Source organism: Schistocerca cancellata, chromosome 1 (genome assembly GCF_023864275.1).
Source record: "Schistocerca cancellata isolate TAMUIC-IGC-003103 chromosome 1, iqSchCanc2.1, whole genome shotgun sequence".
NCBI classification, from domain to species: domain Eukaryota; kingdom Metazoa; phylum Arthropoda; class Insecta; order Orthoptera; family Acrididae; genus Schistocerca; species Schistocerca cancellata.
This window is the reverse complement of record NC_064626.1, coordinates 892,242,862-892,387,040: the sequence shown is the minus strand read 5'-3', so window position 1 is coordinate 892,387,040 and position 144,179 is coordinate 892,242,862.

The window sequence follows — 144,179 nt, the reverse complement described above, 5'->3', positions numbered from 1 at the left end:
TTTATTAGTATGGGATCACCAGGTTTCGTACCACTCTAATTAAATAAAGAGGAAAAAAACAGGATTATTATTTAACATAAAATATAATTTCCAGGAATGGTGTAAGCGTATATCATCGCTGCTCGAGAAAGAGAATGGAAGGAATATCTGTTACATTAGTTTAACAAAAAACGATCGAAAATATGTTATCTGAAGTTTTCCTGGCGTATTTCCAATTTGAACAGTTCTCGGGTATCCGACCGGGTAGCGTCGTAATTTCTCCACAATAGTCTTCGCAGTACCTTTGATGGAAAAACTGTCAAGAAACTTCGACCACGAGCGGCTGCACCGCCACGACTGTATGGGCTACCAAAGGTCCAAAAGGACCTATGCGTCCAACAGTCAGTAACATAGGAGCAGCAACCTATGAACTGGCACAACACCTGACGGCTCTCCTTAATCCATTTGAGGGAAAATGCGAACACCACATCCGCAATTCCATCCACTTTGTGCAACGTATACAAGAACTTCGGCTCCAGGATAGCGACTTGTTAGTGAGCTTCGACGTAGTGTCCCTCTTCACTACGGTACTACTGAAAGACTCCATCGATCTGATAAGCAAGAAATTCGACAACAACCTAATAAGACTCTTCGAGTTCGTGCCCAACTCAACATACTTTCTGTTCGACGGAAATTATTATGAACAGACAGATGGCGTCGCAATCAGATGCCCGCTTTCACCGGTTCTAGCTTTTTTATGGAGAATTTCTAGGAGAAGGCACTAGAATGGTTCAAATGGCTCTGAGCACTATGGGACTCAACTGCTGTGGTCATAAGTCCCCTAGAACTTAGAACTACTTAAACCTATCTAACCGAAGGACAGCACACAACACCCAGCCATCACGAGGCAGAGAAAATCCCTGACCCCGCCGGGAATCGAACCCGGGAACCCGGGCGTGGGAAGCGAGAACGCTACCGCACGACCACGAGATGCGGGCGAGAAGGCACTAGAACAAGCCAAACTAAAACCATATTGTTTCTTCCACTATGTGGATGACACGTTCGTTGTTTGGCCACATGGACTTAAATGAATTTCTCGGTCACCCCAAATCGCTGCACCCGAACGTACAGTTCACGTTGGAGGTGGATCAGGATAGTTCAAACGGTTCAAATGGCTCTGAGCACTATGGGACTTAACAGCTATGGTCATCAGTCCCCTAGAACTTAGAACTACTTAAACCTAACTAACCTAAGGACAGCACACAACACCCAGTCATCACGAGGTAGAGAAAATCCCTGACCCCGCCGGGAATCGAACCCGGGAACCCGAGCGTGGAAAGCGAGAACGCTACCGCACGACCACGAGCTGCAGACGAGCAGGATAGTGCCCTGCCGTTTCTTGACGACCTCGTCAAACTGAAACCTGACGGCAATCTGGAACACAGTGTATACAGAAAACCTATACACACCGATTTGTACCTAAATGCCTTCAGTTGCCTTCACAACGCCCAACGTGAAGGCGTTTTGCGCACACTTGTTCACAGGGCACGATCGATCTGCGATCAGGAGAGCCTTCCAGTAAGCTGCAGCACCTCGAGACATTTCGGAAAAATGGGTACAACCAGAAGCAGCTAAGACACGCACTCAGACAGACTGTGCCAAGAGAACAAGAAGAAGAAACAGAAGAACACAAGTCATTGGCGTGCATTCTGTTTGTCGGAAACACCTCTAGAAGAATCAGTAGAATCCTGGGGAAATACAATGTGAAATGTGTATTCCGACCCCCTGCCAAAACCTTGGCTCTACTGGGTTCAGTGAAAGATAACCTAGGCCTTCGAAAACCAGGCGTTTATCAAATTCCCTGTCAGTGCGGAAAATCATACATTGGGTAGACAGTCCGCAATGTAGAAGAGAGGTGCCACGAACACAAGCGCCATACCGAATTACGCCAGGCCACTAAATCAGCCGTGGCTGACCATTGTATGAATACTGGCCATACTATGGACTACGAAAAAACAAAAATACTCTGTCAATTCTCCTACTTCTGGGACTGCGTTACTAAAGAGGCTATCGAAATCCGACTACAGGACGATCTAATTAAAAACGACAGCAGCCTTCAACTTAGTCAGGCTTGGAACCTCCACTCAGCCTGGAGAGAAATAACTGAGTCACAAAGGCGAATTTAATTACTTTAGACGTATTGTTACCTCTAACACCGAAGTATCAACTTCAGTCAGGGACGCTGCTTGAAATAAAATGTCCGCTATGTCTCCTGGGATTAGCTGCCTGATTGTAAAATCAACATGACTCGATACTTCGGCGATCCAACAGTCCGGAGTCTTCAGAAGAGCCGCTGCTCCCACTGCTGCTGGTCCCATTGAAAACTAATACTAAGACTGGTAATAGTCGTCCAATGCAGGCCCCGTACGAGAATCGCACATACGTCACAGGTGCTGCCCAAAGATTGAAGTGTGGCACCGACCGTACTAGAACACTGGCGTCAACGACTTAACGCTCTCGATGACTGTTCACAAACTCTCGGCATGGCTCACCAAAGAACAATCAGTTGTCTGCCAGTCTAATTTCTGTTGCCTCCCTATAAAGGCTGCCCAGAAACCTGACGTATCGGCAACTATCAACGCTTCGTCGAGCTTCATCCTGTGATCCTCATTGAAACAACGTCGCGTTACAGATTTTTCACGGTTTTGTAGCGTCGTGTGACAGCGACGTACCATGCACATGTCCTAAATTATGCGAATAGACTGCGGATGTAAGCCTTTCCGCACACATGAATTTTGTATGTGACAGACTTCTTAAGCCCTAAGCCGTTGACAGATCTGGATAGTATCCTTAGCTTGCAAGGTAGATGGAACCGACTTTTAATGTAAAATCGCCTCACAATTCCTCCAGGCTTAAAGCATATGCCCTGAAAGTAAAGTAGTATGACATGAATGACTGGAAGACCCCGAAGAGCAGTTCTAGCCTCCTAATTGGAAGGATTTTCGCTATTCTTCGGCCCCCACTGGCACCTTTCCTTCGCCAAGTTTGAGAACTGTGTGCGTAATGTGTATCGGTTAAATGTAGCTGTCAGTAACTGACGTGTGTATAGTGTAGTGTCATGATTGTGTTGGAGACGACGAGAGAAGGGAAAGGGTGAAACCCGGTGCCGGCGCATAGCCTACTCCTCTCTAAGTGCGCCAAGGGGGCCGCCGAGTTTAACGTCCACATCCGACGGATGGGTCACCATCAAAAGTGTCACATGCCCACACTTCATGAGACATTGCGGTGAGGTTTGGGGCAATGTCCAGTGAAACGCTGCCACGTGGCCTCCCCCTGCCGACAAAATATTGGCGGTGAAAGTTTCTTCCACCACCAGGATTCGAACCAGCTTACCTCTGGGTCGAGCCCCAGCATACAGGCGTGCGTTAGTGACTCGACTATGGGGATCGGGAGCATATGCCCTTCGCATTAGGAATAAAGCTGACGGAGGGCATCGAAAGGGTGCAAAAATGGGCAGCTCGTTTTGTATTATCATGTAATAGGGGAGAGAGTGTGGCAGATATGATACGCGAGTTGGGATGGAAGTCATTAAAGCAAAGACGTTTTTCGTCGCGGCGAGATCTATTTATGAAATTTCAGTCACCAAATTTCTCTTCCGAATGCGAAAATATTTTGTTGGGCCCAACCTACATAGGTAGGAATGATCATCAAAATAAAAAAAAAAAGAGAAATCAGAGCTAGAACAGAAAGGTTTAGGTGTTCGTTTTTCCCGGGCGCTGGCCGGGAGTGGAATCATAGAGAGATAGTATGATTGTGGTTCGATGAACCCTCTGCCAAGCACTTAAATGTGAATTGCAGAGTAGTCATGTAGATGTACGATTTCAGTTAATGCGCCTCTGGTGGAGGTCCGACGATCTGCTTCGCGGAGTAACAAGTTTCCTTCAACGCAGACGTAATCATGTTTGATTAGCAAATTATCTGCACGCTAAAGTCCTAAGGATGTCATTGCATTGATACTGTGGGTAACAACTCTTTGCTTACACATACTGATCGGTATGTGTCGGTTTTCAATTATCACTTTATTCGAGAATATCATTACGTTTTTCGTAAATCATAACCTCCAAATATGGAATCTTTCTATCAGTTTCAACCTTCATGGTAAATTCGATGCTGGGATCAAAAGAGTTGAAGTGATCCAAAATTCGATTAAGAGCATCACGCCCAAGGAGCCACACAGCAAAGGTGTCGTCGTTGTCGCAAGTTGGTTGCAAGGCCAAAGACCTCGATACCCCCTCATAGAAGTCCTTCATGAATAAATTAGCAACTATGGATAATAAAGAACTACCAATAGCCACTCCGCCTTCCTTTTCTACAACATTGCCATTAAATAAAAAAATACGTTGATGTCAGCACATGACAATAAAACTTGACCAGCTCTTTGGCAAGTTTTCGACTAATCGAACTAATTGGCTTTCCCAGAGAGATACCACACAAAATTTACCAGTAAATGTGAAGCATCCAGACTGCAAGGTAGCACCCATCGAATTAAATTCACCGAAGAGGAGAAATGGCTTTTACACTTACATCCTTCCGTTTCACTTGTAAGTCTTCACGTAATATCTCTGTTTACAGAAACAGTAACACGACAGCATAATTCAACGACTGAAATCCATAGCGGAAGAATCAAGCTCCGCATTCTAAACTGTGGGCTAGTTAGAGAGGAAGCACAAGGTGTTCCGAAGACTCCTAAAAGAAATGATGTTGGCTTTTAAGCAGTATGACTGTCGGAAACCAAATTCCGGATGACCAAACAGGCAATAGAATTTTACTCCTCCAGTGCGCAAGTCCACGCTACATCGATCATCTTAGGGATCTGAAATCGTCAGAATCGAAAATTCCTCCTACTTCATTGGTAGACCTTATATTTCGAATGCAGTCACTAGATCTGAGTTAGTTCTTAGTGATGCAGATATTAGTATACAGCCTAATTCCTTCGATAAAAGTAACGAAGACTGGTTTTCTGACGTTACGAAGTGTATGTAAGCACACAGCCCCTATATCCAGATCACACACAGATACCAAATAAAGAATCTAAGGTACGCTGTAGTGATGAGGGATATGTTAACAAGCACCATAATTCATAGATGTTGATAGACGTGCCTTAGTTTTTATGAAACGTACTCTTCATTTTAGTACAAAACTGGAAATAAAATTTCAGTGGGGTTGTTGGTAACTAAACTACGATCGGAAGGAACGTTTTGTAGGACTCCGGCTGTTACTGGTAGGCAAACGTAAGATGAATTTGTAAAGCATCTAGTAACCTAGTCAATAATTGTTCCATAAGCTGGAAAACAACTAACAGACAAACGCTTTGAAGAAGAATCGAACATGCAACATTTTGCAGAAATCATACTTCTCAAATTAAAAGAAAAAAAATTATTTTGGTGATTTGTAACACGTTTCGAGTTTCATCTTCAGAAAATAATTGTTTGCACGCGCTATGACAAAAGATCAATTAAACAGCACATTGAGCACGACGTTCGCAGTCTATAAGATTTCCCAGGATGCGGATCATACAATTCAGTACAATTATTTAATTCACTAAAATTTTGTTACGGTTGTGTACAATAATGTCCATAGTATTCTGGGAAAAAATTAAGACGTATGTAGCTAGGCTACAAGGTTACTGCTATTTTGCGTTTGTGAATGCTGAGATATTTTTACCTAATTTCTAAGTATACAAGGCATGTAGCCCGGGAATATTTCTAATTCCACTTTTGTGGTAATCAGCTGAGAGGAGCCCTTGTGGGAACTCGTTGTGAATGTTAGACGATAAACGGTTTCATATTTTACAGGTAGTGCTGCACACAAATGAAAGTATGTGCTTACAGTAAACTGGTCGTTACTATCAGCCCAGTTCGTCTGGGTTCATCGAAGTTGTCATATCATACACTAATTGACTTGCATACATGTAAATATATTTTCTTCTGAAGCACGGAGTTTTACCCCGTCCTTGTGTGTGTCTGGTTACACTGACTTCCTGGGGCACAGACTTCATTACATCCGCAGTATGTGAGAAACAAGTAGCGGTGAGCGTGGAAAGGTCGACCGCTTTACTAGACCGCTTCATTACGAGAAGATGGCCCGCAAGGGAAATTGGCTGTTCGGCTCTTAAGGAAAGACCCCATCGCTCCCACTTACCTGCACGTGCCTTGCAGGGTAATGCAGCCGTTCGTGTCATACCAGAATCAATCCTCGCGTGGGAACCGACAGAATGCCAACGTTTAAACGTTAGCTGTCATCGTCTCTGTATAAGACATACATTCTTTGAAGGGAGGAATGGAGATTAGAGCTTTATGTGCCGTCGATGACAGGGTCATTAGTGATTGCGCAAAAGATGATACTGGGGGAGGAAACCGGCCGTGGCCTTTCTAAGGAACGAATTAGGGAACATACTGAAACAAACTGAAATTTACCGGGGAGGGGGTCGGTGTTTTGAACCGTCGTCTTGTAGAACACGAATCAGGTGACGTACAAGTGAGCAACCTTATACGGTTTGATGTACTGACTGGAAACTCTGGACGAAAATGTTTAAGAATTAATATGGTATTATTTATGGGTCGCGGTGGGACGAAAACCGAGACCTCTGCCTTTCGCGGTCAAGTGCTCTATCACTTCTTTTTTTTTGCATTTTGTTCATCATTGTTCGTTGTATTTGGTCGTAGCGTACGTCACATGACATCCGTTGAAATTCCTTGTTGATTCGTTCACTCAGTTTTTTTTTAAATACAGATGCCAGCCAGCTCTCTGATCGATATGGATCACTTACAACCCACGCCATCCAAATATTCTCGGACGTATTATTATTGTTGCAATAAAGTCAATTGAGCTACCCAAGCACGCCTGTCGACCCTTTCATGCGGCCTTCGCTTCACCAGTACCTCATCTGCTACCTTCCAAGCCTGACAGAAGTTGTCCTGCGAAACTTGCAAAACTGGCACTCGTGGTTGAAAAGATATTGCGTCTTAGCCACACGCTGTCACGACTCGGTAATAGAGGGTAATTCGTCGTGATAGCTATAGACTGGAAGTCACACGTGATTAAATCAAGTTGTATGAGACTGTTACGAACATTTTCTCTTAAAATAATCTTGAGCACTCAGATATATTACTCAATAGCACGAGTCTTAGATCATCAGTAACTAATAGATCTGTACTTCTCGACTCAGTGAATATAGAAAAGTTCGTCATTTACAGAACTAACGTAAATTTATGAAGTCAGACTGTAATACGATGGAAATGAGAGTACTTCAAGCCGCAGAGCTACACTTTGTAGTCCGTGAATTGTACATCAGTATATCCGACATAGGAGGACACCATTTCAGTTCCAAACGTCCGTAACAGTACTTCTGGACCTAAATGTAAAGAAAGGAAAACCGCCTTTCTTACCGAATAATTACACAAGAAGAAACTGCAGTCGGAAGTAGGAGAGAGAGTTGTACGTAATATCACATTTCACACTTTTGTCTCTAGCTGGCCATAAAGTAGAAGTTCAATATATTTTCATATTCCATTTTGTAATGATAACTTCACTTTATGTGTGCTGCAATCTTTTTCTGAATTACTCCGGAAAGGTAAGTTTTTTTTTCCACATATGAAAAACAGTTCTAAGTTACAAGATGGTCCTGTACCTAACAACAAATGTTCTGTTCAAATTTAAAAGTGTTTCAGTCAACAAGTACTTGTCAGTTCTGTATTTAATAGCCTGTATATTACATTACTACACATCAGATACCAGTTACAAGTTGAAAACATTATAAAATACATGGGACTACAAAAAGGGACGGCCAAACTTTCAGGAAACATTCCTCACACACAAAGAAATAAAATATGTTATGTGGACATGTGTCCGGAAACGCTTACTTTCCATGTTAGAGCTCATTTTATTACTTCTCTTCAAATCACATGAATCATGGAATAGAAACAGACAACAACAGAACGTACCAGCGTGACTTCAAACACTTTGTTACAGGAAATGTTCAAAATGTCCTCCGTTAGCGAGGATACATGCATCCACCCTCCGTCGCATGGAATCCCTGATGCGCTGATGCAGCCCTGGACAATGGCGTACTGTATCACAGTCGTCCAAAATAGGAGCACGAAGATTCTCTACATTTGGTACCGGGGTTGCGTAGACAAGAGCTTTCAAATGCCCCCATAAATGAAAGCCAATAGGGTTGAGGTCAGGAGAGCATGGAGGCCATGGAATTGGTCCGCCTCTACCAATCCATCGGTCACCGAATCTGTTTTTGAGAAGCGTACGAACACTTCGACTGAAATGTGCAGGAGCTCCATCGTGCGTGAACCACATGTTGTGTCGTATTTGTAAAGGCACATGTTCTAGCAGCACAGGTAGAGTATACCGGATGAAATCATGATAACGTGCTCCATTGAGCGTAGGTGGAAGAACATGGGGCCCAATCAAGACATCACCAACAATGCCTGCCCAAACGTAGAGCAATGAATCGCATGTCAACACAAGCACCGAAGTCAACATAACCTTCCTTCAATTGGGCCAACTGGCGGTGAATCGAGGAAGTACAGTACATACTGACGAAACCAAAATGAGCTCTAATATGGAAATTAAGCGTTTCCGGACACATGTCCATATAACATCTTTTCTTTATTTTTGTGTGAGGAATGTTTCCTGAAAGTTTGGCCGTACCTTTTTGTAGCACCCTGTATAAACTATTGCCAGCTAAGACAAAGTTCCATTTTCAAGACAGCAATAGTTTTTACGACGTTAAAGAAACTCTGTTCGCTTGCAAATATCACGTGTTCCATCACAGAAGACCTCCTTCCATTAAATGGTACAAGACCGTGCGCGACCGACGAAATTTGGCATAACCATCCATACGTTACGTAACTCGTTTTAAAAATATACAGTTTTACTCACCATAACACTTTCTAAGTGAAAAAATAACAATTCCCTGCAAATAGCTTTAATATGTTTGACGGAACTTATATATGTAGAAACAGAAAATGCCGGAAACTCCTTATGGCTGTCTCTAGCGCACATTTTTTTCTGTGATCCTAGGATGTGACAATAGATTGAAACGTCGACCTGGTAACATCAAATGTTCCAAGGTACACTATCCTCCAACTACAGGTCTCTCCCTTCCTGAAGAGAAAAATATAGAACATAGAAAAGGATCCAAAGAGTAAGAGAACAGAAATACATAAGTCGTAACAGCGTCTCAGAACCTGAAATTTAATACACAACTTTCAAATGCATATAAATCAAAGCACGTAGATGAAATGACGTTACCATACTGAGACAAAGAGTGTCCGTACTGCAGATTCCTGTTTCCCAAATCCGCAGAGGAATGAGTTAGATGCAACATATGGGCAGATTATATGTGTACGGTAGAATAGGTAATACAGTGCACATACACTTTGTCACTACTTTCACTCCTTCTTACAGCACTATCGGCACGATGCACGTGTCAACATTGTGTCTTGTGTATGAAACCGGAGACCTAGAAACGATGGAGGGCTTCGTCCCGCCAGAGCCCTCAATGGTTCACAACCTCACAACAGGCTACAGCAGTCCACCCACCACACTGCCGCCCCACACTGAACCCAGCGTTATTGTGCGGTTCGGGCCCTAGTGGACGCCCCCCCCCCCCCACCTTCCCCCAGGAACATCAAATACCAGACGAGTGTAACCTCAACTGTTAGCGTTGCAGAGTAGTTATGGTGTACGTGTATGTACAGACTGTGGTTGCGCAGCACTCGCGGACATAGTGTAACTGAGGCGAAATATGGGTGATAGCGTTCTGCTTGTATATTTCAAATAATTTCGCTACCATATATTATTCGTGTTACAGTTAACACTGCAGCGTAGAAGATTAAATATTTTGCATTGTAATTTATCCATTCTTTTATTTCGTTTTATTCCGCCGGGGGCATTCGTGCCGTTATAAATTATGTATAAAATTGTTGCGTATCTGTTTGGAAACTACCCAAAAACTTCCCTCCGACACGTGCATGATCTAAGCCGTTAAATTTTTAACCTTGATCATTAAAAACTTTTAGTTTCATTCTGCTTTGCTGAAAACTTGATAACAGATTAGTTGTAGCTGTTACTGCTTCAGCTGCGGTTTAATTAATTATTTTATACTAGTCTAACACGAACTTTAAGTTATCAGTACCTTTTATTCGGCTGAGTAGTTCTCTTAAAGGAAAAGAAGGTCTTGTCAGTCGGTTTTCTATGCAATAGGCATATTGTTATTCAAAAATGGTTCAAAGGTCTCTGAGCAACTATGGGACTTAAATTCTGAGGTCATCAGCCCCCTAGAACTTAGAACTACTTAAACCTAACTAACCTAAGGACATCACACACATCCATGCCCGAGGCAGGATTCGAACCTGCGACCGTAGCGGTGGCGCGGTTCCAGAATGAAGCGCCTAGAACCTCTCGGCCACACAGGCCGGCCGTATTGTTATTTCGAGACTTTTCACCCGCGATACGTTCCAGGATATAATTTTGTTTGCTAAACTTACTGGAACAGTAATGTGAACAGAACTGTTGTGGTTTTAACAGTAGTGTTTCATTTCAGGTCTGTCTATCTGAATAGTATATCTCTTGGTATGTACGGTTGAGAACATCGCCGTATTTCAGAACACGGAAGTGTACACTGCTACTTCCTTCAATGTTTTATGGTTGTTGTGACACATACAGGTCCTGATATCCCTAAGGCAATGCTTAGCACATTCTAAAGGAAATAGTGAATACTCGGTTATATTGTTTTGAAGACGAAAATAAAACTGATTATCTATTATTTGGGAGATTAACACGGTCCTCAAATATAGAATGTACGATTATTGACGACAGCATATCACGACAATCCACAATCTTTTCCTCATTTAATAGACGTTGACGGAAAAAAATCACAACACCAAGAAGGGGATGTGCGACATAGCCGAAAATTGGTAGGCGTGTTCTACATCTGAAAGATAATGTCTATTCAAATTTCGCGCCAGTCGCTTAAGAGCGTCGCTAGCAGCACCACAGTGAGGACACAAATCATGTTTGCTTTAAATACACACTGTAACACTTGTGCCAGCTGCGGTGGTCTCGCGGTTCTAGGCGCGCAGTCCGGAAACGCGCGACTGCTACGGTCGCAGGTTCGAATCCTGCCTCGGGCATGGATGTGTGTGTTGTCCTTAGGTTGGTTAGGTTTAATTAGTTCTAAGTTCTAGGCGACTAATGACCTCAGAAGTTGAGTCGCATAGTGCTCAGAGCCATTTGAACCATTTGTAACACTTGTGAGCATTAGTTACCGTTGAGATTGATGGTGGTAAGTTGAGGTTACTCAAGAATGCCTTTAAAGCGACAAAGACGCCTCTGGTAACACCTCGCTGAGTTTTGACGAGGTAGTATAATAGGGCAACGAGAAGCTGCATGTTTCTTCTGCGATATTGCAGAAAGACTTGGTAGGAATGTAGCCACTGTAGATGAGTGCTGGCAGCGATGGTCACGAGAATGTACGGTCACAAGAAGAGCGGGTTCCGAACGGCCAAGTGACAGTATTGAAGGAAAGACTATTGTTTTCGGTGTATGGCTGTGGAGCATCGCACTGCATCTGCTGTAGCAATTTGAGCAGCAGTTGGCACCAAAGTGGCACAACGAGCTGTTACAAATTTCCGAACTTCCAGGAACCTTCCGAATCGGACTTCCCGCATCGTGCATTCCACTGACCCCAAACCACCACAATTTGCGACTTCAGTAGTGTCAAGCGTTAGCTCATGGGAGAGCAGGGTGGAGGTCCGTTGCGTTTTCTGATACATCTACATCTAGATCTACATAACTACTCTGCAATTCACATTTAAGTGCTTGGCAGAGGGTTCATCGAACCACAATCATACTATCTCTCTACCATTCCACTCTCGAACAGCGTCTGGGAAAAACGAACACCTAAACCATTCCTTCGAGCTCTGATTTCTCTTATTTTATTTTGATGACCATTCCTACCTATGTAGGTTGGGCTCAACAAAATATTTTCGCATTCGGAAGAGAAAGTTGGTGACTGAAATTTCGTAAATAGCTCTCGCCGCGACGAAAAACGTCTTTGCTGTAATGACTTCCATCCCAATTCGCGTATCATATCTTCCACACTCTCTCCCCTATTACGTGATAATACAAAACGAGCTGCCTTTTTTGCACCCTTTCGATGTCCTCCGTCAATCCCACCTGGTACGGATCCCACAACGCGCAGCAATATTCTAACAGAGGACGAACGAGTGTAGTATAAGCTGTCTATTTAGTGGACTTGTTGCATCTTCTAAGTGTCCTGCCAATGAATCGCAACCTTTGGCTCGCCTTCCCCACAATATTATCAATGTGGTCTTTCCAACTGTAGTTGTTCGTAATTTTAACACCCAGGTACTTAGTTGAATTGACAGCCTTGAGAATTGTACTATTTATCGAATAATCGAATTCCAACGGATTTCTTTTGGAACTCTTGTGGATCACCTCGCACTTTTCGTTATTTAGCGTCAACTGCCACCTGCCACATCATACAGCAATCTTTTCTAAATCGCTTTGCAACTGATACTGGTCTTCGGATAACCTTACTAGACGGTAAATTACAGCATCATCTGCGAGCAACCTAAGAGAACTGCTCAGATTGTCACCCAGGTCATTTATATAGATCAAGAACAACAGAAGTCCCAGGACGCTTCCCTGGGGAACACCTGATATCAATTCAGTTTTACTCGATGATTTGCCGTCTATTACTACGAACTGCGACCTTCCTGACAGGAAATCACGAATCCAGTCGCACAACTGAGACGATACCCTATAGGCCCGCTGCTTGATTAGAAGTCGCTTGTGAGGAACGGTGTCAAAAGCACTCCGGAAATCCAGAAACACGGAATCAACCTGAGATCCCCTGTCGATAGCGGCCATTACTTCGTGCGAATAAAGAGCTAGCTGCGTTGCACAAGAACGATGTTTTCTGAAACCATGCTGATTACGTATCAATAGATCGTTCCCTTCGAGGTGATTCATAATGTTTGAATACAGTATATGCTCCAAAACCCTACTGCAAACCGACGTCAATGATATTGGTCTGTAGTTAGATGGATTACTCCTACTACCCTTCCTAAACACTGGTGCGACCTGCGCAATTTTCCAATCTGTAGGTACAGATCTATCGGTAAGCGAGCGGTTGTATATGATTGATAAGTAGGGGGTTATTGTGTCAGCGTAATCTGAAAGGAACCTAATCGGTATACAATCTGGACTGAAGACTTGCCCGTATCAAGCGATTTGAGTTGCTTCGCAACCACTAAGGTATCTACTTCTAAGAAACTCATGCTAGCAGCTGTTCGTGTTTCAAATTCTGGAATATTCCATTCGTCTTCCCTGGTGAAGGAATTTCGGAAAACTGCGTTCAATAACTCCACTTTAGCGGCACAGTCGTCGGTAACAGTACCATCGGCACTGCGCAGAGAAGGTATTGACTGCGTCTTGCCGCTTGTGTACTTTACATACGACCAGAATTTCTTCAGATTTTCTACCAAATTTCGAGACGATGTTTCGTTGTGGAACCTATTAAAGGCATCTCGCGTTGAAGCCCGAGCCAAATTGTGCCGGTCTGTAAATTTTAGCCAATCTTCGGGATTTAGCGTTCTTCTGAACTTCGCATGCTTTTTCCGTTGCCTCTGCAACAGCGTTCGGACCTGTTTTGTGTACCACGGGGGATCAGCTCCATCTCTTACCAATTTATGAGGTACGAATCTCTCAATTGCTGTTGCTACTATATCTTTGAATTTGATCCACATCTCGTCTACATTTGCATAGTCAGTTCGGAAGGAATGGAGATTGTCTCTTAGGAAGGCTTCTAGTGACACTTTATCCGCTTTTTTAAATAAAATTATTTTGCGGTTGTTTCTGGTGGATTTGGAAGAAACGGTATTGAGCCTAGCTACAACGATCTTGTGGTCACTAATCCCTGTATCAGTCTGCCTCGGTGGCAGAGATGGCCGTGTTTTCGTCAGAAGGAGGCCGTTTAAGACACCTACAACCAACCTGTCTGCGTGATAACCAATAGGACCTGCACCTGGAATTATTGTCTGTGGAGCGATTTCGTATGACGGCAGGAGCCCTCTCGTGATCTCACGTATCCTGACTGCATGTCTGTATGCCAGTTTGTTGGTTCGACGTATTATGCTGCCATTTACGAACAGCTTTCCAGTGAGTGTTTTCCAACAGGATAACGCTCCCCCAAATACCACTGTTGTAACCCAAATGCTCTAAGGGCCGGCCAGAGTGGCCGAGCGGTTCTAGGCGCTTCAGTCTGGAACCGCGCTACCGCTGCGGTTGCAGGTTCGAATCCTGCCTCGGGCATGGATGTGTGTGAAGTCCTTAGGTTAGTTAGGTTTAAGTAGTTCTAAGTTCTAGGGGACTGATGACCTCAGATGTTAAGTCCCATAATGCTCAGAGCCATTTGAAATGCTCTACAGGGTGTCGACATGTTCCCTTGGGCCACCTGATCACCAGATCTGTCCCCAATCGAGCACGTGTGTAACATCATCGGGCGACAACTTCAGCGCTATCCAAAAACAGCATTAACCGTCCCTGTATTGGCCGACCAAGTGCAACAGGCAAGAAACTCCACCCCATAAAATGGTATGAGCCACCTGTACATCACAATGCATGCACGTTTGCACCCTTGCAGTCAACATACTGGCGGTTACGTCGGTTATTAATGTACCACCATTTCTCATTTGCTGTGGCTTACAAATGCTAGGATTGACGTGTGGTCTTGCAATGTTAATAACTTAAATATATTACCTAGACAAACGGATTCCCGAAATTTCATTATTCTACATTAATAATATTTTGACGTTGCGTTTCTTGCGGTTATTTTGTGTTCATGACATGATGTAAGTTTCATCTGCTGATCACGGACCACGGATGTTCACTGTTTTGTGAGCTAACGTCCGCCTATGATCTAATACCTCCAGATGAATTTTGCTATTCTGTTGCTGATGTTGCCATCCATGTGTTTAATAACAGAGAATTAATTCTGTCCGTGCATAAAATTTCTATTAATAGTACTGCTTTTCAAATATTTTAAAACATTCATAACTGTAATGTGATCCCACCCTATGGGACTGACATTCCTCCCTCCATATCATTCAGGCTGTGCTACGGTTTTTCAGAGTTTGATCTGCCACTGTTTTGTAAAGCTACATACTTGTTTATGGCACAAGTTTCATATTTCAGGTGAACGTGCTAGCGCTCTTCTTGTATATTTCAATTACGTTTGCTGTCATTTTATTATTCAGGCTACAGTTAACATTGCAGCGTAGAAGATTAAATGTTTTAAATTGTAATTTCTCCATTCTTTTATTTCGTTTTGAACTCAGCAGTATTATTAAGGAAAATTCAGTAGGTTACGTTTGAGAAAATCATTTGGTACTGGAGTTACACACATACGAGCCAAACTTATGTACGTTGTGAAATAAATGGAATGTTAAAGTAACGGTTATGCTCCATATATGTGATAACGTAATATGCATGCTGTAGTCAATGATTTCTGATTTGAGTGACACGTAAATAACATGTAAGATTCCAGATTATCTTGCGATTGGACTTTCACGCAATTTTCGCATGTGGTAACACATTGTTCATATGAGGTAACAAGTCACTACCAGATAGGAATTGCACCCTGAATTAAATATCATCCGTAGTACGCGTATAGTAGTTTACCGTTGGAATAACTATGGCTAATAGAACATATGAAAAGTTTATCATACCTATGAGTGAACCGCTTCACAAATACACATCGAAACTCACAAACAACCATGTTATAACCACATAATTCCATTAGACACAATTTGGAATTTGTGGAGAAAAAACTAACTACAAATTTGCATCGAATGAGATCAGATTTACCCAGGGTCTATAACAGCATACACAGCACCTAAAAATATTGCTGAAAGGACATTTTTATTCAACGCAAGTTTGAAATCTGCAAACCACGTGTATCTGCCTGGTATAGCAGAACTGATTTTAGTATATATAATAGTATATATTTAGTATAAATTCAACTAAATGCCTGGGAACTACGACTTCGAACAACTTAAATTGGAAGGAACACATAGAAAATGTTGTGGGGAAGGCTAACCAAAGGCTGAGTTTTATTGGCAGGACACTTACAAACTGTAACAGACCGAGTAAGGAGACTACCTACACTACGCCTGTCTGTCCTCTTTTAGAATACTGCTGCGCGGTGTGGGATCCTTACCTGGTAGGAGTGACGGAGTACATCGAAAAAGTTCAAAGAAAGGCAGCACGTTTTGTATTATCGTGAAATGTGGGAGAGATTGTCAGAGAAATGATACAGGATTTGGGCTGGAAATCATTAAATGGAAGGTGTCTTTCCTTGCAACGGAATCTTCTCACGAAATTACCATCACCAACTTTCTCTTCCAAATGCGAAAATATTTTGTTGACGCCGACCTACATATGGAGAAACGATCACCATGATTAAATAAGGGAAATAAGAGCTCGTACGGAAAGATATAGGTGTTCGTTCTTTCCGCACTCTATACGAGATTGGAATAATAGAGAATTGTGAAGGTGGTTCGATGAACCCTCTGCCGGGCACTTAAATTTGATTTGCAGAGTATCCATATAGATGTAGATGTACTTCTGGTAGTAATATGTAGCTAGATCTGACTAATGTCTGTTCCTCGAAAGCTAAATAGTAACTCAAAAATTTAGATTAAGAGTCCCTAATCCACCCCCCCCCCCCCCCATGAATACTGCCACACTATGTGCACTCACTTCTACCCAGTTGCAGCTGTGTGGTTTGAAACACTAGCGTAGGACGCCACTATTATGCTAACAACTAAGTCATACGTCATACTTATGACCTAAGTTTTAAATATTTTTCATTTTTGTTAGTTGTTTCTTTATTATAATAATCAGTGCATGATAAATGAATGGGAGTCATGTAAGGTTTGCGAGTTCTTTATGCATGCAGATCATGTCCACAATCTCTTGACTGAATCGGTTTGCCTCAGGACAATAAAATTATGTTATTATGTGTATCAAACTATAGATTTTTTATTCAGGTAGTAAAAACTTGTAGTCGAATTCTATCAAACTCTGCGTTCAACAGCACAAACCGAATGCTATGGTTAAGTCACTAAGTTAACGGGTTCATATTGGGAAGAAGCCGTTTCAAAATAACTTTCAGTCTGTCCTAATTTAGAGTTTACGTGCAATATGTAATCCGGGCCTGATTCTTTATAAAGAAGAAACCGCCCACTTCCGTCTATTATGTCTTCCCAAGTAAGCTAGAGCGTGGCGTGTAGTAATCCTGTCGATGTCCTGTAAGGTGTCAGACAAATAACACACCTTACACCGAATTCCTGACCAATTCCTGTTAAATCGATGTGTCACACGACATGTACAAATTTTACTGATAGGCAAATCGAATAAGCAAGCCGACATTGCGTGAATGCAAACCCCTAACACTGACAGTAGTAATTGTATGCAAGTGATTTCTCAGACTCGCGCTATGAGAAGCAGTTCTGAGGAAAGGAGAATTTTACGACGGCAACGCCCGTCCCATGTTCGGCAGAAACCTTCACAGTGCGGCATCCAGCGGAAACAGTCCGACGCCGCAGCCGATGCGCAGGCCGCCGCCAGAAGCCGCTCTTGTCCCTGCTTTTAACGACAACGCTTCGGGAAGCGTTTCTGGAGGAACACGACGAGAGATGGCAGATAAACGTCTGGAGATATCTAACTAAAAACGTTGGTAACCCGCGTAAAACACCACGTGGAAAAAAGCTGTTTGTCTCAATAGTTCGTAGCAGAATTTAAACGCTGCCTTACAAAAGCCTTTGGTAGGCTACAGAAACTATTGTGGTTGGAGTTAAACAGGTATGAACGCTCTGATTGGCCAGAAAGAAAAAGCGTGGCCACCAGCTTTGATGAAGCAAATTACAGAGAGAAAAATTCGCTCATCTCTCTCGTCGAGTGTTCGAGCAAGGTGACGTGCGCCACGCTGAGACGTTGCGATAGTAATTATGTGGACAGGTGTTCACAGGATCGTCTTAACTCTTAAGGAGTTAAACTGCAAAGCCTCCTAGTTCAGAGAACTCCACCGACCACTGACAGTTAATGCTTGTGAGCGATTTGAGGGCAACGACGTTAGCACTACTCCAGCCAAATATCGCGTATCTTGCCAATAAACTTATGTATGGAATAACTAGGAGTCTTGTGCTTCACCGAAGACGTAGGAAATGTATCTTACTGGTGTTTAACAGCCGAGAGAGATTCAGAATATATTCTCAGATTCACAGCTTGCGCCGACAGCAGCCACTGCATCCGCCGACGGAAGGTAAACAAGCGAGCTCGTGCTACACCAGCAAGTGACATTCAGTTGACACTCAGAACTGCGGTTGTCTCCGTCTCTACTATTTTTTTCGTACATTCAACCAAGACTTGTAGTTAAGCGCGTTCACGACTGCCGAGCTTAAGTGAAAGGGAAACAAGCGATGTATCCGATCTAATGAAATAGACTGATCAGCCACTGCAGAGTGCTTTGTACTCTGAAGTTATTGAACTGTTTTTATTGTGCAGTTATATTGGCAGTGATATTTACGTGCTCTATACAGACCCCATTCATTTATGGGTATTTTCATTGCTTAAGTGATATCTCTGGCTCCAATTCTATTTAATTGTTTGTATTTAATCGACCTCCAGAAGTGGCCATCAACTACCTTACTATTAAGGAACATTAGAATAATTAGGAATTTCGCTTCACAGTTGTGAACACACAATATCAATATTTTACCATACTGTATGTATTATAATTAGGATTATTCTGTCATAATGTCATCCTTAGAGTAAAAATAAACCTTAATAACGAAAAATCTAAGATTTTCATTTCTGCTGACTTGAACTGTAGTTACACCTGTAACCACATACTAATTTCTGTTAGCTATAACGTTTCGTTTTCAGGGAGTATAGTGGTACCGACATTGAGATCATTGATTACATCTCTTTCCGTACTGCTGCACTCTTCTGAACTCTGCATGGTGAGCTGGTGTCTTTCTACTTTGCAGGCCGCAGGTTCGCCGCAGATTCAACACAAATTCCTAAAACACTCACAGAGTGTCCGTCCACAACTGTGGTAGGAATGTAGACCAGAAACAGTCTCACACATGTTAGAATCGTACCATTAGAGCTCGTTAAGTGTCCTGCTCCCGTTATCGTTTGTGTACGAATAAACAGAAAGTTTTGAAACCAGCAGGTCTTACGGGTAGGACGTAAAAAGCGATTTGCTCAAGACTATCTGTATGTTCTGCTACATTGTGGCAGGAGGTGAAAAGTCTATCTCAAATCGGAATGGCAGTAGTATCATGAGAGTCTAGAAAAGCAATTGGCTGTTATAAGTGGTGCAAATTTCGAACACATTTACAGACACTTGATTATTAAGGAACAGAACAACATTTGATGATGTAAAGGGGAGATGTAACGACGTAGTACCCATTTTGGTTGAATGACGCTGTAAATTCATTTCCGTAACGAAATTAATGTTATGAACATTTTGTGGACGAATCATAATTATGATACTCATTGCAATTACATTGGGTACATGACAGCTAGTTTAACCTTCTTTTTGGGCGATTACAACAGAAAAAATAACGATCTTGTAGTTGGGGTGTTCAGTTCGGTCTTTGGAGCTGAATCCCATACTGTATATAGTGTATTTCCTTGCAGCAGTGTTTTCGTAAACTATATATACCGACCATGATCTCTACAAGCGTGGTTCAACGTATAATCTTCTCAGTTTTCGTCATATTTTGTCCCTGATTTACGAAATGCTGCAACAATATAGAACACAGAGGAAATAAATACTTAACTTGTTATGTTCCCTTCAGGTCTTTCCTCTAGAAGGCACCACATACATCAACAACTCATTTAGGGCAATAGAAATGCAGATGTATTTTGCAGCTATAGAGTGCAGAGCAATGTTAGCGGTCGGAACTTTACACCGGAAAATGTGGTCATTGTTTATTGGAAAGAGTTCTTCGTAAATGATTGTATTACCAGAACGATCGCGCTTATTAGAGGCTGGCCCAATAATAATGGAATATCGGTGGCATGGAAGCGCTTAATTACGCTGGTCATTTCGCGGTCACAATTAATTACAGATATCCCCGCATTCCACGCCCACGTTCAGGGGTTTCGCGGAACGGTAACTAATTACCAGCACGTAAATCATTTTCGGCGTACAACGCTGTTTAAATCAAATTAAAAAACTCTATCCTATAAACATCCTTTTAAAGAGTCTCTGTTCATCTGTCAGTACCACACATACTGATTCTTATACTGTCTTCTAAATCTACATGGATATTCTGCAAATCACATTTAAGTGCCTGGCAGAGGGTTAATCGAACCACCTTCACAGTTCTTTATTATTCGAATTTTGTATAGCGCGCGGAAAAAACGGACACCTATATCTTTCCGTATGAGCTCTGATTTCCCTTGTTTTATTGTGGTGATCGTTTCTCCCTATGTAGGTCGGTGTCAACAAAATAATTTCGCATTCGGAGGAGAAAGTTGGTGATCGGAATTTCGTGAGAAGATTCCGTCGCAACGAAAAACACTTTTCTTTAAATGATGTACAGCGCAAATCTTGTATTATTTCAGTGACACACTCTCCCGTATTTCGCGATAATACAAAACGTGCTACTCCTCTTTTGAACTTATTCGATGTACTCCGTCAGTCCTGTCTGGTAAGGATCCCACAACGCGCAGCAGTATACTAAAAGACGACGGGCAAGTGCAGTGTAGGCAGTCTCCTTAGTAGATCTGTAACATATTCTATGTGTCCTGCCAATAAAACGCAGTCTTTGGTTAGACTTCCCCACAACATTTTCTATGCGTTCCTTCCAATTTAAGTTGTTTGCAGTTGTAGCTCCTATGTATTTAGTTGAATTTACGGCCTTTAGATTTGACTGATTTATCGTGTAACCGAAGTTTAACGAATCCCTTTTAGCACCCACGTGTATGACCTCACTCTTTTCGTTATTTAGGGTCAACTGACAATTTTTGCACCATTCAGAAATCTTTTCTGAATCGTTTTGCAATTTGTTTTGATCTTCTGATGACTTTATTAGTCGGTAAACGACAGCGTCATCTGCAAACAACCTAAGACGGCTGCTCAGATTGTCTCCCAATCGTTTATATAGATAAGGAACAGCAAGGGGCCTATAACACTACCTTGGGGAACGCCAGAAATCACTTTACTTGACGACTTTCCATCAATTACTACGAACTGTGACCTCTCTCACTGGAAATCACAAATTCAGTCACATACACTATGTGATGAAAAGTATTCGGACACCTAGCTGAAAATGACTTTCAAGTTCCCAAACCCCAGCTGGCTCTTGTGGTCCACGTGACCCAAAAACTAATAGTAGATACAGGCCACCGGGTGGATGTTGTGTTCGTTGACTTTTCTAAGGAGTTCGATACGGTTCCGCAGTGCCACGTAACGAACAAATTATGAGTGCATGGACTATCAGACCAAGTATTGGATTGTTCCGGAGAGTTTCTAGCAAACAGGAAACAGCAATAGAGATAAGTCTTCAAACAAAAATGCAGCTTTGGCATGCAACTTGGGAGTGTTAAAGGGAAATTATTTTTCACACTATATACATATACCCCACCAGATTGTCAGAAGTTCCACGACGCTTTTCGTGGATGATGTTGTTGTATACAGAGAAGTGGCAACGCTAGAAAGCTGCAGAGAAATGTGGAAGATTTGCAGAGGATCGACGTTTCATATACAGAGCGGCAGTTGACCCCTATCACATTCAAACATGTGTCATTCCATTCTTCGATTCGTTGGTTATTTAGTCTTATTCTCATGGTCACCTCACCCTTGGCGTTCCTCTCCCACAGATCCAAATGGGTGACTAATCCGGAATCCTTTATCAATAGAGAAGTAATTAAGGAACATTTTTCAGTTTCGGCTTACATATATTGTGGATGGTATTTTGTGCGTCCTTAATGGAGTGGTTCCCTTTGCCTTCTGCATCCCCATGCCGATGATCATTGCCGATTGTTTCACCATTTCGGGACACTTTATCACCCCAAGGACAAGATATAATTCCGAGACTCAGTCCATTCGTTGTTGACAAGGCTGTTGGCAGAACGATGGTGACTCCCTACACCGGAGGCCTTTGACCGCAGTACTTGGTTTGAATCCGAAACCCTTTCGTTTTTCATTAGTACTAAAATACGCCATCGCCAAATCAGGGTTCCGAATAGTTGTGGGAATTCTGCGTGACTTCGAAAACGTCTGTCCCAATTTAACTGTTGATGACAGAATGTGATGCCTTTATGAGCTATCTGTGATACGATCTTGCCTCCGTAGAGCGATGAATATTGGCTACAGCTGCAAAACGGCAAATCTGTTAGGAACAGTCATCCCGAAAGTTGTCTAGGAGAGCCTTTGTTTGGTACAGAACACTGCGGCAGAGCTGCTAGTAGCTGTGGTGCCCTCATTATACCCGGCAGTGATATTTTCCTAAAACAAGGAAGCTGTGATAGTGAGATGTTCGGAGTAAACCTAACAAGTTGCAGCACCAGTTGAAATTTTATGTTTTAACAGCAGTCGGAATTCGAAATGGTTGGGGCGTGAATAACTCACAAATGGGATTAAAGATGTAGATGAAACCTTCTGTCAGCTACCAGACTTACGTAGAGCAGTAAGTGCTACCGTCCGTTCCCTACAGCACTACGACTTCACAAATGTCTTAGGATGAGAAACCTCTTGGGCAACTGTTATAAAAGGTTTCTATGAAAATTATCGAGAAAAGACATTTCGCCACCCTATCCATTATTGAAAATACAAGTTTTATTGACAACAACCAGATGCAGCCGCTCTAAGGATCTTCACATCGAGACAGATATCAGAGATCAGAATACATACGTAGCAAGAATGAGAATCAAAGTACAAAGGGCTAAAAGATAAGAAGAGAAATCTATATGCTCCGGAAAATGGACAGGGAAGAGCTATCTCAATTGACGTACGCGAACTGAAATCATATGACTGAAGCAGTGAACTGTAGTTCAAGTCAAGCGTATAGTTAACCGAGCTCTAGAAAAATATGTACCTAGCAGCATAATGAAACATGGTTGAGATTCCTTGTGGCATGCAGATTATATCGGGAAGCTGCTTAAGAAACAGCATCTGTATACAGCAGGTCCAAATCAAAGCAAAAATTCGCAGAGAGGATGATGTCAATTGGAACGGGTTCGTCTACAGAAAGAGCAATACTTGAAGTGTTCAGTAGCTTCAGAAGCAAATATTATTTCACGATTTATATCAAAGGCCTGAGAAATTTTGTCTGACAGTGTATAACACTCCTGTCTGCTACTGCTATACCATAATCTCGAAACTGGAGGCAGTTTTCAAAACAGAATTATTTTGTAAGAGTAATAATGGTATAAAGCAACAGAACAGTGTTACCCTCTGAGAGGAATTTTGCTAGGTTGACCGTGTTGTACCTAACGGGAATGGCTTATCGGAAATGAAAGTCAGAATTACGTAAATATTCGAACAGTAACAAACAAAATGTTGCCTATCTGCACTGTTCAACGGATAAAGAAAACGGTCGCCAGCCTAACTAGGCAAGAGAATGATTAACATTCTCGTTCAAGAAAATAGTTATTAATAACTTTAATGGATAAACACAACCTATACTTTGTCACACGCGAGTGCAGTGAACTCTGACACATACATGTGTTTACGGTAAGATTGAAACTAACAGTTAGAGCAGCAGAAACTATTTGCAAAATTATAAGAGATACCGAAACACACTATTACTTTCAGGCTTTAGAGAAATTATGGTTTTTACAATTAGTGGTCTTTCCGTTACTTGTTACCGAGCATTAACACAACAGACCAACTGTGGATCCTTTTATACTATTAATGTGCACTTCTAATACACAAGAGAGACAAACACTTAGCAAACATGAGTATATAACGTTTCACAACTGCAGCTTTCTACTTTTACTACAGTGAGACACAAAATTAACATATATGTAAGATACTGACTCACCTTCTGCGATTTACAACAAGCAGTAATGTGATCATTTACTAAGCAAAACTTTATAAGCCTCAGTCTTAAGAACTTTTAATTTGAAGTTGGCAACAACACATTAATAAGCAGTTTTACTAGGAAAATTATTTTCAGCAAGCATCATTAACTTTAACTCGCTCTCTTGCCACATTAACTTTAACTTTCTCTTTACTATGTTCAAGAGGCATTAATTAGAAAAAAACACTGGTTTTTAATGTTCTTTCAGTAGGGACACTCGGTAATCACTTTAGTTCAAACGGAGAGGAACCTGAGAGGTGTTATGATAAATAAAAAAATCAAGGTAGGTACTTAAATTCAGATATAAATTACCTTATACTTGAGCACACTAACGCATCCATTAAGCTGATCCTTCACTGTACATCATTGTAGTATTCCGATGCAATGATTGCGCAGTGTGGTGGCAGCTGCATGTTGGTAGGTGGAATTGCAGTTACACTCCTGGAAATTGAAATAAGAACACCGTGAATTCATTGTCCCAGGAAGGGGAAACCTTATTGACACATTCCTGGGGTCAGATACATCACATGATCACACTGACAGAACCACAGGCACATAGACACAGGCAACAGAGCATGCACAATGTCGGCACTAGTACAGTGTATATCCACCTTTCGCAGCAATGCAGGCTGCTATTCTCCCATGGAGACGATCGTAGAGATGCTGGATGTAGTCCTGTGGAACGGCTTGCCATGCCATTTCCACCTGGCGCCTCAGTTGGACCAGCGTTCGTGCTGGACGTGCAGACCGCGTGAGACGACGCTTCATCCAGACCCAAACATGCTCAATGGGGGACAGATCCGGAGATCTTGCTGGCCAGGGTAGTTGACTTACACCTTCTAGAGCACGTTGGGTGGCACGGGATACATGCGGACGTGCATTGTCCTGTTGGAACAGCAAGTTCCCTTGCCGGTCTAGGAATGGTAGAACGATGGGTTCGATGACGGTTTGGATGTACCGTGCACTATTCAATGTCCCCTCGACGATCACCAGTGGTGTACGGCCAGTGTAGGAGATCGCTCCCCACACCATGATGCCGGGTGTTGGCCATGTGTGCCTCGGTCGTATGCAGTCCTGATTGTGGCGCTCACCTGCACGGCGCCAAACACGCATAAGACCATCATTGGCACCAAGGCAGAAGCGACTCTCATCGCTGAAGACGACACGTCTCCATTCGTCCCTCCATTCACGCCTGTCGCGACACCACTGGAGGCGGGCTGCACGATGTTGGGGCGTGAGCGGAAGACGGCCTAACGGTGTGCGGGACCGTAGCCCAGCTTCATGGAGACGGTTGCGAATGGTCCTCGCCGATACCCCAGGAGCAACAGTGTCCCTAATTTTCTGGGAAGTGGCGGTGCGGTCCCCTACGGCACTGCGTAGGATCCTACAGTCTTGGCGTGCATCCGTGCGTCGCTGCGGTCCGGTCCCAGGTCGACGGGCACGTGCACCTTCCGCCGACCACTGGCGACAACATCGATGTACTGTGGAGACCTCACGCCCCACGTGTTGAGCAATTCGGCGGTACGTCCACCCGGCCTCCCGCATGCCCACTATACGCCCTCGTTCAAAGTCCGTCAACTGCACATACGGTTCACGTCCACGCTGTCGCGGCATGCTACCAGTGTTAAAGACTGCGATGGAGCTCCGTATGCCACGGCAAACGGGCTGACACTGACGGCGGCGGTGCACAAATGCTGCGCAGCTAGCGCCATTCGACTGCCAACACCGCGGTTCCTGGTGTGTCCGCTGTGTCGTGCGTGTGATCATTGCTTGTACAGCCCTCTCGCAGTATCCGGAGCAAGTATGGTGGGTCTGACACACCAGTGTAATGTGTTCTTTTTTCCATTTCCAGGAGTGTAGAATTGCTGGACTCTGTCATTTCTTGGTGGCGATGATAGATACAAATTCCAGAACAGTTACAACTATTTATCCATCCATCCGAGGCATTGGAAAGTAGCAGAAAAAGTGTCTCTCGGAACCAGCACAATATGCATCTTTTACATGGCAGTGCACAGTTTGGTAGCTTATCCCTGACTCGTAGCTTGTCCCCGACTCGTAGCTAGTCCCCGACTTGTAGCTTGTCCCCGACTGACTCTTGTTCCACCTTTCCTACCTAGGCCAACCACAATTTGCGCGCGCTACACAGTTCCGTTCCCGAGGGGAACCACTGCACCTTTTACATACAAATTAACTAAGAACCCTAAGTGAAGGTCAGCAGCTTACATAACAGCAAACAAACACATTAAATAAAACAGAACATTTGCACATATTGACATTTCTACAAAAAAATTATTCACACAAAATTGCAATTATATACAGTAAGTTTTGTTCTCTCCAAATGGGACAAAGAATTTAAATGGCAGATATACTACATTGCATAGAATCAAACCAGGACATCAAAGTTTTTACAAAGAAAGGAGTATACAGTTTTGTGTTATCGATTCAAACAAACACTTTTACAGAAGCACAGCAATGTAACATTAAAAGAAACAAAAGCAAAAAAGATCAGTACAGCATTAGAGCCATGGTGTTACACATTTCGTCTACAGAAAGAGCAATACTTGAAGTGTTCAGTAGCTTCAGAAGTAAATATTATTTCACTCATTTATATCAAAGGCCTGAGAAATTTTGTCTGACAGTGGCACAAGAACCAGTAACTATACATTTGTAAACGTTATGAGAACATAAATAAAAAATAGTGAACCAAAGATAGGAATTCACTGTGCATTCAAACGTTCATTTCCAATGAAAAATCTAGGAATATTGCCGAAATTAAATAACCGTGACACTGGTAAGACGTACACTACCTGACAAATAAAGTGAAATACCCAGATGGAAAAGAGGAAACGAAACTTCACAGGTTTGCAGGGTATGTGATTTTATTTCAGTGATTTCAAAATCGAACCAAATTTAGAAAGAACTAAGCAATATGAGCTTGTAACGGACATATACTCTCAGGTGCATGAAGCGTTTTATGATGCGTGTGTGTTTTGTGACGCGCAATTATTGGGAACAGTGTGTGAATGCCGATGAAAATGTTTACTGAGATAATACCGGTAGCTATAATCTGATCGTTACCGCGCAGGGTTTTCTTACGTACAACAACGATCGAAATATAAAAAAGATGATAAACTGATGATTCACTGTAGATAGCAATAATTTTTAACAATGAAATGGTTGAATAAATTTGATTATATAAATAGTTACGGTTGCCACCTCAAAAACGAGCAGAAGTTAAATTTGGTTAATGACTGACGTGATTAAGAATTCACATAATAACTGGGACTGGATAATAATGCAGTACTCGAACAAAATGTGTTCCCACGAGTATAGATGTTAAAAACATGTGCTATATGAACAAAATTATGTTAATTTGGAGTACACTGATATTATTTAGAGTTACTAACACCAACCATAGGTAACAGTCAGCAACGCGTTATGGAAACTGCAGTGGTAGCAATGTCTGTCTGACAATTTGCTGAAACATGACCAAAACTAAATAGGTTACGATATTGCAGTGCCTTTGTTATTCTGATGACAACGCACTGCGGCCACCACAGCCGTTACAAAACACATCAGATGAATTCGCAATCGCGACTTATTACTACCATCAGCTGTACAATGGAATGACGACATTGAGAATGTGTGCCGAACCGTACATCGTAGACGTATGGTTGACTCCATACGGAAGTTTGAGTGTCGACGTGAGTCGTGCACGGATAGGCAAATGGTAAGTTTGCTTTCCGCAGTCGTACGTTGCGGAAGTCTGTTTAGGCCGTATAAATAATGGACAAGTCTGTAGCGATGAATATTGGGATTGGACTAATGGAACGGCTCATGGATACCTTGAAATGCCTAGGTATTGTTTTTACCAAGCACATATGTCGCACAGCAGCGTACATCTACAAGAGACTACTACAGTCAGTCCGGACGGGCGTTAGAGGGAACATCACACGGGCATTAGACATGATCCAGCGGGTCACATACACTCCTGGAAATGGAAAAAAGAACACATTGACACCGGTGTATCAGACCCACCATACTTGCACCGGACACTGCGAGAGGGCTGTACAAGCAATGATCACACGCACGGCACAGCGGACACACCAGGAACCGCGGTGTTGGCCGTCGAATGGCGCTAGCTGCGCAGCATTTGTGCACCGCCGCCGTCAGTGTCAGCCAGTTTGCCGTGGCATACGGAGCTCCATCGCAGTCTTTAACACTGGTAGCATGCCGCGACAGCGTGGACGTGAACCGTATGTGCAGTTGACGGACTTTGAGCGAGGGCGTATAGTGGGCATGCGGGAGGCCGGGTGGACGTACCGCCGAATTGCTCAACACGTGGGGCGTGAGGTCTCCACAGTACATCGATGTTGTCGCCAGTGGTCGGCGGAAGGTGCACATGCCCGTCGACCTGGGACCGGACCGCAGCGACGCACGGATGCACGCCAAGACCGTAGGATCCTACGCAGTGCCGTAGGGGACCGCACCGCCACTTCCCAGCAAATTAGGGACACTGTTGCTCCTGGGGTATCGGCGAGGACCATTCGCAACCGTCTCCATGAAGCTGGGCTACGGTCCCGCACACCGTTAGGCCGTCTTCCGCTCACGCCCCAACATCGTGCAGCCCGCCTCCAGTGGTGTCGCGACAGGCGTGAATGGAGGGACGAATGGAGACGTGTCGTCTTCAGCGATGAGAGTCGCTTCTGCCTTGGTGCCAATGATGGTCGTATGCGTGTTTGGCGCCGTGCAGGTGAGCGTCACAATCAGGACTGCATACGACCGAGGCACACAGGGCCAACACCCGGCATCATGGTGTGGGGAGCGATCTCCTACACTGGCCGTACACCACTGGTGATCGTCGAGGGGACACTGAATAGTGCACGGTACATCCAAACCCTCATCGAACCCATCGTTCTACCATTCCTAGACCGGCAAGGGAACTTGCTGTTCCAACAGGACAATGCACGTCCGCATGTATCCCGTGCCACCCAACGTGCTCTAGAAGGTGTAAGTCAACTACCCTGGCCAGCAAGATCTCCGGATCTGTCCCCCATTGAGCATGTTTGGGACTGGATGAAGCGTCGTCTCACGCGGTCTGCACGTCCAGCACGAACGCTGGTCCAACTGAGGCGCCAGGTGGAAATAGCATGGCAAGCCGTTCCACAGGACTACATCCAGCATCTCTACGATCGTCTCCATGGGAGAATAGCAGCCTGCATTGCTGCGAAAGGTGGATATACACTGTACTAGTGCCGACATTGTGCATGCTCTGTTGCCTGTGTCTATGTGCCTGTGGTTCTGTCAGTGTGATCATGTGATGTATCTGACCCCAGGAATGTGTCAATAAAGTTTCCCCTTCCTGGGACAATGAATTCACGGTGTTCTTATTTCAATTTCCAGGAGTGTATGTTAACACCTACCTGGCGGCGCTATATCTCAGCACAACGTTAAAACTGTGGAGACAACATCAGACTTGTCTGACAGGAATCTTAATAGAAGAACTAGCACCACTTTCTCGAATGGCGCCAGTGGCGGTCGAGCACATTTCCCAGTCACTCCAGCATATACGCACTTTTTTTTTTCATAGAGTACAGCTACGGTCAGACTGCTCTGCCGGAAACCAGACCTGCAACGGCGAGTGACATACGTCGGATACTAAAGACCGGCCGACACAGCAATCCTATAGAGAGAAAGCATCCACATATCAATTGGCAAGTAGTATGGTGATCATACACCACGTTTCCTTAGACACAGAGACACATGCAACGTGGTACCTAACAGTAAATGGTAAAAATGTCACCCGATCCAGACTCCAAGCGATTCATATGACAGATTCATCATTGTGCCCTGTGTGACAAACTCTGGACAACAATGAATATCACCCCATATGCGGACCCTCGGCAGAAGTGAGGCGTTTGGTGAGACGAATGATCGCTTTCTTTCTCCGAATGGGACATAACAACAATAAACCAAGGGTTATATTCTTCCCGGACAGGACGTCCTACCCACGCACCAAAACGAATCCAGTAACGTGGCTTCGAGGGCAGACGGTGCTCTATTTATTCAGAGATGGCCCAAAGAATGTAATGGACTTCTGGACTTTTCTAGAGGAAAGTCATCTAAAGATCGTGAACAATCCGAAATACCGACAGTATTTCTCTAACTTCCTATGGAGTGCGTTTCAAGAGTCCCCGCATAGCTGCAACGTACGAAGTAGGAGAAGTTAAATTATCGATGCGAAGAAAGGATGAACGGAAGATAAGAATCAGTGGATACATTGTACTTACGAGAAGACATACCCAGATGACAGAGCATTGGAAATACGATTCTCCATTGTGATGCATGTATTTTTTTCCTTATTTAATGCGAGAATAATGTTCAGTTTACTAGCTTCAAGGAATACAGAAATATTTTTTGTGGTACGACAAGGCAGTGGTTAATATCGAAATTTAATTTCAGTTAAATGTTACATGTGAACAATGATTTGCTATAGTTTGTGAAAGATATTCATTGGAATTTGAAGCATAGTTAGAAAAGTATTTCTTTTTAACGAAATTTTATAGTGTTTTTTGTTTGTGACGTATGTTTACCTTCCAAAGCTTACTACTTATCACAATGTTAATTTTATGTCAGCCTGGATTATAGTTATCCTTTCAGATTATATATGTATATAGTTCCAACAAAAAGGTAGTTCTTTTTGTTTTCTATAACATAAAAGATGGTAGAGCACTTGCCCGGAAAGGCAAAGGTAAAACAAAAAATGGTAAGGCTACCGCTCGCGATAAGCGGGAAATCTGGGTTCGGGTCCCAGTCCGGCACAAATTTTCACTGTCGTCATTCAATTGTACAGCCAATAGTAGTCATTATTCGCAATTGCGAATTCATCTGATTGGAAACTAAATAGTATTCCTTAATGGTTACTTGTCAAGCTGAAGTCGTAAATTGTTTCAGTTACCGCAACAATAATTTGGCTATGTCTAACAAGGATATAAGGACATGAAATTGTTTGTAAAACACAACATCGAATCATAAAAATACTTTGGCTACAGTAGTCTCAACATACTTTTGTCATTGAAATATAAATTGATTTTAAATACCTTTGGATTTGGTTGATTGCTCGCAGTAGCAGTGGAACACTGTCTGCAGAGCTGTAAGTACTACTGCCTCTGATTCCAACAATTACTTGAATGGAAGTTAACGGTAAAAGTAATTGGATTTATCGTCTTTCACTTATTTCTTTCGCTTGAGGTTTTCTCGGAAGTTTTGTGAAAGAATGAGCCCCTGTTGAACGTTTAGAATTTGGGTCAATTAGCTTCACTAAGTTTGTGATTTGACTGAACATCACTATAATGTTGAAAAAATTAACTGCTACGCTGTCAAGTTTGTTACAGAACCACAGAATCAATAGCTTGACATTATGCTTCTGTATCGTATCCATTATTGGCAACAGGCTCTTCTTGGTTAGCAAGCGGCTAGAATAACTTTGGCCACACATCAGTCATCCTTAATTACCAAACTTTTTTTAACTATGTACTGTGTCCATACACGTACTCGCTCATATATATGCCTTCTTACAAAACCAAGTCCGGAACAATCTCCATTTGGCATTAACGTCCGTACCGAACCACAGATGATTCACAACTTACTGAAGGGCCTAGAACCGCTCGGCGAGGTTAGCACATTTCGCTATTTTTGGGGCTCGATTTTCTATGAGACGATATCAGAAAAATAAGTGTAGTGTGGCGCTATGCACAGAACGCTTCCCAACAAATCATGCATATAATTTATCGTCAACACCAGCAGTTGCGGAACTCTAAATTTTGTTTTGGGCCCATTGCAGTGGTTTTCAAAATTTCCGGATAGTGTCTGTTTAATACTGTTGTTACAACTATCGTGCATTTTAGTTTTTATTCTTTTCGTGTCTTCTGCTACTTAAAATATATGTTGAATAAACATCTGTGAGATACCTCCATTCTCATGTGTTTACAACCACATGCGACTAGGATTTAGCTTCACAGTTTACCCAAATACGTTTTCACCAATTATTACTTTAATGCAGTTTAAGTGTGTGTTAGCGCTTTTTAGTTGACTGCAAAAGTAGCGCCATGTGTGACAAATGTGGATGTCGCTGTAGGTCAGTTAGTATGGGAGAAACACTTCAGGACTGTGAGATGATATTTCACTGCGGAGAAGCCAGTAAAGTTTCAGGTAAGACTCTCACACGGTGCTGAATATCATGTAGTCGATACAAGAGAGTTATGGAGCAGGGAAGAAAAATTTCTGCCCATCAGGTAGAATTTGAAACGGCTTATCTTGACTTAGATAGGTTGAAGGTGGGAAAGAGACAGTGGGAGCCGGGAAAGGATGACAAGTAATAAGGCAAAGGAGAAAATCTCAGAAACAACATTTCAAATGCATTTACCAAACAGTCTCTGAACAACATAGAGTGCAGCAAACTTGTAGGAACAAGTAGCTCGGCAGAACAGCCAAGTAGAAAGAAAACAGTCCAGCTGCTAGTAGCAGTCATTGGAAGGGTGTAGGTCAAATGATACAGATAGGTCACAAGCATTGTGAAACCTAGTGTCAAGTTTACCCAGGTGATGGAGAACATAGGCGTCTTACGCAGAGATTTTGATGACGAGGATCAGGTACTTACAGGAGGAGTAGTGACAAGTAGCCTGTCTAGCAGTGTATGGCATTAACGGTGACCTGGAAGAAATAGGATCAGCAACAGTACACTTAAGGTTTCTGGAGGGGTTACAGCACCGTGACCGACCATGGTTTAATACAGCTGTTAACGGTTTAAAAAAGGAGCTGAATGGATTTATTTTGACTGTAACAAACTCTTGTATCTATACCGCGTCCGTTACTGTTATTGGTAAATAGGGATACACAAACCATGGGCTGCTCCTCAATAGGATGGGGAGGGACAGTTTAGCTGAACATCTTGCAGAAATGGAAGCGGTGGCAGGGGGGAGCCGGGGGAGGGGGGGGGGGGTTGGTGGCTACAACCAAACTCACTGCAACTGCTGGATTTAGAGGAGCCCATTATTGAGGGTAGAGTCAGATAATAGATAGTCTTTAACATAACAGGATCATAACACATGTAATTATTTCCAGAAAAACAATGGTTTCATTACAGTGTAACGCCGGAAATGCATATCCTCCTATTTCCTTCTTTTGTACTATAAATTTGTTTTCCTTATTTTTGTTACCTGAGTATATAAAATTTCTGTGTCTTCGTATACTGTAATTGTTTTACTATTTGTATATATATATATTTATGCATTTATGTCGATGTATAATTGGTTTGTTTCGTAAATATTATTTGTATATTTACACTGGGTCTTGCCTAGGGAAAACTGCTATCGAACGATTACATCGATAGGTCGTGTGAAGGATCAAAGTGTGTAGGATCTTTGGTAGTCTTAACTCTGCCGCGTAGAGCGCGGGCAGGGCATGGGGAGTCTGGCTGGAGTAGTGCAGTGGAGCAGGTGTGTTGTGTGACGCTCCCGCGAGTTGTCGCGCTTTCGGGGTTTGGCAGCATGTAATTGCGCTCGAATTGCTATGATAGTTTCTGATACGGTGTCGCGGACGGGAAGCACTAGCTGGCGCACATCAAGAGCCCGTTTCGCCTGGTGAACGTGTCCAGAAGAAGGCGCGCCAACATCCAGCTTCTGCAACAGCGACGGCTGACAATGAGTGACTGTCGCCCCCTCCTCGATCAACGGCTTCAAACCTTCAATCAGCCAACAAGGAAGACTGGAAGCACGTAAAATTTTAGAACTGTATGGCAGACCTCAGCTTTTCAAACTTTTAAAATTAGTGTCACCAAATTACAGCAACGTAGCATGAACCTTTATTGCTCATTGTCCCAATTGCATTACCAAGCAGGGTCCCATCCTTTTCCGGAATCAACCCGAGTGTCGTTGAAATTCAGACGCCAGCATTAAAGTAACATCATTTCGCTGCTTTAATTTGAAAATCGCTTTAAGTATTCATAGCTGGCTACAATATTTAGATTACACAAGCACAAATCAAGAGTGCGAGTTTTGTTACCATATTTTAGCTTACCAGTGACTGCAGCTCATCTTGGTACATACTAAATTTTACTATTGTCAATTGTTCAGAATCATTTAATTCAAGTTCAAAGTTAAATCTCTTATTTCTAAATTGCATAGATTCAAGTAGCTTTTGAAATGATTGTTGAGGTAGCCCAAGACTAACCGTATTTTACTGAATTTCGATGTGCTTCAGAAAGAAAGCTCACTATTAACTTCAGTGACTAAATTAACTTTCGATTTTCCGGTTTTATTAATTCTTTTGCTAAATTAAGTCAGAGTGTAGCGAAATTTATTACTTCTGACAAACTTTAAGTTTTCACACTACACGTGTCAACCTTCAGTTGCCACATTTCTAGTGCTAATTATATGTGTAATAACCTTTCTTTTTCAGTTACTATAGTAATTGTCCTTAGGACTGGCGACCGTAATTTCCCCCAAATCTCAAATATCTAATTACCGCTAGTTAATTGTTAACGTAACGGCCGCACATTTACTTTCTTTATTAACTTTACCCCTTTTCAAAATTAATTTCCACCAGTTTCATTTGCATTTTTCCTTTCATTTAGATGTAACCCTTTCCTCCCTCTTTACTGACAGTTTAACTTCAGTGACGATTGCTTTTCCCAAATTTCCATTAGGTACACGCGGTTCAATTTTTCACTGTCATGAAGGTCGATAAGTTGGGGGGGGGGAGGTTACAACAGCATTACCGGTTTGCGAAACAGATGAGCATCTTGTATGCCTAGAAGGTGTGGAAAATTCTAAAGTGATAGATGTTCCCAGCCTCGCTGAACACTGTCGAACCACAAGGACAGAGAAGATAATTATCACGAATTACACAGTAGCATCATTTTCGTGTGGAGTTAACATGGAAAAAAGAGTTGAAACATGTGCAAAAATTGAAAACAAAGTCAAAGATATTGGAACAAACACTTTGTGCGTATTATAGAACAGAATGTAGAAGCATGTGCATGTGGGGTGTTATTGGAGAGAACATGTCTGGTAACTGTAACACTCAGCAGATCACTTCTAGGAAATTTTCAGATATTTATGAAACGTCTAGGTGGAGTTGAATTACCTGTCAGACAAGAAGATACAGTGTAGATTTTTTAAGAGATATGGACTAGGAAAATTATTTGGAATCATTATTTGGATGTTTCAATTTGGTTTCAGTAGTCTATTTTCCTACCGCTATTTGCAACAAGAAATCAGGACCCTGACTTATAATATTTTTATAGACAGACTGAGAGAATTAATGTATAGTCATTTGTGAATGACCTATCTAACCATAGTGCACAATTCCAGGAAGTAACGAATGCAGCACGTTACAGCCCTGAGGAATGTTAATACAAATCAGTTAGGTTTATTAATGAGAAAGGATTCAATGCTATAAGAGTAAGCTTAAAGACATGGTGTGGAATTAGGCACATACAGAAAGACACGATAATTTATGCTATAGTAAATTTTGGCCAGGATTTTAAAGTTTCTTTTCTAAAAAGTTATCCAGAAAATCCACAAAAAAACAAGTCACTGATATTAAGAGAATTAAATTCTCATGGACGAGGATGAGAGAAATTTATGTAAAGACCAAAATAAGTCAAAATCCAAATTATCTACATTGCGTCGTTGTGGTCTTCAGTCCGAAGACTAGTTAGATGCAGTTCTCCATGCCACTTTCTCCTGTGCAAGCCTCTTCATCTCCGAATAACTACTGCAACTTATATCCTTCTGAACCTGCTTACTGTATTCATCTCTTGGTGTCCCTCTACGATTTTCGTCCCACATGTTTCCCTCCAATGATAAATTTGTGATCCCTTGATCTCTATGAATGTGGCATGTCAACCAATCCCTTCTTCTAGTCAGGTTGGCACATATTTATAGTCTCCCCAGTTCAGTACCTCTTCATTAATTACGTGACCTACCCATCTAACCTCCAGTATTCTTCAGTAGCACCACGTTTCAAAAGCTTTTATTCTCTTCTAACTGTTGTAGTCCATGTTCACTTCCATACACGGCGATACTCCATACTGACATCTCCAGAGAAGACTCTAATGATTACATCTATATTCGATGTTAACTTGATTCTGTTCTTTAGAAACGATTTTCTTGCCTTTGCCACTCCATATTATATACCATCCGTACTTCTGTCATCGTAGACCATTTTGAGACCGAAAAACAGAACTCAACTACTGCTTTACGTGTCTCGTTTTCAAAGCTAATTCCATCAGTATCACCTGATTTAATTCTACTACGTTCTATTATCCTTGTTTGGATTTTGTTGATATTCGTCTTGTATCCTCTTTTCAAGGCACTGCCCATTCCGTTCAATTGCTCTTCCAAGTCCTTTGCTGTCTCTAACAGAATTACTGTATCACCAGCAAACATCATAGTTATTATTTCTTATCCCTGAACTTGCTACTTCAAATTTTTCTTTGTTTTACCTTACTGCTTGATCAATGTACCAAACTGAATAACATCGGGAGTAGATAACAAGCCTCTCTCGCTCCCTTCTCAACAACTGATTTCCTATCATGCCCCTCGACTCTTACGATTGCCCTCTTGTTTTTGCACAAGTTGTAAATAGCTTTTTCCTCCCTCTGTTTTACCCGTGGTACAGTCGTAATTTCAAAGAAATTATTCTAGTCATCATCGTGAAAAGCTTTTTCCAAGTCTGCAAGCGGTATAATCGTAGATTTGCCTTTCAATAACCTGTTTTCTGAAATAAGTTTGCTTATATTGCGTTGCGAGTTCCTACATTTCTTTCGAATCCAAACTGATCTTCTCAGAGGTCCATTTCTACCAGTTTTTCCATTATTCTGTAAATAATTCGTTTTGGTGTTTTGCAACCATGAATTATTAAACTGATAGCTCTGAAGTACTCACACTTGTCAGTATCTGTTTTCTTTGGAACTGGAATTATTACATTCTTCTTGAAGTCTGAGGGTATTTCGCTTGCCTTATACGCCTTGCACACCAGCTGGAATAGTTCTGTCATGGCTGGCTCTCGCAAGGGTATTAGTAATTCTGACAGAATGTTGTATGTTCTATGGGTCCTGTTTCGACATAGGTCTTTCAGTGCTCTGTCAAATTCTACTTGCAGTATCATATCTTTCAGCTCATCTTCATCTACATCCTCTTTCCTTTCTTGCATACCGCAAAAAATTCTGTAACACTTTAAGGAAGGTCATTAAAATGTAAAGAAGTATGAACGCCCTGAAATAAATTGTGTTTCCTTTGCATGACTATATGAACAGATATTAATGATGATTGTCAGCTGTCCAATATTTGAATTGAAAAAAATTATTGACTATCCATATCCTGACAACGTGTGTGTTTGGTATAGATATACTACCATTGATGACACATGCATAAGGTGACATTAATAATGCAGATAATGAAGACCATATGGCATATTATCAAACCATAGACAGGACAACCAGACGATGTACAAGATACCATAACAAACAAAAGAAATGATAATGTTGTGACTGATGATACACAAGATGTGAATACTTCTAATACACGTTTTAAACGTTTCAGTAAATATAGGATTAAATGTTTCACTTGAAGAAACAAGAGCATCTATTAAGAATATCATTCCACAAAATTTTATGCAGCTAGGAGTGGCACCTTCACTGAAGTTACTATAATTTTAAAAATTCTAAAGAAAAAAAGAGGAAGCTCACAAGGTGATGATAGAATACGAACAGACTTCTGCAAAGTTTTCTTATTTGATAGTAATACCCTTGATGATATGTGGAATGAATCAGTACCACATGGAATCCTTCCACTCGAATTGAAAGAAGCAGTTGTTAAAGCTCTTTATAAGAAAGAGGACAATAGGCTCTTCAATAATTGTCATCCACGTTTCTTTCTAACATATATTTCCAAAATCTTCGAAAAATTAATGTATTCGATAATAGTCTCAAATTTAAGAAGAAACAATTTATTTAGTGTATCACAGTTTGGATTTCAGAAGTGTTACAAGCTTATGGGGAGTATAAATGGTCATTTCGTTGAAAGTTTTCAATTTTTGTTTTTATGCAGAAATATTATTTGGAATTTGCTGATTAATTAGATGTGCTATTTATTAAATTTATTTGGCTGGAAGTATTTTTAACAGAACTTATTCTAGTTAGTTGCAAAGGACGTTTTTAGGATTTCGTAACCCATTGGTCAGCTAAAACCTTATATCTCAAGACTATAAGGTCTAGAAGGCTGTGGTTTGATTTAATTTCTAATGGAAACTTTGCTGCATATCTCGGTAGGACGTACACGACAGTAGCGAGTCTTGTTTGCGTTCTGCATGCGATATTGTTGGTGTAAAGTTTGTGAGTACTTCAGTCTTTTTGCTGTTGTGTTAGTGTACTCTTGATGCTGTGAGCTAATTATTACATTTGACTATGACGAGAGCAAAAGGAGTTTTCAAGAAAGTAAAAAACCGAGGAAAAGGTACTGCACAACTTATTCTTGTGTACCAGAAGTTACAAGTGAGGTTAGGAATAAGAGTTCGGTAAATACAGGTACAGCTCCACCCACTGCTACACACTCAAGCTCCTCTTCCAAAAAAGAAACTTGCGTAATGTATTCAGATAAGAGAAATGTGAATGATAAAGACATGAACATTATTATAGATTTCAGTATTCTCAGTTCCATGTGCTGTGAATTTTCAAGTTGTAGTTTATGTGGACGAAAAATAAACTTCACTGAAGACGCCTCAAGGCGATATGTGTTAGTTTGTAGCTTGACAGTTTCATGTGAAAATTGTAAACTTCAGAACCAATTTTTTCCTATAGAAAAATGCAAATATAACGAATTATTTGAGACGTACATAAGACGCTGCTGTCTGATAGCAAGACTATTCGGGGGCGTCTACTAGACAAAACCATCAATCAGCCTTCGGAGTACTATGGCCAAGCCATAAGAAGCAACTAAAATAACCTAAATGATATGAAAAAGGCTGTGTGGGCAACCTTTTTCCATAAAATATCAACTAATGACACTCAGATCCACAACGTTTGCTCAGGTGAGTGGTGTAAATATAAAAAGCTGAAGCAGCTGGAGCCTTAGATAAGTTTAACCACAAGAACTCTTTACCTGAGGCCATCATGTTGCCTATAAATCCATTTTATAGAGATTTGGCAAATCCAGATCTATTGAAGAAATGTCTAACAGGGAAAACACAAAAATTGAATGAGTCACTCAACATTGTAGTGTGGACAAGAGTACCTAAAAATGTATTTGTGTGGTACCAAATATTAAAGCTTGGTGTGTTTGATGCTGTTAGCACATTTAATGATGGTAATGCTGATAGACTAAAAGTCTTAGAGGAATTGGGAGTGAAGACTGGTTGGAATACGCAAGACATACTACAGGAACTGGACAAGCAGCGAGTCAAGAATGCTGAGCTACTAGTCCAAAAAGTGTACAAGGAGGCAAGTACTCTGAACAGGAGGAAGAGGGTGTATTCTGCCAATATAGATGAAGATAAAGACTACAGTGCTGGTGCATTTTAGCTGTTGATTCTATTTAAAAGTGAGTTTTATTTAAAAATAAATTTCAATTGTAATTTCTGAAAAATAAATTTTTCTAAAACAAATGACCCATTTTCTTAATAACTGTAAAAGGTAGAGTCTTCATTTTTTATAGTTGATTTGTAATACCCTTATTGTTCTATACCTCTAGAATGTTAGAGATAATTTACAGATTTCCGGCAATATGCACAAAATTGTAATAAAAAGATGTACAACAGAGATAGGAGTCTATCTTAAGTAATATATATTTCAATCAAACTAGAAGAGTAATTGCTCAAAGCATGTAAAAATAATCCACAAAAGTCTCATAATGTTGCATGAAGTAGTTCTTGAGAAAATGGGGCATGGAGCTAGCAAATTTAACAATAGCGGGATAGGCCATTCATACTCCGCTTAAATAAAAAAAAATATTTGCCTACTGGTATTTTTTGAGATCCTTCCAAAGCATTTGATTCAGTAGATCGTGTTATACTCTTAGACAAATTCAAGTGTAGCTGACGGCTTTACACACAACTGTTTTAAATCACACATAACACATAGATTGCAAAAAGTTGCGCTGAATAATTCAAACAGTTTTAGTAGTGGGTGAGAAGTCATAAACAGCGTCCCACAGTGCTCAATTTTGGATCCATTCTTATTCCATACACATGTGAATGGCCCTCCACTTAATATTCAACAAGCAAAATAGGTACTTTTCCAGACGATAGTAGTATTCCAATAAATCCCATTGAAGAGTGAGCAATGGAAGATATTGTTAATTATGTTTTTGTAAGAATTATTAACTGACTCTCTGAAAATGTACTCTCCTAATCTTTGAGAAAACGTCCTGTGTCAGTACCATGGCAAGTGTTGATGTTGCACATGTAGAGGAATCAGTAAATGGGGTAGAATACTCCACATTTTTGGAAGAAACATATTACTGAGCTTCTCAACGAATTACGTTCATCTGCTTTTGAGCTTCGCAGAACAGCTAATCTTGAAAATAAACGAAGTAACCTACTGATATATTTTGCGGATTTCCACCTCAATAATGTCTTATGAAATCATTTTCTGCGGTAGTTCAGCTCGAAGTAAGATAAATATTGAGTGCGAAAAAGTGAGCTGAGGGAATAAAATGTGTTCACCCATTGTCGATATGTAGGTACGTCTACAAGGAATTAGCAGTTTTAACCTCACCGTGACAATACTTACATATTCGCTAGGAAACTTCGTCATAAATAATGCACCACAAATTGAGAAGAACAGTGATGTTCATATCTACAACCCTAGAGGAAGAAAATGACCCCTATTACCCATTATTAAACCTGTGGCTGGCTCAGAAAGAAGTTCAGTATTCTGCAACAAAAATTTTTCATAATCTTTCCAATAACATAAAATGTTTAATCGGTAGCAAAGAAAGTGTTAAATCTAAACCAAAATCATTTACCCTGAACAGTTTCTTTCTAAGGAAGAATTTCTATTAAAAACTAGTTGTTGTTGTGGTCTTCAGTCCTGAGACTGGTTTGATGCAGCTCTCCATGCTACTCTATCCTGTGCAAGCTCCTTCACCTCTCAGTACCTACTGCAACCTACATCCTTCTCAATCTGCTTAGTGTATTCATCTCTTGGTCTCCCTCTACGTTTTTTACCATCCACACTGCCCTCCAATGCTAAATTTGTGATCCCTTGATACCTCAGTCAAGTTGTGCCACAAAATTCTCTTCTCCTCAATCATATTCAATACCTCCTCATTAGTTACGTGATCTACCCACCTAATCTTAAACATTCTTCTGTAGCACCACATTTCGAAAGTTTCTATTCTCTTCTTGTCCAAACAATTTATTGTCCATGTTTCACTTCCATACATGGTTACACTCCATACAAATACACTCCTGGAAATGGGAAAAAGAACACATTGACACCGGTGTGTCAGACCCACCATACTTGCTCCGGACACTGCGAGACGGCTGTACAAGCAATGATCACACGCACGGCACAGCGGACACACCAGGAACCGCGGTGTTGGCCGTCAAATGGCGCTAGCTGCGCAGCATTTGTGCACCGCCGCCGTCAGTGTCAGCCAGTTTGCCGTGGCATACGGAGCTCCATCGCAGTCTTTAACACTGGTAGCATGCCGCGACAGCGTGGACGTGAACCGTATGTGCAGTTGACGGACTTTGAGCGAGGGCGTATAGTGGGCATGCGGGAGGCCGGGTGGACGTACCGCCGAATTGCTCAACACGTGGGGCGTGAAGTCTCCACAGTACATCGATGTTGTCGCCAGTGGTCGGCGGAAGGTGCACGTGCCCGTCGACCTGGGACCGGACCGCAGCGACGCACGGATGCACGCCAAGACCGTAGGATCCTACGCAGTGCCGTAGGGGACCGCACCGCCACTTCCCAGCAAATTAGGGACACTGTTGCTCCTAGGGGAACGGCGAGGACCATTCGCAACCGTCTCCATGAAGCTGGGCTACGGTCCCGCACACCGTTAGGCCGTCTTCCGCTCACGCCCCAACATCGTGCAGCCCGCCTCCAGTGGTGTCGCGACAGGCGTGAATGGAGGGACGAATGGAGACGTGTCGTCTTCAGCGATGAGAGTCGCTTCTGCCTTGGTGCCAATGATGGTCGTATGCGTGTTTGGCGCCGTGCAGGTGAGCGCCACAATCAGGACTGCATACGACCGAGGCACACAGGGCCAACACCCGGCATCATGGTGTGGGGAGCGATCTCCTACACTGGCCGTACACCACTGGTGATCATCGAGGGGACACTGAATAGTGCACGGTACATCCAAACCGTCATCGAACCCATCGTTGTACCATTCCTAGACCGGCAAGGGAACTTGCTGTTCCAACAGGACAATGCACGTCCGCATGTATCCCGTGCCACCCAACGTGCTCTAGAAGGTGTAAGTCAACTACCCTGGCCAGCAAGATCTCCGGATCTGTCCCCCATTGAGCATGTTTGGGACTGGATGAAGCGTCATCTCACGTGGTCTGCACGTCCAGCACGAACGCTGGTCCAACTGAGGCGCCAGGTGGAAATGGCATGGCAAGGCGTTCCACAGGACTACATCCAGCATCTCTACGATCGTCTCCATGGGAGAATAGCAGCCTGCATTGCTGCGAAAGGTGGATATACACTGTACTAGTGCCGACATTGTGCATGCTCTGTTGCCTGTGTCTGTGAGCCTGTGGTTCTGTCAGTGTGATCATGTGATGTATCTGACCCCAGAAATGTGTCAATAAAGTTTCCCCTTCCTGGGACAATGAATTCACGGTGTTCTTATTTCAATTTCCAGGAGTGTACTTTCAGAAACAACTTCCTGACGCTTAAATCTATACTCGATGTTAACAAATTTCTCTTCTTCAGAAACGCTTTCCTTGCCATTGCCCGTCTACATTTTATATCCTCTCTACTTCGACCATCATCAGTTATTTTGCTCCCCAAATAGGAAAACTCCTTTACTACTTTAAGTGTCTCATTTCATAATCTAATTCCCTCAGCATCATCCGACTTAAATCGACTACATTCCATTATCCTCGTTTTGCTTTTGTTGATGTTCATCTTATATCCTCCTTTCAAGACACTGTCCTTTCCGTTCAACTGCTCTTCCAAGTCCTTTGCTGTCTCTGACAGAATTACAATATCATCGGCGAACCTCAAAGTTTTTATTTCTTCTCCCTGGATTTTAATACCTACTCCAAATTTTTCTTTTGTTTCCTTTACTGCTTGCTCAATATACATAATGTATAACATCGGGGAGAGGCTACAAACCTGTCTCACTCCCTTCCCAACCACCGCTTCCCTTTCATGCCGCTCGACTCTTATAACTGCCATCTGATGTCTGTACAAATAGTAAATAGCCTTTCGTTCCCTATGTTTTACCCCTGCCACCTTTAGAATTTGAAAGAGGGTATCCCAGTCAACATTTTCAAAAGCTTTCTCTAAGTCTACAAATGCTAGAAACGTAGGTTTGCCTTTCCTTAATCTTCCTTCTAAGGTAAATCGTAAGGTCAGTACCTGTCAACACCTGCTTTCTTTGGGATTGGAATCATTATATTCTTCTTGTAGTCTGAGGGTATTTTGCCTGTGTCGTACATCTTGCTCACCAGATGGTAGAGTTTTGTCAGGACTGGCTCTCCCAAGGCCGGCAATAGTTCTAATGGAATGTTGTCTACTCCCAGGGCCTTGTTTCGACACAAACTCTTCATGCAGTATCATATCTCCCATTTCATCTTCATCTACATCCTGTTCCATTTCCATAATATTGTCCTCAAGTACATCGCCCTTGTATAGTCCCTCTATATACTCCTTCCATCTTTCTGCTTTCCCTTCTTTGCTTAGAACTGGGTTTCCATCTGAGCTCTTGATATTCATACAAGTGGCTCTCTTTTCTCCAAAGGTCTCTTTAATTTTCCTGTAAGCAAAATCTGTCTTACCCGTAGTGAGATAAGCCTCTACATCCTTACATTTGTCCTCCAGCCATGCCTGCTTAGCCAGTTTGCACTTCCTATCTATCTCATTTTTGAGACGTTTGTATTCCTTTTTGCCTGCTTCATTTACTGCATTTTTGTATTTTCTCCTTTCATCAATTAAATTAAATATTTCTTCTGTTAACGAAGAGTTTCTACCAGCCCTTGTCTTTTTACCTACTTGATCCTCTGCTGCCTTCACTACCTCATCCCTCAGAGCTACCCATTCTTCTTCTACAGTATTTCTTTCCCCCATTCCTGTCAATTGTTCCCTTATACTCTCCCTGAAACTCTGTACAACCTCTGGTTTAGTCAGTTTATCCAGGTCCCATCTACTTAAATTCCCACCTTTTTGCAATTTCTTCAGTTTTAATCTACAGTTCATAACCAATAGATTGTGGTCAGAGTCCACATCTGCCCCTGGAAATGTCTTACAATTTAAAACCTGGTTCCTAAATCTCTGTCTTACCATTATATAATCTATCTGATACCTTTTAGTATCTCCAGGAATCTTCCATGTATACAACCTTGAACCTTGTGTTAGCTATGATTAAGTTATGGTCTGTGCAAAATTCTACCAGACGGCTTCCTCTTTCATTTCTTACCCCCAATCCATATTCACCTACTATGTTTCCTTCTCTCCATTTTCCTACTCTCGAATTCCAGTCACCCATGAGTATTAAATTTTCGTCTCCATTCACTACCTGAATAATTTCTTTTATCTCATCATACATTTATTCGATTTCTTCGTCATCTGCAGAGCTAGTTGGCATATAAACTTGTACTACTGTAGTAGGCGTGGGCTTCGTGTCTATCTTGGCCACTATAATACGTTCACTATGCTGTTTGTAGTAGCTTACCCGCACTCCTATTTTTTTATTCATTATTAAACCTACTGCTGCATTACCCCTATTTGATTTTGTAAGTCCGTAAAAAATGGCTTTTAGTGTAATTGCATGAGTAGGACTGTAAAATAATGTGTTTACTAACGTTAACACTAATCACATATACATATCCTGTAAACTGACTCGTTCCAAATAATTCCGATAAAAGAATCGTTAAGGTGATCTATGAAACATGTAATTAATGAACTGACTAGAATGAGATTTGCACTCTGCAGCGGAGCGTGCGCTGATATTAGACTTCGTGATAGATTAAAACTGTGTGCCGGACCGAGACTCGAACTCGGTAGAGCTTCTGTAAGGTGTGGAAAGTAGCAGACGGGGTACTGGAGGAAGTAAAGCTGCGAGGACGGTGCGAAAGTCATGCTTGGGTAGCTCAGATGGTAGAGCACTTGGTCGCGAAATGCAAAGGTCTCGAGTTCGAGTCTCGGTCCGGCACACCGTTATTAATCTGCCAGGAAGTTTCAATGAACTGATTGTTTTAAATTAATGCCAGAGTCTGTGATCTTGAATAGCTCTGAAAATTGGGCCTTCAAGGCCAAGAATATGACAGCTTCCGAAACAATGGAAATCATATTGTTAAAAAATTACTGCTAGATAGGCCCTTAGAAACTGAAACTTTACACATGAATTAGAGACATTTAAAGTAACTGGAAAGCCATAAGTACAAAAATGTATTTGGTACGAGCGCAAAAGCATTGCGAAATTAAATTTTCTCTACTAATCTATTAGCCAGAGGAAGTTGTACGACTGGCGAAGGAATGGGAAATGTCCTCAAATTAATGTTTTAAAAGTCCAGCCTGGGCTCCCATGAATGTGGTTATGATGATGATGAATATGATGATGATGACGTTGTTCATCTACGAATATTCTCGTGATTTCTTTGTGTCTAGCCTGTAAAGGTCGCATACATATGATCAGATTTGCTCCATTCGTAAGTGGAACGGAAAAAACATTAACGATTATATCCTGGTCTACTTCCCTCCACAGTAATTCGTTGGGTATAGATATAAGTGTGGAATGTTGACGGGCTGAAGGCATAATAGATGAACCTATAGCTCATATGATAAGAGTTTCCTTTACAAAAAATGCTCATTTTCAGTCTGCGAGCAGTAACCTATACGTTTAAGACTATAGAAGAATATGGCACATATATCGCGAAATACTGATAGAGTGCTTCCTACAGGAAGAATACTCTACGAATATTGTCTAATAATAGAATAATAAACGTAAACTTCGTCCACAGGTCTTGCTACCGACCGACTGCCGTGTTATCTTCCGCCAGTGGCATCATTATATGCACTGGAAGGGAATGGGTTCAGCATACCCATCTCCTGACCGTTGTCAGTTTTCGTGATCTGGAGCCACTACCACACGATCAAACAGCCCCTGAGTTCACCAAGGACTTGCTGCACCCGCTCCAGCACGCCCACCAAGAAAAAAGACCCTGGCAATACGGGGAATCGAAAATGGGTGCTCCCCAAGGGAGTCAGGCACAACGATTGCACAACTGCGTTGGCCGACAATAGAATACTAAAGAATATTGGTATTTACTGATGACGAGTTCAGGAAATTTCTGAATTTGTGGACAACTTTCTAAAGGGAATGTTCCACTCGCTGATACTAACATTTCGCATCGAAATTTGAATCCATAATCACGAATGATAATTGGGAATACTGATCTATAGTGACAGATAATGCCACACTGAAAATACACTCGCAGTTCTCGTTATTTCTGCAATAGTCGTTATCCCATGATTAACCAGTTTCATTACAGTAGCCGCGTGAATGACTTCCAGCCGTCTCCGTTTTTGCGGAAAAGCATAGCGCGTACATTAATGTCTCGTAATAACAAGGCCACTATAATAAGAATTTTTCAGCTTCCAATCTGTTGTTTGACGCTAATAACAACTTCAAAGGCAAAATAAGAGAGGCCACTTTCTCTTTACTTCCCAAAGTCACTTTCAAACGATACAGTCAGAGTTCTGTTACGGAAGCAATTTCATATCAAGGAGATAGTTCCTGGCATTCAATGAGGAATGTAGAGCCCGTGGAAAAGATGATTTCGTGTTTTATATTGTCTGCGGGTGCACATGAAGCACCTTATATATTTTCGTATTCAGTGGACAATGTTCGCAATCATGATCGTTATCATCATCATCATCATCATCATCATCATGGTCATGTTCCTTTCGAGGATTAGGCTGTTGACTTTTTTGGTCTCACAAACAAATAAAGTTATTCCCATCGTTTTCGGGATCTTCTGATATCTCTTTTCCCATACGGTTTATGGTTCAGGATATTCCGGGGAATTCTGTGACCTGGTATTGTTATAAGGTGTTGTCTCTTATCTTCACGATATTTTTGAACTTCTTTACTCAAGTTGAAAATATTTTTATTCTGTTCTAGTATCTTCATTACTGATCATGCCCTTCTTGTGCAACCCATCGTCTTCCTTATGAATGTCATCTCTGTTGTTTGAATTTTATTTTCTGATTCTTTTTTCTTTTTTTATGGAAACTTATCTTTCGCTACTATAACACAGGAAACGCCATCACTTTTATCAAAACTAGACATGATTGTCTCAATGGGAATTCCGCGGTCGTTCATTAAATAAAATATGGCGTTTCAGTCTTCGATCGCTATTCTTTATTTTCAATTACCGGTTTCGGGCTAGCTGCCCATCTTCAGATCATATGTTGTAGTTACAGAGTAACTTTCCCGTACAGAACACACGGTTCACTGTCATAAGTGACAGTGACAGTGAACCGTGTGTTCTGTACGGACAAGTTACTCTGTAACTACAACATATGATCTGAAGATGGGCAGCTAGCCCGAAACCGGTAATTGAAAATAAAGAATAGTCTTCGATCGCTATTCTTTATTTTCAATTACCGGTTTCGGGCTAGCTGCCCATCTTCAGATCATATGTTGTAGTTACAGAGTAACTTTCCCGTACAGAACACACGGTTCACTGTCATAAGTGACAGTGACAGTGAACCGTGTGTTCTGTACGGGAAAGTTACTCTGTAACTACAACATATGATCTGAAGATGGGCAGCTAGCCCGAAACCGGTAATTGAAAATAAAGAATAGTGATCGAAGACTAAAACGCCATATTTTATTTAACGCCATCACTTCACAGAATTTCACGGTGGTCTCTTTGTGTACTCCTTGGCGCAATGTTCTGCTAATAGTATCACACACTTCTTGGAATTTTGAGTATTTTATTTTCGGTATCAGAGTCAAAATCAAAGCTTACGCCACAACCTTACTATGAGATTAGAGAAACTTTTTCCAAAATTTAATTATGAAAATAATTTTTGATCTGACTGGATATCCGAATGCCATTATTTCATTTAACTACTAGAAATCTTAAAGTGACATTTCTTGCATATTGGATATGTTCCCAATGTCGCACCGTTCTATTGAAAATGCCACCTGGTTTACGAGGACAATGTATTAACTATTTAAGCAACTGAATTGAATTTAAGTTTGCATTGAATTTAGATTATTTGTGAAAGTGTTGAATGAAACAAACGCAGTGAAATTTCATACACTGATAACACTTGGGAGAGGCTGTTCAATTCGTTAAGGAGAAGCTGTGTTTGCTTGTTTATTCGCTACCGTCATGTTTTCGTGATTACACTGTGAGATAGGTTGCGTAGCTGCAGCTGGAGTTCATGGAGACTACGCTGGTACGTACATTTATAACAGAATCTTTGGATTGTCGATACGGAAGACCAATCGTTACTTCGACACGAGGAAGGGAGTTCACACTTCTTTTGCAGGTGAAGCAGCGTGGCATCAACTTCATGTAAAGGTGCTTACGTCACACTAACTCTCGAATGGGTCGACTAGATTTCCTGAGCAGTATTCTACGTAGTTTTGGTAATAACTTCGAATCCTAACAAGGAATGGTGTGGGAATTTCTCAGCAATAACAATAAGTTAACTAGTTCTTTATTGGGGAAATTGATGATTATCTCGTGACGGAGATTTTCTGGGTCACAAACAACCGAGATAAGCGACATAGTAACAATCATTTAATGTATTTTTTATATAATTGCAAATGAATTCGTTGCATTCTGTACTACTGAATGCACTATGTAGCTTTGACTTTATGTGATTGATATGTAACAGGGAATGCTTTGGTCTGACAGCAGAAATGTAATCTTTGTAAGAATTTTTTAAGATGGGACCTAAAAATTAAGACAAACAGGTGACGATCCGATGATGAAGTGTGAAAATGGACGGAAGCAATACGTCTGTTTTTTATTGGAAAAATAAATTAAATTTTTAAGTTAGGAGCTGATTCATAGAGCACATTGATGGTGAAACATAGACAGGAGATACGCAGCATTGGCTACTGTAACAGCTGAAGCTGGGACTTGACAATCTAAAGACGGACGGAAGGGACGCGTCTTTTCATTAGTGGATAAAGATAAATTTTTGCCGAAAGTGCAAGTTTCTTCGTAGTAATAGTAGATAACATTACTGTCGTAAGGAGAACATTGGAAGCAGTTTGAGTGTGAAGAGAAGGGTGAAATTATCGTTGCAGTATTGTTGTACTGAAATACCAAATTTTAAGAGGATACCACGATTTTTTGGAAATTATCAGCGAAGACGAGAAGACAGACGAGAAAATTGATGCAAGAGAAAAGAGTCAAGTACTAATAATTCAGCAGGAGATCGACGCGGAAAACAGATTATCAAGAGGAAGAGCCAATACATCGAAAGTACGAGAAGGGACTAGTCACCCTCACAAAAGTCAGGTATACCCTGCTGTAACAGAGACTGTGTACGAAATGGATAATGGTGTTATTTTAATGAAGGGGAGAGTAGCTGGACTGTGAAAAACTGAGGTGGTACTGTTATAAAAGTGACTGTGGTCTATCACTCATGTTTCAGAAATGGATTGTGAATTGAGAACTTATTTATTACAGGCATTTACTACGAGAATCAAAGTGCATGGTAAATACGACGGTAAACTAGAAATAAATAAGACGCCACTCAAGGATATCGTCACATGAGCGTGAACTATTGTGCTTATAACTGTGCCTGTATAACAGTGGCCTTCATTCGCTTCCTAAGGACACAATTCCAGCCTCGCTCTATCGCTGTTTCAAGACCTTCGCTTGGAACTTCACGATAGTATCTTTGTGCACACTGATGGCTCTCGGACTGACCCTGGTGTCAGATGGGCCTTCGCCATTGGCGCCGACGTTTTTCGGTGTCAGCTTGCTCCGTATTTAGAGCAGGGCTCCCCACCCTCAGGCCGCGCAGTACATACGGCGACACAGGCTTTTCAATAGCGTTATCTGCTCAGACTCAGTGCAGCAGGTCCAGGAAAGCAGTCACTTGCTCACTCTTGATGGAGCCGTAGTGATATCTATGTGGGTTCCTGGTCACGCCGTTCTGACAGGAAACGAGGCTGCTGACGCTGCTGCCAAGACTGCAGTCCACGTATCTCAGCCCGCTAGTTCCTACATTTCCTCCTATGATCCGTGTTACCATCTGTCAATGTCACTTTGGCATCACCACTGGTCCTCAATTCATGGGATCACCTCCACCGGCCGTATTGCCGCGAGGACGTCACTTTGACTAGGTGGCGTATTGGGCCCTGCCTTTTTAGCCATCGCCATTTCTTAAGTGGGGCTTTGTGCACATTGCGCCCAACTTTTAACTGTCCGCCATTTCCTGATGGAATGCCCTTTCTTGAGCCGGTTACGTTCCCGTTTGTGTTTGCTGTCTAGCTACCGGGTTTTTAGTGAATGATGAGCTGGCTGTCGACCGCGTTTTACGTTTTATCCGTCGTAGCAATATGGCGAAGTCAATTTCATTTTTAGTTCTGGACCTCCGTTTCCGTACGGCGTATTTTAGTGACCTTTCTCCACGTCCCTGTTTTTAGCTGTCGTATCTTCCGTCGATTGGGATTGACATGTAGTCATTTTTAACTCCTCTCTTTGCCTTAGTGTTTTACAGTTTTGTGCCCTAAAACAAAACAAAAAAATCTAATAATTTTTTCATAATGTGGGGCCATAGCCATAATACACTACTGGCCTTTAAAATTGCTACACCACGAACATGACGTGCTACAGACACGAAATTTAACCGACAGGAAGAAGATACTATGACATGCAAATGATTAGCTTTTCAGAGCATTCACACAAGGTTGGCGCCGGTGGCGACACCTACAACGTGCTGAAATGAGGCAAGGTTCCAACCGATTTATCATACACAAACAGCAGTTGACCGGCGTTGCCTGGTGAAACGTTGTTGTGATGCCTCGTGTAAGGAGGAGAAATGCGTACCATCACTTTTCCGACTTTGATACAGGTCGGATTGTAGCCTATCGCGATTGCGGTTTATCGTATCGCGAAATTGCTGCTCGCGTTGGTCGAGATCCAATGACTGTTAGCAGAATATGGAATCGGTGGGTTCAGGAGAGTAATACGGAATGCCGTGCTGGATCCCAATGGCCTCGTATCACTAGCAGTCGAGATGACAGGCATCTTATCCGCATGGCTGTAACTGATCGTGCAGCCACGTCTCGATCCCTGAGTCAACAGATGGGGACGTTTGCAAGACAACAACCATCTGCACGAACAGTTCGACGACGTTTGCAGCAGCATGGACTATCAGCTTGGAGACCATGGCTACAGTTACCCTTGACGCTGCATCACGGACAGGAGCATCTGCGATGGTGTACCCAACGACGAACCTGGGTACACGAATGGTATAACGTCGTTTTTTAGGATGAATCCAGTTTCTGTTTACAGCGTCATGATGGTCGCATCTGTGTTTGGCGACATAGCAGTGAACACACATTGGAAGCGTGTACTCGTCATCGCCATACTGGCGTATCATCTGGCGTGATGGTATGGGGTGCCATTGGTTACACGTCTCGGTCACCTCTTGTTCGCATTGACGGCACTTTGAACAGTGGACGTTACATTTCAGATGTGTTGCGAACCGTGGCTCTACCCTTCATTCGATCCCTGCAAAACCCTACATTTCAGCAGGATAATGCATGACCGCATGTTGCACATCCTGTACGGGCCTTTCTGGATAGAGAAAATGTTCGACTGCTGCCCTGGCCAGCACATGCTCCAGATCTCTCACCAATTGAAAACGTCTGGTCAATGGTGGCCGAACAACTGGCTCGTCACAATACGCCAGTCACAACTCTTGATGAACTGTGGTATCGTGTTGAAGCTGCATGGGCAGCTGTACCCGTACACGCCATCCAAGCTCTGTTTGACTGAATGCCCAGGCGTATCAAGGCCGTTATTACGGCCACAGGTTTTTGTTCTGGGTACAGATTTCTCAGGATCTATGCACCCAAATTAGGTGAAAATGTAATCACATGTCATTTCTAGTATAATATACTTGTCCAGTGAATATCCGTTCATCATCTGCATTTCTTGTTGGTGTAGCAATTTTAATGGCCAGTAGTGTATTTACTTAACCTGCCACTAGCAACATTGCATTGGTAAATTTCTGTTCTGTAAAAATTCGTTCGTTGCATCATGTCACGTCAAATTGCATTCACGAAATTGAATGTGACTGACACAATTCCATACACTGTAGCTTTAATGATCGATAGACACTTCATGTGACAAGTTACTTACCGATTAACATTTTACGCGCGGATTACTCTATAAATTTCAATAATTCACATTATTTTGTACAGTCTTACTGCAACATAAGAAAAGTCGCTCTAATTGAGTCTAAACAGAGAAATAACATATGTATCTATAGTCACGTGAATATTAGTTTAACTTTATGTCTGTACACTTTTTGTGATCTTGCGTGCGTGCCTCTCTCTCTGTCTCTCTCTATGTGTGTGTGTGTGTGTGTGTGTGTGTGTGTGTTTTCATGTCTGTGTGGAATTAAGTCACCTGTCATAGGCAAGAGCAGAGGTGTTGTTCCCCACGTGTATGTTAGCGTAAGTACTTGTCTAGCAATGAATTATTTTAGCGCAACAAGAGCTGGTATGGTGATTACAGTTCATGAGTGATCATTAATAGTGAATTACATCCTGTGCTCTCCATATAGTCCATCAGCGTTATTTATTTCATTAGCATTATTTAGGAAGACAGTATTATTAAATAATTAAAATCATTTTAATCTGTTTCACGTTCAGTTCATAATGCGAATTCAGATAATACGTCCATATCAACTGATATCAGGTTATTTATACCAGATGGAAGCAGCTGAAAGGAGCGGACACTAACTTCTCATGTTCTTCTTGTGCTAGAATATGTGATGGAGGACTTCTGTGCATCTAGATTGCGAGGTGAAGAATTCTTTCAGGGGCTATAAGACCTGTCTTACTTTTCTTCAACGGTTAATATTTTATTCATTATTCTTTTTTTGGGAAAACGACTATTTAATATTCTCTTTACGATGTAAATTTTAAATGTTGTAATGTGGTAAGGTAAATCTTATATAGCACCTCTTTTTCTCTTCGTCCTATTTTCTTCGACATAAGAAAAGAAACGTTTGGCGCAACATGCTTTGGAGACATTACTTGGAATGATTTATGACTTTTATGCACTTTACCAAAACATAGGCGTATAAAGCTCTTACAGTCACACTGGTTGGCTGCATGAAATTTTATGGGCTAACCACGGTGCAACTGAATCTACTTCTCTCTCTAGTGTAGCCAACTTCGGTTGCAGTCGATTATGCACCACTATTTGTTTGCCCAGTGCTTCCAGACATAATACATGTTGCTTTCGTACATATAGCATTGAAGAAATTGCTACTCTGTTACAAAAAGAGCAAGAATAATGCCTACAACGAAATTCATTCTCATACGCAGAAGGTAGTTGATATGGGTGAAAAACATCCAAGACTTGAATAATACATCGAAGTATTTTTTTTTTTTTCATTTGAAAGACTGAGTACTTGTCCCCACATATGATAGAGATGGGCTGAGATGTATAAAGAAAGGGCCAGTACAATTTACTGAGTATCTATTTATTTCCACTGAGCCAGAATAAGTCAGAAATAATTATCACTTTTCCAAACTGAAAGTGAAACAGAAGAATTATTTGATTGTTTCGGTGAAAGTCTTCAACGCTGCTTATTTAGTACATCCAAAGGGACTTCATCCAAAATATAAATGGTCTCCAGTATTAAGAAGTTTTGGAGGCTGTCCGTTGTTGGTAAAAATTTGTAGCATTTTGACCAGAGACTCTTTTGAAGAATACGAGTAACATAAATTTAAAGTTTTTCTGGAACCACAGTCATGAATGAGGATGTTAGAGTCATTCAATGTAATTTTAAAGTAAATAATTGTATTTGTGAATAATTCTTAATTAAGTTTATTTCAGTTGTAATGATTTCACTATTTAATTGACTGAGGATTGCATGTATTAAAGGTTGTGCATTTTCTTCATTATATATTTTCTGTTCGTGTCCACCGTTACACACTGGATCAGAAAAATTGTTAAATAATTGTTATTTGACGGGAGTTTCTTTTGAAAATTTTCCTGGGTTAAACTGATAACCAATTCCTAACCAGCTTCCTGCCATTTCCATCCACAAGGCGCCTAACGAGTGCTTGGGGGAGGGTACTTTCTTTATTACTGTCATTTCCCCTTTCCTTCTCCAGTCGCGAATATTTCGAGGGAAGAACGATTGCTGGTAAGATCTCTATAATTTTACCATCACAGTGTTTGACAAGATATATGTAGGTGATAGCAATATGTAAGACGACTCTTCTACAAACTTTCACTCTCGGAAGTTTATCGGCAAACCACGCCATTATGCGAAACGCTTCTCTCGTAGCGTGTGCCACTAGTATTGGATGAGCATCTCCGTATCTGTTTTCACCTTTGTTAAATGAACCTGTAACGAATGGCACTGTTCTTCTTTGGCTATTCTCTATTTATTCATCCAATCCATTAAGGTATGGCCACAAACTGACGAGTAGCATTCAAGTATTGGTCGAACGAAGGTTCTGTACGCTACCCCCTTTGTCGGAGGAGTACAGTTCCTGAGCATTTTTCGAAAGTATGTCAGTCAGGCAATCGTGTTATTTGCGATCTGTTTCCACTTTAAATCACTCCGTATGCATATTCCTAGATATTTTTCAGAAGTATCTGCTTGCAGTCATTGTTCTACACGAGGGTAACCATACAATCATGAGTCTTTCCGTTTTGACCTTACTACAATCCGAATCCTTGCAAATTTAATTCGGGATGTGGTAAACGTCCAGAACTCTTCAGCATGTTGACGTAACCAGTGACACGTATTCCAGTGATAACTGCCTCCGAAGTAGAGACAGATTTTCCGTGGAACCAGGGAATCGATTACACCAGTTCTGCAAAGACCTTAACGAGTGGGAAGCCGAGTGGAAGGTCGCCTTTAACGCCGCCCTTAGGCCGTTATTTTCAAATAACGACGAACGTAACGAAACACCAGGCGCGGATATCGATGTGTCTGGAGGTAGACTTGGCTTTGGATTTAAATAACATCAGTTATAGCATTATACTAGTGAAAAACTTATCTTCTTTTAAACATAATTTCTGATAGCTGATGGCTCCAACGGTTCCTTGAAATGAAAAAGTACTTTCTATACAGGTTGCTAATGTAGACTATTTTATTCTCTTCAACTCCCATACTTCGTCTCAATACGTCTTTCTAGTTCGTATAAGGCACCATTTCACGAAAATACATCATGCGGCAACAAAAGTTATGCGGAGCGTTCCATATGCCGTGCTTGGAAATAGATCCTATTATTCATGATAGTGAAATACAAAAAGAATATACCTACTGCGAAGTATTATGTTGTCAAAATTATCGATCGCTCAACCACTGCTCTGTTACTGCTGAAGGAACAAATAAATTGTCTACTTTATAGGCCTACACACTGCTGCCATATGTCGGTTGTCTTCAGTTTGCTTGATTAACGTCAAAAATGGCTACTCCGCAGCAGAAATCTGTATTCTAGAAGTTGCATAATGTAATACCATGATTACAGTGCAAAGACCTTTCAGGTTGAGGTACCATACTGATACTCTGAATGGATGGAACATTCATAGATGGAATCGACAGTTTGTCGACAAAGGATGTGTATTTAAAGGAAAGAGTCCATCACCCTCGTTAAAAGAAAGAGTCCTCCACCCTCGTGTATCCGACGGAAATGTCGCATGAATTAACAACTTTAAAACGTAGTTCTACAAAAGCAACTTGCCGTGCCAGTAGGTATTTACAGCTTTCTACAACCAACAGTTTTGGGTGTTTTGATACGTTCGTTGGTTACGAGGCGTAGGGGTTACAGGTGTAGCAGACTCTACGTCATGACGACACACTTACACGTGTTGCGACTTGACGCGTCTCAGCTGGCCTCGATGGTGACCGAATCTGACACCCAGTGACTTCTTCCTGTGTGATTTCAGTAAGGACAGCTTTTAAGCACCAACACTGTCACTAAACTCAGAAGATTTGAAGAACCGGATCCGTACTGCCATAACGTCAGTGACGATGGACCTGCTCATCTGAGTGAGGGAAGAACTAGAGTACCGATGTGGTGTTGTTGTTTCGCTGTTGGATTACATATTGAACGTCTGGAATCTAAATTTGAGAGATTCGTAAATATATGTCCCAAGTTTCAAAGTTGTACGTTTTATAGTTTAGTAAATATATGGGTTCGAAATGCGGATATTCCTTTTGGAACAACTCGTACGTCTCTACGTGCCTCATTTATTGATCTGTCGAACGCTGTGTCAAATAGCACAGCGATCACTTCGGTTAATCGTCATATTGACGAGATTGTTATTGTTAATACAGCAGAATGATCGAACCTTTACTTGTCGTAGTATCTATTCTAAAACTGGGGGTTGCACAGAGACCAATGGAGAGATGCCAGGAATATCTAAAACATTGGAAAACAAACGAATGCTTCAGGAGGAGACTACACAAAATTATGAATGTAAAGAAGATGAAAAGGAGATAGGCAATCAACATAACGAAGCAAGTCGATGGTAGGTATGTCTAAGATATTATTTCCTGGATTGCAAGAAAAAAGGAAGATTGATATTTACACCTTTTATGATAAAGGAGAATCCAGAAACGACGTACCAGAGTGAGGTGGTAAATAATACTAGAAAAATAACAATAAAATAAAATATCCTTCGCCTGTAAATATGCTTTTACACTAGATGTGTGGCTTGCAGGGCTCTGCGGACGTAGGGGGCGGCTATCGGTATTTCCGTTGACAACCTGCTCTGATCCGGAACATTAACACGTGACCGTCGACTAGACGTTTATTAAGGTACATGTGCCTTAATTTGAGGAAGAAATTTCTGAGGATGTACGTCTGGAGTACAGCATTGTATGGTAGTGAAACATGGACTGTGGGAAAACCGGAACAGAAGAGAATCGAAGCATTTGAGATGTGGTGCTGTAGACGAATGTTGAAAATTAGGTGGACTGATAAGGTAAGGAATGAGGAGGTTCTACGCAGAGTCGGAGAGGAAAGGAATATGTGGAAAACACTGATAAGGAGAAGGGACAGGATGATAGGACATCTGCTAAGACATGAGGGAATGACTTCCATGGTACTAGAGGGAGCTGTAGAGGGCAAAAACTGAAGAGGAAGACAGAGATTGGAATACGTCAAGCAAATAATTGAGGACGTAGGTTGCAAGTGGTACTCTGAGATGAAGAGGTTAGCACAGGAAAGGAATTCGTGGCGGGCCGCATGAAACCAGTCAGTAGACTGGTAACAAAAAAAAAAAAAAAAGGGTAAATGTAAAGATGAGACGTGACGTGTTGAATCGATCATGCAGTGAAACTTGTAAAAACATAAATGCAACATTGAGGCCATTTTATTTTATTGTTACTATCATCTCTGGTTCTATTTGTGTGTATGTGTGTATGGATAATAAAGATATGAACATTAGAAAACATGTAAAGGAAATGCGGGTGCATACAGCTGAAAACTCTTGACCAGGCATTCATACACCTCCGCGTGTCAGTCGAAAGGCTGTGGTGATAGTCGTACATTAACTATCCTGTCTCCATAGGGCTATTAATGATATTTGTGTTACGTTTATTGTCACAGTTCATACCACGCATAAACAAATTTATCACGTTTAGTTCAGTGTAGGAAAATTAGGGAAAAAAATTCTTGTAACAGCATATTTTTGTACAGTGCTAGGGAGGAGGGACATGAGCAACATACTAAAAACCCTGACTGTTGAGATGTGAATGGGGGTAGGAGCGTTTAAAGATCAGATTTTGATGTTTTTCTTGAATAATTCGAAAACCGCGTCTTCTAGCGAAAATGTTTCCCAGTACAAAATTAAACACCATCAAATTTCTTACATAAACGGTACCGTTCATTTTATTCTCTCGCACCTGGTCCGCAGAGTATCAATGTTGTATCATTCAGTTAACTGACCTACATTTCAATTATAAATTTTATTTTAATTTATGCTGCTGAGCATTTCCTTTCCAACTATGATTTGATACTGTATTTGAGGCAAGTAGATGCAAATCGTAGTGAATGGCTCATAAAATATTTATCGGGAAACGCCTTTATCGTTAGGTTTATTTGTCATGAATTACTGATTATTGATACAGAAGCGATGTTGTGACATCATTAGACAAGATGTAAAAAGAAAAATACGCAAAATTATATACCTACTGTTAAATGAGGCGTCTAGAATCAACATGTAGTAAATCCATTTTTTGTCGGAAATGAGATGTCGGTGACATTTTGCTCTCCGTGTTTCCGTCTATCACGAGCAAAACAGCTTGTGTCTTCCTTCAAAACAGTCCACAATTGCAAAAGTCGGTGTATCCACATCTTGCTGCAAAACAAAATTGAGTGAATCTATTGCATAATGAAGTAGCAGAACTTGGTGTATCCGCAGCAAGCGCCATTACTGAAGCAGGCTAGAAGCAGCAAAACTCGATTCGTACACGTAATGTGTTTTGTCTGAATAATGCTGCTTACGCAGGTTATTACTTCATGAAAGTTAGTTTTGAGCCAATATGTGACCGTTTCGTCAAATTGCCCCAACTAGACGCTACCGTGAAACAAAAGACCGTTCTATCCCGAATTTTACATAGCCGTAGTGCCGCGTTTTTATTTAGCTCGGCTTGTTTGCGAGTACTTGTTGAACGTTTATGATTTTTTGTTGGATATATCTAGGAGAGAAAAAGCTAACAACGAAGAAGAAATGGTTCAGTGAGACATGTGAACAATCTGTGAAGGCCAGTAAGAGAGGAAGGGTGGTACACATGCTGGACAGACAAAGTGCGGTACAACAGGAAGCACTCAAGACCGTAAGAAGAGAAACAAATAGGATTCTGATAACATAAAAATGAAAGTTTATGGACACAATGATTGAAAAAATCGAATAGAGAAATACAGTATCAGACAACTGGAAAATGTTTCAGATGTTGAAACATGTGAGGAATGATCACAGAAACGAAGATTTAGTTATTAATGATAAGGATGGAAATATGATAAGAGACAAGAGAAAAATTCTAAATAGATGGAGAGAATATTTTGAAGAGATATGAAATGCTGAAGATCCAGAGAATGTCTTTCCACATGAAAATAATATAGATGGTGAAGGAGAAGCCGCCAACATTCAAGTGAATCAACAAGATGTAGAAAGACCAATGAGGAAACTAAAGAATAATAAGGCACCAGGAGAGCATAGGATAACGGCAGAGATGTTGAAGGCAGGAGGAGAAACACTTCAGGAAGAGCTATACAATCTCATAAATGAAATATGGGAAAAAGAGGAAATGCCAGAAGAGTGGAAATCAGCCGTCATTATCTCACTGCATAAAAAGAACAGTAATAGTAACTGTAACAGGTGCAGAGGCATTTCTCTCCTAATTGTACCTTATAAAGCTCTGTCTTTAATAATACTGGAAAAAGTTAAGCCATTTGCAAAAGATATTGTAGGAGAATACCAAGCAGGCTTCCAGGAAGGACGATCGACCATCGATCAATTTTCACCATGAGGCAAAACTGGGGAAAGAGCTGGGAATTCAAACAACGGTTTCTGGTAACGTTCGTGGTCTTTTCAAAGGCTTATGACAGTATCCACAGATTAAGTATGTACAACATCCTGAGAGAGCTTGGTATACCAATAAAATTAATAAATGTGGTGCAGGTGTGCACGGCGGAGACCATAGCCAAAGTGAAATACTAAGGGGAGCTGCGCGAAGAATTCCATATCAAAACGGGTGTGAGACAAGGTGATATTACTTCACCACTGTTTCTTAATCTGGGCCTAGAGAAAGCAACCCGAGAAATGAAAAGAGAGAACAAAGTGGTGACGCTAAATGGTAGCACAGATTTATTGGGTTATGCTGACGACATCGCAGGTCTATCAGAATCAGAGGAAAAGATGGCAGAAACTGTAGAGGACCAGCGCTAAATCCAAGTAAGATCGGGTTACGGATTAATGCGGAAAAGACCGAGGTAATGGCGATATTAAGAGAAGCCCCTAACGAAATTCCGTTACAGGTACGCATATGGAAATTTGCTAAAGTGGAAAATTTTAAATATCTTGGTACATGGTTCAACAGGAAAAATAATTTAAAGCTTTAAATAAACCGAAGTATTTTGAACGGGTCTAAAAATTATTTCAGTCTAAAGCAGATAATGTCATCTAAGAATCTGTCAATTAAGACCCAACTTAAAGCATACAGTGCCGTGATAGTGCCAATATTGTTGTATGGGCCAGAAATCATAAGCACAACAAAGAAGGATGAAGAAAACTTGTTGGTCTTCGAAAGAAAAACTATGAGAAGGATCCTTGAACCTGTCCAGGAAGGGAGCTCATGGAGACGTAGAAAAAACTAAGAATTGTATGAGCTCGTGAGGAAACCGAACATCGTTCAAAAACTGAAAGCGCGGAGAATAAGCTTGGCGCGGCTGGTCCCGGCGGAGGTTCGAGTCCTCCCTCGGGCATGGGTGTGTGTATTTGTCCTTAGGATAATTTAGGTTAAGTAGTGTTTAAGCTTAGGGACTGATGACCTTAGCAGTTAAGTCCCATAAGATTTCACACACATTTGAACATTTTGAACACAATAAGCTTGGCACACCACATTGCTAAGAGAACAGACACCTTGAGGGCAAAAGCCGTACTTACGGGAAGACTTGATGGTACCAATACAATCGGAAGACCCAGGAAGCGATGGGAAGATGAGCTACAGGACCTCTGCCAGTTAGGAGTCCGTGACAACTTGATCCAAAGTGCACAAGATCGACGTCTATGGAGGAGCACTTTGTGGTCGGCGCGTGATCTACAGGGTCCTCGATTGCCGATTTGATTGTGATTGATATTTAGAGCACTTTACCATTTTCTCGATATTCGTAGATGGTAATAATGGAACCCGTTCCAAAGGGGAAAGGCCATAAAATACCAGCAGTTCCTTCTGACTGGAAGAGCAAGAAATCAAAACGCATGAGGCAAGATTTAATCGCCAACTTTGTGTTTTGCGCTATTTTATTGCACTAATATAATGAGAACTTTATTCTAAACAAGAGGCACCCAGCAATCAGTCGCAGTCCATTAGTTTTTATTACTCTTGCACATCTAGATTTCGGCTATAAATAGCCATTTGAGTTAGAATCCAACAAACTCGAGGCAGTACTGGCACCATACGACCTTACAGCTTTACAGGGAGAAGAAAACTGAGGTGGTTGTTTATGGCAGGTACAAGAGCCATAGTTTATGTCATGTACAGCAAGTAACACCCAACATGTTACAAATTAACTAACAGAGTTTCACTGCAATACAGTAGTTTAAAAAGTCTTTCTTTATATCTAAAATCAACAAGCATACTTGAATATAACTTTCAAATATCTGAGAAATGCTAACTTACAAAGTGCTTGCTCAGATCTAAGTGGTGAAGCGACCTATCAAATTATATGCAAAGGATCCCACCTTATGGAATCAAAGTTGATCAAGAGCTTTATTATCAACATATCTGCAAATAATAATTTTCACTGTGATGGTTAGGTTCTTCAAGAGTTGGTCGGCCTTGTCGGCGTCTGTGCGCCTGGGTGCTGACGCCGTAAATGTTTGACGGTGACCAGAACGTCGGCCAACCTGTTCACCGAAAAGTGCTTCTTGTTCTCCTGGTTGTTGATGGCGATCACCAGGAGTGAAGGTGATTCTCTCTGCGTCTAAGAGGATTTGAAGTGCGTCACTGTGAGCGCACCAAGTCCGATATCTCCAACGCTTCTTTTACAATGTAAGTATCTGCGCAGTTTGGGAAACCATTAAGGACCTCTTGATGGGATTGTGTGGAACAACAACATAAGTGTAGGAAGGACCTCATGCAGTCTTCGATATTTGAGAGTTGGGCTCGCGCACCGTCACACCGAACGGCTGTCACCCACTGTTTAATGCCCTACAGGAATCCTTTGTAGTCCTTCTTAAATCTCCACGATGAAGGCTGGAAGCCGATGTTCAAACCGCCTGGCCACGTATTCTGTTGGTTGGCTTTCGACGGTTCGCTTGGACTTCCACTGTTACGCCGCAGTAGTTAATATCAGTTGGCGACTGGGGTGGCGGGGGCCAGAATTTTGGACGAATGGAAAAGGTTCAAATGTCCAAAGTCGCAATTTCCTTTCCGAGTGATTACAATTAAACTTTCAAGGGTCACGGAATAGTTCTTCAATTATGAATAGATGTCTACAGTCGGTGCTGGAAGGACGCAGTTGCTAATATATTTAAACCAACAAATAAGTGACATTTCAGATTTGTTCCTAAAAGACGGGTTGTGATCGACAGAAGCAAACATAGAAACGCACAAGTAGGAAGTGAAGTGGTCTACAAAATGGAGGCTGGTGAAGGAAGCAGGATATGCAGACGAGGGATAGACTTCTCGCCTTTGGAAATAAATGGTATCCGAATTGCAAGAGCCTTAACGGAAGCAAAAGTAAGGGACAGCGATTCTCTGCTCAAAAAGCATTTCGGGTGGATTTTGGACGGAACGGAAAATTTTGCATTCTACACGAATACAGACGAGGATAGTCTGGTATCCATCCAGAGGGCAATGAGCTGCCAGTGTAATTTAGAAGGTGCAGGTCGGAACTAGTAAGCTTGTGACGTTTTTACTACATTCGAACTAATTTTAGTGTTACATACTTTGTAATCACAGTCAACTGTAATCACTGACCGTTTTCGTTTCTCCTTTGTACCAGTACCAAGGTGTTTTATTTATTGTTATTTTATGATAATATATACACATCCATATTTTCAGAAGCATAAATACGCAGATGCAAAACTCAGAGAATCCAGAATATTTTAGATAATAACTAGTAAAACAAGCTTAGTAACCATATACAACCGTTCGCTCGTCGAAAGATCCATAGCCAAAGAGTTGAAAATTGCACAGGTCACATCAACATTCAATGAAGGTAGAAGGAGTGGTCCACAAAATTACAGGCCCACAATATTAACGTCGATGTGCAGCGGGATTTTGGAACGTATATTGTGTTCTAATACTATGAATCCCTCAAGGAACACTGTCTATTGTCAGACAGTCAACACGTATTTAGGAAACATCGTTCATATGAAACCCAACTAGCTCTCTACTCGCACGAAATGTCGAGTTCTACTGACATGTGATTTCAAATTGATTCCGTATTTCTGGATTTCCGGAAGGCTTTTGACAGTGTACCACACAAGATGCGTTTAGTGAAATTGCGTGCTTATGAAATATAGTCTACGTTATTTAACTGGATTCGTGATTTCCTGTCAGAGAGGCCACAGTTCGTAGTAAATGACGGAAAGTCATCGAGTGAAACATAAACGATTTCTTCCATTCCCCAAGGTAGGGTTATAGACCCACTGCAGTTCCTTATCAATATAAACGATTTGAGAGGCAATCTGAACAGCCGCCTTAGGTTCTTTGCAGATGACGCTATCGTTTTCCGTCTACTAAAGTCATCAGAAGGTCAAAACAAGCTGCAAAACGAATTACAATACATACCTGTATGGTGCGGAAATTGGCAATTGATCCTAAATTATGAAAAGTGTGAGGTCATCCACATGAGTGCTAAAGATAATCCGTTAAACTTCGGTTACACGATAAATCTGTCAAATCTAAAGGCTGTAAATTCAAGTAAATACCTAGGAATTACAGTTACGAACAACTTAAAACGGAACGATTACATAGAAAATGTTTTGGGGAAGGCTAACCAAAAGTTGCATTTTATTGACACGATACTTAGAAAATGTCACAGATCTACTAAAGAGACTGCCAACACCACTTCGTCCGTCCTCTTTTGGAATACTGCCGCGCGGTGTGGGATCCTTACCAGATAGGGCTGACGAAGTGCATCGAAAAAGTTCAGAGAAGGGCAGGACGTTTTGTACTCGTATTGTCGCGAAATAGGTGAGAGAGTGTCACTGAAATGATACAGGATCTGGGGTGGACCTCATTAAAACAATGGCGTTTTTCGTTGAGGAGGATTCTCCTCACGAAATTTCAATGACCATCTTTCTCCTCCGAATGCGAAAATATTTTGTTGACGCCGACTTACATAGGGAGAAACGATCACCATAACAAAATAAGGGAAATCAGAACTCGCACGGAAAGATGTAAGTGTTCGTTTCTTCCGGGCGCTGTACTGGATTGGAATAATAGAAAATTATAAAGGAGGTTCGATGAACACTCTGCCAGGCGCATAAATACGATTTGCAGTGTATCCATGTAGATGTAGATGTAGACGTAGATGTACAAGATTAGTTAACTGAATAATTCAACATCGGTACTTTGCAGACCAGATGCTGGATTCTGATAAAGGCACTGTTATAAAAGGTAAAAGAAGCGTTACTTTTTTCACTTTTCAGCATATAATAAAATAGTTAATTTCTTCACTGGCCCATGTACTAATACACTTCTTATAGATGCGTTTACATTGCTTCGATATGATAAAGATGAGATGCTGGAATCCATGTGTCGGCGCTAGTAGGGGAAACGAGGGCAGGTTGGTCCACTTTCTCTCTTAGTTCTTTTCTACCTTGTATGGAACATTGTTTGCGCATCTTTGCAAGTAAGTAACTAACGCTACTTTTGTCAGGAAAAATATATGGTATTTATACCGCCTTGGTCAACCTACCCCACCCACGGTGTAAGTTGACCCAGCAGGAGAGCCCATTTGGCCCAGTTGAATTTATAACTAGTTTAATCGATAATTTCGTTGAAAATATATTGACTTTAATACTTACATTTTATTTTAATAAAAATTCATATAGATTTATGACGAAACCTACAATCGTAAACTGTGCTATCATTATTATCTTCACAGTGCAAACATTCATAAAAGAGTAGCTATCATCTTCAACACATAACAGACGTGTCCACCGCTTATAACATGTGAATCATCATTTGGATTGCTGCGGGGAAATGATTTAAGACACGTAAGACATAGCGCATCCTCCTCTTTTTCATCTTGAAGAATCTCCTAAGGAATACCTATTTTATTTTTCCATTTTGTTTCGGGGGTTTTATCACGTATTTTAACATAAGCACAAGCACCTTTTTCCTTAAAAATGTGTTGTTACACTGAAAACCCATATCTCTCTTTAAAGTATTTTATTTTCTGTCTGTGGACGATCGTTCTTCGCTCTGTTACATGTCTTTCACTGGAATGTCAGTCAGTATTGCTGAAGTTGTTTTTCGTATGTTTTAAACTAGATCCCGCCTGACTTCATCACGTGGGAAAGTATCTCCCTAAACAATTATGGCGAAAGCAGGAGCCGGCCGCTGTGGCCGAGCGGTTCTAGGCGCTTCATTTCGGAACCGCGCTGCTGTTACGGTCGCAGGTTTGAATTCTGCCTCGGGCATGGATGTGTGTGATGTCCTTAGGATAGTTAGGTTTAAGTAGTTCTAAGTCTAGTGGACTGATGAGCTCAGTTGTTAAGTCCCATAGTGCTTAGAGCCATTTGAAGCATTTTTTGAAAGTAAGAATAAATATCTATTATTGCTATTAACTTCTCTTCCTAAATTTAATAGTGGAAATTGAACTGGATATATATCCCTTAGGTACAGTAAAAATATTATGATATTAGGAATTATTGTTCTGAGATCATGGATATACCTTATTGCTACGAAAAATTATCTCTGGAATGGATATGCAGTATTTTTCTTTTTGAGTCGAAACAAATTGGAAATTCTCTTAATTCTAAAATATTAGTTCGTCAGGCTCAAGTCAAAGTTAATGCAAGCTTCTGCCAGGGTGGTTTTATGTACAGATAAATTTTCAACAATAAAAGGAAGATAACCATGTTGTGTTAACTGAAAATTTGAATTCGTAAACAACTTTAAAGTACTGGTTGTTCAAAATGTAGAGCGTGACAAATGGAATAAAATTGATTTTAAGCTACTTTTGCTAATTAAATTAAGATACCACACGAACTTCCACCCGTATAAAACACTGGCCACATTCGCGTAAATGGTAAGGGAAGGAAGAGGTTTCCGTTTCATAGCAAGAACAAATTTTTAAAATTAAACACTGATAACTGTTATGTAACGGTAATTCAGGTTACATGAATAGGCAGCAAGTCTCTATATATCGAATGGCATAAAGAGGCACGGGTACAAGACAAGAGCTAAGCAACAAGATCATAAAGACAAGCAATCAGAAGATATAACATGGCGTCCCTATGCTCTCCATTTCTGGAACACAACCTACGACAAGCTTAGAGACAGAAGTGATGATACTTTCTGCAGAACCTGATCATCACTTTGCAGGGCAATGCTCAGGCACGTGCAGTGTTTGACTGATGGGGCTGCTAAGTGCTAGACCACCTACTGCACGCCGGCCGCAGTGGTCTAGCGGTTCTAGGCGCTCAGTCCGGAACCGCGAAAACTGCTACGGTCGCAGGTTCGAATCCTGCCTCGGGCATGGATGTGTGTGATGTCCTTAGGTTAGTTAGGTTTAAGTAGTTATAAGTTCTAGGGGACTGATGACCACAGATGTTAAGTCCCATAGTGCTCAGAGCCATTTGAACCATTTTTAACCTACTGCACTCCCCTGAATTACGCTCTCGTGAGTTCAACTTGATTTCTAAACTTAAGGAAACACTTCACGACATTCGCTTTAGATCTGCTACAAGCTCGAACTGTCAACCCAACTGGCACTACTAAGAGTATCCTACGACTTCCACATCGCTGGCAACTGGTTATGCACAATGCTGGTGACTACTTTGAAGGTCAGTTTGAAACACGTATCTATTTTGTACAAGCTGTAAATAAATAGTTACCACTATTAAAGTTCCAACCCTCGTATCTGCAGCATAGTCGACAAGGCCGAGAGCAGGACTCTGGTACAGGACGCAATGGAATGTCTGAATCACCGTGTAGGCTGCAGGTTTCTCGACTTGCATCATAAGGTGGAGGGGTTCCGGGTTCCGCTAAATAGGTCCACTACACGCAGGAGGCGACCACACGGGAAGCAGGGGCTGTGAGGACTGGTCGATTTTTTAGGTTGGTTTCGCTGGTGAAACACAAGAAAGTCTCAAATAGTACAGATCGAACTCAGGAAGAACGTAGATATAGGAATCATCGGTAGGAACCATCGGTGTATTTGTAAATTTAATAGCTGTGTTGGGGAAGTACCAGAACTCCAGGTGTTAAGAAAGCACTAATGCTCAAACCGTAATGGCAGTGAAAGAGGGCTAAAGCCGGAGATAAGTTCAGCGGAAATTTTGCGAAGCACCAAATGGTGTTCAGAAAGGACAGGCAAAACGCAGTTGACAGTGGCGTGTTTGTTGCAGCTAGAAGTAATTCACCTTGTAACGAAACTGAAGTAGTTCCTGTGAGTTAGTATGGGCAGAGGTCATTCTTGGTAACCTGAATAAAGTAACTGGATACCCCTTGGTACATAAAACGGGTCAGAAAACTGTTGCAGAAACAATGAAAAAAGCATGCCAAATTTAAACGAATGCAAAATCCCCAGGATGGTGATCCTTACCAGAAGCTCTAAATCTAAAGCAGACTTCAAAGCGAGATGCTTATAATCGTTTTACAGCAAAACTTTGTGTCCTGGCAGAAAATCCAAAGAGATTTTGGTCTTATATAAAGTTTGCTAGCGGCAAGTCCCAAACAACGCCTACTCTGCGCGGTAGCAATGAAAATACTATAGATAAAAGTGCTCCTAAAGCAAATTTACTAAACACAGATTTCCGAAATTCCTTCGCCAAGGAAGGCGAAGTAAATATTCCAGAATTCGAATCAAAAACAGCTGGCAACATGAGTAACTTAGAAGTAGATGTCCTCGGAGTAGTGAAGTAACTTAAATCAGTTAATAAAAGCAAGTCTTCCGGTGCAGACTGTTCACCAATTAGGTTCCTTTCAGAGAATACTGATGCAATAGCTCCCAACCTAACAATCATGTACGAGGGTTGATCAGATATAACGTACCGCATTTTTTTCTCAGCCGAAAACAATTCTACGAATGCGAAACGCTAGGTATTTATTATTTGAAGTCTCCTGAGTGAGCGCGAAAAGTTTCCGTCACTCCCGATAGATAGCGTAGGTGCAGGACAGTTTCAAAATGGCGTCTGTAGGTGATATACCTTACAATCAAGGTACCCTCACTGAATTTCTCACTGCAGAGAAAGAAAATGTGGAGAATATTCATAAACGCCGAAAGACGTACAGTTAGTCGCTGGGCACGGAGGGTGAGGTCATCAGAAGGCGGTTCGACGGAGCTCTACGATTTGCAGTGGTCAGGGAGACCATCCACGGCTGTCACACCTGGTACACCTGACCTAGTGCCCTCGGACTTCCATTCACTTGGGCCATTAGCGGTGCTATTCGTGGAAGACATTTTGAGGACGATGAGGAGGTGATTCACACATTGAAGCACTAGTTCCGCCACCAGGACAAGCATTGGTACCGGACAGGGCATATACGCCCTTGTTTCGAAGTTAAGGAAAGCCATAGAATGGGATGGAGATTACTTGGAAAAACAGGGTGTGTGTATAAAGCACCATTCTTTCGTTTGTGTAATTCTGATTATGTTCAGTAAAGAATCGTTGAAGAAGAAAAGGCGGCGCATTACTTTTTGGGCAACCCTCGTACAACCGCTCGCTCGCCAGAAGATACGTACTCAAAGACTGGGCAGTTTCACAGATCACACCATCCTTCAAAAAGGATAATAGGAGTAATGCACTACATTGCAGGAGCATATCACTAATGTCGATATACAGCAGGATTTCGGGAGCGCCGCTATGTGCCGCTGGGACCACGTGTCCCACTGCGGCGCCCTCACACTAAAAGCGGGCCAGGAGGAGCGCGCCGCCACAGCTTACGGCGCGATGGTGAGAGACCTCTATGGGTCTTCCACGACTATGACGTCTGGCGCGAATTCAAACTCCGCGGCGCGCGGTACCAGATAAGAGACAATCTAAGAGCCATCTTGGATTGTTTGTAGATGATACTGTCGTTTATCGTCTAATAAAGTCATATGAAGATCAAAACAAATTTAGAAAGGATATGTGTATCATTCGAAAATTGGCAGTTTATGTGACTCCCAAAAGGAATTCGTTAAGCTTTGCTTCTGCAATGAATCAGTCAAATCTTAAGGCCAAAAATTTAACTAAATACCTAGGAATCACAATAACGAATATCTTAAATTGGAAAGAACACGCAAAAAATGTTGTAGAGAAGGTGAATCGAAGACTTTTATTTATTGGCAGAACATTTAGAGGATACAACAGATCTACAAAAAGATTGTCTGCACTACACTTGTCTACCCTTTTTTGCATCATTGCCTTGCGTTGTGAGAATCTTAGCAGATAGGAGTAACGGAGTACATCTAGAAACTTCAAAAAGGAGGAGCATGTTTTGTACTATTGAGAAATACGGAAGAAGTGTCACAGGCATGATACAGGTTTTGGGGTGGATATCATGAAAACAATGGTGTTTCTCATTGAGGCGGGATCTCTTGACGAAACTTCTATCACAAAATTTCTCCTCTGAATGCGAAGGTATTTTTTTTTTTTTTTTTTTTTTTTTTTTAAGTTGGCTTCCATTGGGAGAAACTATCATCATAATAAGAAAATGCAAATCACAGCTCGCACGGAAAAATATAGATGTTCGTCTTTTCCGCGTGAAGTTCAAGAGTGGAATGACAGAGAATTATTGTAAAGGTGGTTCGATGAACCCTCTGTAAGGCACTTAAGTTTGATTTGCAGAGTATCTGCATATATGTAGATGTAGATTAAGGAGTAAATGGTTATGCCCAAAGCTGCGTGCTAATGTAGACACTGATTCTAGGAAGGGTAACTGCATTTCATCTGTTGTTGGTTGTAACTTCCCATACAGCAACCCTCCTCTCGAAACGAAATTTTTCCCTTTTTTTAAATGAGGAGGGACCCTCAACTTGGAAAGATTGTGTCACGACACTGAAGACTTACACAGCTGTGGGTTATTAAGGTACACTTGCAAAACATTGTCGTGTTTGTAGTCAAAATTTCATCAAAAGTGTGTCCACAAGAGAACCTGACAGCCGGGGATATGTACACGATATGTACACTGATAAGCCGAACGATTATTACCACTGCCCATCGCGACGTTGGATGTCGTCTGATGACGTTGCGGGCACGTGACGCGGGAACAAAAGTATGTAAGCGGAGCAGACAGGACGGGGAATCATCTTAGCGAAAATAAGGGCAGCAAATAAGGAAACCCACTGAGATAAGCGACTTTGGCAAGTGGCAGATCATTATTGCGCAGAGCTTGTGAACCAGTTTCTCGAAAACGGTGAACTGGTGGAATGTTCACGTGCTGCTGTGGTGAGGATCTACGGTAAGAAAAGGCCAGTGAATCTGCCACTAGGTTGGACGTTGACGACTCTTCACAGAAAGTGGTGTTTGGAGGCTTGTCTGCTCTGTAAAATAGGATAGATGGTGGTCTGTGCCATCCCTGCCGAAAGAGCCCAATGCTGGTGGATGCACAGGTGTTTCGGAACTCACCGTTCATCCTACATTGTTGAACAAGGACATTCGCATCAGTACTTTCCGACGGGTTCACATGTTGACCCAACGACACCGTCAAATAAGTCGCAGAATCATCGGAATTCGACTGTCAATCAATGAAAATGTGTCGACTATTTGGGTAAATCACATTTTTGCTGCTCAAGGTCGCTAGTCACCTCCGTAAACGACGTCATTGAGGTGAAGGCCGACTCGAAACGTGCGGCGCATCGCAGACGCAAGCTGGCTAATATGATGCTATGGGAGACATTCTCCTTCGCTTACATGGCACCTGTGATAGTGATCGAAGACACGCTGGCAGCTGCGAACCACATGCATCCCTTCATGCCTGATGTTTTCCCCGACGGGGATGTCATCTTTCAGCAGATTAATTGTTCCTATCTCGGAGCCACAACCATACTATTGTGGTTTGAGGAGCATTATAATGAACTCATGTTGATGTCTCGGCGTCAAATTCACCTCATGTAAATTCTATGGAACCTATCCGTGTGTCTATCTGGCGGCATCATCGCGAACGTAAATCACCGGCCCATTATTTACGAAAATAATGTGTGCGTGGGACATCTAATGCTAGTTACCTCCACAAACCTACCAACAAATTGTCAGATCACTGATATGCAGAATCGTTGACGCATTTCGTTCCAAAGATGGACAAACAAGCTATTTAGTAGGTCGTCATAATCTTTTGACTTGTCAGTGTACCTAGACTGCACATGAATACAGACCTGTCTTGACTGGAGGTTGCAACAGATAAAATTACTGCGAGGTATAAAAGAATAAAAGGCACACACAGAAAGAAAGAAGAATCTGCAGGAAACTATAACGCTGTGTTTCTTTGTGAATCAAAAAATTTTAAGCAGACCGAGTACAGAATTTAAAGCCTTATAATAGCGTACACACAATCTTTTGTAGTTTCAAAGGTTACTACGAGGCGCAAGATCAAACAAATTTGCAACTCCCATGACTGAAAAGGAAGTGTATGACAGAGTGTTGTCTAAAGACTGACTGTGCTATTCGAGCTGAGTTTATCTATCCAGCATGTTGTAGCCACGTGTTTCCTCTTACTTCCAGAGGAACGTCCTGCAGAATCTCTAGCTAAGCCTTCCTCAAAAACACTAAGTAATTAACGTCATTTAAATCGTTAGGTAAAATATACGATTATATTATTTGGTGCCTAAATTTCCCGCCCATACCTCTATCTTAAATTTTTTGACGGCCATATTCGTACGCTTGTTGTGGGTTAGCATCGGACCAATGAATGTTGCTTTTATGTTGATGATTTCTTCTTCATTAAATGTCACTTCGTCGGTAAACATAACCAAGGAAATTAAATTTCGGTCCTGTTGATGTCGCGTACGAAACAGTTCACAACATTCTGTACAGGCGCTAATTCCTAACGTCCAACTTGTGCACCTAAGCCTTGTACTAAGATTTCAGGTCTTCTCGGCTCCACACACGCCATACCGTTGACTGCGAAACAGCCAACTGGCCAGTTACTTGTGTTCCCGTTTCAGGGTCCTGCTGTACTCGCGATCACGGTCCGCGCGGGTCCCCCCCCCCCCCCCGCCCCGCCCCCCCCCTTCGTCAGAGGTTCGAATCCTCCTTCGGGCATGGGTGTGTGTGTTGTCCTTTGTGGAAGTAGTTAGTTTAAGTTAAATTAAGTAGTGAGTAAGCTTAGGGACCGATGACTTCAGCAGTTTGGTCCCATAGGACCTTACTACAAATTTCCAAATTTTTGTGTCGCGCCAAATCAGCTTCCTCCATTTAGTCTCAACACGCTGGCGAGACCCAATATTACCGGCACGTCCGAGACTCTAGATTACTAGAAGGTTGAAATTGATGGTAAATATCCTCAGACGACGGGAACTTCTTGAAATATTGTACGAGAGCAAAAGTTGTCGTGACACTTATACTGAATCCCTCGAAACAAAAACAGGATTTTAAGCTTGTAGAACATACTTCTTAAACGTGCACAAAAAAATCTCAAAAAACAAATAGCAACGAAGTAGAAGTGATTTCATACGTTAGATCTTGTCTGATAATTAACCTTGATTTCAGAACACAGCATGTTTGCACAATGTGCTACTTTCTCTCAATAAATTTTTCACCTTCCGTGTTTACTTACGCCGCACGGAGTCCGTGTATTTCGACGATCTGTATCACCAAACGATACTTGAGAGCGTAAAACGTGATGTGGTAAAAGTTCTCTGTAAATACATCTTGGTCTGGGGGCAGTGAAATTAGCAGCACCATAACAGAGCTGTATGTCTGCAAGTTCGTTAAATGTAATCCGATTCACAGTAGTCTTGTGTCAGCACCACCGGGAGCACTAGCGTATCACATTGGAAACCAAAGTAGCCTACCCGAGCAATGTGTAGCACTGCACCCAACCGGCCAGGGTAAGGCTCCTGTTTTTCATTTATTCTGAAAGTACATTTACACTATTATCAAGTTTTTGCTCTAGAGTGCCCCTCACACAAATAGTACTCGTATCTTGTCCATAAAATTAAGCACAAAGACTTCCCTTGAAGTGTAACATATATTCTCAACAGCATGAGGACTATCCGCCGTAGCCCGCAGTAGTACACAACCCCACAACAGGCTACAGCAGTCCACTCACCCCAATCGCCAACATTGTTTAATTGAGGTGGAATAAGGGGAAAGACCCCAATCTTGTAATATAGGTATTTGTTTTGTAAATAATTTACGCCTTCTCTTGCTGCACTGAATTTTATTTCTCGCAGACGCGTTATGCTATTTTCACTTTAAGATATATCAGTGGTACCCATTAAGTAACAGTATTATCAATGTTTTATGTTCATGTTCGTCCTACGTCTCATTCTTTGTGTAAGTAAGTGATTGCTTTCATTTCTCCACTTATTTTGATGGCGCCAGTGTTTTCTCTCATCTGGTCATATGCCGGAGGTCGCGCTAAAGCTCTGTTTACAAAACATAGGTAGGATTTTATCTTCCGAACTTTTTCTGTCACTTTCCAACTTGTTTGCACTCACTGTAATGCAATATCAGTCTTCTGTCACTAATTCTAGATATTTGATCAGAACTGTGATTTCCAGACGTAACTTCGTGTCTCACCCTGTTTGCTTTGTTTACGTACATGTTGCCAACTTAACGAAGTGTATGTTGAAAAACTATGTCTATTCATTTCTGTTTATACGAGCGTCGTCCACAAAGTAAGTTCCGTTCCTTTTTCTGTCCGCGGCAGCGCTACGATCGCAGTTCCGAGCATGCGCGGCAGTTACTCTGAAGGAGAAGACATTTTCAGATCGCTGCTGCCGATGTGTGCTTTGTAGTGCTCCTTTACAATGTCAGTCGTGAAACTTCCTGGCAGATTAAAACTGTGTGCCGGACTGAGACTCGGACTCTGGACCTTTGCCTTTCGCGGGCAAGCGCAAGGCAAAGGTTCCGAGTTCGAGTCTCGGTCCGGCACACAGTTTTACTCTGCCAGAAAGTTTCATATCAGCGCGCACTCCGCTGTAGAGTGAAAATTTCATTCTAGTAATGTCAGTCGTAACTGAAAATGCCGCTGCGTGTGAAATCAGATCTGTGATTCGTTGTCCAAATGCAAAGAAAGTTATACCAAAGGAAATTCATCGGTAAATATGCGAGGTTTGCGGAAAAAATGCTATGAGTGATTCAATGGTTAGAAGATGGGTCAGTCTGTTCAGTGAAGGACGTGATGAAGTGCACGATGAAGAACGAAGTGAACGCCCGTCTGTGGTTACTGATGAACTGGTTCACACAGTTGAAGAGAAGATTAACCACAACCATAAGTATACACTTAATGCTTTCCACAAATCTCACGATCACTAATTCAAGAAATTGTCACTCAAAAACCGAAATTTCAAAACTTTACTCACGTTGGGTACAAAAAATTCTTACAGAAAAACACAAAAAACAACGGATGGGCAGTGCACTTCAGTTTTTGACACGCTACAATGAAGAAGGTGATGGTTTTCTTTCTCGGATAGTCACGGGGGATGAAACTTGGCTATCGTACGGCACCCCTGAAACAAAACGGCAATCAATGGAATGGCGGCACACTTCATCCCCGACGAAGGTTAAGCCTAAGCACATCTTGACACTTCGAAAAGTCATGTGCACCGTTTTTTGGGACAGAAAAGGCATTTTGCTGATTTATTTCTTACAAAGAGGACAAACAATCAATGCACATGTTTACTGCGAGACCATTAAGAAATTTCTCCGCGCAATATAGAACAAGCGCCGAGGATTACTGTCCAAAGGTATTTTTTTCCACGATAATGCCCGACCTCACACGGCGAATGTGACCAAACAGCTCTTACGGGAATTTCACTGGGACGCGTTTTATCATACTCCGTAGAGCCCGACCTCGCTCCTAGCAACTTTCATCTCTTCTTCCACCTAAAATCTGTCCTTGTTGGTCAACACTTCAACGATGATGACGAGCTGAAAGAACATGTTACCACATTGTTCTTCTATGAAGAAGGCCTACAAAAACTTGTGCCACGCTTTGGCTATTGCCTTCAAATTTCGGAAGCTATTTAGAAAATCAATTTAACAGTTGTAGATCTTTGTACAATAAATATTTTTCTATATCTATACACGTTTGTTTTATATAACCAAACGGAACTTTCTTTGTGGACGTACCTCGTATGCAGGGTGTTACAAAAAGGTACGGCCAAACTTTCAGGAAAAATTCCTGACACACAAATAAAGAAAAGATGTTATGTGGACATGTGACCGGAAACGCTTAATTTCCATGTTAGAGCTCATTTTAGCTTCGTCAGTATGTACTGTACTTCCTCGATTCACCGCCAGTTGGCCCAATTGAAGGAAGGTAATGTTGACTTCGGTGCTTGTGTTGACATGCGACTCATTGCTCTACAGAACTAGCATCAAGCACATCAGTACGTAGCAGCAAGAGGTTAGTGTTCATCACGAACGTGGTTTTGCAGTCAGTGCAATGTTTACAAATGCGGAATTGGCAGATGCCCATTTGATGTATGGATTAGCACGGGGCGATAGCCGTGGCGCGGTACGTTTGTATCGAGACAGATTTCCAGAACGAAGGTGTCCCGACAGGAAGACGTTCGAAGCAATTGATCGGCGTCTTAGGGAGCACGGAAGATTCTAGCCTATGACTCGCGACTGGGGAAGACCTAGAACGACGAGGACACCTGCAATGGACGAGGCAATTCTTCGTGCAGTTGACGATAACCCTAATGTCAGCGTCAGAGAAGTTGCTGCTGTACAAAGTAACGTTGGCCACGTCACTGTATGGAGAGTGCTACGGGAGAACCAGTTGTTTCCGTACCATGTACAGCGTGTGCAGGCACTATCAGCAGCTGATTGGCCTCCACGGGTACACTTCTGTGAATGGTTCAATCCACAATGTGTCAATCCTCATTTCAGTGCAAATGTTCTCTTTACGGATGAGGCTTCATTCCAACGTGATCATATTGTAAATTTTCACAATCAACATGCGTGGGCTCACGAGAATCCGCACGAAATCGTGCGATCACGTCATCAACACAGATTTTCTGTGAACGTTTGGGCAGAAATTGTTGGTGATGTCTTCATTGGGCCCCATGTTCTTCCACCTACGCTCAATGGAGCACGTTATCATGATTTCATCCGGTATACTCTACCTGTGCTGCTAGAACATGTGTGCCGGCCGGTGTGGCCATGCGGTTAAAGGCGCTTTAGTCTGGAACCGGGTGACCGCTACGGTCGCTGGTTCGAATCCTGTCTCGGGCATGGATGTGTGTGATGTCCTTAGGTTAGTTAGGTTTAATTAGTTCTAAGTTCTAGGCGACTCATGACCTCAGACGTTAAGTCGCATAGTGCTCAGAGCCATTTGAACCTAGAACATGTGCCTTTACCACACAACATGTGGTTCATGCACGATGGAGCTCCTGCACATTTCAGTCGGTGTTCGTACACTTCTCAACAACAGATTCGGTGACCGATGGATTGGTAGAGGCGGACCAATTCCATGGCCTCCACATTCTCCAGACCTCAACCCTCTTGACTTTCATTTATGGGGGCATCTGAAAGCTCTTGTCTACGCAACCCCGGTACCAAATGCTCGTATTTTGGACGGCTGTGATACAGTACGCCATTGTCCAGGGCTGCATCAGCGCATCAGGGATTCCATGCGACGGAGGGTGGATGCATGTATCCTCGCTAACGGAGGACATTTTGAACATTTCCAAGACAAACTGTTTGAAGTCACGCTGGTACGTTCTGTTGCTGTGTGTTTCCATTCCATGATTAATGTGATTTGAAGAGAAGTAATAAAATGAGCTGTAACATGGAAAGTAAGCGTTTCCGGACACATGTCCACATAACATATTTTCTTTCTTTGTGTGTGAGGAATGTTTCCTGAAAGTTTGGCCGTACCTTTTTGTAACACCCTGTATATATAAACAGAAATGAATAGACGTAGGTTTCCGGATGTATAATTAAATATTTCATTACTTGGCAATGTGATGACGTCACTTTATTGCCAAGTGAATGTGTGTTTGTGTGGGTGTGTGGGCGTGTGTGTGTCAGAGAGAGAGAATACATGCATGGATTACTTTTCTTTGTGACATTTGCTGGTTGATCAGTGCGAGTTGTAGATTGTTGAATATGAATATAATAGCCGCCACAGAATGGTTTAAAGTCTTGATGTTAAAGTGATTGGAGTTTTGGTTTAAATGTTTTGTGGAGAGGTTCATGGACAAGTGAGTGGAAAGTGGACTGAGTGATATTCTTTTGTGATAATAGTCCTCTGTTATGGTGTTACTCTATTATTTTATCTGTTGCTGTAAAAAATGAATTGTTTGGCATGTGTACCTGGTAATGCAACAAGGTTTTCTTTTATGGTTTGGGTATCTGTATGTGGCATCTTTACTGCAGGGTTAGGAGGTATTTTTTTTATTCTTGATTGTAATTTTTCCCATGTCTTCTTCTCTAGTGGTTGGTTTATGATTGTGTTCTCTTAGGTATTCTGCAAATGTGGAGTGGTTTGTCCCATTCTTTCAGGTTCTCATCTGTTCTTTGTATCTGACATCAAATGTTCTGCCTAATTGTCCTTTGTATCTGTCTTCACAAGTATTGCAATGTAATTAATATAGAGGGTGAGTCACTAACTATTTGCCATATAGAATAATTCCGAAAGTATGATAGTAGCTGAAAAGTTTGTGCGACAAATGTTGCATGGGACAACGGGGGCCATAATATGACGCTGGTTTTTTGTTACTTCAGAGACATGAAGATCAACTTTGTCTTCTTTTCTTTCCTTTTCTTTTTTTTAATGTGACGCTACAATTTGGTACTTATTTTCTGATAGCGGCTATCGAGATGAATCCAATAATGCCGTACAGTAAGGTCTTTGAAGATCAACGGAGGTAAAAAGGTGGCATGAACGTCCTTTTACAGAAGGTGTTCGAAGTGATGATCATTGGTATCAGTGCAGTGCTGCAAGCTTCTTATCATGGATTCAGTGGTATTCCTTATCACTTCGGCATTTATCGAAGCACATGCTCTGACAATTCTCTCTCATCTATCGTGGAAATAGTAAATATTCGCCGAATACGTCGCATCCACCTAACTTGCCATTGACATGTAAACACCATTCGTCTGTTTCGCAATACAACATTGATAGGAGCAGTAAGACTCGTATCGTTGAATCAAGAAATTGTGAATGATTTATTCCTCCGAAGTACAAGACAATATGCTTCTCAATTACCGAGAATGCCAACGAAATTCAGTGACAACTAGAGAATTATACGCTGAAAGATATCCTCAACATACTCACCCTACATGTCGTATATTTATTTTATGTGTATGTTTGAGAACAACCGGATCTTTAACGCATCGGAAACATATCCGGCAAAGGAAGTTACCAACGAGGAAATGGAAATTGATACTCCTGCCACAGTGGTTCGAGATCCTTGGGTTAGTTCACGTCAAATCGCAAGGGAATCTGGCATGAGCCAGAGTAGTGTTTTTCGTGTTCTGAATCGCCATAAATATCATCCTTGCCACATCATTCTTCATGAAGAATTAATAGGTACATATTGTATGCGTCACACTTAATTCTGCCGATGGGCTCAACTTTAGATTCAGAGGGATGACACATTTATTAATTTCATTTTATTTATTGACGAGGCTACATTCACGAACCATGGAAATGTTAATTTGTATGACATGCATTATTGGGCAACTAAAAATCCATTTTTGCTGCGGGAAGTTGCACACCAAAACCCGTTGTCGGTGAATGTCCGGTGTGGGATTCTGTAGGGCAGAATTATAGGCCCCTATTTCATCGAAAGAAATGTTAATTGCAGGAAGTAAACCACATTCTTGCAATAAACACTGGGTCTGTTATTGGAAGAAATGCCTTTAGGAACAAGGGACAGAATGTGGTATCAACATGATGGGTGTCCGGCACTTTTTCCGCTGATAGCTAGAAATAAGGTGCAGAGACAGTTCCCATATCGTTGGATTGGACGTGGAGGAGATGTGACGTAGCCGGCTCGTTCGCCACACTTGACGTGTTTGGATTTTTTCTTGTGGGGATTCGTAAAAGATATTGTTTATAAAGACGTTCCGACTACACCTGAAGATATGCTAAATAGAGTTGTCAGAGCAGGTGATAAGGCAGCACTGTATTGATACCAATGGTCGTCACTTTGAGCACCGTCTGTAAATGGACGTTCATGCCACCTTTGTGAACTTCGCTGGTCTTCAAAGTTCTTACTGTTACAAATCATTGGATTCGTCTCGATAGCCGCTATCAGATAATAAGTACCAAACTATATCATCCCATTTAAAAAATAAAGTTGATCTTCATATTTCTGAAGCAACCCACCTAGCAACAAAAAACCAACGTCATATTATGGTCCCTATTGTCCCATGCAACTTTTGTCCCAAAAACTTTTCAGCTCCTATCATAGTTTCGGAGTTATACTTGGTGGCAATAGATAGTATACATCTTCTCCGCTTTCTGATACATATCTCTGTTTTTTTTGTCAGTTTTGGGGTGTATTTTTGGATACAATTGTCTGCTATGTATACTATGTTTATTTACTGTCTTTTTAAAACGTTGGTGATTTTATCGGTGAGTTTGTGTTGGTATGTCATTGTGAACCATCTTGTGTTTCCTCTTATATTTTCCTGATATTCTGTATAGTTGCTACAGCACTTATTGTTTCTGACTGTGTTTGGTTTTGCTGTAATACTGTCAAAGGCCTTCTGTTTTGTTTTATTTTTAATTTTGTTATTTAGCTTTGCAATTATGTTCCTATTGTACCCATTATTCTGGGCCATCTGCATTGTTATATCCCGTTCTTTTTGGTAGTTTTCTTTGTTAAATGACATTGCGTTGAGTCTATGGAGCATGTGTCTACGTGTTGCTTGCTTTCCTGGGTGTGGGTGGTTGAGGGTTTGGAAATGATAATGTCAGTTGGTATGGGTTTACAGTAACTTTCAAACATATGTTTATTGTTTTGATTTTTGATTGTTGTATTCGAAAAGTTAACTTGCTTATTCTGTAATCTGTCCATTGTGGATTTTATATGTTTATGTACCTTATTGATGTCAATATGCAGTCTTTGATTTTGGGAGGTGTGGGTTTCATCTATTAAGCAGAAGATGTCATCCATACACCTGAACCATATACTGTTTTTGTGAAAATTATCTGTTCAATGTGCTCTATAAAAATATTTACTAAGTCTCCTGGCCCTGGGGACCACATTGGTAATCCATCTTCTTGTATATATATATTCATTATAGAACTGGAAGTAATTTTGTTCTGTTATAAGCTTTAGTATTTCATTAATCTTTTCCTAAGGGAGTGGAGTATGTATTTTCAGCTTCTAATCTATGATTTATACTGTCTCTGCTACTGTATGTTGGGACAAGTATAAAATTTCTTTGTACATGTTAGCTGTAGACTTTTTTTAAGTCTAAATTATTCATAAGAGATGTTTAACCAGTTCATGCTTACATACTTACATATTACAACAATAGTTTCTCTCTCTCTCTCTCTCTCTCTCACTCTCTCTCTCTCTCTCTCTCTCTCTCTCTCACACACACACACACACACACACACACACACACACACGCATACGCGACAATAAATGTTTAGAAGATCAGACGCTGTTGACTTATAATTACAACTCCAGTCTCTTGGACAATTGCAAATATATTTTAAAATATCGACTTAAAGGCAATAAATACTTACAGTCAAGAAGCTCCTTTGAATAAATGAAATGGACGTAACACGATCTTCCACTCTACTTTTGCCAGTGCCCTGCATGTCATCAATTAGAGCTTACTAATCACATTGACACTTAGCTTCGTTATACACTGACGCGGAGTATAAATTGACGGGTAAATAACACTTGCCAGCTAATCCTTTATCTACTTCGACGCAGCAATTTCTCCAGTTCTGCTGTCTGAGATTCACGTCACAGTACTGCAGGAGCTTTCCATCAATCATCTGGGGCGTCAGGCGGGCCTTTCTCGGCCTCGGAGTTGATTCCGCCAGCTGCTACAACTTACTTGCCCCTGTGTTGCTGTTCGGTGATACATCACTGGTGCTGGCTGCTGGTGACGTCTGCAGCGAGTATAAAACTCGTTCGTTACGTAACTCTACACATTTATGAATAAAACTACATTGCTTTCTTCTCAGCCCCTCTCAAAAGCTTAAGTTCTTCCATTAACATATTTCGAAAAATTTCTTTTCTTGTCTACTGAATACGGTCATATGCAGCACTCATTATACCAAAGTTAGTGCAGGTTCTGTAGTACTCTCAAGATGAGATCTCATTGTAATTCTACCAAAGAATTACTGTTCCTTCCGTAAAAAAAATCATCAGCATCTCCATTTGTTTTCACTGTCATCTATACCTGATTATCAGGAGTTCATATGATTGCATATCCACGTCTTTCAACACCCTCAATAACTTTTATCATATGGTATTCATGCTCCACGATATTTTGTCCACTGCCGTTCTCTCCAGATCAACGTCAAAGGAAAGTACCATACGTGTATACGTAGGCTTTCGCTGAAGTGCACGCTCTGCCTGGAATGTTCATTTTGGTGGCTCTTCATTTCATTCAGTTTTAAATCGTACCTGTAGCACCACATTTCATGTACATCAAGTTAAATGTTACCACTTTTATCCAATGTACCTCCTGGCGACACATTCCACACTGAATTAACAACAGTCATGGGATACCTCCTATCACGGTGCCGGACATCCTTTTCCCCGGCATAGTGCCCTAACTCGACGTGGCATGGACTAAATAAGTCGTTGGGAGGCCCCCGCAGAATACCTGAGCCACGCTGCCTCCATGGCCACTCATAATTGGGAAAGGGTACCGATGCTGGATTTTGTACACGATCTGACCTCTCGATTATGTATGTTCGATGGGACTCATATCGGGGGATCTGTGACGCCAAATCATTCGCTCGAACTGTCCTGAATATCCTCAAACCAATGGCCAGCAACAGTAGCAGATGACAATTCCGCAGTTGTTTGGAAATATGAAGTGCCTGAATTGGTGAAAATGTACTCAAAGTAGCCTGACATAACCATTTCCAGTCGATTGTCGGTTCAGTTGCACCAGACGACGAAGTTCCTTCCATGTAAACACAGCCCATACCAATGCGCAGCCGCCATCAGCTTGCACAGTGCCTTGTTGACAACTTGCGTCCATGGCTTCGTGTCACCTGCGCCACATTCGATCCCTACAATTATCCCTTACTAACTGAAATCGGGACTCATCTGAACAGGCTACGGCTTTCCAGTGGTCCAGGTTGCAACCACAATGGTCACGAGTCCAGGAGAGGCGATGTCATGCTCTTGGCTAAGACACTCGCGTCGGTCGTCTGCTACCATAGACCACTAAGCCTAATTTCACTGTACTGTCCTAACGGATACGTTCGTTGTACGTTCCACATTGATTTTTGCTGTTATTTCCAGCAGCGTTGGTTGTCTGTTAGCACTAACAACTCTACGCAAGCGCCATTGCTCTAAAACTTTAAGTGAAAACCTTCGGTCACTTTTAACGCTGTGGATCCCGGAATAACTCAATAACGATTTCCAAAATATAATGTCCCGTGCGTCTTGCTCCATCTACCATCCCGCTTTAGTCAGTTAATCCGATAAACCGTTGGAAACCTTTTCACATAAATCACCTGAGTACAAAAGACAGTTCCACCAGTGCACTACCCTTTTATACGTAGTGTACACTATAACATTGCCATCAGTACATGTACATACTGATATCACATAAGTTTAGTCGCCTCAGTGCGGTGGCGCCACCTGTAAGCGATTTTGCGAGAAGTGCCCAGTGTGGCAGGAGCGGGAAGTAGATACCGGTTACCTGCAAGTTACTGGCTGTGGTCAGTTGATGGAGCTACCAGAAGAGTACCATGGTATTAAACTCAGTCTTCGCCAAATTTTCTGCAGCAAGTTACTCGGTGTCATTTGTGCTAGACTTCGGATCAGCACCCAGCACTGCATAAATCGTAATTACCTGCTATAGGCTATGGCTAATGACTAAGCAGGGATGGCTAGAAGACAAATGTAAGGATGTAGAGGCATATATCACCAGGGGTAAGATAGATACAGCCTACAGGAAAATTAAAGAGACCTGTATGAATATCAAGAGCTCAGATGGAAACCAGTTCCAAGCAAAGAAGGGAAAACAGAAAGGTGGAAGGAGTATATAGAAGGTCTATACAAGTCGGATGTACTCGAGGGTAATATGGAAATGGAAGAGGATGTAGATCAATATGAAATGGGAGATAGGATATTGCGTGAAGAATTTCACAGGGCACTGCAAGACCTAAGTCGAAACAAGGCCCAGGGAGTAGAAGACAACATTCCATTAGAACTACTGATAGCCTTGGGAGAGCCAACCATGACAAAACACTACCACCTGTTGAGCAAGATGTATGAGACAGGCGAAATACCCTCAGGCTTAAAGAAGAATATAATAATTCCAATCCCAAAGAAAGCAGGTTTTGACAACAGACGACCTCGGGGAAGAACATTTTCGATTCTGTTGAAATTTTGGAACACGCAAGGCAATACTGACCGTACAACTTATCTTAGAGGATAGATTAAGGAAAGTCAAACATACTTTTCTAGCATTTGTAGACTTAGAGAAAGCTTTCGACAATGTTAGCTGGAATACTCTCTTCCAAATTCTGAAGGTGGTAGGGGACAAATACAATGAGCGAAAGGCTATTTACAAGAACGTGCTTGGCTAGCTCAGATGGTAGAGCATTTGCCCGCGAAAGCCATAGATCCCGAGTTTCGAGTCTTGGTTCAGAACACAGTTTTAATCTGCCAGGAAGTTTCATATCAGCGCACACTCCGCTGCAGGGTGAAAATTTCATTCTGGAGGCTATTTACATTTTGTACTGAAACCAGATGGCAGTTATAAGAGTTGAGGGGCATGAAAGGGAAGCAGTGGTTGGGAAGGGAGTCAGACAGGGTTGTAGCCTATCCCCAACGATATTCAACGTGTATATTGAGCAAGCAGTGAAGGAAGCAAAAGAAAAATTCGGAGTAGGATTTAAAATCCATAGAGAAGAAATAAAAACTTTGAGGTTTGCCGATGACATTGTATGTCAGAGACAGCAAAGGACCTGAAAGAGCAGTTGAACGGAATGGATAGTGTCTTGAAAGGACGATACAAGATGAACATTAACAAAAGAAAACAGGGATAATGGGATGTAGTCGAATTAAATCAGGTGATGCTTAGGGAATTAGATGAGAAAATAGTAGATGAGTTTTGGTATTTGGGGAGCAAAATAACTGATGATGGTCGAAGTAGACAGGAATAAAATGTAGACCGGCAGTGGCGTTTCTGAAGAAGAGAAATTCGTTAACATCGAGTATAGATTTAAGCGTCAGAAAGTACTTTCTGGAAGTATTCGTTGCGTGTGTAGCCATGTATGGAAGTGAAACATGGACTTTAAATCGTTTATATAAGAAGAGAATAGAAGCTTTCGAAATGTGGTGTTACAGAAGAAAGCTGAAGATTAGGCGGGTAGAACACATAACCAATGAGGAAGTACTGAATAAAATTGGAGAGAAGAGGAATTTGTGGTACAACTTGGCTAGAAGAAGATATCAGTTGGCAGGACACATTCTGAGGCATCAAAGGATCACCAGTTTAGTATTAGAGGGAAGCGTGGAGGGAAAAAATTGCAAAGGGAGACCAGGGATGAATACACTAAGCAGATTCAGAAGGATGTAGGTTGCAGTGGTTACTCAGAGATGAAGAACCTTGCACAGGATAGGGTAGCAAGGAGAGCTGCATCAAACCAATCTATGGACTGAAGACGATAACAACAACAACAACAGACTACCTTCGTGTATTATAAGCGTGTAACTCCACTTCCAGGAGGGGAAATCTTTTGTCTAAGGAAGCCATGCATTTATAAAAGTGCATGTGTGTTTGTATGCATGGGCATGTGTGTATGTTTCACGTATCCTCCAAAACCATCCGATCGAGATGAATCAAACTTAGTATACCTATCAGTTACTGTCTGTAAAGAACCACTGTGGTTGAAAGATCCACCTCCCTGTCGAAGGGGCGGGGGTAGGAGAAAGATGTGTCGAAGATCAAAACGTGCAAATAGCAAGATTATATTCTTTCAGTATTTGAGCATGAAACATGTTAGTGATTTGTAACATACTATACACTTTAGTTCGAAACCCTAACGAGATTCTTGTTGACAGCTCTCCACAGAATGATGGAAGGGAAAAAAGATTATCATTTACTATATTTTCGCTGTTTATGTAGTACAACTGCATTATCGGTCATGACGTTTTCATTTATTACTTTTTTACTACTACTTCTATTCGAAAAATATTTCGCAAAAAATGTTGACATCTACCACTGGGTGTACCTGCAAAATTATGTCATTGTACGTCACACAGTTCATTACTTATGATGTCATAGACATTGAGATGCGTCAAAACGAAACTGCAGAGTGCAATTCACAAGACATGCAGGTGGAATAGGTATACAAATGTGAGTGAAGTATGTTAAACATATGTGAAATGTGACAATTGCATCTGTGGGCAAAAACAGACAGACAGGGGAAGGAGGAGAGGGGCCCAGACAGGGAAATGAGCAGATAGAGAGTGGGAGGAAATTGATAAAGGGGGAAATAGAGAGGAAGAGGGGGAAAAAGAGGTAGTCAGAGGGGAAAGACTAGGAGATGGAAAGAGAAAGGAGGTAGGGTTGAAGAGGTGGGCAGAGAAAGGAAGAAGAGGAGTTAGAGAGGGAGAGTGGAAAGGAGGAGTAGACAGAGGGACAGGGGGGAATAGGTGAGCGTAGAGGGGTGGATGAGAGGGAGAAGGGGGGAAGGAGCAGATGGACAGAAGGAGGGACAGGAAGAGGTGGACAGAGAGGGAGTGGAAGACGTGGACAGAGAGAGAGGGGAGGAGAAGGAAATGGACAGAGACTGGGGTAAGGAGATGTTGGACTGACAGAAATCTAGCAGAAACAAATATACGGGAAATTCCAGGCACTCATCTGGTACTAAATACAAGGGGCACGTTTCTTCTCTTAACAAGATGTAGACTTTGATAAAGTGTATTCCATCCCCAGGATTGTGGATTTCCTACTGATTTTTTGAGGTATCGTGTCTGTTTTAAACAAGGAAATCTGTTCAAAGGTCGCAGGTAGAGTCTCTGATTGGGTAATGGCCGTTACTGTTGTAGCTAGATATTGGGGCTTGTGTTTATGAAGTTGTAACCACTTCGGGTTCTGGGCGTTCATTTCGTACGGCCCAATTGTAAGAAGCGTATCTCTACATCAGTTTTACCCTGGTGCTTGCTTCATTAAACTGCTTTAATACGCTTGACCACAATGTTGGCTAGGAAGTTGTTGCTGTTGTTGTTGTGTTCTTCAGTCCAGAGACTGGTTTGAAGCAGCTTTCCATGGGCCGGGAAGTATATTGCAAGAAATTTATATATTATATTTTAAGAAGTATCTTGTAGCGGTGAAATATATGTGACAATTGCAAGTGTCGGCAAAACCGTGGGTAGAGAGCACCTCCTAATATCCTGAATCGAATTCAACCAATGTGTTAATTACTTACTATCTTTAAAGAAATATTGTGGGGGTAAGAACCGGCTACCTCCCTTTCTGGCAGTGGTGGTAATGTGGAGAGAGAAGGGGGAGAAGGAGAATGATAGACAGGGAGGGGAAATGAAGTTGACTTCTGACTGTGAGTGACATCTGAGTCAGTTTTGCTAAGACTTATGCCAGTATATAATAATTAGTTTATGGAGTATCGTTTGTGGATTTGAAAATAGATTCTGAAGTGTTAACTTCGAGTTGCGACTGGTATATAATATCCATATGTGGAGGGTCTCTGGTAAAAATTTTAATCTACTAGTGTAAGTAGTCACAGCTAATGTTAATATTGTTTATTTCTCAAATGACGAGAGTCTTTCTATTTACAACCCATAGCTTAGTGGCCATTAAAGAACTTAAGTATTGACGTATACTGTGGCAGCGTTCTCCGGTAACTACCAGTGCTACTTACGCATTTATGCAGATTGTTTTGCTACATTACATTACATATAACCTTTGTTCCTTAAATATTTTAACTAACAATTTGTTCATTTTAGTTCATAAATATATGTGATATCGTTCTGCACTTAGGCAACTCAGACCTTCCACCACATTGTAGTCAAATTATTGGTTCAAATGGCTCTGGGCACTATGGGACTTAACATCTATGGTCATCAGTACTTAAACCTAACTAACCTAAGGACATTACACACATCCATGCCCGAGGCAGGATTCGAACCTGCGATTGTAGCGGTCACCTGGTTCCAGACTGAAGCGCCTAGAACCGCACGGCCACACGGGCCGGCAGTCAAATAATTTCTTTTGTGTAAAATTATGAAGCTATACGTCACAGGAAAGAGATTAATGTGACGTTTCAAAAACGTTTCGACGCTTGCGGAGCAGTGGTGAATTGGAGACATTTTTGTTGCAGCCTAAAATTGCTCTTGAGAAGCAAAGTGTCGAACAAACAGACAACTACGTACAGAAATTTTCAGATACGTAATTGTTTACGTACTTATAATAAAGGAAAATCTGCAGAGGGCATTACCTCCACGATTGCTTTCTGCGTTCTCTTTTTTAATACAACAGTGAATATGACGTCTGCTCTAGCCAGCCGGTGGTTAGAAACGAATTTCGTGAAAAGAAATCAGTGATTATAAACGGCAATATTTCAAAAAAATGACGATTGGAAATATTGTAGGGGCTGACTATTGTCTAACACTACACCATTAGTTGGGATGTACTGTCGGCCATTTTTTTTAGACTAACAGCTGGACTAGGGGACAGATTCGTACAAGTTCTTTGTGGGCCTGATTATGATTCTACATAGGACAGCAAAGTTCATTAATGTTAGAAATGGACGAAAATAGTATACTGGTGTCCTGAATTAAGTAAGTACTGTAAGTAAGTTGCGCACGGAGCAACAGCATACCATAGTATTTTATGGAAGAATATTTCCATTTAAACCACAGACTATTTTGTTTCAAAAAATAAAAATAAGGGAGGTGTGGTGGAAGGGAGAGATAGCAGATGCATAGGGTATTACAACCGAGCGTTCCAATAGAATGGTCTCTGGAATATCGATGGAAATCTAATCGGAAAATAAACGTTTATGGTCTAAGATAAAATATTGTAACCTACTCTGCAAGACGAATATTGGCCAATAACGACTAGTGATAAAAGGAAATGGAAACTATCTTTTGTTGTAACAATACAACGTAGAGGTCAAAGAAAAATAAATAATGCTGTCAATTTGGGAACTTTTTAAGATAATTATGACAAGAAGAGGATTACAAAATTACGGTGGAATTGACTGAAGATAAAAGGAGGTAAAACAATATGTTCAAGGAGAGACCTGTTCAGTATTATGTGTCACTTGGCAGTGAAATTCGTAAGTAGTGCTGGGAAGCCAAAGCGAAGTGGCCACAGGAAACGTCAAGAAATCGAAAACGAATGATCGTCAGAATACAGCATACAGAAAAGCCAGAACTACTTTCGGAAAAATTAAACGCAGATACGTCAACATTAAGAGGAAAAAGAGAATTCCATGCTTCTCTTTACGAGCGGAACATGACATGATAGAAGAGGAAATGAAAGTCGGAATGGGAGGAATAGGGTATCCAGTATTAGAGTCAGATGTTAACCGGGTATGTGGCTGTATGGGATTCGTGGCCAAAAGTCACAATAAATAAATAATAGCAAAAAATTTGTTTGATCAAATAAGACAGAAAGGACAGCGTTCCTTCAGAAGTTCACAAATTATCAGGAGAAATGGCAGAGAAGACTATTCAGTATGTATGTAAAATCTGTGAGAATGTTAACAGACCATGGGACTTTCGGAGACACAGTATCCACACACTCCCGAAAACAGCACCGTGAGTAAAGTACAAGAATCAACAAGCTCTCGGTTTAACAGCTGAAGCATCCATGATTCTAACGGGAGTAACATACCGAGGAATGGAAAAGAACATTGTTGATCCCTTAGCTTTCTGTAACGTAAAGACGCAGGAGAGGTGACAAATGACAGAAGCACGATACTTTCATAGGATTTGTCGAGTTAGAAAAAGCGTTTGAAGATATGAAATGGTGCAAGTTGTTCGAAGCTCATACAAAAATGGAGTATGCTGTAGGGGTGACGTAGAGAACCAGAAGAGAACAATAAGAGCGGAAAACCAACAAGGAGGTGCTCGGAATAAAAATGGTTTAAGACAGGGATCCATACTTTCGTCCATACTGATCAGTAATGGAAATAAAAGAAAGGTTCAGCTGCAGGGTTAAAGTCCAGGTGAAAAATGAACAAAAAGATTCGCTGATGACATTGCTATCATCTGTGAGAGTGAAGAACATATCGATTGGAACGGAGTGGAAACGGAAGAGAGAAAATTTATGAAGAGTCGCAGAATGAAATTAGTGACAAAAAAGCTGTCAATCACGAAATAGACGAACTTAAGGATTTCTGTTTCCGTGGAAGTAAAAAAAATAAAAAAAATTAAAAAAATATAAACGCATATGATGGATGATGGACGGAGAATTCAGAACATAGCAAGCGAATTGTCAAAGGAAGAATTGGCCTTCCTGGTCTAAAGAAGTCTAGTAGTAGCAGACATAGATCTTAAACGACGAAGAAATTTATGAGAATTTTTTGACAGATCTGTGTCGTAGTGAGTCACAGGCGGTGACAACACGGGAGAAGGGAATTGAAGAGTCTGAGATGTGATACTATAGACGAACGACAAAAATTAGATGGACAATTCAGATAAGGAAAGAAGAGGTACTCCGCAGAATATGGGAGGATAGGAGCATGTGAAAAACACTGACAAAGTGAGGGACAGGATGATAGGACACGTGGCAGACATCGGTGAATAACTGCTCTGGTACTACAGGTGGTTCTGGACGTTAAAAGTTGCATAGGAAGACAGAGATCGGAAAATATCCGTTGGACACTGTAGACCGGCAGTACACCCGTGGATATTTTGATTATCCTAGATATAGTTGAAGACGCAAGGTGAAAGTATTAGAGTGGTACAACAGAAGAATTAGTGTCTTGCTGCACAAACACAGCCGGAACGCTAATGATGAAAATAAAATAAGTCAGGGTGTCAATCCTTACAGTAGCTGAATGACATCTAAGGGAAATATTTTTAGCGTGGTGCTTTAGTCCGCTGTTATCTAGAAATTTCCATCGTGGGGAGGCAGTCAACTGTTTTATATATATATAAAAGTATCTGAGAAGAGGGTGTTTGGAGCTAGGTTTTTGCATAATTGTATACACTATGGTGACAAAAGTCATGGTATTGCTACAAACGTCAAGTCGGCCCTACCTTTGCCTGAATTTGGTATTCTCGTTACACTCTTGAGACTGTGAATATTTAATTCCCGGAAGATTTTAGAAACGGTATGTGCCACGCATCTAGCTCCAACTACCATTCCGCGTTCAAAATATTTTAATTCTCGACAGGTGGCCATAATCACGTCGGACACCTTTTAACAAGAATGATCTGAGTACAAATGACAATTACGCCAATGCACGGACCTTTTGTACTTTGTGTACCTGATACTACCGCTATCTGTATATGTGCATATAACGATATGCGCATATGCAGATAGTGGTATGACTTTTGTCTTCTCAGTGCATTTGGGAATGTAGATAACTGGATAAGTGATAAAACATTTGCTAGGTGGAGCGTTGGATAAAGATTTTTGAAAAAGTGTGATTGGCCGATGTTCAGCGGAGTGAAGTTCAGCGTAGTATGTTTTGCGTGAATTTTTGCAGATCAGAGAGGAAAGCTGGAACTTTACGGACCCTGTAGATAGGGACGTGGAAAGCATCACTCGCGTTTTGGGGACAGGCAGGAGCAGAAAATCTGAAAAGAGAAACAGAAGCCAAACTTGGATTTTTGGATACGTGGAGAAGCGGACGCTCTGGATCAGGACACCCTGACTTTAGAAGAAGGTGGACTTGTACTTCTGATGGTGAGCCCATCACACGGCGACTGGCGAGTAGAGGTTGGCAGCAGGTCTGTCACTGTGCAGTACTTGACTCTCGAACTCGTCAACTATGATATAAGCTACCCAGGAATGGGAGAAGTAAGGCATTTCTTGACGTGTCGCTTCTAATCTTGAATATGTTCTGTGTGGTAATAGATAGTCATGTATCTGTTGGCTCATCTGTGACTGAGCAGGCCTTGTTATTTGCTTGGGGATATTAAACGCCTTTCTAACACGATTGGGGCAATCACTAATCTGCGGCTGTGTTCCTTAGAGAACGACCTGTTGAGAAGCTGATGTCTCTCGTCCTTACAGGCTTTGCCATACCAGCTTATCTCTGGTTCAGATTTGTTTCAATGATCGTAATTACCAGTTTATGTCACTATGTATTTTGTTAATCGTGTGAATGTGTAACTAGTGCTTTTTTGTTTATACATGTGCTCGCAGGGAGACTGTATTAAATAGGGGTCCGTTTGGGCCAACAGTTTTTAAGTCAGTAGTCCCATAAATCCCTTCTTAATTATTAAACCTTTAATGCTTTTTGTAAGAACCAGCACCTGGGACTCAGTTATGAGGGCCATTTTATTCAGATTGTAGAATCTGTTGTGTGACACCTACATTTCTGTATCTGACTTTATGCTATCTGTCTCTCGATCGGTTCAGTCAGTGCAGATCGTTGTAGTAGCCAAAACCCTTGTTAGCCGCGTTCGCCTCTTACAACCTGTCTTTTCCATGTGGCAAATGGGTATGCGGCAGATGGGTATGACATGTTGATTTTTCCAGTCACTGGGTACAGTTTTCTGCTCAAATGACCCACGGAACATTATGGCCAATTGGGAACTAAGACTGTAGAAAATTGCGCATAAAATCTTACTTAGATTCCAGGAATACTTCTTTCTTTCAGTGTTTTTAGGTATTGTTAACACCATTGACACTAATATATATATTTTCGTGATGGTGCGAGAAATGGAGTAGAGTAGTGCTTCTGTATCTTCTTTGATAAAGAGACATTCGAAAATGGTGTTCCGCTTTTCTGCTTTTGCTTCATGTATTGTCCTTTTGACAGCCAAACGTGCTGTAATTAGCATCTCTCTAGGTATAGACATATGCTTTTGCACCTGTTATGTCGCAGTCGATATTTCATTTGATGTTTCTTTACAGTAACTGTATACCACGAAGGGTCACCCCCATCATGAAGTGTTTTGCTAGGTACGTAAGTAACCAGTGCATGCTTCGCTATTCGTTTACCCGTATTAGTATTACTATTATTATTACCGAGTTTTTCGAGATGTATGACATCACCATTTCCTCATATTAAAATGCCGTGACTCGGACTGAGCAAATTTACTTTACAGTTTTCAGTTACATTTTTCGATTCTTGGTCATAACATCACCCCTAATGAAGCTGAGTCATCGGAAATAATATCTACAGGTCGCAGCTCTTGGAGGAAGATTACAACTCTCGTGACCCTTTAACGCCGTTTCCTATCTTGTTGGTTTTGTAATAACAGATTGTTTTGGTTAAGAGACAATACATGGACATCTATGTCTTTACGTTCGTTCGTGTGGCAACAAAAATAAGGTAAATGGAGAAAAAAAATATTGGTCAGCCACTTAACAGGCACAGTGGTCGGCTTGGAATTCCCTGTATGGTGTTCAAAAGGACCCAGGCGATTCTCTGTCCCTCCACCGCTGTTGACGGTCACGAGAAAGGGAAAGGCGCGCAATGGGCGTTTCGATTCGAGTGCTCCGCATAAGCCCATTCCTCACATTCAACGCTCAAGTGGGTTCAGGGATAACCCGCTACCCCAAACAATATTACTTCTACAGAAAAGTTTTCGTCGTTGGCAGTGCTTGGCAGGCTAGCTATTCTTCCATGGGGTTATAAGCTTACAGGCAAACATACGTTTAGCCTCATTGTTCCAATGTGAAGGTGTGAAAGAAGTGCGTGGGGGTAATCAAATGCACCTGCATACATTTGTGATTGAGAAAAAGGAAAGGTCTATATCTCTTTCTGTTTCTTGTATTTATGGTGAGGAAAAGAACAGAAAATCCAGTAGATCCTGACTTCGAAAATACTGTTCAACAATGGTTAGCCGAACCTAAATCAGAGAAGGACGAAATTACTAGTGAAGTTGAGGATAATGTTGAAATTTTTTCGGTACACGACAACGAATTATCTGACGATAATCTGCCTGATGATGAAGTAAGACTGGTGCAAAATAACATTGTTACTCGTTGCAATGGCTGTATTTGAGTTCATTAAAATCTCCTTCAACCAAAACTAACTGTGTTGTTATTCGGACAGTATATCGCGCCAGTTGGCCGCGATGTAAACAAACAAGAACAGACTGGGCAAGGGGCGCGGAGCGATGGGTGGAATAAGCCCCGCCTCCCTCACGAAGGGCTGCCATCCTACGTCTGCGTTCTGTGCATCCAGAAAGCAGAACTGACATAACGGCCATACGGATCGCTGATTCCTTTTGTTGTGGTGAAACTCGCATTCGAATCATTTCATGTGCCAGAAGTTGAGTTTTCACTGATTTCAAAATAGGATAAAAAACAAAAAGCAATCCACAACACGAAGCAAATTGGAGCACACAAGGCATTTTGTAGTGGCTACAGCGCAATTGTTTGCTGTGGTTGGGAGAGGTAGTTCAGACCCGACCTCTACCGCTGTCTTACGCAACCATAGTTCAAAAGCCTCCTCACCTAGAACTGCACGATATAATGTCCTCATAATAATATAGTTTTGATAACGTCAGGAGCTTGTGAGAAAGCAAGAAATATAAATCAGGAGGTAAATGAGTGGGACGTCTTATTTTCCGAAGAAATAATGGAAAGAATTGTGTTTTGTACAAACTAAGACGGTCTAAGGGGTTGCAGTCAAGGACTGTGCGGCTGGTCCCGGCGGAGGTTCGAGTCCTCCCTCGGGCATGGGTGTGTGTGTTAGTCCCGAGGATAATTTATGTTAAGTAGTGTGTAAGCTTAGGGACTGATGACCTTAGCAGTCCCATAAGATTTCACACACATTTGAACATTTTTGAACAAACTAAGAAATAGGGGGACAAAAAATGAATCATGGACAAGAAAAAAAGTATGTAGGTGACACAGATCTCAATGAGATACTAGCATTAACTGCCCTCTTGTATACGGAGTTAGAAAGAATCTCACTTTTCTGTAAGTGACATTATTTCTAAGAAAATGGCGAAGAATATGAAGTTATTAAAATTTTACTTTCATAACTCCGTTTCGACGGGAAAATTTTAGGAAACGTAGAAGGTAAGTTTTCTCCAATTCGTATAATTTGGGGAGCATATGTAGAAAATTGTACCCGTAGTTATCTCCCTCACGCCCCCTGCACAACTGATGAGCAGCTGGACATTGTTCATTTAAGTTTTACGTAGCATCGGGATTGAAATTAACACTACATGTGATAGTGCAGCTTTTTGTATGATAAGCTGACAACCTTGCATTGGTAAACAAGACGCTCCGAGTAGTGAAACTGTGGCCAGTCACATTGCTAAAAAATTATCTATTTCAGTTTACGGAAGTAATTGAGACATGCGAACCTACAATTACTTAACTTCAATACCACTGCGGATGAAATGTTTCATAAATACGAACTTACAATTTCCACTACAATAAGAAAGGGATTCCTGCGTCATTTTTACCTAAGTCGAAAAATGAGGTTTTACAGTCTCTGTTTATATTCAGAGAAAATACAACGATGGTATCCTTCACACCTAGGCGTTCGAAATCTGCTATTTTGATATCAACTATGCATCCACAGAAACAGTGAATCGAGAAAAGAATAAACCTGAAATAATTGATATTTACAATTCCACAAAGGTTGTGGTCGATACTTTTGACCAAGTGGTCCATAATTATTCAGTGGCAAATCGGACCAGGAAATGGTAATTGAGATACTTTCTGGAAAAAAAGTTTGTGGAAAAACTTGGTTTACAATTACCTAGCCCACATATGATCAGCGCTTACCTGAATGCTTGCCTTTGGGAACCCAAAATGATATAGGTATCATCTTGAAGTTAACTTAGGCAACCGCAGAACATAGACCACCAAAATAACAATCAAAACCTTCAAGATGTCCCATGTATAGAAGGAGTAAAGACAAGAACACAAAAATTTTCTGTAAAAATATAGTATACCTGTTCGTAGTGACCATCGTGGATACTTATTTAACTTGTAATAAATAATAGTAATGTAAATTTAGATATTTAGAATACGTAAATAAAGTAAATTATAATACACCATTTAGTTATATGAGTACCCAGACGTATGTAAAATTTCTGTATCGAGTTAAAGGTTCAACTGCACGGCTTGAGTTGGCTAAGCAACGCAGCAGAAAACCGGAGGTGTGTAGTGTCCGCCTACGAGTCGCGGTGTTACATTTTCTCAAGTGACGCAAGGCGTTCGAGTGAGACGGAGGTTCAGTGAGGCGTTTAACCGGCTGTGTTTGGGGTGCAGCTCCGGCCGAGGGTGGTTCTGTGATGTTGCGAGTGTTCGTACCTTAGCCCACATGGGGACCATATGAACGTCACCTCACATGATTCATATTGACTGGGTGTGTAGGGCGTGATTAGGACTTCAGCATATGTATGTAAACCAAAAATACAGCTCTGAACTGTTTTAGAGGAAATCGAGTTTGAAGATTGTAGACGATCCCTGTATACTCTGCAGGGTCGCCAGTCTGCAAGGAGTCAGCTATTTATTTCATTTACTCAGTGACCTTCGGACTCCTTGAATACTACCTACCCTAAAAAGTATGTAAGAACGCCTAAAGTTTTCAAATTCGATTTCCTTGGAAACAGTTGAGATTTGCATCTTCCTGCTGACATATGTTGAAGTTCTGTCAGTAGGAATTGAACCGATAAGGGATGTTCTTACAGTCTCTTGTTAGGACCACTCATTTAGTTAACGGTGTTCATTTCGAAATATTTTGTGATCAGCTGCTGCCCTTTCTCCAACATATTCATGACAGGTATGCTGTGGACGAACCTGTCTTCCAAGGTGACAACAGCCATCTTGACAAGGCTGCAGGTTTAAGCCCGCTGTTTGTGAAATGCTAAAATACATTATTGCATGGCCGGCCGGTGTGGCCGTGCGGTTAAAGGCGCTTCAGTCTGGAACCGCGTGACCACTACGGTCGCAGGTTCGAATCCTGCCTCGGGAACGGATGTGTGTGATGTCCTTAGGTTAGTTAGGTTTAATCAGTTCTGAGTAGCCGACTGATGACCTCCGAAGTTAAGTCGCATAGTGCTCAGAGCCATTTTTGAACATTGTTGCACCTCGAATAACTCGCTAAACCACCTGATCATAATCCGACAGAAAAATCTGGGACTGTTTGGAACAATGGGCGAAAGATATCAATCAGCACGCTCTTAGTTTGGTAGCTCTGCAGGATGTAATCAGCAATGAGTGGCTTGAAATGAATCTTTGATAGGAGAAGAAATTTGTGGGCTCCGTTCCTTGTCGAATTGAGGCCATTGTTACCGCTTGAGACGGTGTTAGCACAGCTTGATATTGCCTGGGAGGTGATCGAATTTTTGGGCGCTGGACTCATCAATAAAATTATTTCAGTATCCAATGAAATCAATTCTTTTTAAGTGAGAAACGTTACGCAAGTGATCGTGGGACGTGGTTACCTGTTGCGTGGTTAATTTTTTTTGTGTCAGTGGGTAGAGTGGAGTAGTTCGGTTACGCAGAGTCACCGGCGGCAGCCAGAAGCGGCAGGCAGCAGACGGCCGTCCGCGAAGGGCGACTCGCCCCCGCGGGCAGTGATTTGCATGCAGATGGGATGCGGGGCGCGCCTCCGGGGAGCGCTACTGCGACAAAAGCCGTAACTGAATAATTACCGTCGCAGAATACGTGAATTTTATGACTGCGAAAGCATAACAAGGGCTCCGGTGACCTGCAAACGACATGAATGAAACATTATTTTCACAAATCCTTTCGTGCTAAGGTAATTTTACACCAAGTACCGCTTACATTTCCAAGGAACTCTTGTGGCATGGTACATTTACGCTGATCAGGAATTCAGTTGTCTTTACAAAGATAAAGCCAGGGAGAAGGACGTATGCCGAGAGCTTGTTTGGACAATCCAAAATCAATACAAATCTTTCGAAGAGCATCGAAACAGGAACCTCCTTTTCGAGAAACGTGTAAATTTGGAACCCTCGACAGACATCGAAAAGTATGCAGAACTATAGTTCAATTCTTTTATCCTGGCGGTTTGCGCATGCCCGCCCAGCCGCGGGAGATTGCTGCGTTGCCAGTTGTACGCGCCGAGAGAAGCAGCGCCATAGTATAGTATAGTTCGCAAACTTACGTTTAGGGGAGAGCGCGCAGTTTTGAAGTAAAGCCACCACGGCCGCATTAACCCTTTCGCTGCCACAGAGACGTGCTCCCCGCATTCCGCGCTGTGCGCGATTTTGTCATCACTGCACTGCTCGCCTGTGCAGACACATGGTGTTTTGACTGCTTTGACACACTTTATCATTCGATTTCACAAAAACTATTTGGCCCAAAAATTTGATTTTTACACATTTTCTTGACTGATGCCTCTTACCCCCCCCCCCATAAATGACTTAATTTTGTTTCGATGGCCAACGCAGTTATTGCACAGCATTAGATGTAGTAAACCATTGTATGAAATTCTGAAGATTTTGCAGAGGTAAAAGTCCATAGCATATACTTTCTGTGTGGTCGATTTTAGTTGCCACTAGAAATTTCAAAAAATTACATTCAAACGAATAAAATTCATGACGTAAGACACATCTATATTGTTTTTAAATAAAAGAAATATTAGTCACCGAACAAGGTTTGAACGCAGAACGTTTCACTTAGCAGCCATACACTTTAACCATTACACTAACGCAACTCGTTATTCAATAGCTCTCCAGGCGGAGGACTTTAAAATATCACGCAAAATGCTGACAAACACTGTTGGTATGACTATGAATTATTCACGTTTCGTCAAAGTACAATAGGAAATAAACAATTACCGCTGTTCTTTATTGCGAAAAAGCGGTCAGTGAAAATCATACAAACACCTTTCCTTGCTATCGCCTGAATTAGGAGGCTTATTGCTTGTTTGGTTTAATTAATTAATAGAATATGAAGCGATTGGTAAAAAGAACGCTTTTTCCATACTTTCTATAAAAGAAAGTCTGCTAATAAGACATTGCTTTTGTTCAATTACTTTATTTATGACTGAACATTTCTAAAACTGAAGACACTCGTCCGTGCTCTGCACTGCAGTCGAGCTCTGGTTCAAATGCCTCTGAGCACTATGGGACTTAACATCTATGGTCATCAGTCCCCTAGAACTTAGAACTACTTAAACCTAACTAACCTAAGGACAGCACACAACACCCAGCCATCACGAGGCAGAGACAATCCCTGACCCCGCCGGGAATCGAACCCGGGAACCCGGGCGTGGGAAGCGAGAACGCTACCGCACGACCACGAGATGCGGGCTCGAGCTCTGGCATCGTAGTTCTCTGTTCATTGGCTGACTGTGTTTTGTGACGTCAGATGCGCAGAACGAACCTAAACTCGGCCGCTGTCGTAAATGACGCACACTTTAGTTACAGGTAAGAGGTCCCAATGAAGCACTGTAGCCAGGGCGGGTTCAAGAACATTACGCCTCACAAGCAACATATCATCTGCTTTCCCTCCTCCCCAAGCCCCTCCCCACTACCTTCCCTCCTCCTTTTTTCTAGTACTCATCCAGTGTCAGTTTCGGCTACTAACTGCGTTAGGCACTGTATACAAATCTTGCACTCGAGTGCCACTGGCGCCACTCTCACTTCGGCGCCCTAAAGCTTATTTCATATCTACTCGGCAGGCGGCAGCTGACAACTGCTACCCGGCCGTGAAGACGAGGGGCTTGCAGGACTGTGTCGGCAAGCTGTCGGTGTCTTAGAAAAAAACCTGTCATAGATAGTAAGGGATGTAAGACAGCAGAGGGCTTCGCACTGCCAGCCAGTTGCGTTTTGCTGGTGGTACAGTCTGTTCTACTGTGTCATAGCGGAAAATAATATCGAACTCATCATTACATTAGTTTAGTTTTCGCTCACTGGCAGTGTTGGTACTACAGAAAGACCACTTTCTGATGATACTTTTTCAGTCTTTGACGACGCTTAGGATTTAGAAAATGGTGGAAAAAATGAGTAGCTTCAAAACATACGAATCATGCAATAATAAAAAGAGGGAGAGCTGAATAATGCGCCCCACAGAAAATGCAGTCGGTATATGTCTTCCTTTTTCAGCGGAATCGTTTCACTACGAGCGGTTCTACGCCCTACAGTCTGGAACCGCGCAGCCGCTACGGTCACAGGTTCGAATCTTGTCTCGGGCATTGGTGTATGTGATGTCCTTAGGTTAGTTGGGTTTAAGTAGTTTTATGTTCCATGGGACTGATGACCCCAGAAGTTAAGTCCCATAGTGCTCAGAGCCATTTGAATCATTTTCATTCCACTACGATGAAGTAGTTGAATTTCAGTTAAGGGATATTCAGCTTATCTCTGAACCAAAGAAACGTAAAATGTTGCTGCAAAACATTACTACAGGTGCTCACCCTAGCACATCACGTCCATACACCTCATGGATACCTCTGAATCAGGAACAACGATTTAAAAATACGTCAGTAAATTGTCAGACGGGTACTACCGACACACAGTATTATGAACAAGCGGTGGAACAATTTCCAGGGACACTTCCCAAATGCTGCACTCCTTGATAGATATCTGAAAATTTGTGTACTAGGTCGTTCAGTTTTTAAGCTATGTTTTAATTTTTTGACTTGAGTACAAGAAAGTAGCTTTTTAATTTTAACTATTTTTTCCACTCGCTTTCATTCTAATTGCTAACATTTGTATAGACTGGATACATTCTGGGAAGGATTTGTTGCGACTTTAAATGGAACTCTTCATTCGTGCATGTGGATCTCCAAAATTTCAAAACTGTCGGAAAATAATTAAAATTCTTATCTCCATCTTCCTGTAATTCCTCAAAAAGAGCCAAGAATGCATCTAATTCGTCTCTTCTCATACTGAGTGAATGGACTCAATATACCCTTCTTCTTCTTCTTTTTCTGCTTCTTCTTCTTCTTTTCTTCAAACGCCTGTACACGACAAGTCAAGACAATAAATGGTCTTGCTCCATTTGTAGTCTGAACGGATCTAAATTTACACAAGTCATGGAAGAATGGCAGGGCATGTGGTGCGGCTGTCGGATAAATGTGAAAATGTGTGGGTCTCGTGGCCCACAGGTAAGAATACTGGCTTCTCGGCTATCGGATTGATGTCAAGTAAGTATATGCAGCGGTTTGTGGTGCTTGGGCCTTAAGGTGGCCTCGGCTGTAGCTCAAGCGGTGACGCCAACATTGGGTCTAGAGGACACAAAGCTGGTTAACAGACCACCGCCAAACACAGGCATTAAGAATCTTCATTTGGTTACTCCTCCACGAATACGGCTATAGGTTTAGTGTTAGGGATGGAATCCCTTAATTCGCTGGTTGTTACTGCATCATAACATTCATTACATCCTTACACGTACCTATCCTGCTTCTCCGAACCTGTGGATCACATGCTGTGTCAATAACCAATACGAACTGCAGTCTGTCCGATGCTGTTCCCTCCCAGTCTACTGCTTTCAAATCTTTTGCATGTTACTTTAAGTTATCTTACCATTGCCTCTTAATCTACCCAGAGGTCCTTTGTAGTAATTTGGACTATGCAAGCCTCTTGAGGACGTAGGGTCTCTAGCATATGGATTACGTGATGTGCCCACTGGACTCGTCTGCCCTTTTGATGATGTAAAACGTTCGTTTATAAAAAAAAATCATTATTATTTCTTGTTGTCCAAGTATCTCCGTCTCTTGTCGGATCCCAGATTCTTTATCGTCATGATAACTTTATAATATATACAAGTAGTGTAAAATTCATACCTTTTGGTTGTTGAGTTAAAGTCGTACGGCGCAGTTAGTCAATGATAATGACATTTATTAAGTGAGCAGAACTGTATATCAGTTTCAAAACTGGTTATAGTTCTCGGAATGAACTCGGCAAGTACTGTAATTTCATGAAAATTTCTTTGTAATATCGTTTACAAACGACACTTAAACCAAGAATGGCATTGAAAATCCACACAGGCTTAAAAAGGAGGATAAATAAAGACCCTAATCTGTCAATAGGTAGTGCTGGGTTTCCTACAATCGCATCACTGCCCCGGTTTCATTGAAGGGACACGAAATAAACACCTAGGATATAAACAAAGATGTGCATTCATAAACTCTAAGGGGAGCGGTAGGAGGAAATGGGGAGGGAATATTTAGTGTACTTTATCATCAAGGACCAGTGATCCAACTTCATACAAACCTAGGAAGATGAAATACCACCTAACGGAATAGAATTTACTCAGACCCGCTAGGATAAGAAAAAGGAATGTGGCGCTATGGTACATATAACGAAAAGAAATTGCCATGATTCAACGCAGAATTTTTGACAACTGTTTGCATTTGTATGTTGTATCAGTTTGACATTATTCGACGTTGGGACTTGAACTACCGTTCAACCCTGATATAAAAATAAGCTAGAAGAATATAAATGATACGATTCCCTGATGACATTGCTATCCTGAGTGAAAGTGAAGAAGAATTTCGTGAGCTGCAAAATGGAATGAACAGTGTAATGAGTACAGAATAAGGACTGAGAATAAATCGAAGAAAGACGAAAGTAATGAAAAGTAGCGGAAATGAGAACAGCGAGGAACTTAACATCAGAATTGATGGTCACTAAGTAGATGAAGTTAAGGAATTCTACTACTTAGGCAGCAAAATAACCAATGACGGACGGAGCAAGGAGGACATCAAAAGCAGACTCGCAAAAAGGGCATTCATGGCCATGAGAAGTCTACTAGTATCAAGCACAAGCCTTAATTTGAGAAAGACATTTCTGAGAATGTACGTTTGAAGCACAAAATTGTATGGTAGTGAACCACTGACTGTGGGGAAACAAGAACAGAAGAGAATCGAAGCATTCGAGATGTGATGCTACAGACGAATGTTGAAAAGTAGGTGGACTGGTAAGGTAACGAGGATGTATTGCGCAGAATCGGAGAGGAAGAAAATATGTGGAAAACACTGACAAGGAGAAGGGACGGGATAGTAGTACATCTTTTAAGACATCGGGAAATGACTTCATGGTACAACAGGGAGCTGTAGAAACAAAAAACTGTAAAGGAATACAAAGATTGAAATACATCCAGCAGATAACTGAGGACGTAGGTTGTACCTGCTACGCTGAGATGAAGAGGCTGGCACAGGAGTGGAATTCGTGGCAGGCCGCATCATAAGACGGAAAAAAATGCAAAATATCGATTGCACAGGATTCACAAGAGAAACCCATAATCTCATACGAGGCAGAAGGGGGGTGTCGGAGATGATTTACGCTAGTTAAATCTGATGAAATCCATGTCACGGTTACATGTCGCCAGTCGGAAGAAACACTCTCGTTTGTTTTGTGTCACCATGCCGACAACTTGAAACTCTGCGTTTGACTGTTTAATTGCTATTGTGGATGCTAGCACTATATAAAGATAAAGCGCTACCAACTTACTACAGACCATGAATGACAGATAGCATTATTGCTAGTTAAAATACGAGTATAAGAGGGTCCTTGTTGTCGTACAATGATTACTTGAAAATCAGAGCTGCTTTTAAACTAACGTTGCTAATTTGAGGGCAAATAACATGCATTACAGGTAGCAACTTATCGACAAAACCGATGAAAAGAACTTGAAACATTTTGAAGGAAACAAAAGCCTGTAAGCATCTTCAGATTGAAGTGTGTTTTCCAGAGGAAGTTATACCCGCCACAGTATGGTCCCCAAACCGTAGTGTGTCCAGAAGAATAGCGTCGTGTCCAGAAGAACTGAATGGTCTCCACGTCATTCTTTGCCTGGTAGGGAGTTATTTGCACAATAAAAGGTAATCCAAGTGGCTCGACCCTTATCGTTGCACTGTCAGGGATAGCAGTGCAATGGAGATTGTCAAAGGCAGCCGAATAACTGACTGTCCTATAGTATACGGTGTTTGCAGAAATCTGAAAATATAATTATCACTCAGGAAAACGAGGGCGCTACACAACATTATTGAAAATTGTTATCTCATAATTCTATCGGAAAAGGCAAAGAATCTAAACTAACTCTATCCACTAGACATTCGCAGACAGTATCCACACATACCATTGGACGTAGCAGCAAAATTATGTCACTGTATGATACAAAGCTCAGTGAATATGAAGTCATAAACATTGAGCTGCGTGAAAAATGAATGTGAGGAGCGAAATTCGCTCGAGATACAAACGAAATATGTGAAGAAGTAAGTGTGAAATATGTTAACTATATGTGATACGTGCATGTAGAGAAAATGTATGGGTAAAACGCTCCTCCTAAACTTCTGGATCGATTTCTGCCAAGTTTTGTACTCATATTACTTGCGACTGGAAAGAAATGCTGTGGTGGTAAGCGATACCAACTTCCTAATAGGGTGGGAGTGATAACGTGAAGCAAAGGGCGGGGAGAGGAGGATAGAGAAAGAGCGACCAAAAAAGGGTGGATACAGGCTTATTGGGAGACACTTTACTACCAGACCTGTTGTGAGGCACTGCAAGTACTGCTCAGAGGTCTCTCAGTACCGCAACAGTTCAGCTTGGCTTCCGCTGCAGCTACAGCTACAGCAGCTGCTGCATTCAAGCACACAATGGCAGCTCTCGTGTACAGGCAGCCGGCGTTGCCCACAAACCAATCACTGCCTGCTATTGACAGCCACTAAATTGCATTTGCTACTGTTCCATTCGTCGCAGAGTAATAACTAAGTCCCAGGAAAACAGGACCTGAGACACTTGTTAATGCAATGGACATATATTGTTTTCTTATTTTTTGTACAACTTGAGTTTGGCCATTCCACAGCCATTCAGAACTAGGAAATGTTTGTGTTGTGGCTTTCGCTAAGTGTAGAGTACTGTGATGAATTTTGTTTCATGTGCAAAAACCATTAACGCTTTTTGCTGTCGAATTATTTTTAAACTATTGAGCTAAAACACTTTTTGTGGTCATGCAAAGAGCTTTCGAAGCGGAATTCGGCATAAGATTTGGCAATTTGGTTCGCAGCAACAAGATAAAAGTGCCACATACCGACGTCGAGTCTTCAGGATAGTAGGTGCAACAAAATTCGCCCTATTGTAAGTTAACGTGTAACTCAGTTAAGGGTGGAGTGTGACCGTCGTACCAAGTGCTCACCGAGCGTTCATATACACTACACAGCAATTGTGGACTGAATGTATTACACGTTGGAATTCGATTTATTCCAGGTCAGACCCATATTATATGGCATTTCATATCTACAGGAGCCGTCACTGCATACTTTGTAGCCCTATTGTTTTAGTTTTACCCGTGCATGAACTGTCACAGGACTCTAGTCGATTGAACTTGTAGGTCACTTTGTGTTTCCATTAGCGGTCCAGGTTGGTCAAGGCCAGGATGGGTCACGAAGCTCAGCAGTGGTGTGACAGTGGTGGGGTGCTATGCCCAGAGGCACCAGTTACACAGCGATGAATTTTATTGTCAGAGAGTAATGTAACTGTGTCGTAGCGTTATGCAGCGTGAAGGCCTCAGCGTCTGCCGGGGAAAACCGCAAATGCGCCTCATCAGCGAGTCGTGACAGAGGTGCCGCAGGTAATTAAGCAATGGCTGGCGTTAAGGTGAACCGGTGTTGTCCGTTACCACATGTTTTGACAGCACAGGCGGCCCTTCACATCAGCCCTCTCGTAAACGGCCCACGGTGCGCTTAGGTGAGTTTAGCTGTCTGAGCACTCCAGGACGACAGCTGTACAGCTGTGTACGGCAAGCCGTGGTCTCCCGCTATGGGACACTATGACTACAGCGGATACTCGCTGTTGCATGGCCGGGGGGGGGGGGCTTTTGTAGACGGATGGCGGAACACCAGTCTTCTCCTCATCCACGATATCCAAGTAGGCCGCAACGGCAGATCACAGCTGTGACTTGCATGCCGGTGCTTACGTCCTGGCGCCAAAGTCGGCAAGCTGGTGGCAGGCAGACCGTCGTCTATCATCTTGTCGTAGTTACTCTGAAAGTGAACAGACTGACTTTCTCTGTGGTTCTGGGGACACGACTGAATGCGAATATGAGCTCTGAAAGCCCCGTTATTTAAGGTGCGAATTTTCTCTGGTTTATTGGAGTCGGCAGCGTTCCTTGCCATGTGGTGCCTCAATAACTGCTCTGAGCTGTCAGGCTACAGTTTATCTGCAACGTCTGACTACTGCATTGGCGCTGTGATGCTGGGAGTTACGGAGCGTTACTTGATGCTACTCGGTTGTGATGTATCCCAGTGTCTGCTCTTTTGCCTGCTTCATCTCCTAGCTCGGAGGGTGCGTTCTACCACGTTGGCGGCACTCTCTGCTGACGTGCCAATTGTCACATCGACCCTGGGCTGTCCAGCTTGGCTCTGAGGCCGCCAGGTAGAAACATAAAAAAGAGGGCCTCCGGAAAGAATTCATTTTGGCGCGCTACAGGTGTCTCAAACGTTCTCCAAATGCCATCTGTAATTATCGGAGCTGGCTCAGGGGAACATCTGTTTTGCTGTGGTACATCCGTTGCCTTATGACCAATGGTATGTCTTCCAGCAACCATGACAGCATGTCTGTTAGGAATTGTAGATACATAAGATAGCTGAAAAGAATGTCTGGGAAGGGTGTAGTAAATGTAATTGTCGTGTGACTAGGGCCTCCCGTCGGGTAGATCGTTCGCCGGGTGCAAGTCTTTCGATTTAATGTCACTTCGACGACTTGCGCGTCGATGAGGATGATATAATGATGATTAGGAAAACACCCAATCCCTGAGCTGAGAAAATCTCCGACCCAGCCCGGAATCGAACCCAGGCCTTGAGGATTGACATTCTGTCGTGCTAACCACTCAGCTACCAGGGGCGGTCAGGGGTGTAGTGGCGAACAGGGAAATTGTCCAACGCTTCGCTCTCTTCTGCCCCGCATATGCCCATAGACAGTTTTATTGGCCGTTTGAAAAAAGTTGCTTTACCGGTAGACTTGGCTGTTAGCCTCATCGAGTCTTCTTATTCGCCGGCCGTGGTCTCACATTTCCTACCTTTTTTTGGCCTACTATACAGCCAAAGGAAAAAATTCAATTGCAACCTGAATGCATGTCTCATATCCACAGTAAAAGCAAGATACAGGTGATAAAATTTTACCATCGGCGATACTTAACCGAATAAAACGAAATGTGGATCGTAATGAAAAGACATATTTTAGTAGTTACAGAAATTACTAAATTACTGGTATAGCTGATTCCGGTTAACTTATAAAGAAATGGGGAATCTGACAGATATTATTTCGGAAAAATCAGTGCACTGAAGACGACAGACAAGCTACGTCATTCGAGTCACAATTAAAAACAACGACTGACTTCGGTATTCTTTCGTAATTTTTTATTATTTCTGGTTCCTGTTTGAGATATCACTGTTTCGAAAATTAGTTCTGACATTTCCTTCGTAATTTACAGTTGTTTCACTAGTTTTTGTATTCTTTTAATTTTGGACGTATTGAACTAGCGGCGACAGGTTGTTTTCTTTCGAGTCTTAGCTGTAATTTTCAAAATGCTACCTTCGGTTTGCAGATAATCAGCTTACGTTAAATCGATATCTTACCCAAATTTAACACTTTTCAAACAGCTAAATGTATGCATCATTGCATCATGGTTTACAGTTTGAGTGACTCACCCCGTCTCCCACCCACTCCACCACAGACACACACACACACACACACACACACACACACACACACACATCATACACTTGTTTTCAATGACAGACTGAATCCTCACAGCTTCCATCTCACAGCTGGTGAAATATTTGATCAGATAGACCTGCTACAGCTAAACTAACAATATTTTCTAAACAGACAGGCACATACTCTGCCATATTCATAACAGCTGTGTTTCAGGAAGGACGCCTTAAATACCACGCGTTCTTGTTCTTGCCGAGGGGTATGAGGGGTGGGAGTGGTATATACATATTTCTGTTTGGTTTAATGCTGCTCACCAATACTTCCTTTACTGTCCTAAGATTTTCATTTCGCAGCAATTACAGCAAACGTCGTCGGTTACTTTCCATACAATTTTTGCCCTCTACAGCATCCTCTCCTGTAGGAGCTACGGCTCTCAGCACTATGGGACTTAACATCTGTGGTCATCAGTCCCCTAGAACTTAGAACTACTTAAACCTAAGGACATCACACACATCCATGCCCGAGGCAGGATTCGAAACTTCGACCGTAGCGGTCACGCGGTTCCAGAATGAAGTGTAGAAGCTACGCCCTGACTTTTCCACATACGGTCCTAAGCCTACTACGACTAGAGATCTTTATCTAATTTAGATGCATTTTAAAAACAATAGAGATAGATTTCTTATCTCTGTTAAATGCAATGAAAAATACAGAAACTGAAACATGTGTAACAGTTCTGATACTAAATGTAACTGGGTTTTCTCTTTTGAAGCTAGTCAGTTGTCAGGATGAGAATCACTGCAATGGGCATTTCATTCTAAAGCATTATGTCAGGGTGAAAATATTAAATAAATTAATTTTTCTCTCTTAACAACATGTGGGCAGGGTGGGTTCTTCCTTGGCTCGGGTATGAGGTAGAATGAAACAGCATTTTTACATAAGATAACTTTATTGAAGATTTGTACAACTGTTTCCTTACTCGATGTCCTGGCTCTGAGAGCGGCAGCTGTGTCGTTTGCGAAGCCTTCTGCTGCGGCAGCGGCGGCGTCTGATTACGCGTGGCAGTGTGTATCTCATGTCGCCGTCTCGCCCAGCTGACTGGAGACGCGCAGCGCGAGGTGGCCCGTTTAGTTATTGCGAGCAAAGTCGTGCATTCGTGCATCGGATGGTGATACCTTGGATGTGGCATCCCAGTGTTTCTCTTCTCTAAGCGGCCGCATGTGATGTGCGTCGGCCATCGGAGCGGCGCGGCGGGGGAGGGCCAGTATCCCGGACTCGAACAACGGACTCCCGCTTGCCAGTCTTCGGCTGTCAGGTCTTCATCCCAGCTCACAGGTGACTGCTGATGTGAGGCCGTCTCCTTCCCGTCCTCACAAGTCACCCAGGTATGTAAAAATCCGTCTTCAAATACCTTTTAACTTCTGTCTTCTGGCACCGAGGCTGCTGATTGCTATTCCATTACAGCGACGGACTTGGTGCGTCTGTGCATGATGTAGTCTCTTCTTTGCATGACGGTCTTCAGCACCGAAACTAACTGAAAACTACTGCTACCCTTCTCTTCTTTCTTCGTCTGTCAGGCTCACTGCGTCTCGCGTATTTATTCACTTCAGTTTACTGGAGGTGAACGACTTCATGGTCATTGCCTCTTCTGTCACGTTGAAAAGCTTCTCGAAGAATCTTCTTAACGACGGTCATTGGCTCTTGGAATGTAGGCGAGGGCCTTTGCTCACATGTGACAACTGAGAAACACATTTGCTTGCTGATCTGGGAGACTCACCATAGCTAGATAGCGTGAAAAGTGTTCTGTAATTGTAAGAACATACTTATTACCAGCAGGTGTTTTATGAAATGGCCCGTAGAGATCCAGTCCACAGATTTTAAATGGACATGAAGCCTCGGGGAGCCTCTTTAAAGGTATTTTTGAACGAGAAAGTTCAGCTCGTTGTGCGCACGCAATGCAATTACGAACGTACTGTGCAACATCCTGCTTTCTGGTTTGCCACCAAAATCGCTCTGCTACACGTCTTTCGGTGGTCCGCTGTCCACCGTGTCCTGCAGGGATATGATCGTGGGCCTGTGCCATTATTTCTTGTCTAAGGTGTTGGGGAACAACAATTCGCGGTCCAAGTTTTGTTTTACAGCATAATACACCATCTTCAAAGCAAAATTATTTTTGAGTTGCGTATTTTTTTGCATTCTGTATCCTCATCTTGTGCCTTTCTCCAGTCCTCAGTATCTCGGCCTGTTGCTTCCAAAAGTGGTATTTTCCGACTTAGACAATCTGCATTCATGTGTTTTTTGCCTGGTTTATGGATAACTTCGAAATCCATTTCGGAAAGACATATGGCACAACGGGTGAGACGACTAGATGGATTCTTTAACCCAAGCAACCATTTTGAAGCTGCGTGGTCTGTAATAACCTTGAATTTCCTACCATACAAGTAGCATTTCAAGTATTTGATGCCATAAATAACACTCAACAATTCTTTCTCCGTTGTGGAATAATTTCTTTCTGCCGTTGTTAGTTGTCTCGAGAAGCGTAGGCTATGGGGTGTTCTGCGCCATTAATATTCTGACTCAAAACAACTCCTACTGAATGACCACTTGCGTCACAGGATAAAATAAATTCTTCATTACAATCTGGGTAGGCTAATACTGGACTGTGTGTTAACTTATCTTTAAAGGTTTGAAATGCTGATTCACAATCTTCAGACCAATGAAATTTGGCACCCTTTTTCAATAAGTGGGTCAAGGGTCGGGCAATTTCAACAAAATTGTGAACATATTTTCGGTAATACGATGCGAGACCAATGAAACTTTGTACTTCCTCAATGCGTTGTGGTGTTGGGAAGTCCTTAACTGCCGAAATTAATCGAGGATCAGTTTTAATTCCTTTTTCACTAATGACATGCCCTAGGTATGTAACCTCTGTCAATGCAAAACTACATTTTTCCATATTTAATGTTAATTTAGCTTTTCTAAGTCTCTGAAAAACATTACGCAGATGCACAGCATGTTCATTAATGTCTTTGGAGAATACAATAATATCGTCTAGATATACACAACATTGTTGAGTTTTGAGTCGTCGCAATACTCCATCGAGTAGTCTTTGAAAAGTTGCTGGCGCATTTTTCAAATCGAAAGGCATTCTTTTAAATTGCCAGTGGCCTCCAGGGGTAGAAAATGCTGTTTTATGCCTATATTCAGATGCAACTTCCTATTGAAGATATCCGCTACGTAGATCGATTGTTGAAAAGTATTAACTGTTACCCAAACTGTCAATGATATCTGTAACGTTTGGAAGAGGATAAACATCTGAGATAGTTTGTTTGTTAAGGTGTCTGTAGTGACAACAAAATCTATTCGTTTCGTACCGTCGGGAGACTTCTTTGGAATAATTACGATATTTGAATTATAAGGCGAATCAGAATATTCTATAATTCCATCTTTTAGATGCTGTTCTAAAAATTCATCCAGTACTGGCTGTAAGTGATGCGGAACTCTATAAGGCTTCCTATAAACTGGGGGGCTATTTCCTGTTGGGATCCTATGCTGTGTGATATCTGTTGCTGGCAGTGGACCTTCTGCATTAAATAAATCTTGGAACTCAACTAAAACTGCTTCTATCGGGTCTCTGTCATTTCCTTTCAAATGCTCAATCTTCTGGCGTAATGCGGTTTTATAGGCGTCTGGTTTCTGACCATCAGTAATATCTGACCAAATGAAATCTTCTTCTTCAAAAGTACTGACTGTAGCTACTAATATTCCCTTATGCAACTCTTTGTCCTCCACTCCGAAATTGTCAATATGTACCGGTACTTTTCTTTCTCCCTCAACGTCTTGAATCCATACAACACTTCTATGTACAAAACAATGTGATACATCTAATTCCTCATTTTCCTCTAATGGCTCTATTAGACATATTGTATCTGTAGGTACCTCAGGGTCAACGGTCATGCAGAAAAGTTTTCCTGAGCCAGATGGTATCTGATCCAGCGAATCAACCTTCAACGACGTTGCACGCAGTGTAGTTGATTTCTACCTCATACCCGAGCCAAGGAAGAACCCACCCTGCCCACAAGTTGTTAAGAGAGAATATTAATTTATTTAGTATTTTCACCCTGACATAATGCGTTAGAATTAAATGCCCATTGCAGCGATGCTCACCCTGACATCTGACTAGCATCAAAAGATAAAACCCAGTTACATTTAGTATCAGGAGTGTTACTTTTGGTGTCAGAAAAAAAAAACCTTGGCTCAATATGAGGTGTGAATGGCAGTCTCTAAAGGTCCACAGTTAGTATTGTTTAATGTGTGGAAGGATAGAGTTTTGCATAGCAGTCGTAATATTTTCTTTATTGAGAAGTGTATTCTCTCTCATAATTTTAAGAGTTTGTCGAAAATATTAAATCATCTTTTGAAATCAGTGTGGCAATATTGTGTAACTAATAGTTTGTAAAATGATGACACGAACTCGTACAAATTGAGAGTCAGCACCACAAGTGGTTTCTACTGAGGAAGCTATTCAGAGCTTAGTTAATCAAATAGCACAGATTAAAAATGATAATAATGCATTATTTAAACAGTTGTGCGAAATTAGGCAACCCGGTTCAATCCCTCTCACCCTAGATTCCTCAACAGCAACCTTGGTAACTCCTTTTTCAGGTAAACCTGGAGAGGACATAACAGCCTTTCTTGATGATTTAGTAGCAGCTGCAAAGTTAGGATCATGGTCAGATGAACAGCTCTTACAAAGGACAAAGTTAAGATTGCTAGGAGAGGCTAAAGCACACGTATTATACCATGAAGAATTACGGAATGCTCCAACATTTGTGGAATTGAAGAAAGGATTACTTAAACGTTTTCAAAAACAGAACAGCTGTAGATGTTATAGGGAACAGTTAAACACTATCACTCAGAGGCAAAACGAATCGTTAGAAAACTTTGTAGATAGGATTACAAAAGTTAATATTAACACCTATCAGTTGACAACTAGTGATGAAGCAAATAAAGTTATTTTACAAGAGGCAGAAGATAGAGCTCTGGATACATTTCTACGTTGGTTACCACCTGAAACGTCCCGTCGTGTCAGGGCAGAGTTCCCTAAAAATTTAGCGGAAGCTGTATCTGTGGCGACGGCTTTCGAAGAAATAGACATTGCCACCAGATACAAGGAAAAGCGAAATGTATTTTCAGCAGAAGTACGATGTTGTAGGTGCGATCAACAGGGACATATAGCAAAAAACTGCAGACAATCTCAATGCACTAATTGTCGAAGAATAGGTCACACATTCAAGGAATGCAGGTCTAAGAAAGTTTTTGGAAATAGAAAGCAGTTAAACTCAAACGGGAATGTCGGTCTTCAGCACCGAAACTGACTGAAAACTACTGCTACTCTTCTCTTCTTCCTTCGTCTGTCGGGGTCACTGCGTCCCGCGTATTTATTCACTTCAGTTTACTGGAGGTGAACGACTTCATGGTCATTGCCTCTTCTGTCACATTGAAAAGCTTCTCGAAGAATCTTCTTAACGACGGTCATTGGCCCTTGGAATGTAGGCGAGGGCCTTTGCTCACATGTGACAACTGGTTAACACATGAGCCGGTCATTGCCTCTTCTGTCACGTTGAAAAGCTTCTCGAAGAATCTTCTTCACGTCGGTCATTGGCTCTTGGAACGTAGGCAAGGGCCTTTGATCACATGTGACGACTGAGAAACATGTGAGCCGGTCATAGCCTCTTCTGTCACTTTGAAAAGCTTCTCGAAGAATCATCTTAACGACGGTCATTGACTCTTGGAATGTAGGCGAAGGCCTTTGCTCACATGTGACAAATGAGAAACACGTGAGCCGGTTGGGCGATGCTCCGATGGCTGAATCGACAGCGTCTGCTTATGTGGAACTTGCTGACTTCATGGTCATTGTCTCTTCTGCTCTACTGTTCTGCCTGCTGTTTGCCAGTGTGTAATTCTTCTAAACTAAAGTAAGTCTTTCATTTATATTCTAATTTCTACTTCACTTTGATATCACTAATTTATTTACTTAAGTACCACTCAACACGTGAAATAGTATTGGTAGGAAAAATATTTTGGCATACTTCATCTGTTGCTAAGATAATATGTAATTTTTTTTTACAGAAAGAGCACTCAGTTCGTGAGGTAATTATGATTATGTTAACTTACGTTGCGGTATTTCACCTTTTCTGTTACGAATGAAATTTTCATGTTTATTGGATCCGCGATGTTCTATTGTTTTATGATTACAGTTTAATACAGCTAAAAAACAGACAGTTGTTAAATAAACATTAAAGGAAATTGCAGTGAAAACTTTCGAATTGCAATATGACCGACGCAATGTCCACCTCAGCATTTGCCAGTCATTATTCTTCGCGAGGTGCGTCTGCTGTCTGCAGCATATTTTTTGTTAGTAGTTCATTGTAGGCTACAGTAGTAATTGTATTGAGTAGTACTTTACATTCGGTACTAAAACTACTATTTTTTCCGAACATATAGAAATCATATACTTATTAATTGTTCAACGTATCAAAACACGCAGTTCAAATCAGAAATTCCACGGGGCTCTTCGCGACTAGCGAGTCCCTCGTAAAGTGATGTCGAACTCGGCGGCAGTAACGAACGGCCTCACGAAGCCAACAAAACCCACCGCGCTGGAAAGTTGCAGGTGTTTACACAATGAATCACGTCCCTAGAAACGTCCCATGAGATAGCAGTCGATTTCGAGGACCGGTGAGCCATGGCTGGTGAGATATCGAGGTAAACGGCCGTGCGATAAGAAGTTGTGTTTTCGTGGAAAAGGTTGCTAGTGGAGCGGGGAGGAAAGTTAGGTGTCTTCGGAAAACAGAGCACCAAGGTGGTGAGAAGACTCTTTACAGTCGAGGAAATGCCACTTCTGGAGAAGGCAGCGTCGCGAACAGCTTGAAGAACCATTCTATAGATCATGTGTTATTCCCACAATGATTCGTTAGCTTATCAGTCGACATCATAATCTTCTGATGATCAAAACTAGTGAAAAAGACAATAGTTTCAGTACCAATGCCATTTTGGATTGACAAAGCTGTTATTTGCTTTTTCCTATTTTCGAAATGATACACATCACATTAGAAGGAATCTTACGCAATGTGTTGAGGTGTGTTTTCATGCAGCTAGGGCATGTATTAACTACTGTGGCGAATGCTGGTGGGTAAATGTATGTACTTATACACGAGTCACAAATTTGCTTGTTGATAATGAGAGTAAAGAAGATTGAATGGTTCCAGGCATTTTAGTTAGTGCTGCGTTCTAAATATTCTTCTTTAAATTCCAGTACCAATATTTCAAAGACAGATTGTTCACTTTGTTCCATGCATCAAATTATAATCATATAACTGATGTTCTCATACTTTTTCAATTGTAAAATAAAAATATTTTGATCACTGCATTCAGATGGATTTCAATTGTCATAAACAAACGCCTGGAGTAGAAAAGTCAACAGTCGCCCACCCTTTCAACTTCCCATTCGCAGTAATGATTCACCTTCATTCTCCGGTTGAAGTGTTTTGGGAAGTCCAATAAGAAGAAACAGATAGAAAAAAGTAAGTGAACAGTTTATAAATGACAGAGCGCAGCAATCAGTCGTCCTTTTTCCTGCAGGTTTTATTACGCAAATCCAGATTTCGGCTAGTGCTTAGCCATTAACAATGTATTATTTTTCAATCTCGATGCATGTTAGTTCCCTGTTGTTCGGGCGTCAGGCACAGGTCTTTGAATATAAAGTATATACATCTATATTATACTCTAGACATAAGCAACATACCTTAATCAGACAGGTTTACGAAAAATTGCATCATCACACAAGGATCCCTTGAAAGTTGGAAAAATTCCTAAATGAACCTGTCGTGACTGAAATATAGGGAATCAATAAAAAGCAACAAAAACTTAGAATAATTTACTTAACAGTAGTCATTTCCTTCTTTACCTTTCTTTATGAACTGTACACTTACTATTACTCAAAAGTGTCACTTTTACATTGAATCGCTCCAACAGAATGGAAATTGTTTCCTATAATTCTGTACTTGAGTTATTTATATCAGTTTATCAAACATGACAGTCAAATTTCCTCAGTCAAGTTTGTGAATGTCCTACTAACATTTCTCAAAATTAGCGTCAAATCCATTAAATATATCCTCCTCCTTAGTCTCAACAACAATATTTAAATAAAATGTTAAAAAATGTTTGGTCACAGACCATTCATAATAATTACAAATAAATATTTCTTCGTACATAAATAGGCTAGTGTTCTTGCACAAGTGCACTCACGTTAACCGAGAACGAATTGTCGTTAAATCTGGCTTAAATAATTATTTTTGCGTTTTTTGACAGATGCATCTTTTACTCTTTGCATTTGTGTGGTCCGCTAACACAGGCGATTGGTCCCTTTTAAATTAGCACTGGTTTCTTTTAATGTCGCATGCAATCAACATTTAAATAAAATAACTGGTAAAATAGTAAACTGTGCATTGAATAAATACACAAGTATGACAATATGTGAGGTATTCATGCTTTATTCGTCAGTCGTGTAAACGTGGAGAATACGATATTTTGACAAACATTTGCATTATGAAAAAGATATAAAAGACATCGTAAATCAATAAATAAAAAAGGTACAGGTACAGTCGTGCTCAAAAGTATCCGAACGACCTGAATTGCATTTCGCCTGATTCTCATGCAACCAGCATAGCGCAGCTGTCTAGCGGGTCCTCTAATCGCTCCTTGGTACAGTCGTTTAACTATTGAAAATGGTGCCAACAAGTTTCCACTAGAAAACACTGCTCTGTATCGCAATAACTCTAGATGTAAAGTTATACCACGATACTAGAAAAACCAGGGAGCACCTTATCACAGATAAGACTGTCCTTAAGGCTTGTAAGCTCACATTTATTGCAATAAATGACATGCCTGAAATGTTACCACTCTGATTATTACATCAGATAGGTAATTCACGTAGTAAGTTCGTCGTTTCGTCATTTCCTCTTCAAAGTAACATACCGTACTTGTTATTTAACACAAAATTACATTAAAAATTTAAGTTATTCACGAGCAGGTAGTTGAGAATATGTATGAACTTCAAATGACACGACGAACCGTCCGTTCTGCATATGGATTCAAACCCAGGTCATGCAGACCAAGATTTCGCGACTGACGGAAACTAACAATCATTCCTGACTAGGCATACAGAGAGTGATATACCTCGATTTTAGACAGTATCAGTTAGCAAATATCAACTTTAAATTACATAACGTAAACATTTTTAATGGACGCTAATTCCTCCCCAGCACCTATTGTCCCTGTTGACGAACTACGAGAGATGTCAAATATTGCTTATTCACAAGAAACTTACTTGAAAAGCCGTGAAGTGAAGTTTTGTGTTGCACAGGGATTCGAAGCCAGAACCTAATCGAATGGTTATCGAAGCACAATCAACTGTGACAAATCCGATTTTCTCGGCAGTAGCTGATTGTTTTAACTGAAATAACGAGACGAAACATGAATTTTATCCTTCCCAGAACTCCAACCCGCCACCTATCCCTCTTATATTCTAGAGAAAACGAACGTTAAATATGGGTTTGTTACACGAGAAGCGACATGTGAGCATGTTTCAACTAGAAATAATATGAAAAAGAGTTGATTGCTGACTGGGAATCGAACCCCACACATATTGTTGTTGACTACACACACAGAGACATCAGCCACAGGATTTTTCTCCGCCAGCAGCTCGGAATAACATCCTTGAACTTACAGTGATCTCTCAAATAGTTTTGTGTCCCACTGGGAGTCAAAAACGTCAGATTTCGTTAGTGTTGACAGCGAATGAAAATGCATTAAAAATCAAAATTACTATCCACCAGCAGATAAGTGTTCTCATGCTAGAGCTTGCTAATACATAGTGAAAATATTAGTGCCGGACCAGGATTCGAACCCATTCACGCGCAATATGTGGAGATGTGAGGAATCTGCAGTATTGAACAAACAACAAATAGTAGTTGAGCTGTATTGTCACGAAGGGATCAAATTCTGCTTTAAGGGCGGTCTGAGTTGCATGCCAAGTTCAGAACCAATTTCATCGACATACAGAAGCTCAAATAAAGGATGGAATAAGTGTCCTGTGACCCTACATAGCATTTGTTTCATCACTAGAAATAAATAACTAGTGTAAGAAAGCTTACCGGTGATAGAGTTCCCACATTTTGCCATTCTTTTGCCATTCCTGACTTTATTGTGGTTCAAACCGACCTCTACTTGGTAGAGAAGGAATATCATGTTTAATGTGAATTTCAGACCTCAATGTCATTATACCTTCTTCACTTGGCGTAGCCAGAAGAGAATAGAATCTGTCTCTCCCTGTTAAAAATTATCGGCCGAGGATTTCTTTTTTTATCTCATTTTGTTCCTTGAATCTGCTCGGGGCGGACGTCGTAAGACATCCGTTTAAGTTCGTTGTTGACCGATTAACTCAGTTTCTTTTTATAACAGAGGGCTGCTAACCTTCTGACCGAACACGCTGAACTACCGTGCCGGCGAGGTTGGAATCGAACCCAGACCATCAGCATGGCAACCTACCATCAATCCAACAGACCACCAAATCCTCTGCCGTGCGACACATTTTTCTATCATAACACCGTTGCGGCATGCCCGATGAGAAATCCTGACACACAGGATACCTGTAGTGGTTTGCAGCATGTTCAGTACATTCATTTACTTGTTTGACCGAATCACCACGAACTAGCTGTCTCGGTTACCCAGTGCATACATTCGACTCTATTTTGCAATCACCGAAATAATATCACGTAACTGCCACCTACACAGAACTGCCAACAGTGCAGGATGCAGAAATTTAAATAGGAAGTGTTCTTTTCCATTTGAGCTACTCTATTGCTCTATCTGTTTGTTGAAAACATCGTGCAGTGCAAAAGAAAAGCTGTAACTGTGTGTCTCTCAGAAGTCTAGATCCAGCCATACGCATTATCTCACAGCACTGCGGAATGCCTAAGTTCTGGAGGAACTGTTGTTGATTTATAGAGCTGCTGTAAGTACGTGATCGGTAGTAGCGTAATGGTAAGCGTTGCGCACTGCAGATAAGACGTCTCGAGTTCTATGACTTTCGCTGATACATTTTTTTAAACGAAACTCTGCTGTCTGCTGAGGTTACCAATTTAATGGAACTTTGAACATAATTCCCTTCACTTCTCAAAACAAAACTGCCCCATGTGGAAAAACGGCTAACTTCTGCGACATTTTGTTCTTTTCAGGTTTAATAGATGGCCAGCCAGCAGATGCATCTCGAAACTTTTGTATTATCTGTGGGGTGAGCGCATCGTGCCAAAATAGAAAAGTATTTTCTACATTGGCTGTCGTCTGGTAGTGGCATTTTATTCTTCTTCAAACCTTGTTTGACAGCTTTACTTCAGAACAAGTTTTCTACGTGGATGTAATCAATAAGCTGCATGTGCATTGTCAGATTGTTATAGATGACATCAGAGAATTCGCATATATCGTTGATGGTTAATTTTTCTCTCACGTTTAGTATGGGTTTAACAACACCAAAAGAAACCTTACGGAAATTGTGCACTGTATTATAAGAAATGAAATAAAACTACCCACGATAACCTTAGACGAAAGTCTGTTTTAATAAAACTGAGTATCTGTACACAAGTGTGCCTCTATCGGCACGAATTAATACTACTCACTTAGATTTCGATTGGGCCTGTGTTTAATTGGTATGCAAATGTGACATTTCATAAACAAAGTTATGTATTCCTAGAAACCAAAGATTTGCTAGTCAGCAGCGGAAAGAGGCGTTACCTGTTGTGCAGCATCGTACGTTTTTCACCATTGCACTATGTGCTGAAGGTATTTTCTTGCGATTTCCTTGCTGTTGTTTGATCTGACTGCTTGTAGCTCTTTCACAGAAGGGAGGAAAATGTTGCAGTCTGCGAGACTGGAACCTCAAACCATGACAGACGCTTCTTCATAGCTCAACACGTCACCACACAGCTGGCAAATAGGTATGAGTTGTCCTTAATCTTACGAGGGTACTTGCGTATAGAGCTCGTAAACCGCTATTTAAAGGACGAGATTAGTGGCGATTTCCACGTGCAACGGCTTTCCTGGGCTGAAACCCGTAAATTTACAATCTTTTGTTGCACCTCAAGCGATAATAAGTCAGATTATTCAATGGAAATTACAGGAAATATCAAGTGAACTTTGAGGCTTAATTCCGTGCACACCAGGAAGTAACTCGTCGATCACAGAGTTGCCAAACATACCTTGCCTTGTTGCCGAATCTCAGTTACAGTACCAGCAGGAAGAAGACTAACCGAGGTGATCCTACAGCGGTCTGGGAAGTGAGCATAGCTGGAGTCTCAAAGACGCGGCTGCTACGGCGTGGAATTTGTAATGCGTCTGATTCGCATTTCTCTAACTAGGTTTAGGGACTGAGCGCAGTTACTAATAATAGAACTGACTGCAAACTAAGCATCATAAACCAGTAACTCACATAGTTGTTTTTATAACTCTTTCGTAATTGTACTCAAAAGTAAGAAACTCATTCACGGACGTTTTCGTGCCTCGCCGATAGTCGATCACAACAAACGCATATAAATTAAAAAAGAATGTGTGCGAGTGTGTGTGTGTGTGTGTGTGTGTGTGTGTGTGATTGAGAGAGAGAGAGAGAGAGAGAGAGAGAGAGCGAGAGAGACAGAGAGAGATAAAAGTGAAAAGGAATGAGAGAGAAGGTAAAAAGCTGTTGTAAAGAAACTGAATACCGCTATCAAAAGAAATGTTTCATTAAGATGACACATTCCACATCATTACGAAATGTCGTATTCATGATCTATGGAACAAGTATTAATCTAACCTAATCTAATCATATCATATTGCTGTCTGGCCGTGAACAGTCATGAATTACCGAAATTTTCGCCCTATCAGTAACCAAATCTAACTTGAAAATAAAAGACGACGGTTTTTGTAATAAACCGGGTCTCCTATCGAGACCCTTTCATCCCTGTTAACTAACCACAAAAGATGTCTGATATGCCTCCATTCAGAACTAACAAAGTGTGTATGCATTTAAAGATGAATCACATTATGTGACGGAGATACGAACCCAACACGTAATCGGATTGTTAACTAAGTAAATTCAAATGTTACGTATCGGTTTTTCTTACCAGTTGCTAGGTGTTTGAATCTAAACAAAAGGATGCAAATTGTTGTGCCTGAGCGACAGTCGAACCGCACTCCTATCGTTCTTCTTTATCGCCCACGAATATAGCTTAAGTATCAAATACTTACTCACCAACAGTAAGATATGTGCATGTTTGACCAGAAATTGTTGGCAACACATGAACATACATTAAAAATGCACGTTAATTTTCACTATCAGGCCGGTGTGCACGTAATAGGACTTGAAATAAAATCATGAATATTTTTGTACTGGATCAGGAATCGGACCCACATACTTACCTTTGGAGGAGACCTAGAGCAGATTGCAAAAATGAAACGAAATGATTAAACTATACTGTTCCGAGAGATTCAGATCCTCGAAAGAGGAGATACGAATTCGAATCGTAGTCCAGAACCAAATTTTTCAACGCCTATATTTCATTCAAGTACAAGTAAAATAAGAGCCCTGTTTCTTTAAATGGCTATGGGTTCATCAAATATAATAAAATTTTGTAATGTAAGTAAGTTTACTAGCGACAGTATTTCTGTTTACCATGACCTCCACCTATGTCATTTCCCAATGTAAAGCGGTTCTATCCAGTTGGGAATGAAGGAACGTAATGTTTAATACGGATTCTGAATTATAACGTCTTTCTCTTGAGGTTATCAGAGGTAAAGTAAATGCGATTGTGCCTCTTGAAAGTAAATGCTTGAACGCACGAATTGCACTTGTGATAGTTCGTTCCACCAGACCATTCTGCCCACATTTTCCAGTCCCAGGAGTGTGCTGTAATGGGATGATGTGCTTAGCCTACAAAATTAGTCACGGTGGAAAAAAATGCGAGTCTATGAAATGGTTAAGTAGAAGCAAGCTTCTCACGCGGACTTTATGCTATTCTTACGTCATCTAGGCATCATAGCCTCGATGTGAAGCCATTTTGAAATTTTCACTAATTAAGGAAACTTCTTAGTCCGAGAAAATCCACGTTTAAGTGTGAAGTTACCGGATAATTCGATTATTACTGTCATTATTACTATCATTATCTTCATACCACTGCTGGAACACACGTTCTTGAAGATCATTTAAGACCTTTTCCTCATGATAGAAGTAGTTGCCCAAGAACAGATCCTTTCCCTGCCTACTGTATCCTTTTCGTGTTAATATGAAACATCAGCATTTACTTGAAGATTGCATAAAACTAAACTAATTGATGAAGACGTTACTTAATAACAAAAACGCGTTGCCTTTTTTCATTTACTGGCAGCCTAGATATGGCTGTCGAATACTGCCAAACCAAAAGCCAAGTGATCATTCGACTTGCCGATATACGTCACTGTCAGTTCTTCCATATGATTTGGTCGACGTGACTTGTTTCAAGTTGTGTGTGACAGAGAATGTTTAAAAAATCAATTATTTCCTTTGCAATAAACAAAAAGATTTTCATTCTAAGCTACCCAAGTTGAAAATTTTCGCAATATTAATTCAAATTTAATATTCGCTTCTATAATGTAGGAAAGTATTTCACAGTTGCAAAACCCACATCTGACTCATTGTCCTTGCACTTGTAAGACGTGTTTATTTCTATTGTCTATTGTCAAACCATAATTTATTAAAGATGTTTATATTTTATTAATAGTATTAAGTAGGAATAGTTTATATTCGTCATGTTGGAAACAATTATGGTAGCAAGGAATGTTTGCACGAAAGTATTGTTGGCAAGAGAGACCGCAAATTGACATAATTTTAAAAAGTGCGGGAGAGACCGCGTATGGATACATTTTGAGGAAAGAGCGGGAAAGACCGCGCATTGATACATTTTGTAATGGTAGCAGGGATTGTCTGCACCAGAAAGCATTGTTGGCAGGAGAGACCGCACTTTAGCGCTCGTAGGAAGTCAGTAGTAAGCGAGAAGTTAAGCGAGTCTGTAGCAGGTCTGAAGCGAGAGGTTGAGAGGAGCGGTGTGCCTGCCAGCCACTAGCTATGATTTACAACAGATCATAAACGGAAGTACAGAGACATCAGCTAACTATTATCATAAGAGGAACTAATATTATTGAATTATTTTCTTTGCGAAACTCAAGAATACTGAAGGTACGTTTGCGCAATGCTAGTTTTAAGATTATTGTAAAAAGTAAGTTCCATTTGAAAATTTGTAAAATCATTTCATTCAGAATGTAATTAACTTTTGCCAGCAATATTGCATTTGTAATTATAATCCATCCCAAAAACCATGAACGTAAAACTTTGCAAAATTTTATTGTTGTCAAGAAAACGTTTACCTATGAATTACGTAACATCAGTGAAATTAAATAAAGAATAAGGTCAGCTTTACTATTAAAGAATAACGTCAGCTTTGGTAATAAATACAGCCACTTATTATGAAAGCCCACCAGCAGCTAATAGAGTATAGTAAAACGGAGTAAGTATGTTCATGTCGCAGTTCGATGTAGCAGTCAGATGACGATCCAGTAACAGTAAAACAGGTAAGGAACAATTTTGGGTTATTGCAAGTAACGACTGAGGGCCACACGACGACGACACATTCTATGTTTCGTCGAAATAATCCGAAAATCACTTTTAGAAAGCAGCAATTAAATTTGTATGCCAAGACTGAGGAAGAGAATAAATTTCAAAGGGAAGATTTCATTTGTTATTATTAAGCAATAGATAGAAATCCTAAGGAAAGGTTTCATAGTTTATTGTAAAAGGGAAGGTTATCATTAACAAAAGAGGTATAGAGGAGACGGGAAGGTTTCACACTTAGTCGCTGACCATAAATTCTAGCTCAGAGTGACACCAGTTTAAGTAACATAATGTAGCGAAGACTGTTTGCCAGTGCTCTTTCTCACCGAAAAATATGCAATTCAATCATTGGGCTCCATAAGTACATTGTAACAGTAATATCTGTGTGTATGGATACGGATTGTAGAATTTAGTGGTGCTCTGTCTTCCACGTCTCTATGCAATATGCCTGATCTAAACGGGCCATTTATCATTACAGGTCCTGGGCGGTGCAACATCATACTGACAACAGTAATGTGCTTATACTGACAACCTCACTGTTCGTGCTACTTGATTTTGTAATCATTTAAATAAAACAACATGACCTTCCAGTGGGAGATATTTCGTCCCCCTTTTCTTCTGTGAAATTTGTCAATAAGCTTTTTGCCCTCCAACCAGCGAAATGTGGCAGAGTACGGCCAGTAAACGATTCACAAACCACGATTTAGTGCCGTTAAGACGATTTCTTTAAACATTGGCGTAGCTGAACGAATATAGATTCTTCTTAAATCGTCTTATGCAGCATCGTTCACAGATATATCAAATAGGAATAGCTCTTTATCGAGGTACGATGGTTGTAAAACAAACTTCCAACAGTTTATGTCAGGTTGATCTCTTCGTCTGGTAGCACTGCGAAAGTATTTTGTCTAAGAGGTATCACAAGTAGTGTTCCTTTAGCTGTTTGAATCATTGGTTGAAAACGAGTTTAACACCAGTGGGTACAGCACTGCTAAATATTCAAAATGATTATCAACCTAAGTATGAGTTCATCCACAAACTGAGGTTTATTTATAATATTGAAGTTAGACTGTGTATCCTTGTCTTCCTTGAGCGGGCATTGGAAGGCGTTGACGTACATCTATACAATACAATGAATATTTCGAACGCTGTTATTAACGCTGTTCGCATAAACTAATTTTGTTTCTTTAATTCTTCTGGTTCTTAAGTGTGCAATATGTGTTGTAGATACAGCCTTATAGAACAAAACTGACCGCCGAATCTTTCACGTAAGCTGGACAATATAGTCGTGCTCCCCTCAGAATTCTATGTCCAGCAATATGCTCGGTCTGGCAACATTGTACACTGCTACACTTACCGGAGGAACTCTTGACTGCAGTCTGAGTACATCACTCTTGTCTACGACCGTAGTCTCGAGGTAAAAGCGAGAGTAGGTATACGACGTCTGGTAACCAAAAGCACACAGTTTTTATCACCCCTTTGCTCTCGGTGCTGAAGTTATGAGTATAATTCAAGCGGATCTAAAACGTATTTGGCCTTATGTCACATTGGTAATAACAGTTTGGTTCAACAATATTTTAGCGAGAGATTTCTTCGCCGACCATCTGCCTCTGAACACCGCATGCGTCTGAATGGTCTTTGACCTGTTTGCTATCGGCGGGGGCTGAGGCACTTCTGCCGATAACGTCTTCTCTCGACGGTGTAGAATGATTTAATGTTGTTGAGTGGTGATCCATAAAATCTGTGTGTCTTACACTCGATAGCAATGGAGGCACAAAACCGTTTTTATTTGATGAGTATTTTATTACTATAGTATGCAGTGCATCAATGTGGCGCAGAATTAGTTTCATTGTTTCTTACCCAGTGTGGTATAGTTAAAGCGTCACACCCAGTTCTTTTTCCTTTCACAGGAGATTCTTCATATAATTTATTTTTGTCATGGATTCATATGTGTTAGTCAAGGCACAGAGAGTAGACGCAATGTCATGTGTTTGGTTCCTTTCTTTTTATTCGCTATGGTAAATGGATGTGAAACGTTGTGTCAATACCTTTCAGAACCTGCTCTATAGCTACTAAGGCAAATTGCTTGTTTTGAGGTCCATACATTAAATAATGGAGATATTTAAAATATTCAATTGGATTTAAGGCGACAAAATTGACCATATTTGAAGCTATGCAGAGAAAAAGTAAGTTTCTAGAGCCGCTGTTAGCAAATGTCTGCAGATAGTTCCTAATTGCTACTGTGGAAATTTAGCATAGAGGCCCTGTAGTAACCAAGAGGTTTCTTTCCTTCATACTTATCACCCTGGCATGTGAGTCTTAAGTGAAGGACAATATTGAATTTCGTATCGTTGATGGTCGATTAATATTTCTTCAGAGACGCTTGTATTGTGAAGCAGCTTGGCAGTCAGAAAGCCGAGATCTATGACCATTCACACAACTTACTGTGTGGATTTCATGTGTAAAGGGTTTCTCCCGATTTCGTTACAGAATTTTTTTCTGGAAATTCACAGCCCCATAAAATAAATCAGAAAAAAAGCTTGCACATGCTGGCCCCTACCATAATTAGAACTGACGACTCATTGAGCTGTTGCGACACGAGACGTGGGCGGTATCACGGGGCTATGGACACTGTGCTGCCAGCACTCAACTCTAATCATGGTATTGGTCGCTCAGCCTCATAATGCATCGTGAAAGGTAATAAAAGTTGTCACTTATGTGAAGAATAGCATTTCTTTAGCCAAAAAATTGAATTTTCTGTCTCAGTATCTTAGGTTACGTGAGGATTTTATAGCACGAATCACTCAAATGGAAAGGGAATATCAAGTAAATTTAGCGAGTCAATTCAGTACCATACGCGGAAGTGATTGCACTGTGACAGCGTTTCCAAATGTTTGTGACGATGTTCCCATTTCTTAGCTGTGCTAGGAAAAGCTCTGTAGCGTTATGGGACGAGAATCCCGTGCTCGTGTCATAGGAGGTAGAGTGCTGCAACGCTCAGTGTTTGACCGGTCACGGCTCGCCTGTTGACTGGGGGACCGAGCCGCTCGTGTCCGGCCCCACTCGACTCGGCTCGGTCACGTACTCGCCCCATGTCTGTTGTCCGGATTCCGGACACGCGGATAACCGAGCATGACCGGTCACCGCTGACGTCTCACCTCGCCTCGCCCCGGCTCGCTGCACTGTACTGTACAAATCCAACGTCTCTCTCTCTCTCTCTCTCTCTCTCTCTCTCTCTCTATTTCTGTCTCTCTCTCTCTTTCTTTTAATACAAAAGTAACGTTTCCAAGAACGGGTAGGTTACACAGCTAAATTCACAGAGCACTTTCTTTTATAATATTTACTCCCGTCTCCCTAACGTCCGGGAATTTTGTTGTAAATAAAACATTGATCAGAAGAGACCAATCTGTGTTAATGTAATGAGATGTAAGCGTCAAATAGTGCACCTGATTATGCGAATCAGTCCACATATCAACTATCGCAGCACATGTTTTATTAATAACTTCCGCAATAACAGAAGGCATTATACTGTTTCGTATTGAATCAGCTTGTTCTTTGACATGTCTGCTTATAGTAGAGGAATGTGGCATGACATCTGCCACGTTAACTTTTCCATAATGCGCACCTAGATGTATTAATTCTTGGCCTAGTTCTCTGAAACCTTCACCGCAAACAGCATTAAAACGTCTCATATCTTTAGCACACATTGAAACACACTTTGCTGTAATACTATTTTTTATTACTGCCGGTATTCCTGAAGGAGCTGTATGTTTGTGAGGTTTCTTGCAACTGTGTTTCTTTAAAAGAGTGGTTCCCGATTGGAAACACAATAATGTGGAGCAGTTTATGCACGATACGTATACAGTAGACGCACTGTTTTCGTCTACAACCACCAAAAATATGCTCCGTACTTGGCTTTTTAGACCTTCCCGTCTCTTCAATGTGTAAACAATGATTTCAATCTTACGTCTTACTGCACTGGTTTCCTCGCACTGCATTATTGCAGAGAGAGAGAGAGAGACACACACCACAAATGAGAAGCCCGTACTGGCTGCAGTCTCACACGGATAATGACACGTGTAATGTGTTTGAAGTTGTGTGCTACGTATTCGGTCACGGCTTCTATGCTCGGTCACTAGAACTAGTGCGGGCAGCCTATCCAGTTAGGGTGTGCTCGCCCCATCTCGTATTTTGTGCTCGCTTACTCGGCCATGCAGGACTCTAATAGGAGGATACGGAGAGGAGGTGCGGGGTTTGGTTAATATGCAGCGTTTTCTCCTACCAGTAGTGTCAAACATTCAGGTGTGTAATCTTCCATCACGGTTACAGTTTCCCACAAAATATATATGAATAAAACACTTACCTTGTTACTTTGTGACAAAAGTTTATTTCAGTACAATAGAAAGTCTTTGGAAATCAACTTCGCCCACCTGACACGAAATACTGTATGTATTGGCCAGCTGCACTTTTTGTATTACGTTTAAATTACGCAAGTTGTGTTGTTTTATGCTTGCCCGTAATGTGGCAAGTAATTTTCTATAATTGAGAGCGGCCGTGCGGCGGATATAGCTAGCATATTCTATTCCAAGGCATTTTATTTTTTCCACAGTGTTGATACGTCCAGCGGCTATGATCTCTATACCCCGACCAAGATTCATAATACCAGATTTATTGCGGTTGAGTTTAGCTGCTGACACCAGTTCGTAGGTCGCCACAACTTCAAGTACTGTTTCCACCTCGCTTTCGTCAGTCACAAGTACCCCTACATCGTCCGCGTAGGCTTGACATATGATCTTCTGTCCTGGTATATGTAGTCCACGGATTTGCCGAGTCAGGGATACTAAGAGAGGTTCAAGCGCAATCGCGAAAAGCGTCATGGACATGGGGCAGCTCTGTCTTACCGAACTCTGAATATTGATCGGGTGACTGATTTGTCCGTTGACACTGATTCTTGACGTGCTATTCGTCAGTATGTTTTTCACGGAGGCTATAATTTTCTGGGGGAAGTGCATGGATGTCATACACCGGAACAGGTACGAATGATTAACTCTATCAAAAGCTTTTTCAAAGTCAAGCGACATCAGAGCACAGCGAATGTTGCAGGCTTTCGATATCGCTATAATGTCTCTGCAGTCGCATAAGGTCTGAAATATCGTTCTATCCTTTCCCACACTTGTCTGGTAAGCTCATGTCACTGTGTGAATAACTGAATTGAACCTTTGCATCATGATACAGGCGAAGATTTTATAATCACTATTGAGAAGTGTTATGGGTCGAAGATTCTCCACGGTTTTGCCTCCTGGTGTTTTGGGGACTAAGACCACTGTACCTTCACAGAATTCCTTCGGAAGGTCAGTGTCGGCATTTAATATTTCATTGCAGACGAGTGTCAATTTAGCAATTATCTGTTCGCGAAAAGTTTGATAAAATACAGTGGGTAGCCCATCTGGTCCAGGTGATGTATTCTTCGGGCTCCTCGAGATGGAATCTTCGACGTCTTCGTCCGTTATTCTTGCTGCGAGCACATCAGCTTCTACTGGAGTGAGTCGTCCTGTCGTCACAGCAGTGAGAGCTTGCTGCGCTGTTTCATCTGTCTGTGTATTGGCCAGCAATTCACTAAAGTGTCGATGGATCTCGTCTCGTATTGCAGCTTGATCTGTCAAGAGTCTCCCGTCTGAAGTTTTGAGATCCGTCAGAATTTTACGTTTTTGTCTTTTGTTCTCTTGGAGGATGTGGTACATCGATGTTGTTTCTTCTCGTGTACTGTTCTGCAAACGCGTTCGTATTTTACAGCCTTCGAGATGATGTCTTTGCAGGGTGAGCAATTTTGCTTTTATTCTGTTGATTTGCCCATAATTTTTTATGACTGTAGCATCCCGAACGCACAAGTCTCTCAGACAGCAGAAGTAAAAGTCTACCGTCCGCTTCCACCAGGCGACTTTTTCACGGGAGTAAGTTTTCATTGTCTTTATTATTGCGGGCTTCGCGCAGTTTAGCCACCAATTAGCGCCGTACCGCACAAGTGGAACTTCCTTTCACATTCTGCCCAAGTGGTGTGGAAGGCGGCGTGACATCCAGGATCCGAAAGATGAGCAACGTTTAGCTTCCACTGACCTCTCGCCCTGTAAGTTCCTTGTTTCTCTAAATTTACCGTACATATGTACGCGATATGATCAGAGAAAATAGTGGGCCATAGCTCGGACTGTAAAACGTGTCTCCTTAAATTGGATGTTGCGTAAATCCTGTCGATACGACTGGCAGACTGGCTGGTGATACAGGTGAAACCTAGCCTATCACCGTGTTTTAGTTCCCAAGTATCAAACAGACGGAGGTCTCTGACGATGTTCTCCAGCTCCAGAGATTTGTTAAAATTTGACGTCTGATCTTTGGGACTCAGCACGCAATTAAAGTCACCCGCAAATATTATTTGTTCAAATCGCACCGCGAAAAGGGGGGCGATGTCCTCCTTGAAAAATTCGGCCCTGCGGCGCTTGTTGCCGGTTCCTGAGGGGGCATATATGTTGATAAACCTGGTGTTGTTTATCGTGATAGCGACACCTCTACTGTTCGGCAGTTTCGCCAGGTCTGTAAGTAGTATCCCCTCTTTAGTCATAATCGCTGTGCCGAGGCTATTGTCATTGCCAGGATTGATGACGGCGTCGTAGCCAGTGATGTCGTCCAAACAGATAGCCGTTACTTCTTGCAGCATTAAGATCTCAATATCAGCGGCGTACAGAAAATCTTGGAGATTTCTCAGATTGAGGGTGCTGCTAATTTTATTTATATTCAAGGTCGCAATTCTGTACGCCTGCAAGGACGTCATGTCGACTATACCGCGTCAGGTGGGATACTGTTTGCCAGGTGAAGTGGATGTTTGCTCCACTTAGAAGAAGTCGGCATCATCATCTGCTGCACGATCGTCTTTGATGGTGGTTTGTTGCCGGGTGGACACATCTTGTCGACGGTCGGGTGCCGTCCGTCCTGAATGTTGTGGTATGTCAGCCATCTCTGCATCATGGCTTTGCTCCTCCATGTCATACGCCCAGTCTCGCGTGTACGTAACTTTCCGCGTGTCCGTTTTTGGTACAGGTGGAGGGTCCTTCGGACTAGCTGTATCGTCTGGATTGTGGATTCCACGGTCGGGTTCAGTGTCCTTGTTTCGGATCTTCTTTTCTGGTGTTCGATCTTCCAGAGGAGTTGCCCGTGTCGTCTCCACCAGTTCTTGGCCTATCTGTTTCGCCTTTTCACGCAGGATTTGCGCGATTTCTGCTGCTCCCTGACGGGCTATTCGACGTTTCTGCCGTTTCTTTGGTGAAACAGTTGTAGGCTGCTGGTCATTATCCTCCGACGTGGCAACCGTGCCCTCTTTGTGTTGCCCGACTTCTTCGAGTGGTTTGCACATGCCTTCTTCTGCCGTCTTAGCCTGGTCTTGTTCTGCACGCCTGTCAGTTTCCTCGTCTTGTGAATGTGCTGGACCTGTAGCTTCATTGCTGCTAGTATCCATGGCTACGTTACCATCGAGAACGTCGGCATAAGCAACTGCCGCCCTGTCGGAGCACATGTCTGGGGCGAAGTCACTGCGAATTGCGGGGGCGTACGTCACGGGTAGCGTGGCCATCCGACTTCTCGCTCCCTTGTCGGCAGTTGCGTCACACGCCGTTCAACACACTGCGCGCGGACATGTTGGGTCGAACCACAACCCGAGCAGGTTCTCGGCTGGCCATCGTAAATGATGATCGCTCGATATCCACCAATCCAGAGATGCGATGGGATATGTTTCAGCATGTCAATCTTAACTTGAGTGACTCAATTTAATATTGGATACTTGTGCAAGCTACACCATTTTTCGGCGACATTGCTGATAATGGCGCCATAGTCTCTCAGTTTGTTGTTAATCTCCTTGGGCGTTACTTCAAAGGGGAGCTCAAAGATTCGAACCGTTCTTATTCCCATTCCGGCACGCGAAACTGTGACCTGCCCTATGTGTCCGTCTGAATGTTTGAATTTTGCCACCCCACCACATGCTTCTACAATTTGGTCGCACTTGTCAGAACTGGATAACTTAAGGAACACAGTCTGACTGGCAATCGACAGGTGAACTCAATCAATTCATCCACTTTGATCTGAAAAGTGTCTTCGATAAATACCTCAACTTCGTAAGCTTTCAGTCGGGCGTAGTTCGGATCGAAAATCAACTTCAAAGTATCGCGTCGCGTTGTCTGTTCCATTATGTCATTCAAGAAATGTGATCGTGGACCATGACTAACGCAGAAAGCGCGCACTCACCACACAGCGCCGGCCGCTCGCAACGACGATGTAAACACCGTAACAGCCGCTCGACACGTCCGCACAGCACGGCCGCCGGCGGCGGAATGAAGTACGCTACTACCTATCACATACGCACAGCAGCTCCAGAAGTCAACAACAGTTCCTCCAGAACTTAGGCATTCCACAGTGCTGTGAGATAATGCGTATAGCCGGATTTAGACTTCTGAGAGACAGTCAGTTACAGCTTTTCTTTTGCACTGCACGATGTTTTCAACGAACAGATAGCGCAATAGAGTAGCTCAAATGGAAAGGAACAGTTCCTGTTTAAATTTCTGCATCCTGCACTGTTGGCAGTTCTGTGTAGGTGGCAGTTACGTGATTTTATTTCGGTGAGTACAAAATAGAGTCGAATGTATGCACTGCGTAGCCGAGACAGCTAGTTCATGGTGATTCGGTCAAACAAGTAAATGAATGCACTGAACATGCTGCACACCACTACAGGTAGCCTGTGTGTCAGGATTTCTCATCGGGTGTACCGCTACGGTGATATGATAGAAAAATGTGTCGTGCTGCAGAGGATTTGGTGGTCTGTTGGATTGATGGGAGGTTGCTATGCTGCTGGTCTGGGTTCGATTCCAACTTCTGCCGATGATTTTTAATAGGGAGAGAGATTCTATTCTCTTCTGGCTACGCCAAGTGAAGAAGGTATAATGGCATTGAGGTGTGAAATTAACATTAAACATGATATTCCTTCACTACCAAGTAGACCTTAGGTTGAACCACAGTAAAGTCAGGAGTGGCGAAATGTGGGAACTCTATCACCAGTAAGCTTTCTTAGACTAGTTATTTATTTCTAGTGACGAAACAAACGCTATGTAGGGCCACAGAACACTTATTCCATCTTTTATTTGAGTTTCTGATGAAATTAGTTCTGCACTTGGAATGCAACTCAGACCGCCCTTAACGCAGAATTTGATCCCTTCGTGACAATACAGCTCGACTACTATTTGTTGTTTGAACAGTACTGCAGATTCCTCAACATCTCCACATATTGCGCGTGAATGGGTTCGAATCATGGCCCGGCACTAAAGTTTTCATTATGTATTAGCAAGCTCTAGCATGAGAACACTTATCTGCTGGTGGATAATAAGTTTGATTTTTAATGCATTTTCATTCGCTGTCAAAACTAACGAAATCTGACGTTTTTGATTCCCAGTGGGACACAAAACTATTTGAGAGACCACTGTAAGTTCAAGGATGTTATTCCGAGCTTCTGGCGGAGAAAAATTCTGTGACTGACGTCTGTGTGTGTAGTCAACAACAATATGTGTGGGGTTCGATTCCCAGTCAGCAATCAACTCTTTTTCATATTATTTCTAGTTGAAACATGCTCACATGTCGCTCCTCGTGTAACAAACCCATACTTAACGTTCGTTTTCTCTAGAATATAACAGTGATAGGTGGCGGGTTGGAGTTCTGGGAAGGAAAAAATTCATGTTTCGACTCGTTATTTCAGTTAAAACAATCAGCTATTACCGAGAAAATCGGATATGTCACAGTTGATTGTGCTTCGATAACAATTCGATTAGGTTTTGGGTTCGAATCCCTGTCCAACACAAAGCTTTACCTGACTGCCTTTCAAGTAAGTTACTTGTGAATGAGCAATGTTTGACATCTCTCGTAGTTCGTTAACAGGGACAATAGGTGCTGGGGAGGAATTAGCGTCCATTAAAAATGTTTACGTTATGTAATTTAAAGTTTATATTTGCTAACTGATACTGTCTAAAATCGAGGTATATCACTCTCTGTATGCCTAGTCAGGAATGATTGTTAGTTTCCGTCAGTCGCGAAATCTAGGTCTGCATGACCTGGGTTTGAATCCATATGCAGAACGGACGGTTCGTAGTGTCATTTGAAGTTCATACATATTCTCAACTACCTGCTCTTGAATAACTTAAATTTTTAATGTAATTTTGTGTTAAATAACAAGTACGATATGTTACTTTGAAGAGGAAATCATGAATACGACGAACTAACTACGTGAATTACCTATCTGATGTAATAATGAGAGTGGTAACATTTCAGGTATGTCATTTATTGCAATAAATGTGAGCTTACAAGCCTTAAGGACAGTCTTATCTGTGATAAGGAGTTCCTTGATTTTTCTAGTATCGTGGTATAACTTTACATCTAGAGTTATTGCGATACAGAGCAGTGTTTTCTAGTGGAAACTTGTTGGCACCATTTTCAATAGTTAAACGACTGTACCAAGGAGCGATTAGAGGACCTGCTAGACAGCTGCGCTATGCTGGTTGCATGAGAATTAGGCGAAATGCAATTCAGGTCGTTCGGATACTTTTGAGCATGACTGTACCTAGCTTTCAGCAATGATAGCAATAGTACAATGTTATCATCTGAGATATCGTTTGCTGAAATCGTATGTAGCGAATAAAAGTTCTTAATTCAGAAGTTCTTTGTGTAAATGTTTATTCAGTGTGAAATATTAGCTTAAGTAATTCTGAAGGTATTATTGCAGTATTGTTGTTCACTGTACGTGCCTCATTTTTCTGGGGTCGCCAATGTATTCAGATTTGAATTAATATTTTATTGTAAAATGTTACAGACCTTCAAAGAGTTGTAACAAGCCATCTTTCAGTTCATCTCAAAGCCCGCCGTTTCTAGGAACATGGCCGGCCCTCCTTAAGCGATCAACGCGTCGTCAAAATTCCCCATACCGGGATTTTCCCGACGCTCTTGCACCTGGCTCACCTGGAGTGGCTGCGGCTGCCAGGCCGTCCGCGAAATTCTCCCTGCACTGGGGCCGCACAGTTTCGCAAACAGATTCACTTTACCTCCTACCAATTTTAGGTGACCGATTAATTCGCCTACACACGCACAACGTTATACTTCCTTTGCAAAAGTGTATCACATTATTACCAAAAATTTATCTCTACTTATTAACAGTGCAATGCAAAACCACTCTCAGCAATAAATTTAGATTGGTAGCCAAATGCCAGTATCACACTCCCAGAAAATTGAGTAAATTACTCCTATGTTACTGTCGCGAATGCTACATAGTTCACTTACGTATTGCCTAGTACATAAGATGTTCTACTCTAGAGTCTTCTCCAGCCGGAGTGGCCGAGCGGTTCTAGGCACTACAGTGTAGAACCGCTACAATCGTAGGTTCGAATCCTGCCTCGGGCAGTGTGTGATGTCCTTAGGTTAGTTAGGTTTAAGTAGTTCTAAGGTCTAGGGGACTGATGACCTTAAAAGTTAAGTCCCATAGTGCTCAGAACCATTTGAACCATTTTCTACAATCTTCTGCTTTTGTTTACTGTCACCTTTAAAATTAACACATGCCTATCAGCTTAAATCACATACTTCCTTTATAAACATTAATAACTAGAGGAGTGTACCTACCAAAACGGTTCTGCAGCAAAGATATGCATCCTAACCATTTATTCCCTACTTATTACATTCATCATTATTCCTCGTCACTATTTCATTAGTCGTTGATTTATTGTCTTATATTCATCATTTCATTATTTCTTTATTCCTTAGTGACCTCATCTTGTAACACTTTACTTCATTATTACGTCACTTCAATGATTAAGGAAGAAAGCACCTGCCCTGCTTCTTGCCAAAATACTTCAACGAATGACACTTCACAATATCTTACTATAATGTTATTTACAAGAGCTTCCCTCTATCTCACTTAACAGTCAGTCACTATTTACCTCTTCATTAACTAACTATACACCATTACATTACCCATCATTGTGACCTAAAAGACACAATTTTCTCATCCTGCTTGCTTTCTAAACACTATCAATGGCAACCGCATTTTCAAAAACATTTTCTTTTTCTGTTCACTAAATCGTAAGACATCTACATTGCAACACATTTTAAGTTTCATAGACATTTACTCTGAGGATAAAAATTCTAGTTAACACTATAAATACACTCTAGATGTTATTCTCTTCCTTCGCTACAGTTGTTATACCAGTTCTGTACATAACGTATGCCTACTGATTTTTCCAGATCGTACTCCACTACCACTGCTCCATAGAGCAAATTGTTGTCGCTCATCTTTCCCTCAAACTTTCGTTATTGTATCAAAATGAAATGAATCTTGTATCCACTGCACATGAAAATATGCCACAGAAAAATGTCTGTTCCTGATCAAGAAAACGAGACCAGCTATGGAAAACAGAGGATGACAGTTGCTTCAAGGAGGCAGAAAAATGATCATGTCAGTTGAAACTTCCTGGCAGATTAAAACTGTGTGCCCGACCGAGACTCGAACTCGGGACCTTTGCCTTTCGCGGGCAAGTGCTCTACCATCTGAGCTACCGAAGCATGACTCACGCCCGGTCTCACAGCTTTACTTCTGCCAGTATCTCGTCTCCTACCTTCCAAACTTTACAGAAGCTCTTCTGCGAACTAGACACCACTTGCCCGCGAAAGGCAGAGGTCCCGAGTTCGGGTCTCGGTCGAGCACACAGTTTTAATCTGCCAGGAAGTTTCATATCAGCGCACACTCCGCTGCAGAGTGAAAATCTCATTCTGGATCATGTCAGTTGTTCCAAGGAGGAAAACTGCAAAAATGAGCATCAGAAGATAATCACCAACCGAGAGATTTTGCTACTTTACTACAAGAATGCCAACTCTTGGGGAGCAGAATTTCTGATTTTTGGGGAGACGAACCCCTGAAGGTACGTAAAAGCAAAATTTCTGGCCTCAAATCCCGGACGGGAAAAGAGGCAGAGAAAAGCGCACAAACAGGATAGTGGCAAAGTTGAGTGTCCCTGAAAAGAAGGATGGAGACATCCAGCTAGGGTAAGGCACCACTTGGCAGGTCGTGTGTCCATCACACATCAGCAGACCCTGTATCTAAGTTCTCTATTAACGTTTCAACATGTTTTCTAGTCTAACATCCAAATTTAAGTTTCATGATTCTAAGACAAATGTTCTCTCTTTTCCAAATCTACACTCACACACCTTATTGCCTGTATAAATGATCTCAAATCAATTATATTTTTCCATTAAGGAAGTCTGCCTAATTTCGTGTAAGCTGGTTCAAATGGTTCAAATGGCTCTGAGCACTATGGGACTTAACAGCTGTGGTCATCAGTCCCCTAGAACTTAGAACTACTTAAACCTAACTAACTTAAGGACATCACACACATCCATGCCCGAGGCAGGATTCGAACCTGCGACCGTAGCAGTCTCGCGGTTCCGGACTGCGCGCCTAGAACTGCGAGACCACCGCGGCCGGCTAAGCTGGTTCAAATACACAATCATGGGCAACTCTTATTACTTTAAATACTCCATGATATACATCTACAGACGTCTTGATTTCGGCATTTACCCTACTCGATTTCTCTTTCGCGCTAACGAGGACCAAGTCACCAAAAAATGGAAATGAGCATATGGCATCGTTGGCCGGGAGGCCCCTATTCGGTGAAGTCCGGCCGCCAAGTGCAAGTCTTATTTCATTCTACGCCACATTGTGCGACTTCCTCTCCGCGATGGAGATGAAATGATGATGAGGACAACACAACACCCAGTCTCTGAGCGGAGAAAATCTCCAACTCCGGCGTGAATCGTACCTGGGCGCGCTTGCTTGGCAGGCGACCACGTTACCACCCAGCTAAGAAGGCCGATGAAGTCCCAATCTTGAGCGTAATCCATGTAACATACTTGTGTTCTCTTTCTCCCTAATTCTTTTTTCTTCATCATTTCTTTTGCCAACGTAGCCTTTCCATCCTGAGCAACTGCCAGAAATCCCATTTTGTCTCTGATGATGATTTTGGGTATTTCATCAAACATGAACTCGCAGGGAACAAACCCTCCAGACTCATTCCATAAAATTTTAATATTTTCAAAACATTGCTGAATATGGGAGGCCCATGGAAATTGTTTATTGCTGCAATAGGTCCCCTAAATTCCTTCATCACCCTCTCACTCACATTGCTCTCTGAAAAATATGTTGAGATTTTGGTATGTGTAATTTAATACATCCCTATACACTGCATAAAGCTTTCCGAAAGGAACTGTGGCCCGTTATCTGGCAATAATGATTTTGATACTTCCACATTGTGAAATTAATCAATCTCTAATATCTCAACTGTGCTCTTGGTGTTGGCCCTTTTGATAGGGCGAAAATTTAAATATCTGGAGAAATCGTTTAGCACCACAAAAATATGTCTGCAGGCCCCTGTGGACACTGGGAGTGGCCATAGGAGGTCCACAACGATTATTTTCCTCTGTCTGTTAGGCGAAACAGAATGTATTAAGACTCGTGGTCTTTGACACCTGTCATACCCTTCTACTCTCTGCTGGAATCTCCTCCACAAGTTGTTACAAGTTGCAGTCTCTCGAATTATAGCAACAATTTTCCTCATTCCATGATGTCCTTAGCTCTCAAGAACACAGTCAATCAACTTATCTACTTGCTGTTCTGGGAAGCACAGTTTCCACGCCTTTTTGGCCAAAGTTTTCCTTCTAAACAGTAGATCTTTGTATAATGTATAGTACTGTTTTACTTCTGGTTCGTTATTAGAGGTATGATACTGTTTGGCTAGCCTCAAATTTGCATCTTCTTTCCGTTCTCTTCTCATTTATTTCCAAATTTTTCTAATTGCACTTTCCTCTTTCACCCCTTGCATGTAAAACATCCTGATGTGACCCCCATCGTCCTCAGGGTTGTCACTATCTTTCCTATGCGTTGGCAACCTAGAGGTTTCATCAGATTATAACGTAGTCTTTTCCTTTAAGGGGCTCCGGAACGCCCTATACTTGCAATGTTAAAATAACGCTTATAAATTACATCTTTCCTCACAAAGTATTTGAGGTAGGAAGTTGAACTTTTTACAGAATATTTATTGGAATATGGGCTACAACTTAACACAGGGATTTTACAAAATTTTAGTACAGTTATTAAAGATGATTATTTTTCAATTGTAATGAAAATTCACAACATTTTTTTGCAATTTTTTATTTATATATTCAAAAATATACAGTTTTTTGGAAAAAGGCTGTGTTAAATTATGCAGAAGGTACTGTGTAACATTTACTGAAAGTTTGAAACAAATATGTTTGGAAGATCCTTAGAAAACATGTAATAAGTATGAGAAAATAAAAGTTTTGCGAATCGAGCGACAAAGATTGGATTAACTTTTTAGTGCATTCCAGGTCCATAGGATGGATTATCTTCATCCTCTGCATACTCCTCCTCCAGCTTCCTCTTGTTCCTCCTCCTGTTTACTCTTGCTTGTATTTCTAGACTCTTTACAGCCCTGTCTGCAGCCCGAAGGCGTTCCTTGTCTAAAGCAAGCATCGCTCGTACCATGTTAGAACCTATCTTCATTCCCATATTTCTAAATACCTTGCACCTTACAATGTTGCCATCATTGAAAGTCGCAACAGCAACTTTACTTTTACTCATTATTATACTTCAACAAAACAGAGACTCAAGAAACAGAATTAATTACAAATATTTTCGAGATAACGACAGAGTAAATAAACATGAAACAATCGACAATCACACCAGCGATATATATTGAACCATCACAGGTTAGCCACAACACATACTTTATCTCACATCACTAAAATGTACCTGATGAACACGGACGTTAATAATAACACCATTTGACAGCAGTTTAACAGCGCCACAGAGGGTCACGTCCATGTAGAACACATTTCAAAAAAAATTTAAAAATAGTTGTTGTCTTCGAAATTGAATAAATTATATATCTATTAAAAGGTAATAGTCTGCAGATTCAGAAAACGCAAAAAAGTAAAAATTGAACTTTTCATGATTTTGAGCCTTTCCGGAGCCCCTTAATAAAACTTTTGCAGATATAAGGTTCACTTTTTGTACCTCCGATGTTTCATTCTATACTGCTGTAGAAAACTCAAGACTTTCTGGTCTTAATATACTAGTTCTGTGCTCCAATAGATAATATCCAAACTAGCAGAAACCAGAAACAATTGCCAAAACTTCCAGTTCTGAAATGTAGTTGTTCTTTTCATGTGCATGTAAAATTATACTTGCAAATGGAAAGGTCCTGTTGAGTTTTTACTAATCGAAAACTCTCGGCCCCCAGATCACAAAGACTTGAGTCGGCACTCATACAGAAAGGTAACGAAAAATCAGAATGCTACACTAATTTGCTTTCAACTAATTATTTCTTTAAATATTGGAAAGCCTTTCCCCACTCTTTAGTCCATCTCCACGTTACATTCCTTTCCAATAAATTTCTTAGACAAGGGTGGTTGAAAGGCTGATCTGTGAAAATTTGCATTAATATACAGAAAGGTCAAACATAGCTTTCAATTCCTTCATACTTCATGGTGACGGAAAGATAGCAATAGCACAAAGCTTTTCCAGATAAGGGTGTATAACCTATTTATAAATTTTGTGACACAAAAAGGCAATTTCTTTTTTTACGAAATTCATACTTACTTAATTTTAATTTCATTCCTTCTTTGTACACAACTTTCTAGATGTCATCCAAAATTTTGCAATGCTCAGACCAATCTGAATTAGCTACCAAGATATCATCAACATAAAGTTATTTTGTTAATTAACTTATGCCTAACACTTTAACAACTTCCCTAATTAACACGCAAATAAATATGTTTAGCTTGAAAGGCACTACATGGTATTAATTGCACTTATCTTCACGTAAAAAGGCTGCACAAGGCCTAGACTCTTTTGACAGGCTGAAAAATTGTGTCAAAAATTGTTTCATGTTCTCTAAATTTCCATTTACATTCCAAGTCTTACCAGACTCGGCTGGTCTGAAAATATCTTACTAGTTTGTAACAACATTTCTTCAAATCTTGTTTCTGACTGGTCGTTATTCCTCCAACTTCTTCTACTTTCTTCCTGATTTTCACTTTTATTCTATACTCTTCAGATTCTACAGAGTTCCTTACTGGATACCTTAATGAAGCTCTAATCCCTCATGTATTGTTACACCCATGTTTTCCAAAATAAAGCACTTCATGTACGCTGTTATTACATATAAAACTCTTACAATCTATATGTGACATACAGCAAACCAGTGCTTAACACTATTGGTTAAAAACAGTCTTGGTTGCAATTTTAGTTTTTTTATTTTTCAACGACACGTTTCGCCTTATTTAGGGATCTTCAGGTGCCTCTCGTGTCCATCTAGAAAAGATAATCTGAAGATGCCTAAATAAGACCATTAGCAAAATTCGTATTTCTATTCCATTTACACATAAATTCTGCCCCCAACAGGACCTTTATAGTGAGACCAGGGAATATAAGAAAATTACACTCCAATTGTTACCCATCAAGTTCTACAGTCAGTAATTTTGATATTTTACAAGTTTCATCTATAATTCGGATACAAGATACAGACAATACTACCACTCCTGCTTTAGCTTCAATAAACTCAAGAAACACCTGTGACAGACCATTCAATTCTGTACCAATCGCCAGTGTACAGATAAGAGATATACCTTGCACATTAGCCAGAACTACAGGATGTCACACATTATTAGTACTTATGCCATGTTCTTCTTCAATATCAGATTTGCGTTAACGGTACCTCTAGAGAAACTATCACCCTGTTCAATAAAACTTTTCTCAGTTACAGTCAACTGACAGAAAGCTTGTTTTGCATTCTTTAATTCACCATTAGCATCTACATTTTCCTTCTTTCCATCTTGTCCACTTACTTCCTTAATCCTTTCCTTACTTATGATGTTACTTTTTCGCCAAACACAAATTCAAATAACTTATCATCTTCTTTATCTTCATTGTTTCTTGACTCACTTCTTGGTTCTTCGTTATCTGAACTGTCACTGCAATCAGAACAACTGTCACTTTCAAAAACTTGGTTAATCAACTGCTCTCTATCTCCACAATTAGCCCACAATACTAGAGACTTAAAATTCCTTGTCTCACATGAATGACCGCCACCTGACATGATATCCCAGTTACTCTCTCCCTGGTTCTCTGTTGTGCTTACGAGTTATTAAACTCCTCTCCTCATGTACTGGTTCCATTACAATGTTAACTTACTTTGTTGTCTTAGTATCCTGTCCACTATGAACAATATCACTTATAACTCATAAGTTATACCCTCTACCTACTTTTTTGCTATTATTCATATGTACACTTCCTGGAAATGAATTACTGTTTTCTTAAATTGCTCTATCCTGTGTTTTACCCAGGTTCAAGCTGTAACCAGAGCAAAACTTAGTTTAAACGGCCAGAATCATCCTGCTGATGATGCTCCACGTATCTCAGGAAATTCCTACTAGTAACTCTTTCTTCGTTATTACCATTATTTATCCAGTTCTTTCTTGGACCGAAGTTCCTTCACCTGGGTCTGACCTGCTCATCCTAATTACATGATACTCCTCCCCTCGTCCCTCTGTATCGGTTTATCCCATCAAAATGTCTTCTGTCCTCAACAGAAAGTTTCACTCCTACCTTTCTCACCAAATTAAAAATTCATTTATATTGCTTCTAGGAGCAGTCGCCAGTAAATCTCTAACCTTATGTGGTAATTTATTTTCTGAATCTGTGATAATGGTTTCACTGCCCAAGTCAATCTCCAAATTTTTAATTTGTTAATCCAATACTGACAAAACCCTTTAATTGTATCTCTCTAGAATCGTGCCTTTCACCTAACCACAAATCAATTATTATAGTTTGTTGTTTATCCTTATACCAACATTCTTTCAAAAATAATGACTTGAAATCTTCCCATGAACTACAAGGTACAGCCACCTCTGCTGCGCAACCATATGAGTCTCCTTTTAGAAATACCCTCACGAAATACATTTTTTTCTTTGTCACTCAACACATCGCACAAGCTATTAAATTCCCTAATTGAATTGGAAGAATACACTGTGCCATGCAGTTCAAAATCATTAATTTTCTTACATCTCGCAAACGAATTTACGCAAGACACAGCACATCCATCATGTGAAACACTTTACCTCCTTGACTTCCTTTCTCAGCTCCACAAATTTAGACTCCACATCTTTACTAACAGTCTTCATCTTCTTGTCAATTATGGCCAAACCGTTATCCTCTACTTTACAACCCGCTACTACTTTCTTAGTCAGAAAATCAGTCTGAATTTGATTTATTTGACATTCAAGATATTTCCTATTGTCAGAACGCATCCAAGGCTTCCAACAACCACTCATTTCACATTACACCCCCAATTCACTGCTCCACATATTTTTCTTACTGCTCTTTTTTTCTAACTCCTCCTTACTTGAACCTTCTGCTTCCTTTTCATCTATTTTATCATCATCACGTTCCGTAGGTGAAAACCTAAACATCTCACCAAATACAAGACCATCATTCATTTCGCAGTACAAAGTTAAATCTAGTCGTGATCACTCTTAACTATTGTCTTGTTATCATACACAAAATTAAATTCATGTTCTTTGTCCTGAAACAAGATCTCGTGATAAGTTTCTTGTTTAATGTCCACCAAGTGTCCCGTATTACCAGACACTTTATCTTTTCTTCCTTCCTTTTCCGCCCGGGTTCCCGGGTTCGATTCCCGGCAGGATCAGGAATTTTCTCTGCCTCGTGATGACTGGGTGTTGTGTGATGTCCTTAGGTTAGTTAGGTTTAAGTAGTTCTAAGTTCTAGGGGACTGATGACCATAGATGTTAAGTCCCATAGTGCTCAGAGCCATTTGAACCATTTGAACCTTCCTTTTCATTCGACAATGACAATGACAGTTGAAAACATATACACATTAAAACTATTTCCGGTAACGCCTCTACATCTGTTGCAAACTGCTCTTGCTGCTGGAAGTCGCGTGAAGTGCTCCTCCCACTGCGAAGTTGAGCCGATGCCAGCCATTGTCCTTAATCCTAGCGTCGTCTGGTGATGTCTCGCGTTGCTCTTCTAGACGTCGTCGAGACTATACTCTTCAATTGGTCACTGCGTTACTGAATCGATCTCTCACGACTACCAGCTGCCGTTTTGCGATGTATGACGTCGATCTACTTTGACTGGCGGTTGCATCTTGACACACTAATGGCGTCGACTGTTTGCAGTTTATGTTATATGCCGATATTACAGTTCCAGAATCAGTATTTATGTACATTGCACACTATTAATAATTCACTGTTCGTTGTTGAAAACACAGTCAAACGTCTGTCTGTTACTTTGTCACAAGGTACAGTAGACACTGTTAATAGGTTATCATTGTAAGTCTCATAAGCTTCAGCTTATTTGAGTTCGTTAAGACGGTGCTTACACTGCAAAGTGGTCCTAACCGAGGGCACCATTTGGATCATAACTGCTTCCTTCTGCATAAGCCTCTTCTGTTGCTCTTGGTAGTAGCATTGGCTCCACAACTGGCTGAAAGATGTTAGTCTACACCAGAAGTAGATTAATTACACTTTTGGTGTAAAGTATCCACTGATATCGGCAGTTTCGGGTCTTGCATGCAGTTCGCATTAAAGGAACGGAGATAGTTACCTATGACACTAGTTCACAGATTGTTGAAGTGTCCTAGTGCAGTAATCACACAACACAGTTCAGTGGTTCAAAACGATTCACGTGTTGCA